Raw genomic sequence first — 144,179 nt, 5'->3', positions numbered from 1 at the left:
GTAATTGTTAAGCATCTCCACAAATACTCATGGAGTAGTGTGAAAGGAAAAAAAAAACACTTTGTTTCTTTCTCTTCTCTCAGAATACTTCTATATTCCAATGTGTGGATTTTCCACAGCAAGCAATTTTCCAGTTCTCAGTGGACATCAACTGGGTGCCCTACAAATTTAAATCAAAATTGACACTATCTAACTGGAGATAGGTTTAGACCCACAGGTTAAGGGCTCAGTCCAACAAGATTTCCCTCACCCAGTCATCAATTGTAGGGACAGGTTTTCACTTGAACCTCTGACCAACTGGCTATAAATTAAAGTTACCACCTCTCGCTGCTCAGATTCAATAATTTGCTAGAATGTCTCATGGAACTCAGGGTAATGTTTACTTACATTATCTATTTATTATAAAAGGATACAACTCTGGAACAGCCAGATGGAAGAAATGGATAGGGCAAGGTATGGGGGAAGGGGCACAAAACTTCCGTGTCCTCTCCAGGGATACCACTTTCCCAGTACCTCCACATGTTCACCAAAGTGGCAGCACATCAAGTCTCATTGTTCAAGAGTTTTTATAGAGTTTAATCTCCAGCCCCACCACTTTCTCCTTCCCAGAGGTCAGTGGGTAGGGCTGAAAGTTTCAACCCTGTAATCACACAGGCTTTCTGATGACCAGCCCCATCTTAATGTTATCCAGAGGTCCCCTCTAAGTCACTTCATTAGCATAAAATCAGACTACTATGTAAGTAATTACACTGTAATGAAATCTTTCTCTTTTTTTTTAGCACCTTTATTGGAGTATCATTGCTTTACAATGGTGTGTTAGTTTCTGCTGTATAACAAAGTGAATCAGCTATGCATATACATATGTCCCCATATCACCTCCCTCTTGCGTCTCCCTCCCACCCTCCCTATCCCACCTCTCTAGGTGGTCACAAAGCACTGAGCTGATCTCCTTGTGCTGTGCTATGTGGCTGCTTCCCACTAGCAATCTATTTTACATTGGATAGTGTATATATGTCCATGCCACTCGCTCACTTTGTCCCAGCTTACTCTTCCCCCTCCCTGTGTCCTCAAGTCCATTCTCCACCACTGCATACTTATTCCTGACCTGCCCCTATGTTCTTCAGAACAATTTTTTTTTTAGATTCCATATATATGCTAACACATATATATGGAATCTAAAAAAAAAAAAAACAAAAAACACTGTAATGAACTCTTACAAGACAATCTCTTCTACACTTACTTATCAATCTAAACCTGCTAAGATTTTTCAGAAACTTTTGTTCTATTTCTTGAAAAGACAAGAGAATCTTTTTCTTTTTTCTTTCTTTTTTTTGATAGAATATATATCTTTTCTTAGAACTGAATTAGGTACCTAACATTGCTTTATTTAAATACAAATGACAAAAAATCATATTTCATATAATTTCTTGTCTTTAGGATCCTGAAAGCCATGATTGTGGAAAAAAAAAAGTCAACACATCTTGACTTAATAATGATGGGTAAATCTCGATGGGAAGATAATTATAAAAAATAAATGTTAAAAATAGGAAATAAGCACTAAGATTTATAACTAGTAGTTTTGAAAATTTAAAGAATGGACATGGATTATTTTGAACTGGTTGTCTGTGTTTGTAGACAGATAACAACATGTTAGAGGATAAAGATGTAATCAATGAGGTAATGCTTATTTGGGGGAGAATCATATTTTATAATGAAGCATAAAATTGTGTTGATATATATGGCATGAAGGCAAAACTAGACTGTACTCTATAAATTCTTGAAAGAAATGTAATGCATAGGATAATAGATACTGCATCAAATTGCATTTAATCACTTTAGTACTATAAATGGAGGCAAATAAGCTCACAGGAAAATCTCCTGAAAGTGCATATATTCTCTAATCAACCTCTTGCTCCTAATTACAACCTAATGGCAGATGCTTGGAGTGCTAAGTAATTAAATTTCATAATTTCAAGTTCTGTTCAATAAGAAAATAATCATTAGGGGGTAAAATTGCAAGGTTCATAACCTTCCTGAGTCACTATTGTTGTTTAATATTCATAATTTACCTAAGTAATTTTGGACTATCTAAGGCTGACCTTCAGTTTTATTTCACAGGTGTGTCCTTCTGACCTACATTAAAGAAATAAGGATTTGGGATTAAAAAAAAATTCTCAAAGTAGATGAATTCAAACCTTTCAAAAAATTGTCCTGAAAGTTCACTTTTTAGTTTGTAAAGTCATTCTATCACTCATTCTATAAATATTTATCAATAATTCTATTAATATGTGGGTGTAATTCAGGCACTAACACAGGGTTGAGGAAGATGAGGTCCTGCTTTTAATTAGATTGTGTTTCAGTGATGGAGCAGACAATACCCTAGTAAAACATACATTAATTGTATAATTTCAGAGAGTTATTAAAAAAAATAAACTAAATAAACCTGGGTAGCTATTTCTTGGAGTCAGGAATTCAAGTCCGACCCAGCGGTTAGGGAAACTTTTGATGTGAAGGTGACGTTTGAGTTAAGATCTCAATGACAACAAGGACTCAGGCATGGGTTGAACTGAACACCTGGACACAGGACATTACTGACAGAGAACATCGAGGATAAGATTCTAAACCAGGAACAAATCTGGAGTAACACTTAGAATTCTAGCATGGCTTAAACATGTTGAAGGAAGGATGACTGTCAATCGACATAGACAGAGATATGAAATATAATCTGTCCTGAGAGTAGTGAACAAAAATATCTAAGGGCTAGAAGGACAAATATGGCTCCACTGGTTGTCATGAACCAGCACTACATCGTAAAGCATATTATCCCCTAGCTGTGGCAAATCCCAGCAATTTCTTCCAAGTGAGTGTTTATATTTTGTATTATGATGGGAAATTTTGATTTTATAATTTTAGTGTAAAAATAGAAACAGGTCACATGTTTTGCAATTCCCATAATTTATAATCTGCAATTTTGACACTGCTATATTTATTAGAGACACAAAACTCTTTACTCCTCTGGGAAGTTGTGTGGGTTGAGGAAGGCACACAGACTTTGACTGTCTGAGTTTGCACTCTTGATAATATGGATTGTTTCGGGGCCTTTATTGTGGCACACCAGCAGAAAGGAATTGAAGGAATAGCTAGAATGGTTTCCCCCAGAGTTCTTTTAAACAATCTGAAGTCACCGGTAATCTATGGTCCAAGGCAAGGCGATGGGTTGTATTTTAGCTGATTTTTTGTTGTATGAACTGAGGTGTCCCAGATGAGTTATTAAATAGTCTTTTAGATCTCTAATATTTCACAGTTATGAAAATTGGGTAACAACATCCTAAATACTAAGATCCTCAGCACCAAATGGATGTGAAATACAGTCATTCTCAGAGGGTAACATTGAGCTGATAAGGTAAGCTGGAGAGGTGATAATGGTCGAACTATGAGATGAATGATTCAAAATCTCACTTTCGGATTCAGGATACTTTCAGTTGCTAATTTTGCCAGTACTGCATATTGCTTGATTCAGAACCCATTCTAGTATTTTCTATAGTGCTTCATTGTGCCACAGAGGCCAGAAAGAAAGGAAAGGAAAACATTTCCAATATTTTCTCAAAGCTAAGAGACACACAAGATGTGTTCTTCCATGTAGACATTCCATGTAGATGTGAAGAAAAAATTGAGCAATGTGAGATAACATTTCTCTGGGAAGAGGCCATCTCTTTACAAGTAGGGTAGAAGAAGCATATGGTTCTTCTGCAGAGGCTGTAGTGGAGTTTCCAATGAACAGTCCCCACATTCACGGAGGTTACAGGATGGGCAGTGATATAGTAAAATCACTTTTCCTGCCTGGCAGGCTCAAAGATTTTTCCTTTTTCATTCTGTAAATTCTAAAACCCAATAACTTGTAATGAATTCCTGTGCGATTAAGTTAGCTAGAGTAGATTATATGTCAGCAATAGAATAAAACTGTGCCTGAGAAACTAGATTATATGGCTTAAGCAAAGAAAGGGAATTACTGACACATGAAAATATCAAGACAAGGTTAAGCTATCTTCAGAGATATCTGGAGCCAGAGGTTTAGTGTTTCAACGTCCTCCTCTACTTCTCTCTTAGGCCCCATCCATGTGGTGTTGCAAATCAAGCTTAAAATGTCTACATACCTTGTAATCACAATAGAAATAAAAAGATTACTTTCACTCTAATACTATCAAATATCATGGAAGTGAGTCACTGTATTAGCTACCATCCCGGACCTATCATCCCCAAACCAAGCACTATGGTTAGGTTATGAAATAAACTGATTGATCAGTACAGGGCCATGTACCCACTAATGCGGCAAGAGTGAACAGAGACTCAGTTCCACTTGGATCCACATATGAGAGTAGAGAGAGTAGAGATGGGTGATTTCCCAAAGAAAGTAGGTTTACCAAAAGAGGAGCATGGACGTTGGGCACAAGGAAACACAAACACACACAAACACATACACTCCCTGTCTTTGCTTCTGTCTGTCACACACACACTTACACATATTCTGTTAAGGATTGAGGAAATTCAAATATTGTTGATGAAAATTAACAAACTTAAATGTCAGAGTTGTTATAAAACTCAAAACACGAAGTTAAAGGTTGCAAACTTTCAGTTATAAGATAAGTAAGTTTGGGGGATCTAAGGTCCAGCATGGTGACTGTAATTAATGACACAGTATTGTATACTTGAAAGTTGCTATGAGAGTAGAGCTTTAATGTTTTTACCATAACAATAACAACAACAAAGTGGTTACTATGTGAGGCAAAGGACAGATTAATTAACCTTACTGGGGTAAACATTTCACTATATATATATGTGTATCAAGCCATTACACTGTACACTTTAAACTTACACAATGTTATATGTCAATTTTGTCTCAATAAGTCAGGAAGAAGAACACCAAGCATTTTTATTAAAATGAAATGATAGGTCTCAGTTCATGGTTTCACCCAGGATAATTTGAAAAGCTGCAATTCTAAGAAATATTAACACCTGGAAACGTCCGCTATGGTGTGCTGATTATAATTATGGTTTATGGAATTGAATATCTCTAGGTTTAAATCCTAAGTCAGCCCCTTATTAATAAATGTCCTTTAACAGTGTAATGTCAATAAGGTTTGGTTTCCTTAGTTTCAAAATATCAATAATAGCACTGCTAACTTTGAGCTATTGTGAGAGATATGTAAGGTAAAATGCTTAGGACAAATTAATTGCCTAATATATATTATATTTTGTCAATTTATTAATTACATATAATTTGAGTAGGAAAATAAATATGGTAATTGTGGAAACAAAAGGTAAAATCCCAGAAAATAAAAATTTAACAAGTTTGGTATCATGAAATGCTATTCTCTGAGGTTTCATATGATGTGCCTTATATATTGCTAAAATTTTAAATAATCACTAATTAATTGGAATTATATGACTCTGATTTATATATCAAAATTTGCAATATCATTTAGTTAATCTCAGCAAGTGTATATGATGGGTATAAAAAGTCTCCACATTTCTTCTTCAGCATTTTTGTGGCCACAAGAGCATTTGTATAAATCAAATAAAATGAATAAACACTATTTGTAAGTTAGTATAAGGAAGGAAATCCCTATGGCATGAGGATCTTAGAATATGTTCTACTGTGTCTCCCCTACCGATATTATTTTGCAGGGAAATTAAAGCTTAATTAACCATGTGTGACAAAATTTAATGGAGAAATGTGTAATACATCACATAACGTGGAAGTAGTGCCGGAAATAAGGTAAGAAAAGTTAATGCAATTGCTATTGGCTTGGTAAATTAATCAAAACATCTCTGTTCGGATTGTGTGGTAAACTATATGAATCTAAATTCTTCACAGTCATCCTTTGGGAAATTACTTCCTTTGGTAATAGATATGATAGTAGTAAGGGTGACATTAAACAAATAGAACAAAAACAAAAGCATTCATTAGGTACAGTATGATAAACTAATAGAAGAAAATACCAAGACACATATGCCTATAATAAAAGTTTAGTTTAAAAGCCTATAGTTAAATAAGATACCATTACAAAATTAAAAGAATTAACTCACAAGTAGACTACATTTGAATGTAGACCAGTAATCTAAAGAGGCCCACAAACTGTCTTTCCCTTTCACTGTCTTTACAGTTTGCCTGCTCTTGGTACTTTATATTATCATGACTCACTCTGAGCTCCCACACTAATTATTTAAAAATAGTAAACAAACAAAAAAATGGAGAGCAATAGGAATAAAGTATAGAAGGAAGTCAGAGATGCAGACACAAAGGAGAGGAGAAAATATTTGAAAGGGATGTGATTTTTAATAAAACATTTTGATGAAAAGAAAAATAGTGACAACAAAGAAGTAATCCTGGTTCAGAATGAGGGAGCCAGTAATGAAAGTGAGTGGAGCCTTAATCCAGATTCTTAAATTTTCTAGGAAGCAACTTGGTATAACCCTTGGTGCCAATTCCAAGTATTTAACGTTTTTCTGGAATATTCCTAACATGCCCAGCTTTATTTACAACTTGCATTTAATTATTATATTTGATCCTAGTTTATATAAGATACTGTATGCTAAGAATAAAGACTAAAAGATGAATAAGATTGTTTGATTCTTATTAAATTTGTTTACAGAGAGTGGGAGGGGAGTCTGATACCTGCGGTTTAAGCAGTGTCACGAGAATGCAGTCTCGTTAGCAGCTGCGCTAGGCAGAATAATGTCCCTCAAATATTTCCATGATATAATTCTTGGAACCTGTAAATATGTTACCATACATAGCAAGGAGGAAATGAGGTTGCATATGGAATTAATTTCGCTAATCAGCTGACCTATAAATAGGAATATTATCCTTAACTGTTCTTTGGGTCCAATGCAATCAAGCGGCTACCTATAAAAAAGAGAGAAGTATGAGTCAGTGTCAGAGTGACATAATCTGAGAAAAAACTCTACTGTGCATTGCTGGCTGTGACGCTGAAGCAGAGTCATGAGCCAAGGAGTGAGAGCAACCTCTTAAAGCTGAAAAAGTCAAAGAAATGAATTCTCCCTACAGCTTTGCCAGAAAGAACTCAGCTCTGTTGACACCTTAGTTTTTAGCCTAGTTAGATCTGAGTCAGACTTCTGACCTACAGAACTATAAGATAATACACTTCTGTTGTTTTAATGTTCTAAATTTGTGGTAATTTGTTGCAGTAGCAGTAGAAAACTAATGCACAGCCCACGGAGTACGCTGGAGAGTCACATAAGCTATCTGAGAAAAAAGTGCCACTTTAGCAGATAGCTGAAGACTGGGTAGATATAAGCAATTCTAAAGGATCAAAGGAAGTCCTGAGTAAGTATGTTACAGGGACAAGGTATGAATTATGTGGAAAGCTGAATGGGAGAGACGGAGCAGTACACATTTTGAAAAACTGAAAAGAAGTTTAGTGTAGATATATGCAATACACTCTGTGTGATGTGTTGGCCAGGAAAGGGGATTGGATTGGGGCAGGAAGCATTTGGTAATGGACAATCATGAGTCTGGGGGTTAATTTATTTAGACAATAATGGGGATTTAAAAGCTGTAAAGATTTGAAATTATTCCTAAAGGCAACAAGAAGTCAATAAAGATCTTTAAAGGTGTGTGTCAGGGGCAGGGGAGGAAGGTGGTGGAGGAGCAGGGGGGAGGAGGCAGTGATCCAATTTGCATTTTTTTTTTTTGCGGTATACGGGCCTCTCACTGTTGTGGCCTCTCCCGCTGCGGAGCACAGGCTCCGGACGCGCAGGCTCAGCGGCCATGGCTCACGGGCCCAGCCGCTCCTTGGCATGTGGGATCTTCCCGGACCAGGGCACGAACCCATGTCCCCTGCATCGGCAGGCGGACTCTCAACCACTGCACCACCAGGGAAGCCCCAATTTGCATTTTTGAAATTGCTGAGGCTGCCCATAGAGGAGAGAGTGGAGCAGGCCAGACTACAGTTAGGAGGCTGTGCACTAAACTCAGGAGAAAGATGTGATGGTGGCCTTGACTAGAACTAAGACAAGTGGGATCCAGAAAAGGGATGTGAAATCCTGGGAGGTTTTCTTTTCTTTAATTGTCTCCACTAGCAGAGGGTTGACGGCCCTACCTGAAATTTTATCCTTAGTCTCAAGAAAGATTAATTCTAGTATAGAAATAGAAGAGCTTTTTGGAAATTATCAGGATTTTTTTATATGCAAAATCATAGGTATTCACACCTGTATATGGTTTTATAAGCATGTTTTTACTTGATATTTTGTAGAATAAGCAAAAGAACACTGTAGTGAAAGTCAGAAAGGTTTTGCTTCTATTTCGATTACTGTCAATACCAGACAAATTAAAATCCTCTCTAGGCCCTATTATCCTTATGGACAAATTAGACAAATTTGATTTTATGGTATAGGTTAAATTAAATAAAATTGCCAATATTTGACCAATTTTAACTTACAGAAATAAATTTTTATGGCTCAATCTAATATTGTTTTTTCATTTATGAAATTGTATGCTATTTTTTAACATGTTAGAGAAACAAAAATCAGGAACCTACATATTTAATTTTGAGGACAGTGTAAAACAAAGCAAATACGTTTCGTATTTACTTAAAATGACTGATTTAGATACATATAAAACCTATAAACTAAAATTATGGTTTACAATTGCAAGGATATAATACCAACCCTGCTTCTGTTGCACTTTCTGATACCTTAGGCACATCTCTACATTTAGATTATTGTTTAATAAATATGTGTGATAGTCATAGGAACAAAAAAGTTAAAATTAATTTCCTGGCCAACTATTTTCCTTTGTAATCTTAACAATGTGGGGCCTCATGTTCATTATTTCTTACAATAAAACTACTTCAGAATGCCTTAGGTAATTGACTTATAATGACGATAATTTTCTCTTCACCTGAGAAAATTACTTTTAATTTTAAATTTCCTCTTAGTCTTAAGGGAATGATTCACCTTGTCAGTTCATTTGTTTTTGATTTCCCATTTTAATTAGTCTCAATTTAATTACAATTGATTGAGTTAAAATATCAACTAAGAAGCTACCTGCATGAAAAGGAAAATCTCATTTTCCCAATAGGATCAACTTACTCTTTAGAGAAAAATACCCAAACTCCTTTGTGTGTGTTGTGTACATGAGCTTCTAAGTTTACTTTGTATAGATTAAGAAAAAAATGACTATTTATAAAATTGATAAAATTATTCTTGGGCCCTAAATCATTTTACTCTTCTTTTTTAAAAAAAAAAAAACAGAGAGAGGAAACACACAGACACACATACATAGATGATTCTAACACATGAACAAGACTGAGAACTGCAAAATTCTGTACTGTTTGTCATTTAGCCTCCCTTCCCCTTGCTTTCTCTAATCAAAATACACCGATATAGTTAAACACCTTTTAAGGAAAATATAATTGCCATTGGAAATTGTTAGAAAATTAGGTTCAATCTGTGTTATTTTCCCAACTGATTATAAGAATAGCTGTCATTTCTTCTCATTCTATGTTCATCCATTTTTCTCTTTTTTACAAATGATATTTAAGAAATTAGTAACAAAAGAGTATTTCTAGGAGAAAATGTTATTACTTGCAACCATGTGGGACACATTGATCCAGGACAATTCTTCTAGGACAGCAACTTCTCTTTATTCTCATCTCTGTCTCAATGCCAATTTATCCATCTACTACTCATACCCAATTGTGAACAGAATATTTTCAATTCTATTTTACAGTTTTTACAAGATTCCCAAATGATGAGTATAAAAATTTCCAGCAAACTACAATATATGAGATTAGCATTTAATATGTGATTAAAATAAAACTATATGAAATTTTAATTACAACTAGAGTTGACTTTAATACTACTGGGCAATAAGCATTCTTAACGTCCTGTATTTTTTTTCTCACTTTTCATAAAACATCATTAGTTTCAAATGACAAAATTTCAAAATTCCCCCCAAATATTAAAAATGACTACTGAAATGAAAGAGGTCATTTGTAAATCAGACAATAAAATAAAATAAAATTTGGTTGAACATATATGTTCCTAGATATGATGTATTTTATGTTATATAAGTATAAAATACAGTAGCTCATTATTGAATAAGCTTTTACGTTTCTAAATGAATGTCACATATTTCATAATTTATTTTTGGAAGTATATGTACTTAATGGAACCATAGCCCAATAGCTTTTGAGAATTCTTCAGTTGAATAGTCTTCAAAGATTTTATTATTTTTCATCATCAAACATAAAAATTGGAAGGAGTTTCATTTTTGGAAGGAGCCATTCATTCCAAAATTACATATTGAGACATATGCTTCTAGCATGAGAGACACAGTAATGAAAACACCAGATAAAATCTTATCTTACTGTACTCCTTTTTCTTTTTTCTTTTTAGTGGGGAGTAAAATTAAACAGTGTCAAGTCTTCAAAATGTTCAGCAATAAGAGTTTAAAAATTAATTATAAGACAGATGGTAGAATGGTGGTTGCTAAGGCTGTGAGGAGAGGGAGAAGGGGGATTGTTGTTTAAAGGGTATAGATCTTCAGTTCTGATAGGTGAAAAAAGTTCTGGAAATTGGTTACCAACAATGTGAATGTACTTAACAGTACTGAACTGTACACTTAAAAAATGGTTAAGATACTAAAATTTATGAGATCAGGAAGGAGGTATTTGCTATGTTATGGTGGTGATCATTTTGCAATATGTAAATCAACATGCACAACTTAAACTTACATAATGTGATATGTCAATTATGTCTCAATAAAGCCAGATTTAAAAAATATATAGTATATTCATACATGAGCCAGTATATAGAGATGAAATGACAATATTATATATAAGACCTACATAATCAAGGTGGCATCACAAAATTAGGAAAATTAAAAAAAAAACAAGTATATAAAAAGTGAAATGAATTCAAATAATTAAATTAAAAAGTAAAATCCAGCCTAGACAAATGACTTTTTCATCATAGGGATCTGTTTGAGGTTGTTGGATAACACCTCAATATTAGAATATTATCTTTCATAAGGATAACACCTCAAAAAGGTGATTGGATAACAATAAGAACAATAAATAAAACAACAATAATGAAAGAAAAGAAAAAACCTTGCTGATATTCCCTTTAGGAGAATAGAAACAATTTAGTTTTACTGTATGATTAATAAATAGCTGTCCACCAGAAGCTGAAAAAAAGCACTAAAAAATTGCATTTTCTTTTTATCTCTGAGAAGAAATTAAGAGAATGTCAGGAGAATAATTTTCTACAATGTATTATCTTCATTAGCATTATTTTCCCAAAAGGAAAAGGATACACAAGAAAGATAACAGATGTAGATGCCTGTGACTCAGAAAGAAAATGCTCAAAAGGGTCTAAGAGAGAGGAGCTTCAAGACGGTGGAAGAGTAAGATGTGGAGATCACCTTCCTCCCCACAAATACATCAGAAATACATCTACATGTGGAACAACTCCTACAGAACACCTACTGAATGCTGGCAGAAGACCTCAGACCTCCCAAAAGGCAAGAAACTCCCCATGTACTTGGGTAGGGCAAAAAAAAAAACAGAGGCAAAAGAATAGGGACGGGACCTGCACCAGTGGGAGGGAGCTGTGAAGGAGGAAAGGTTTCCACACACTAGGAAGCCCCTTTGCGGGCAGAGACTGTGGGTGGTGGAGTGGGGGAGCTTCGGAGCCACGGAAGAGAGCACAGCAACAGGGGTGCGGAGGGCACAGCGGAGAGATTCCGGCACAGAGGAGCGGTGCGGACCAGCACTCACCAGCCCGAGAGGCTTGTCTGCTCACCCGCTGGGGCAGGCGGGGCTGGGAGCTGAGGCTCGGGCTTCGGTAGGAGCGCAGGGAGAGGACTGGCGGCGTGAACAGAGCCTAAAGGGGGATAGTGCACCACAGCTAGCCAGGAGGGAGTCCAGGAAAAAGTCTGCAGCTGCCGAAGAGACAAGAGGCTTTTTCTTGCCTCTTTGATTCCTGGTGCCCGAGGAGAGGGGATTAAGAGCGTCGCTTAAAGGAACTCCAGAGACAGGCGCAAGCCATGGCTGTCAGTGAGGACTCCAGAGACGAGCATGAGACGCTAAGGCCGCTGCTACAGCCACCAAGAAGGCTGTGTGCAAGCACAGGTCACTATCCACAGCTCCCCTCCGGGGAGCCTGTGCAGCCTGCCACTGCCAGGATCCCGTGATCCAGGGACAATTTCCCCGCGAGAACGCACGGCGTGCCTCAGACTGGTGCACTGTCATGCTGGCCTCTGCTGCCTTAGGCCCGCCCCGCATCCTTACCCCTCCGTCCCCCCGGCCTGAGTGAATCAGAGCCCCTGAATCAGCTGTTCCTTTAACCCCGTCCTGTCTGAGTGAAGAACAGGTGCCCTCAGGTGACCTACACGCAGAGGCAGGGCCAAATTCAAAGCTGAAACCCGGGAGCTGTGTAAACAAAGAAGAGAAAGGGAAATCTCTCCCAGCAGCCTCAGGAGCAGCGGATTAAATCTCCACAATCAACTTGATGTACCCTGCATCTGTGGAACACCTGACTAGACAACGAATTATCCCAAATTGAGGAGGTGGACTTTGGGAGCAATGATATATATATTTTTTCCCCGTTTCTCTTTTTCTGTGTGGAGGACAGGCTCTTGGTGCTCCAACCAGGCGTCAGGGCTGCACCACTGAGGTGGGAGAGCCAAGTTCAGGACACTGGTACACAAGAGACCTCCCAGCTCCATGTAATACCAAACAGCGAAAATGTCCCAGAGATCTCCATCTCAACGCCAAGACATAGCTCCAATCAATGACCAGCAAGCTACAGTGCCGGACACCCTATGCCAAACAACTAGCAAGACAGGAACACAACCCCGTCCATTAGCACAGAGGCTGCCTAAAATCATAATAAGGTCACAGACACCCCAAAACACACGACCAGACATGGACCTGCCCACTAGAGAGACAAGATCCAGCCTCATCTACCAGAACACAGGCACTAGGTCCCTCCACCAGGAAGCCTATACAACCCACTGAACCAACCTTAGCCATGGGGACAGACACCAAAAGCAACAGGAACTACGAACCTGCAGCCTGTAACAGAGAAAGCACCAGACCTAACAAATGAAGAGGAAATAGACAGTCTACCTGAAAAAGAATTCAGAATAATGATAGTAAAGATGATCCAAAATCTTGGAAATAGAATAGACAAAATGCAAGAAACACTGGAAAAGGACCTAGAAGAACTAAAGAGGAAACAAGCAATGATGAACAACACAATAAATGAAATTAAAAATACTCTAGAAGGAATCAATAGCAGAATAACTGAGGCAGAAGAACGGATAAGTGACAGAGAAGTTAAAATAGTGGAAATAACTACTGCAGAGCAGAATAAGGAAAAAAGAATGAAAAGAACGGAGGACAGTCTCAGAGATCTCTGGGACAACGTTAAATGTACCAACATTCGAATTACAGAGGTCCGAGAAGAAGAGAAAAAGCAAGGACTGGGAAAATATCTGAAGAGATTATAGTTGAAAATTTCCCTAATATGGGAAAGGAAATAGTTAATCAAGTCCAGGAAGCACAGAGAGTCCCATACAGGATAAATCCAAGGAGAAACACGTCAAGACACATATTAATCAAACTATCAAAAATTAAATACAAAGAAAATATATTAAAAGCAGCAAGGGAAAAACAACAAATAACACACAAGGGAATCCCCATAAGATTAAAAGCTGATCTTTCAGCAGAAACTCTGCAAGCCAGAAGGGAGTGGCAGGACATATTTAAAATGATGAAGGAGAAAAACCTACAACCAAGATTACTCTACCCAGCAAGGATCTCATTAAGATTTGATGGAGAAATTAAAATCTTTACAGACAAGCAAAAGCTGAGAGTTCAGCACCACCAAACCAGCTTTACAACAAATGTGAAAGGAACTACTCTAGGCAAGAAACACAAGAGAAGGAAAAGACCTACAATAATAAAGCTAAAACAATTAAGAAAATGGGAATAGGAACCTACATATTGATAATTACCTTAAATGTAAATGGATTAAATGCTCCCACCAAAAGACATAGACTGGCTGAATGGATACAAAAACAAGACCTGTATATATGCTGTCTACAGGAGACCCACTTCAGACCTAGGGACACATACAGATGGAAAGTGAGGGGATGGAAAAAGATATTCCATGCAAATGGAAATCAAAAGAAAGCTGGAGGGCTTCCCTGGTGGTGCAGTGGTTGAGAGTCTGCCTGCTGAACCAGGGGCCACAGGTTCGTGCCCCAGTCCGGAAAGATCCCACATGCTGCAGAGCGGCTTGGCCCATGAGCCATGGCCACTGAGCCTGTGCGTCTGGAGCCTGTGCTCTGCAATGGGAGAGGCCACAACAGTGAGAGGTCCGCGTACCGCAAAAAAAAAAAAAAAAAAAAAAAAAGAAAGCTGGAGTTGCAATTCTCATATTGGACAAAATAGACTTTAAAATAAAGACTATTAGAAGAGACAAAGAAGGACACTACATAATGATCAAGTGGTCAATCCAAGAAGGTATAACAATTGTAAATATTTATGCACCCAACATAGGAGCACCTCAATACATAGGGCAAATACTAACAGCCATAAAAGGGAAAATCGACAGTAACACATTCATAGTAGGGAACTTTAACACCCCACTTTCACCAATAGACAGATCATCCAAAATGAAAATAAATAAGGAAACACAAGCTTTAAATGATACATGAAACAAGATGGACTTAATTGATATTTATAGGACACTCCATCCAAAACCAAGACAATACACATTCTTCTCAAGTGCTCAAGGAACATTCTCCAGGATAGATCATATCTTGGGTCACAAAATAAGCCATGGTAAATTTAAGAAAATTGAAATCATATCAAGTATCTTTTCCAACCACAATTCTATGAGACTAGATATCAATTACAGAAAAGATCTGTAAAAAATACAAACACATGGAGGCTAAACAATGCACTACTTAATATCCAGGGGATCACTGAAGAAATCAAAGAGGAAATAAAAAAATACCTAGAAACAAATGACAATGAAAACACGACGACCCAAAACCTATGGGATGCAGCTAAAGCAGTTCTAAGAGGGAAGTTTATAGCAATACAATCCTACCTTAAGAAACAGGAAACATCTCAAATAAACAACTTAACCTTGTACTTAAAGCAATTAGAGAAAGAAGAACAAAAAAACCCCCATACTTAGCAGAAGGAAAGAAATCATAAAGATCAGATAAGAAATAAATGAAAAAGAAAGGAAGGAAATGATAGCCAAGATCAATAAAACTAAAAGCTGGTTCTTTGAGAAGATAAACAAAATAGATAAACCATTAGCCAGACTCATCAAGAAAAAAAGGGAGAAGACTCAAATCAATAGAATTAGAAATGAAAAACGAGAAGGAACAAATGACACTGCAGAAATACAAAGGATCATGAGATATTACTACCAGCAACTCTATGCCAATAAAAAGGACAACCTGGAAGAAATGGACAAATTCTTAGAAATGCACAACCTGCCAAGACTGAATCAGGAAGAAATAGAAAATATGAACAGACCAAACACAAGCACTGAAATTGAAACTGTGATTAAAAATCTTCCAACAAACAAAAGCCCAGGACCAGATGGCTTCACAAGAATTCTATCAAACATTTAGAGAAGAGCTAACACCTATCCTTCTCAAACTCTTCCAAAATATAGCAGAGGGAGGAACACTCCCAAACTCCTTCTACGAGGTCACCATCACCCTGATACCAAAACCAGACAAGGATGTCACAAAGAAAGAAAACTACAGGCCAATATCACTGATGAACATAGATGCAAAAATCCTCAACAAAATACTAGCAAACAGAATCCAACAGCACATTAAAAGGATCATACACCATGATCAAGTGGGGTTTATTCCAGGAGTGCAAGGATTCTTCAATATATGCAAATCAATCAACGTGATACACCATATTAACAAATAGAAGGAGAAAAACCATATGATCATCTCAATAGATGCAGAGAAAGCTTTCGACAAAATTCAACACCCATTTGTGATAAAAACCTTGCAGAATGTAGGCATAGAGGGAACTTTCCTCAACATAATAAAGGCCATTTAAGACAAACCCACAGCCAACATGGTCCTCAAAGGTGAAAAACTGAAATCATTTCCACTAAGATCAGGAAGAAGACAAGGTTGCCCACTCTCACCACTCTTATTTAACATAGTTTTGGAAGTTTTAGCCACAGCAGTCAGAGAAGAAAAAGAAATAAAAGGAATCCAAATCGTAAAAGAAGAAGTAAAGCTGTCACTGTTTGCAGATGACATGATACTATTAATAGTGAATCCTAAAGATGCTACCAGAAAACTACTAGAGCTAATCAATGAATTTGGTAATGTAGCAGTATACAAAATTAATACATAGAAATCTCTGACATTCCTATACACTAATGATGAAAAATCTGAAGTGAAATTAAGAAAACACTCCCATTTACCATTGCAAAAAAAAGAATAAAATATCTAGGAATAAAACTACCTAAGGAGACAAAAGATCTGTATGCAGAAAATTATAAGACAGTGATGAAAGAAATTAAAGATGATGTAAATATATGGAGGGATATACCATGTTCTTGGATTGGAAAATCAACATTGTGAAAATGACTCTACTACCCAAAGCAATCTACAGATTCAATGCAATCCCTATCAAACTACCACAGGCATTTTTCACAAAACTAGAAAAAATTTTTTCACAATTTGTATGGAAACACAAAAGACCCTGAATAGCCAAATCAATCTTGAGAATGAAAAGTGAAGCTGGAGGAATCAGGCTCCCTGACTTCAGACTATACTACAAAGCTACAGTAATCAAGACAGTATGGTACTGGCACAAAAACAGAAATATAGATCAATGGAACAGGATAGAAAGCCCAGAGATAAATCCACACACATATGGTCACCTTATCTTTGATAAAGGAGGCAAGAACATACAGTGGAGAAAAGACAGCCTTTTCAATAAGTGGTGCTGGGAAAACTGGACAGGTACATGTAAAAGTATGAAATTAGAACACTCCCTAACATCATACACAAAAATAAACTCAAAATGGATTGAAGACCTAAATGTACGGCCAGACACTATAAGACTCTTAAGAGGAAAACAGAGGCAGAACACTCTATGACATAAGTCACAGCAAGATCCTTTTTGACCCACCTCCTATAGAAATGGAAATAAAACCAAAAATAGACAAATGGGATGTAATGAAACTTCAAAGCTTTTGCACAGCAAAGGAAACCATAAACAAGACCAAAAGACAATGCTCAGAATAGGAAAAAGTATTTGCAAATGAAGCAACTGACAAAGGATTAATCTCCAAAATATACAAGTAGCTCCTGCAGCTCAATAACAAAGAAACAAACAACCTAATCCAAAAATGGGCAGAAGACCTAAATAGACATTTCTCTAAAGAAGATGTACAGATTGCAAACAAACACATGAAAGAATGCTCAACATCATTAATCATTAGAGAAATGCAAATCAAAACTACAATGAGATATCATCTCACACTTGTCAGAATAGCCGTCATCAAAAAATCTAGAAATAATAAATGCAGGAGAGGGTGTGGAGAAAAGGGAACACTCTTGCACTGTTGATGGGAATGTAAACTGATACACCCACTATGGAGAATAGTATGGAGGTTCCTCAAAAAACTAAAAATAGAATTACCATATGACCCAGCAATCTCACTACTGGTCATATACCCTGAGAAAATCATAATTCAAAAAGAGTCATGTACCAAAATGTTCATTGCAGCACTATTTACAATAGCCAGGACATGGAAGCAACCTAAGTGTCTACTGACAGATGAATGGATAAAGAAGATGTGGCACATATATACAATGGAATAGTACTCAGCCATAAAAAGAAACGAAATTGAGTTATTTGTAGTGAGGTGAATGGACCTAGAGTCTGTCATACAGAGTGAAGTAAGTCAGAAAGAGAAAAACAAATACCGTATGCTAACACATATATATGAAATCTAAAAAAAAAAAAAAAAGGTAATGAAGAACCTAGAGTTAAGACGGGAGCAAAGACACAGACCTACTAGAGAATGAACTTGAGATTACGGGGAGGGAGAATGGTAAGCTGTGACAAAGTGAGAGAGTGCCATGGACATATATACATTAACAAACATAAAATACATAGCTAGTGTGAAGCAGCTGCATAGCACAGGGAGATCAGCTAGGTGGTTTGTGACCACCTAGAGGAGTGGGATAGGGAGGGTGGGAGGGAGGGAGACGCAAGAGGGAAGAGATATGGGAACATATGTATATGTATAACTGATTCACTTTGTTATAAAGCAGAAACTAACACACCATTGTAAAGCAATTATACTCCAATAAAGATGTTAAAAAAATAAATAAATAAACATGGTGGGTAAAACACAACTCTTTAGAGTCATTTCTCTTGCAGTTGATGTTATAGATTTTAAAAGTTTATAAAGAATTATGTTTCTAAAATTTCTCAGAAATAGAAGACATCAGTGGAACAAAGATGTTTACAAATTTCTGAGAAAATTGAATCAAATTGATGAGTAAACCACTGCAGGATATCACATATAAGGGAAGTTCACAGAGTTTTTAGAGTTCTATTTCACAGCAAAATTCTCAAATTTCAACCACTATGGAGAATATGGAGAGAAGGAAGGCTGAAAATCAAGGTGGTTGATTTAAATAATAGCCAACATTAAACTTACACTTAGGATAAAACCAGAGAAACACCCACAAAAGAAATTTAGCAAACTTTTTGGAAGGAGCTAGTGCTTTAAGAGTGAAAGTTGTCATCCCAGAGAAACACTTTTTATATTACACCAAATCAACTCTTCCTTAAAATGTATGACCGTTGTTTGTTCAAAACAGAGTTCTAGAAAAGAACATATTACATTTGGTTAATATCTCTTTGATCTCATTAATTTACAACAGTTCCCTATTTCTCCTCCCATTTCCTTTTCTTCCCATTCCATTTATTTGTTAAAGAACTGAATATATTTGTAAATACAAGTGCTTTCCACAATCTGGAATTTTCTTTTTCTTTTTTTTTTTCCTGTACGCGGGCCTCTCACTGTTGTGGCCTCTTCCGTTGCAGAGCACAGGCTCCGGACGCGCAGGCTCAGGGGCCATGGCTCACAGGCCCAGCCGCTTCGCGACACGTGGGATCCTCCCGGACCGGGGCACGAACCCGTGTCCCCTGCATCGGCAGGCGGACTCTCAACCACTGCACCACCAGGGAAGCCCCTGGAATTTTCTTTTTATATCATGTAATTTAGCATGTTCTCGGTCAGCCATATTTCTGTTAACTGATAGTTTTGTGGAGACGATTAGATCCAAGTATTTGCTTTTGTTTTTATCATTTTAATAAGAGAACTTATAGTGATTTTGTGTTATATTGCAGCATGTCAAGAGGCACAAACTTTTTATTTATCCCTCCTCTAACGATACTAAGATTGATTAGTGGTTTCATGTAGTGTCACTGTGCCAACATTTCAATGAATGGTTAAGACAGCCATTAATGAATATTGCCTGGATTTATTAATTCATTAGTGTTAAAATATATTAACTTTCTAATCCTGGCATTCCTTTTGCATTTCTTATTCATGACTTCTCTGTAAAAATACTCCTCATCAACTATTTTGATACCCTGAAACAGAGCAAAGACAGGCAAATGCTTGATTCTTTCTCAATTTTCAAAATAATGAGTTGGCACTCTAACAAACTCCCAAAGGTAATATTTTTTTGAAGTGTTATTATGAACTCATGAATAATTATATATTTAAGTTTATTAAATTCACTATAGTTACTTTTCTTCCCTGTGGTCAAATTGTTCCATCTTTCTCAACTGAGACTTGCTTTATATAGGCTCACATGTCTTATGACAAAACCCTCATATTTGTTGATAATCCTTTGCTTCCAAGCATGAAAAGATATCACAAGGCATGAAGCTACAACAGCAATCCCTCCAAGGAACTCTGGATCACTTCAATAAGAAATGGTATTTATGGACAACTATCTGGAAAACAGCAGTGATTATTTTTACTGGGTTATTCCTTATTTCTAGGGCTTTTCAATGAACAAAGCTAGGAAATAATTTTTAACATTTCTTAAAATTAGAGGAAAAAAAGCATTCACTTAAATACACAATTCCAAAAGAAATTAACATTTGAAGACTATTATTTAACTTCTATATAATTTATGTGTATATTTTAACTAATGCAGATAATCTTGGTTCCTAATGATATTAACAAACACACACACATACATACATAGTATTTTAAGAGACTATTATTTATCTTTCCTTCCTACTATTTATTTGTTTTCTCCTTGCTCCTAGAAGTAATTGTTTTTATTGAGATTTCATATATCTTGCCACTGTTTACTTTTAAAATGTTAACACATATTCATATATTTCTGTATTTTAAAAATGTTAACACATATTCATATATTTCTGTATTTTTCCTCTCTGATACTCAAAAAGATAGCATACTATATATAGTTATATACACATTATATTTTTCATTTAACAACTTTCTTTGGAGATAACTGCTTAGCAAATTGTAGAGTTCTTCATTCTACTTTCCAGTGGCATAGCATTCTCTGGGTGATTTTTCACAGTTTATGTGGTCAGTTTCCTAAGCAATGTAATTTTTCCAACCAGTTAACCTAAACAGCATTTAAGTTATTTCTGGTCTTTTAACTATTTCAAATAATGCTAAAATGCATGACCTTGTCCATAAGCCATTTTACATCGCTTGCAACTTTTATCTTTGAATAGATTCCTAGAAATAGAATTTCTGGTTCAAAGGGTAAATGAAAGTGCAATTTTGGAAAATACTGCCAAATTCCCCCCAAACAGTGATACCGTTTTGAATTCTCACAAAGAATATATAAAGTCTCTGTGATTTACAACTTGCCAAGTGAACATATAATCCAACTTTTAGATTTTTATCAATATGAGAGATAATGAATAGTATTTCAATTATTCTTTTTTGGGTTTTTTTTCTTATTGTTAGTGAGGTAGAGATTCTTGTCACATATATAAGAGCAACTGCATTGGGTTTCTTTTTTTTTTTTTTTTGCATTTAATATTCATAGTATTTGCTTTTGTCCTCTGAACTTTTTATAAAATCAATTTTCAAAGTCCTTTAGAAATTTAGAAATCATTTTCTTTTAAATAAGTTGCAATTTCATTTTGCAGTTTTTCATTTGTCTTGTTTACTTATGGTGTTTTGTTATGCAATGTTTTATATAATCAAATTTATAAACCTTTTTCATTAGTGTTACTGAATTTTGAATATTTATTAAACTTTCCTACTCATGTGTTAAAAATTCACTCACAATTCACTATTTTTTTCTAGTAATTGTATGTATTTATTTTTTTACATTTATGTATCTGATATACTCATTATATATGCTGATATAGAGGTGAAAAATTGATTTAGCTTTCTTTTTTCCCCCTCAAACAATGTAGCTGTCCCAACATCAATGATTTTGTTATGTCCTCTTTTTTTCACTGTTTTGAGATGTCTCATTACTGTATAATGATTTACAAATATACTTTGTATAATCCTAGGTTTTCTATCATTTCATTGGTATATCTGTCAATTTCTTGTCGATACTAAACTGCTCTAAGTATATAGATTTTATGATAAGTTTAGAAGTTTGGTAGGAGTGGCTCACTCACATTCTATTCTGGGTATCTTGACTACTCTTCTGAAAATTTATTCTAAATTTTATAATAAACTTCTCTAGTTCGAAAAATTAAACTGATATTTACTGGAATTGAAGCACATAAATTAACTTAGAGAAAATTAATATATTTATGATGTTGAGACTTCCCATCTAGAAACATGTTATATCTTTCTATTTGTTCATTTATTTATAGTATTTTAAGTAGTACACACTAGGATAGTTAATAAAATATATTGTAAAATAAAAATTAGATGCTATTTAAACTTTTTTTAATTTTAATTTTTTAGTGGAGTATAGTTGATTTACAATGTGTTAATTTCAGGTGTAGAGCAAAGTGATTCAGTTATACATATACATATATCTATTCTTTTTCAGATTCTTTTCCCATATAGGTTATTATAGAGTATTGAGTAGAGTTCCCTGTGCTATACAGTAGGTCCTTCTTGATTATTTTATATATAGTAGTGTATATGTCAATCCTAACTTCCAATTTTTAAAAATTTAAAGACAAAGTACAGAAAGATTGAAAGGAAATTTGGAGGTAATACATAGACTAGAGAATATAAAGAGGCAGACATACCAAACATCTGATAAAATAAAATACAGAGACCAATACAAGATTATAAATATGCTAAGACCTAGAAAGCAAAAATATAGTGTAAGTCAATAATGCTTAGGAATAGGAATGAAACAAACCACCCAGATATATTGCTGTGGCATTTCAGATCATCAAAGATTTTTTTTAAAAAATCCTAAAAAGCATGGAGTGCCAGTTGGTGACATAAATATGATATCCACAATGAAAGTATATTAGACTTGAATAAAAATGAGCATCAATAATCACAGGGAACTATATTCAACATCTTGTAATAACCTATAATGGAAAAGAATCTGAAAAAGAATATATATGTGTATATGTATATATATGTGTATACAAAAATGAATCATTCTGCTGTACACCTGAAACATTGTAAATCAATTATGCTTCAATAAAAAAATTGAAAAGAAAAAAAGAAAAAAATTAGCATCAATAATACTGGATTTTGAGAGAAATTAACCAGTATCATCAAAAAATAGCAAGAATTGGGCTTCCCTGGTGGCGCAGTGGTTGAGAGTCCGCCTGCCGATGCAGGGGACACGGGTTCGTGCCCCGGTCTGGGAAGATCCCACATGCCGCAGAGCGGCTAGACCCGTGAGCCACGGCCACTGAGCCTGTGTGTCCGGAGCCTGTGCTCCACAACGGGAGAGGCCACAACACTGAGAGGCCCGCGTACCACAAAAAAAAAAAAAAAAAAAAAAAAGCAAGAATTATTTTGAACATGTAGCTCTATCCATAATCATTCACATATCAATTGTGTACCAAAACAAGATTAATATTGGTTCAGGAAAGAAAATAATCATATTTACCTTTTATTTCTAAGTAAGCAAATAAAAATATGTCCCAGGAACAAAGAGTGTCTAAGTTCATCACAAGAGTTCAATTAAAAGAAGTCATAAAATCACAGCTGCAGAGCAAGTATAGATAACAGATTGATATAGAAGAAATAGTGAGACTGTTAAAGTTGGATGGCCTTATGTATCTTAGTGATAACAACCAAAAGAAGGAGGAAAAGAGGGGAAAGATCCTGAGTAGGGAGGTTGGGAATAGCACTAAGCTTCTTTTTTTTTTTTTTTTTACATTTAATTTGTCTTTATTTTTGAATAGTGATTTAGCTGAGTATTGCACTGAAGATTAACAATTACTATTCTTTCAGCACATTGATGGACTTTTACCCTGTCTTCTGCTCTCTATTTTGTTAAGGAGAAATGTATTGCTAATTTCAGTATAATTTTTTAAATTTTTATTTATTTTTTAATTAGCTTTTTATTGAAATTGTTCTACAATGTTGTATTAGTTTCAAGTGTACAGCAAAGTGACTCATATATATATATATTTATATATATTCTTTTTCATATTCTTTTTCCATATAGGTCATTACAAAATATTGATTATAGTTCCCTGTGCTACACAGTAGGTCCTTGTTGTTTAGCTATTTTATATACAGTAGTGTGTATATGTTATTCCCAAATTTCTAATTTATCTCTCCTCCCCCACCTTTACCTTTCGGTAAACATAAGTTTATTTTTCTATGTCTGTGAGTTTGTTTATATTTTGTAAAAAGTTCATTTTATCATATTTTTTAGATTTCACATATAAGTGATACCATATAATATTTGTCTTTCTCTGTCTGACTTACGTCACTTAGTATGATAATCTCTAGGTCCATACATGTTTAAAGCAGTAATTCTTAACTGGGGGTGATGAATATGTTTATTGCCTTGACTGTGCTGATGGTATCATGGTGGGTATGCATATTTCCAAACTTATCAAATTGTATCATTAAATATATGCATTTTTAAATATTATGCAATAAACCTGTAATTTTTAAAAAATTGAAATTAAATTAAAATTGAAAAACTATCCTCCTCATATTTTTTAATCTGACTTTGTGGTTGTTTTCAGCACAACTGTTGCTTTAATCAGACCTAAACATGGACATCATTTTTATTTAATTTTATAGCTTTTATATGTCTATGAAAATATACAATATTGTCTCTTATTATTGAAAAAATTAATCTCTATACTTTTAAAATCATATCTTATAAAGTCTAATTATATAACTAACTGGGCCTACTGTGTGTCTATATCTATTTTGCCTGTTATCTATCTATCTATCTGTCTATCTACCTCTCAATCACCTATCACAATCATCTATATTCCAATCATATTTTGTAAATTAAATAAAATGAAGACATATTATGAGACTCTGAATGACAGTGACTTTCTCTAGATCATACAGTGTAAGTTGGGCAATACCACCTCTTGAGGTGTGAAAAATTTCCTTAGATGTTACAATGATTTGTGGCATTTGAAAGTTCAACCCTATCCAACAGAATCTTTTTCCTTAGTTAATAATTTCATGAAGGGAGTGTGACTAGCAAAAATATATCAAAAAATGTTCTTTAGCAGGATGATAATGAAGAAAAAAAAGTGAGAAACACTGCTCTTGAGAATAACTATGTTTCCTACCGTCAGGCAGTTAAGTTAGAGCAGGGTTCTTAAAACACGGTTTGGCAACCCATGGGGATCTGGATAACTGTCAGGAGGTTCACTGGGCCAAAATGATTTTTCACAATAATGCTAAGATGCTACTTAACTTTTTTACAGTTATTCTCTCATGAGTGCACGGTGACATTTTCCTGAAGTTACATGACATGTTATGCCACAACAGATCAAAAGCAGAAGCAAATATTATAGTCTAGTGGTCTTCTATTACACTAGACTAAAGGTATTTCCACAAATATTAAATAAAGCAATGCCTTGCATTTATGTTTTTTGAAAATACTTTTTTCATCAAGTATTTTATTTATGTCAACATGTTTTAGATTTTGTTATAAGCAACTAAATAACTATATTTTAAAATTATGTTGTAATTTCTAATATGATAAACATAAATCATGTAAACAAAATTCTTTGGAGCCTTCAATAATGGTTAAGAGTATAAAAGGCGTCCTTATTTCCAGAACTGTAACAGTCATTGACTTATCCCAGACCAAAGTCAGGAATTCTATTCTCTTGAAGGATAAGAATTTGGGGAGGGATGCTCTATTCCAAGTTTACAGTGTAGCCTGTAGTGTAGCATTTCAGAGTTAGAACTGAAAGTTGGGGAGTCAGCAGGACACTTCATCTTTGGTGGAACTTGATTTGTAATTTTGCCCTGATGATCTGTCAAAATATCGGTTTATTCCTCAGTGTCTTAGTCACTGCTTTTGAATTTGGAAAGAAATGCCCCTAATAGGTTGATCTTGCTTTCTGGGGTTCTCTCTGTCTGGATCTTTATCCCAGGATTCTTCACTTACGTTTAGTTCATATTACAAATAATATGGTTTCAAAACAGAAGTAATCTGTTTTTACATTTCAAAATAACACCTTTTACTTAAATGAAAAAATTCAATTATAGATATTAATTTGGAAGACATTTTATGATACTTCTTCACCTGAAGAAAAGTTATGTCATGGAAAATTTCTGTTTTCTGCTAGGAAGTTCTGTAATAGCAAAACAACAGCAAGAAAAATGTAAGCATTGTTATAAAACTTTTACATGTACTGTGTCACATAATTTTACCAATATTATTGTTAATGGCATTTTTTTACAGGTTAAAAACAAACAAAACTGAAATGTGAAAAATGTTTCCCCTCTTGTCCTCCCTCCTCTGTCCATGGAGATCCCCTTTCCTCTCAGGTTCTATCCTGAAGTTCTACTATTCTTAAATAATAAATACCTATCTCACAGGTCTAATTCCTTCCTTTAATAAAAACCTGTTCCTGAATAGCTGGCTCAGTGAAAAAGAGCTTACATATAAATGCAATCATTTTCTTAACACCAGCAAATTTCTGCTGAAAGATAAACATATGGATGAATGACGGCTGGATAACTTTGATGCACTGAATTTTAATCATCTGGTATTACTTTACCGATACTAGACCCAAGTCAATGAGATTGTGCCTCTATGAATATGTTAAGAAAAAGTTAATCAAAATGAAATGATATGTATGAGGGGGTCCTTCTCACACCATGTATGAATGCTGCTAAAGGAGCTTTATACACTGAAGTTCAACAATACATCCCCAATAACATACAGAGGCATATTAAGCATCACAAAGTGATCTCTTTCTCAGTAATGTAATATAGGCATTGCAGTTTAAATATTTTAAATGAAAATAAGGAAGGAATTATTCATAAATAGAGACAGATGGAATAAGAAAAGGATGCCTTGACATTTAAAACTGTTTTCTGGACCCTTAATGCTTCCACTCTCCACTTGTGAGAAGAACAGGGGATTTTTGTGAATGGGGGAAGATTACTAAAAAAGCAGCAGCAACTTTAGAGGTTCAATAAAAACAATGAATGTTTATATTTAATAGATGTTAAATAGATATAAGCTATATATTATTAAGAATCATTATAATCATGAAATATATCATGACTAAGACTATGCTTAAATATTTTTTGAAGATTGAATTAGTACATTTTCAAAGGGATAACATATTTCATGCTGAGGTATAATTATTTTTAGGTATTTTTCCTAAATTTGAAGTGCCAGAAATTTAAACTATTCTTATTTAACTTTTAATTAAAAGTAGCTTGTGGCAATCAAACTTTTAAGATGTTTTATTTTTCTATGTTAGCCATAATTTAAATATTGCATAACAACTTTTCATTTTAAATACAAATCTACTGAGCTGAGTTGAATTATTTTAAGGATATTTTCTTTGAAATTATTAATTCTGTTTTGTATTTAGTACACATTTCCATAAATTAGAGGGAAGGGAAACTAAAAGTGCTGTCTAGGGACTCAAATTTCTTAGCACATTTACTCTAAATAAATTTATAATTGATAATTAATTAATAGCAGTATAAATGTAAACAATATTAATATAAATAATGCAATTAACTTCCAATGAAAGTTTAATGTTTCTATTAGAATTTTTCCTTATGCAAAATTAGGTTAGGTTTTAATGTACCTAATATTATTTTTACTTCTATTGATAAATTCAAAGTATACTCTAAGAATTAGTGTTATATTTTACTTTTTTCACCTGCCCCTTTCAAATGATATTTTATTTACCTAATAAATAATCAAATAGTTTTACTATACCTTTTATTCTGAGTAATTCATAAAGCTAGCATCACTTATTTACTTTTACTGAAAAAATACCTTATATAATATATATCTATATTTGTTTATTTATTCTCTGTTTTCATCATCTTAATCAACCCTCCTTGACATTGACATCCAGAAGGCTGACGTCCGTGCTGCTGAGCTACCTTGACCTCTGGATTTAATTATGCTCAGCTAATGGGAGACAGGAGAAGAGAAATAAGAGAATGTGGTACCCTGATTCCTCTTCTACTGGGCCACCACTTGAGAGTGGCTACTCCCTGTATCAAATGCTACAGTGGCTGTTTTAGTCCTCTACTAACCATTAGCTCTAATAGGTTGTGGACAACTTCATTGTACTTCTGCATTTCAGGCCTAAGGGTGATAAGGACTTCCTTCACTACTTCCTTTGTTCTTATTAGTCCTAATCCTATGCTTTCTTCACCTTCCCATATCTTGTACAGAATGCTTTCACTAAACTGTCTTCAGTGACCCCCTCTTTTGAATATGCTATCTGTTTCCTGCTTAGATGCTGACATTTTCAACTTTTCTATTGTTGGAAACACTTAAAGTTTCAAGTTATATAGTAATATTGTAGCATCTAAAGTTCAGTCAGAAATTTGTAAGTAAATACCATTTTGAAAATAATGATTAATGTCTGAAATACATTAAATATCTTGAAAAAGTAAAAAAAAATTTTTTTGAACATATCAATAAAATCATATACAGGTAATTAAACATATTCATTTCAAAATTAAAGCAAAATAACCAAGAGCGAATTCAAGAAATGTATGAGTGTATGTCTTAGAACCACAGATGAATGAATAACAAATTTGTTAAAAAGAAAAAGAAATGACAACCCCTCAAGTATTTATTTCCTTATCTCTGTTTCCATTCTCAAGTCAATGTAACATGGTTCCATTGCACAAGTCAGCTACAAAGCTCCTCCTGACAGTAAACAGAGATTGCAAAATTGAGAACAAGCCTTTCTTCCATCTCTATCCTTTCTTTTTTGTTATTTCTTTATTTTAATGCAAAGTATTTTCTATTTTTAGGACCTTGAACCATGTACAGGTATTATAACCTCTCTAGAAATTCAAGAAATTGAATTTTTTAAACCTCCAAAGATTAAAATGCATTTTATTATTTTTATTTTACTATTTCTACCAACTGAATACATTTCAAGTTTGTTTTACCATGGAGATTTGCCTTCTCTAAAATGTCTACTCAAGAGTCTTTTGTGGTGATTTTGACTATTTTCCTTTACTTTGGTAGGATACAAAGAAAACCAGGGGAATCACCATTGTGTAGTTCCTCATTTTTTGTTATTTCTATAGCTTACTATTTGCATTTCCACTTCCCTCCTTTCTTTTAACACAGTACAATCTATCTCCCACATTTATGTACACTACTTTTTAGGCTATTTCATTGGATTACATTCCTTTTAATACTGAAGTTTGTGTTCTGCAGGTTTCCTTTGTGAAACCTTTTGCTGCTACAGTAACTGTTTCCTCTTTTTCTCCTCTTTCTTTCTGTTCACCATATCCTTCTTTTATATACTGTCCCTGGCTAATCCATTTTAGTGAATATTTTTCAGACTGAACTATGTTTATCCCAGTGATCTAGGGTGTGATCCCCTATAGCTGTCATAACAAAGCACCAAAAACTGTGTGGCTTAAACTAACAAATTTATTATCTCAGAGTTCTGGAAGCTAGAAGCCCACAATCAAGGTGTCAGTAGGGCCATGTTCTCTCTGATGTCTCTAGGGGAGAATCCGTCCTTTTTTCTCTTAGCTTCTGGTGTTTGCTGGCAATCCTTGGGTTCCCTGACTAGTGGACACATTGCTCTTGTAACAGGGCCATCTCCTTTCTGTGTGTCTTCATACTGCCTTCCCTCTTTGCATGCCTGTCTCTGTGTCCAAATTCTGCCTTTTTAAAATGCCAGTCTTATTGGTTAGGGCCCACCCTAATGACCTCATTTTAACTTGATTACCTCTGTGAAGACACTATTTTCAAAGATCATATTCTGAGTTAGGAATTCAATGTATCTTTTTGGGGAGACACAATTCAATTCATAACACAAAGCTAAAACACAAACATGATATATTTTCCTGAAGATGTGGGGAGCTGGAAGATTGGGGTGAGGGAAAGTTATGGTTTCAATTTTTTTTCAGCTTTGTCATATACATGTACACTCAAAATAAGCTGAAACCTACTTTTATATGTAGAACAGTTATGCCCTTCATCCCCCATAAGCATAGGAAATAACACATACGATGAAAGAGTATGACTTCATATGTTATATTTTGCTTTTTGAAATGAATTTTGTCTATAATGCTAATCATTTCATGACCCAACTGCATACTTTATATTATAGAAGCTAATTTAAAGTTTATCTGGGCTTTGGAGATTATTTTTTATTTCCAAATTACTAAGAACTAATAATAAAAATATAATTTAGAGTAAATAACTTTCAGGCTTTTACAGCATATCAAAAATCTATTCTTGACAAATTTTCTATTCTTTTTTACATCAACTATTTGAACAGAATCTTCAAAATGTGCTTTCACTCCTGCAGATTATATGCTTAGCTTTTACCACAGTGGGGATTCATCACAGGCATTCTAATTCTATCTCAGAATTTACTACTGGATGTTTTCTTTCATTTTACTGAGTTTTAAATTACTACTATGTAATTATAGAACAACTACTACTTTAAAATAATTAGAAAAGTGGAACGGTTTTACAGAAAAGTTCTTCACTGTAGGTTACCTACTTACTTAGGCAGGCAGACAAATATGCACAGCCTTGCTGGGAAATAAGTGATTTATTATCATACTCAGGGTCCACAGACTTTTAGAAGTGTGCCAAATGGTACTCTAGTGACTTAAGAGTTAATTTGGTTTCCCAAATTATCTTCTTAGCAAGAAGTTGGGAAGGCAGATACCAGAACTTCCATCTGTTACTTAGACACTTTTAGTCCAATATGGATATTTGGATGTTGAGAAACAAATATTAATACAGCTCCTGACAAATCTGTGTTTTAAAATATTTTAATTTTTATTTCTTAAAACTTTAAAGTAATTATATGAAGGACTGCAATGGTTAAAAAAGTTATAGATGGTATTTCATTTCCTGAAAGTTTTAAAATATGGATTTCTGAGATGATTTGAGTATTGTTAATGGGAAGAGAGGAGAAGTAGATGACTTCTCAAGTTAATTTCCAGAAAAATAATTTCCTGTTATATGAGTGCTACATTTTCATTATCTAACTAGTAAGCACATTTTCAACAATATATTTACTTGTGAAAATAAAAGTAAAATAAGCCTCTACTCAAGGTCTAATTTTAAATTAAAATTCAGTTAAAATACTTTTGATTTTATATTTTTTCTAAGTGTACTCAGTAATAGTATATGAGTATGGCACAAAGAAAAATAATTATGTAAGCATACTGAGCAATTTCAGACACACAGAAAGCAAGGAAACAAACCGTGCATTTAAAATATTCAGAATTTTCTGCAGTGTTCATTCATCTGAGCAGCCACAGCCCTTGAACTCTAATGATGAAGTAGGTGACCAACTCCCAGGAATACTAATCTTTAATCAACCCATATTTGAAGCATGAAATTCTCACCCCAGGAAGGTGATTGGTTAATTTAATGGGAATAGGATTGCCAAGTGTTAAATATGTATAGAAGAATAATTTAGAATATTGCTATCTATTGCTCTTGCAATTTGAAGAGTAAAATGTCTCTTTATCTGGAACTTACCTAATTATTTTTTCAACAAAATAATTCTAAACAGATAAAATAGGAAATGTCTCTTTTGGTAATCCTTATCGAGGCAAAATGATTGTGACTCAATTGTCTTCATATCTTCATATCTTCAATTGTCTTTTAAGCCTTGATTTAAGACGTTTGATAAATATTCCCTTACAATTAATGAAATGAAAAAAGCTGAGTAGACTCCCATTGATTACATGATCTAATAATGAATATATAATAACTGACAGAATAACCCAACCACTATAAGATTGTCCCTAGAAAAAGTGCTGTAACAGTACTTATTCAAAATTTGTTTTAATGTCAAACATAAATGAATAGTTAGATCTGTAAATTAACATCTTGAAAGTTAAATCACTTGCCTCCTGTCTTCACAGATTTTAGGGTCTGGGAAATCTTTGCTGTCTGATTTGATCCTATTTAACTATAAGATTTCTACACATTTTGTACCCTACTGTATTCCAGGAAAATTGTTTTAATTGTCTGAATGAAAGAAATTGTATTAACACTTCATATAAAAGTTTACAAAATATGCAAGCTGTAAACAACTACCCCTGAGACCAGGTCATTTTCTCTTCTGGAATGAGATGTGATATATAATGTTATAAATTTGGGGACTTAACATTTAAATCTGGAGAAATTTTTAAACTGTTATGAAATATATGCAATAAGTCTCATCCAGGTAAACTATAGAGCTGTTTAAACAAAGTACATTATTTATATTCTTACAATTACTTACTTTCTTGAAAGTGTTATTTTTCTTTGTTGTAGAAAATGGTGCACTTGTATAAGAGTTCATTACTCTTATTTTTGATTATTTTGCTTTTGCTAATTAATAAAAATTTAAGGTGTTATTTCCTTTAATTTCATTCCTATTTCTTAAAATAACTTATTAAGCTGTTTATATAGGTGTAAAAAATATGTGACAGAATTATATTTAGAAGAGAGACGTATTAAAATATTAAAGTGACTTTGTGTGTTTCTGTGAATCTTTCCAACCTATTGCCATTAATTATACTTCATGAACATCAAATACTGATTTTTTGATTCATATTTTAAAGCTGACTGATTGTTTATGGAAGTTTTCAGAGGCTTTTGATGTTGTAAGAAAAAAAATTAATAACTATGCCCCAATACCAATTTTTAAATTAAAGTTAACACCTTACACTGCTGAGAAACAAATAGGAATTCACTGGCAAGGGAAGAATAATAGCGAATTTGAAATTAGAAATGAGTCATGTTTTTGAGGTTTTCAGCAGTGACTTGTGTTTTTCTGTATTTAGTCAAGATTATGATGCAGTGTTGTTTTCCATCTCCCTTCATCATGATACCAGAGTGATCTTGTCTGATGTTGCTGGCCTGTGAGATTATTTTTGAGAATGCCACATGAGGCCATGAATGCCAGGCTGACTCCCTGCAATACTGAGTCCTAGATGTTAGAGTTCAGAAGAGCTCCTGTGTCAGGGGCTGCTATTCTCTTGCTCAAAATATATCTTCTTAACATCAGATATACCACAATATAGCAACAATGTCCTTTTTTTCCCAACCAAATTAGAAAATGTAATGACTTTTTTTTAAACAAACTGCAGAATTTACTATTGACTAGAAAAGCAGTCTATATACAAAAGTGATGCCAGAACATGTAATTTTATGTGTCTTAAAATTTGTATAATTGCTTTACTTAATAGTTTAAATTAAGTAGGGGAAAGATAATCTACTTTGAATTATGTTTGGTCAAATCTCCACACAATCTGCTTTTCCTAATGCTATTTCTTACAGTGATTTCCTCTTCCCTGCATTATTGTAATTTTCATTATGTGCTCCACCTCTGGGATCAGTCAGTTTGTGAATAGTGGTCATTATATTTTCAAAATGAGTATCTCTGATCATATTACATATTCATCTCTATAATTATACAAGATTTATTTTTCATGCCTTGCAAATGGATTAAAAGTTGACACTCCCTCCCACTATCTGAAATCAGAACTACCCTTCCTCCTAAATTCCTAAACCTTTCATGTATGTATGGACATGAAAACCATTCCTGAATATGCTTCTACTTTCTAATCTCTACATTTTGCTATTTTTATTCTCTCCTCATGAGAGAGTAAAAACATGAGGTGGCCCATGCCCATCTCATGTTTTTTCTTCCTATCAATATACTACATTCCATTTCAACTAAATCGCAAGTTTTACATTTCATAGCTTTGAAGTAGTCTCCCACCTTGCTTTTAAACTGATACAGCATTTAGTGCCGCTAATAGAATATCACGTTATGTGGTACAATGCAGATCATTTTTGTGCCTCTCTTATTTCTCAACTAGATTATATGTTTATTTTAGGTAGGAAAGGTTCATCATTCAAATATTCAATATCAAGTGTCTAGTAAAGTCTGGACACAAGTCTTCATTTTCATAAATTCTCAAAACAACCCTCTTGATTGGAAATTTAAACTGTATTGTTTTAATATGTAAAATGCTAAAGACTATATATTTCCATTTTGACACACAGTTATCTCTTTTTCAACTTAAGGTAGTTTTTAAAAATCATTTATTTTTATAAGTATATTACTACATATTAATGTGTCACAACTGAGGGAAAGAAGTTTGAAAGCTGCTGTCAGGAGAAGTTTGTCCAATTTTTAATTATTATCTACTAGTTACTGATAAAAATGCTGAATAGTTAACAATCTTGTGAAAAAGATTATATCAACAATGTTAGTTTCTCTTACTATGCTCTAAGAAAACTTTCAATTTCAGAAAACTGAAGAGTAAATTAATTTTACAAATAAACAAAATAAAAATACTGTCTAGAAACTAGCCAAGGTTAAATTAATTAACATTTGGGGTTAACATACTATTCACATTCATTTTATATAGTGTAAGGATATTATACCTATGTGTGTGTGTGTGTGTGTGTGTGTGTGTGTGTACAGGGAAATGTGATGATCATAGATATGTTCTGGGGGACATAAACATAACAAGTCTTAATAACACAGGCGGTATAGCACGTGAGATATAAGGGAGACTGGAGCAGTGTATATGGTCATAAATGGTCCAGAAGAAAGGTCTGCAACAAAGACTGATTGATAGGGAGTAGGAGCAATGCCCTGGAAAACAAGACCTGAGACTTGTCATGCTCCAGTTAAGGGGAATTTCAATATGATAGGAACACACAGAGAGTAAAAGCCCAAAAGAAGGCACCGAATATCCACACATTTAACTTGAATCATGTGAACTGTCAACAGTCAGTAAAAAACATAGCTATGTTCAAGAAAGAGGGAATTAACTTTAAAGTAACTATAGTGTTTGGGAAGAAATGTGGTTAGAGATAGGAAGTCTATCCATGCACCTAGCTATGTGTACAAAGAATCAATTTTTTTCTTAAATCATAACTCCATTGGGAAATGCCAATAATTCAATCATAGTTTTCCCCTCTGAGCATAATCCCACTATTGTTACAGGGAATCCAGTCTTCTTTCTGTTTCCATTCGTTTCCCCATGGGACCAAAGATCTTACACTCTTTCATATCTTCTGTTTTGTTTTCTTTTTAACCAGTTCTACTCTTACAACAGTTGATTTTCTCAACTGATATTGCATATTTCTTCTTCTCTAGAAAATACTGATGCAGGCATATATAGGTTGTGGTAGGGATTCACCATAAACAAAGTACAATGAAGTATCTTTTTTCGTTTATATAACACTCCCTCTATTTCAAGGGGTTCTGAAATATGTCTCACATACTAGGTAGGAAATAATTTGTGAAACATTATATTGTGCCTCCCTCAAAGTTCCCTGATCCAAGATGAAAAAACCAGTAATCCAGGAAGGGTTTCTGTTTCTAAACTAATTCCTACATTTGAGCTACCTGCATACACTTGGCCTATGACATCCTAAGATTGATTAGTACATACCAATCTATGTTGTAACTGTCAGTTTGCCTATCTCCCACATGCAAATATATGTAAGTTACTTGATGGCCAGTACTGCAAACTGTTCATCATTTGATATCTAGTTTTTGAATTTCTACTATGATTATTCTATTTTGGTATTTTTACTTGTTACAATATACAGTTTACATATTATTTTATTGTAGTTATTTACCAACTCTTTAGAAGATTTTTCTTATTACCTAAGAAGTTATATATCTGAGTGCATTATATAATAACAGAACACACAGAGAGATACCCCACAAAACAACATATATACTAATATATGCACAATTATCCTTCCATCTAGCAAAACTTTCATCACCTAGTCTATAGAGAAATTTAGGAACTATCCATGCAATTTAACACACATGAAAAGATATTATATATCTCAGGATCCCTTTCTGAGATCTACTCTTCCTCATGATTTTGCTGAAGAGCTCATTATCAAATTGCTAGCACATTTTAATCTCTTTAACTGCTAACTCATTTAGATCATTATAGGCCTGCAGGCTGCCTAGGTTTCCAACGTCAACCCAAGGATAGTTCTGTGTTGCTATTGTCAGCATTTCAGTCTCAACTGAGATTATTCAGTTCAATCTCATATTTAACCTTCAACTTTTGTCTAAAATGCTCAGCAGCACTTTGAAACAACACATCGTTTACATATGATCACCCCAGTACAATCCAAACTACAGTTAGCAGGATGCAGCAGCTTCAAGAACTTGGGGTGACGTTCCTTCTGAGCCAGTTAGAAGAGTTTTCTAATGGACCAAAAAGTTTTAAGACTCCAAAATATATATAGTAAAGTCTTGGATAAAAACTTGCTATTAAAATCAGAAGTGAAGGAGAAGCAGTAAGAAAACTGAATGTAGTTTCTTGATATTCATTGTCATGAAATTATATGAAACAGCACAGTGATTTTATTTTTATACAAATTAATAGTTATATTCTAATCTCTTTAAACATTAATATTCTATGCAAGGTTTAATGTTTTGGATGTCCACCACAAAAGACATTGTTATTTCATGATGGATAGTGAAGAAGCACTTTAGCACATTAAACAAGTTACTAATTGTTCCAAAGATAAAAATAATGACTTTATGAGCTGAAAATACCTTTATACTGTTACTAATGGGTTCATTTTTAAGATAGTGATACTTTTACTATAAACATTATAATCTGTATTAGAGATGGTTGATTAAAAGAATGATCTGAATTATCCTCATTCTGCTTATGTTTAATCACTGAGTTAAAAGTAATAAGCAATTCATGTTGGTTTCAATAGGCAAAAATAGGTCCCCAAACATTATATCTGTTCCCAAAGAGGAGACTACACAGATTCTAATAGTATTGTCTATGAAAATTAATCACACTGAATTTCATTTATTCATCTATTAAAATGCTAAAAGTGATACAAATCCATTTATTGTTCTACTGATCCATTTCAGCCAACACTTAAAGAACACAAACTTAGAACACTGAATGGAAATCTGTCAGAAGACAACTGGAGAGATAACTTTGTCCTTAGGGAATAATGTTAAATAAATGAATTTAATACAAGAATAGTAGCTACAATATGTGTCAAAGTTCATATATCTCTTCTTCCTACAATATGTAAATTATGTGTAATGTATTACCACTTATATGTATATATGTAGTGTTGTAGTGTTCAGGTACAAATTCCATAACACTATTTCATTAGAATCAGAGTGTTATGATTTAATTGTTCTTTTAAGCTATACACATACTTACAAAAGTGAGCAAGGCCGAACTATTTGTTAATTGCACAAATGCATTAGTTTCCTTAGAGATAATTTTTAAATTAATTTTAAACAAAAATTAAATGACAATCTTTGGTGTATTTTTTTCTAATAAAATTTATATATATTCAAATTTTAATCACTTCACTCATAGAGGCTAGTAACCAAATAGTTTTAAAATGATGTTCTGAGATAGTCCTTAATAATAATTTTTAAATAAACTTGATTTTTCAGAAATGTTTTAAATTTACAGAAAAATTGTAGAGTACACAGTGTTCCAATATACCCTACACATCATGTAATTCCCCTATTATTAACATCTTACACAGTAGAGTACATTTGTTGCAATTAAGAGAAATATGTTGATACATTATTATTATTGACTAACCACCACATTTTATTCAGGTTTCCTTACTTTTTAACCTAATGTCTTTTTCTGTTCCAGGATTCCATTCAAGATAATGATGCTACATTTAGCTGGCATGCCTCCTTAGATTCCTCTGCTCTGTGACAATTTCTCAGAATTTTCTTGTTTTTGTTGACTCACAGTTTTGAGACATACTGGTCAGGTATTTTGCAGAGTGTCCCTCAGTTGAGATTGGTCTGGTATTGTGATCACGATTATACTGGTGTTATTCATTTTGGGGAGGTTCACAGAGGTAAAGTGCCCTTGTCATTATATCACATCAAAGTTACATACTATCAACATGATTTTTCACTGTTGATGTTGACCTTATTCACCTGGCTGAGGTGGTATTTGTCAAGTTTCTCCGGTGTAAAGTTACTCTTTCAACACCGTATTCTTTGGAAGAAAGTCATTGTGTGCAGCCCACATCTAAGGAGTGAGGAGTTATGCTCCCCCTCCTTAAGGGCAGAGTATCCACATAAATTATTTGGAATTATTCCACATGGAAGATTTATCTATTCTCTCTCTTTAATAAATTAATTTATTCACTAATTTTTATGTGAGTGCAAATTCGTACATTTGAAAATATATACTTTGGGTTATTAACCAATGTTCCTGTATTCATTTCATTGCTTAAGTTGTTCTAGTTTTGGCCATTGGAAGCTCTTTCAGTTGACTCTCATTGTCCCTCCAACATATCTCCCTCCCAACATTGTGGGTGTGTTAATTGCTTGTTTGCTCTTGAGGACTTTCTTACTTTATGGTACTGCAGGATGCTTCAGGGTCATCTTGTATATTTCCTGTCCCAGCCCTAGAACCAGCTGTTTCTGCAAGGAGCACTTTTACTTTTGTTGGTGAATGATAAAGAAACAAAGATCTAGATGCTAAGTGTGTTGATTGCTATTAGAACATCATAGGAACTGGAGGCAACCTGGGGCTCACAGCCCAAGATAAGAACTAGGGGCCACAAAGCAGATGCATGTTTGAGAGAGATGAATTGACCTAAACAAGAGAATTCACATTATATAGAGCTAAAAGGGAGATAATGAGATAATACCGAATTAATACTCAAGTAGAATAGAAAACTTAAAAATTAAGGTTTGAAACAAATTATCTGTTAAATACTCACTTTGTCACTTGTAACTATTTCCTATTAAATTATTTTTTATAAATTCATTGGGATTATATATATAAAATACATATATTTTAATTCAAAACATATTATTAATATGCTATATAATAATATTTAGTATGTAAATAAATATATATAATTATACATATTCTTATAATTTCCAATTAAAATTAACTTCAAATTAATTAGTTAGATTTGTACAGAACATCCTCTAATTTTTTTCTTTCCTTTTTATATCTTCTTACTGTTGTACATCCTGAGTTTATTCTCATGCTTATATTTATTTTGTCAAAAGTAAACTTTCAATTATCACTATATTTACTATAAAAATAAAATATATATTTTATTTGTTTTACTATATTTGTTGTTTTCCTATATTTCTTAGTTTCTGTTGAGTGATTCATCTATAGTTATTAATTAATATCATTCATTTATTATTGTTTTAAATTATTTTATCCATTTATACAGAAATAGTTGGAGCATGAATTTAACTCTGAATGCAATTTTAATTACATCTCAAACAATGATACACATTATTGTCTTTTTATACATTAAGTTATAGCAGTGGATTTAACTTTCTTATGCCACCAATTCTAATGTTAACATGTTGCAGGAACACCCTCATAGACACACCCAGAAATAATCTTTAACATCTGGGCAACCCATGATCCAGTCAAGCTGACACATAAAATTAATCATTACATGTACTTATTTTCTGTCTTATATTTTTAATGTCTATGCTCTTCAATGATTCCTGTTTTATGTGGGAACTCAGCTCCATCTTAGGTAGTTTCAAGATCTTATCTCTTATTTCCCATAAGGTTATTTTATTCTACAGGTATTGGTAAAGTACAAGGTTTTCCGATTTGTTTAGCAACTTTCTTTCATATTTCTCTTGTTTCAGGATCTTTCTTTACAAAAACAGATATGCATTTAATGTGGATTATAATTTATTAACTATCATTGGGTTTTGAAGTGAGATTTTTCTTTTTCTTTCTCTGCTTACATATAACAATATCATGGATATGCTCAGAGATCATTAGCTATAGATCCAACTTATATTAAAATAAATAACTTTGTGCATATTTATATCACATATACATACAATGGGGTTATACATTTTATTATTTTATCGCCATCTTTATCCCCCTCCATCACATCTATTTGTATTTTCACCAAATATTTCTAGGCCAATTATTCTCAACCAGGAGCAACATTTTTTACCAGGGATTATTTGGAAAAGTCTGCAGACATTTTTGATTTTCACGATCGAGGGGTTGGTATGGGGATCTAGCATGTAGAGAACAGAGATGCTGCTAAATATTCTATAATGTGGAGAACATCCCTTGCAAAAGAATTATGTGGAGCAAATGTCAGTAGTGTGAGGTTGACAAGCCCATCTCTAGGCACATGGCAATAAGGGTCTTCTCTCTCCTCTTGCTTTGGTAAATGGAATATGAGAGCAAATAACATGTGTCACAATTTGGTAAAGTTTTAACAGACAGTTCAAAATATAACATGCTGCTATTTCCTTCCCATAAAGTACCTTGACCTAGATAAGGGATGCCCCTTTGGCTTGCATATTTGAGTGAGAAACATATGGAACAGAGGTTTACTTATCTAAGAAAGACAAGAACTTAAAATAGACAAGTACTATAAGTGAGAAAGACATGCTGTTATTTGAAACTATCGTGGTTTTATTTTTTTTCCTATAACGTAATCTAGGAATTACCACATGACCATTTAAAATTTAATTAAAATTACATTAAAAATTAGTGCTTCAGTTGCACTAGCCACATTTCAATTACCGTAAAAATTGCATGTACCTAGTAGCAACTATATTGGACTATGCAGATAGATAATTTCTATCATTAGGAAAAGGTATTTTTTTTGGGAGGGGAAATATTAATAGGCTATTCTCAGTGATATATCTCTCCTCATTTCCCCTCTTTGCAACTGCAGGAAACTCAAGTTCACATAAAATGTATGTTAGGGCAGTCTGTGTGTATGTGTTAATGTGTGATTGTTTTATAAATTCACCTACATTTTGTTTTTCTCAATCAAAAGTATCTCATGATTTTTTAAATTACTTCATTTTAATGCTGTATAATGTCCACGATAAGATGCTAGATTGATTTTCAGTTCCTTTACCCGTCTACTATCTTTGTTTTTTAGGTTTGGCACTGTGTGTTTCAGGGGTGAGTTTGGCCACTTCAGATATCAATGAAGCAAACAACCTTTTATATAAAGTTTTATATTTTGGTTCTTTCATTTCTATAGGAGAAAGTCCCTGGAGTACATTTTTGGCATGAGCTATGCTTTATTTATTTATTTTTGATAGGATCTCTAGACTATCTTTTTTCCCAAAATGGTTGCAGCAATACATATTTCTACCAGTAACACAAAAGACTGTTATTCACTGAATGCTATACTGTTCAAATCAGTCTGCACGGTGTTTGATATTTCATTTTTTCTTTGCTTCTCTCTCTGTGATTTCTAATGAATTTTGCCATTATGGTTTTTGGAATTTTGATATGCTTGAGAATTCAACAGTTTCTCTTTTTGTTCTTACTTGCATATTTTTAAGTTAAGTTTGTAGGAATCTTCCATATAGTACTCTTTATTTCTCTTTTATTTCCTCAACTGCACTTTATCTAATCACTGGTTATTGTACTTTTTTCCATATAAAAACTTAATTTTTATATTATAAAATGTATTTGTCTTTTATTTTATAACTTACAGAATTAATGTCTTCATTATTAGCATATTCCTCTACCCTGGGGTTTTATATGTGTTCTGTTTGATATTGCCCTGAGGGTTATATTTTTTTCAGTTTGCATACTGTAATATATTTAGAGTTTATGTCTTTTGTTGTCAAATTCGATTATTTTTATTTATACTTAACTTTAGATTTGAGTAAATTATTTTCAATATTTAATTAAATATTTTAATTTATTTAAGTTTAACATATGGTTTGTTTTTAAGACTTTTATATTTTAAGGTCTACTAAATTAAATTTAGGGTTATCTGCATAATAACTGTATAATATTACTTGAGTGATAAGAATTCTTAAAATGTAACTACTTTGACGACTATATAGACTACCTGTGTTTTGCTTGAGTGTTATGACTTTAGACGTCTACTGTAAAATTCTTATGTCTTCAGTGAAAATTATGCCTTGTCTTTCAAGTACACCTGAATAGACTTCTCCTGACTTCAGGACCAACAAGTTCATGACATGAGATGTTTCTAGTGAAGACGATAGTATTGATAAGACCCATTACCTAAGCTTTGCCATTCCTTTTGACTATTTCATCTTTGACAGATGGTAAAAATGTATTTAAAGCACAGTTAAGGTTTTACTTACATAAATATTTAAATAAACAAATGATCAAAAGAAAGGAGATAAAAATCACTACTCCTATGATCTCTCTTATGTGTGTGTGGATTTTTTTAATGTGATAGTATCATCTTTATTCTTTAATGGTATGTTTTTAATAATTTTAATATATAATCAAATATTCCCATATAAAATAAATTTTAATGTTTACCTAATATTCTATCTCATTTTGCCAAAAATTTATCCAGTAAATTTTATTAGATATTTATATTTCAAATTATTCTCTTTGAAAAAGATATAAATTATTTGTCCATATACTTATTACCTTGGGATTAATCCCTAGATTCTGATTCCACAATTACTTTTGTATTGTTAAATTCCTTCTAAAAATAATTGTGTTACAGTGGCAACCTATGGTGGAAATAATTAAATGCTGTTGCCTACTTTATTTGGAACACCAGATTGTATATGTTAATAATAGTTCTTAAAAAGCAAATGCTATTGAAAGACTGAAAAGTAAATTCACATAAACTAATAGTTACTTCTAATCTTTTTCATCTCTTTCTCCCTAAAAATAAGAAATTTCTTGATATTTCTGTATCTAATCTAATATCTATTGCAATGCCTGCCACAGACTATATGCTCAATATATTTGGAATAAATTAATGTTTATGATTTCGGTCTCACAAATTTGGACTAAAAAGTAATTCCACCTTTCTTTCTTTCTTTTTTTTTTTTAATACTGAGACTGTATTGCTTATTTGGAAATCCAGTCTTTTCCTAAAATTCTCTTAGTCACCTTTAAAAACTCTTACACAGGTTCACAGTTGTATGAGGGAAATAGAAAATGAGAAAGGTTCCTCATATCATACAGAAACAACTCTTTATAATTTTTCTGACCTGCCTGATGATTACTGCAGCCTTCAAGACTAGTTCACTGACTTTTTCAAAGCAGCAGCCTGGAGTCTGCCTCTGGTATGAGTTGAAGAAATGCCTCCATTAACCACTACTGCTGAAACTTGTTCTCATCAGCCTCTGGCTTGTGGGGCTTGAGACATAGTGCAATCATCTGCTCATTTATTCAAGCCATTGTGGCTCTCAAACATAAAGGAGGTCACTCTTTCCCAAGTCACACACGGTGAAGGCTGTCTCATATCAAAAAAGTGCTTTGTCCCCAATCTTATCAATACTTCCAATTCACAGAAGAGTGCACATACCACAGAGACTTGTTTTATTCTCCTAGCATGTGGTCAACAACTCTGTGAGTTATGCCAGGCCATTCTTTGACCAAATAATGACTCTTCAGTGTCCAGCTAACCATGGTGAGTTGCCCAGAGGACCCAATTCAGTCTCACTTCTATGGTGAATTATTTCTCAGGGACTGCAGTGCCCCTTTCCTTTAAATCATCTTGGTCAGGGTAACCTAATTCATCCAAAGGGTTTCTTTTTCAATAAAGTTTAATTACCAAGAGACAGAATTAAGAAACCCTTGACCTTGTAGGCAAATTTGCACTACTACAGTCCTAAAATAGCCAAGTTCTTTGGTGAGGAGCACCATGACAACATACACTTAAACAGAGTTTACACTGTGTCATCAGAATGGCCTGATATACAGTTCCTCGTGAAAATGGGAAAACATTCTTGCCTTGCAACAGGGGGTAGTCACATAGCTATTTCTAGGTCAAAGGGATACTTCTCCAAAATGAATTGATGTTTCCATTTATAGACAGAAAAAAATAATGACTTTTAAGTGATAAAATGTGGTGCCAAAAAAAAAAAAACAAATCTTCTCCACAGGTGCCTTTTTTTTTGTTTTAACCAATGAATAAATAAAAACAAATTTTTTAAAAACAAAACAAAAGCATATATATATATATATATATATACTTATACATATATAAAATCTTATTGTATTGATATATTTGACAAAGGAGTTTATTTGGTTGGTTGGAAGATAAAAGTATCACACTTAATGAGTATTTCAGAAAATTATAATGACTGGCTTTTAAGATCATTCCTAGCTGTAGGTGACTAACCTTACTTAATGAACATTTTGTGGGTCTGTGCCCACATTTCCTTTATGCCTGTTTTCTGTCCTTCACAGGACATGAAAATATTTCACAGTCACTCTATAAACAGGGAGCTAATCTGTTAATGTCAATGGAAAGTTTATTAATGTGTAAGTTATATAGCCTACATCCACACATATGTCATATCATGTGACAAGCCACCGTTTGTTATACAACCTTCCATGCTCAGACATATGTCGATTAATAGAGCAGAGGATGAACATACCAAAAATGAATTTTGTGAAAGGTTATTTTCTGAGACAAGTAAATTGTTAAATTACTTAAATAAATATGTAAAGTAAGCATGCTTACAGATCCGCTTGCCTCTCACAGTGAGCACTGGAATAATAGCTTACTTATCAAAAGTAATGATTTCACACTATGTTAAACTGGATATTTTCCATGATTACATTTCAGTTAAAAAAATAGATAAACTATTAGATTTATAACTTCTGGAGCTAAGTGACACAGTAAACAAGGTCAGAAAAATAATATATTTCTGTACATGTAAAAGTCATGTTAGGATGGTAAACTGAAACCAGTACCCTGCTTGCATAAACGTTTAAGGACACATTCTGACATACTGAATTTTACTCAGGTGGTTTTTTTACACAGTAAATTTTGTTAATGTGGAACCTGAGGAACATTAGTCTATTTTCCCCCCTTAGAAAATAACACCATTCTACTAGCACCTTTCAAAATAAATACCTGTTTTTAATGGAATAAATAAATAAAAGAAGTAAAATAAAATTACATGTTGAATTTGTTAAAACTGAGGAAATACTTAACATATTTAAGTCTTTCATGAAAAATGCTACTTAACAATTCTAAGTTAGTATAAGTATGTAACAAATGCTATTAGAGCTTTATTAATTGGTTTCCTTCTTTCCTTTGTTGTTGTTGTTCAAGTCTTTCAACTTCCATAAAAACTGTGAAGTACTTTAAAGTACGTTGAATAAATATAATTCAATAAATGTCATGAGTAAAATATGGAGAGTAAAATTAAGTAACTTAAGTAAGAAAACATAACAATAAGTCTTTTTTTAGGAAATGCCTACATTTCTTTATGATAAATTACAATGAATTAACTATTCATTTTGAATGATTGGCTACAATACCAGTCATAATAAGATTTACATTTAAAATTTTAGATTTAACATGTTTTCTACGTATATGTAAAATCTCTTTTTAAAACATTTTGAACGGGAAATATGATTGAATATACATATCTGCTTTCTATTTTCCTTTGGAAAATATTATCTTGATGATAAGTATTGCTTTCTTCTAGATAAACACATACACACACACACATACACACACAGAGTCAACTAAAATGAGTTAGTAAGTGTGGAACTTATGTAGATAAAAAAAGGAAAATTGAACACTAAGTGTACCCAAAATATTTGTGAAGCATACTACTATATTATCCAAATTTTTTGTCATAAATATTAAATATAAATCAGTTTATGTTATGTATCTCTTATACTCAAGATTTGGTTGACTTCTAGTTTACCAGTCCTTTGTTGTAAATTTTAAATGATAAAGGACAATATTTAAAAAGAAATAGTAATTATATTTGTAAATACTGTTTTGTATAAGATAATGTAAATGTGAAATGATAGAACATTCTTTTAAGGTGGTTTTGTAAAACTTTGTAAAAAAATATAATGTGCAAATGTTAATTTATAAATTAGTGTTTATCTTTTAATGACTTGGGCATCATGGATCTATATGCATATGTCTGTCTATAAAATATGGAGGTATATACCTCTCTATTCGGGTAAGAAGAAACAGATGTATACAGTAAATTGTATACAGTCCAGATAGTTCAAGAAACAGTAAGATTTGTACTAAAATAGGAAAAATTATAGCAGTAGTCACACACCAAATGAAGAAGTAAAGGAAGTTTGAAGCCTGTTGACCACCCTTAGAAGAGTTTTGTTTGGATTTCATCCCCATTTTCCAGGTGATAAATCCTTTGGATACCTATAATAATTATAATGTAGTCATGAATTTGTCTTCAAGTGAGATTTTGTGCCCTGGGACAAAGGTTTAATTGACATGGGGAAGAGGTTCATGTAGAAGACAGGCAGATGGAAAGTGTCAGAGAAGGGAAAAACGTGATCCTATACCTCTATGTCATATATAAAGGTGGATTTCCTTGATAATTTTGAATTTCGACAGACATGGGTTTTCAAATAATGGAGTGAATGTAGTTGCCTTTGGGTTTATTCAAATACCAGTTGAATACCTCTGTAATAACTGGAAACAATACAGCTGATAGAATTTGACTTTGTGCTAGATATTTGAGGCTTTCTACAGTCATAGGGTTAGGCTTCCAACTAACAACCAGGGGCAATTTGGAAGGAAGTTTTTTTTTGCTCCCGTTTGCTTCATAATATATTTTGGTCAGGATTTTATCTTCACAACTTCACTCACTGTGTCTTGGAAGAATTCCTCAATAAGTTCCTAATTATGGACACATTCGGCTCATTAGATTCTTCTGCTTTATTAATTTCTCACTAATATTTCTATTATGAACTTTCTTTTTCTTATTGTTGCCTCTACCTTGGTGTTTGAAAAGCTATTCTCACTGGGTCTTCACTGATGTTTTGGTCCTCTCATTCTATATGACAACTTAATCACAAACTCTGTGTCCTCATCCCGAAGTATTCTTTTCTGAAGTCTAATAAACTGGATCCAACATCAGTGGCTCAGAAATATCAAGAAGTTGTTATATCCCATATTGTATGCACTAGCAGTAGCAACAGAGCTCCTTTCCTTGCTCAGTAGTCTTCATCAGAAGGAGTGTCATCTTCATCATCATCTGTCAAAGAAGCCAAAAACTGGGACTCATCCTAGACATTTCTCATTCTTGTTTCTCCTACATCAACTTAGTCACTTGTTTCCACATATTTACTTTTATAACATTTTTCAAAACTCAGCTCTGACATCTATTTTCTTCCTCTCACATGGGTTATTGTAGTAGATTCTTAATTGTTCCTGTGCCTAAAAAAATCATTTCTTTACTATATTATACCCTAAACATACCTCTAATACATCATTAAACATCCTTAAACACAGTGAATACATAAATTTACTGATTTTCATAGGTAAACATTGTATTTATCTTTGTAAGCACTGTAGTGCATAATACACCAAAACTGCTCAATGTCTGATAACTAAATTTAAATATTCTGAATTCTTCAGAGTACAGTTGGTATCTAGACCCAGATATATTTATTTATACATGTGGCAGCCATGAAAAAATGCCTCTCAATCTCTGTCTGCAGAGAGTATGGTTGACTGATGGCTCCAGCTGCTACACTCTGTGATTCATCACTGTTCACACTGAGGCCACACTTCCCACAGATTTCAGCCCATGACTCATCGTGGCAGGAATATTAAGTTAGCCCTGTTCTTGCGAGACATAGGACTCAACTGAGGAGTGATGTTGGCTCAGGAATGGACTTGTTGAACACTCTTAGACCTGATTTGCCTTCTAAGAGACTTTCACTCAAACTTTCTTCCTTCCCTCTTGCCTTTATCTGGGGTCAGATCAGCATCAAAGACTAGTAGCTCTCCCAGCCTTTCCTTGTTCCTTTCCCTTTTCCTTGTTAGGCATTGCCCTTAATAAATCACATGCATGGCTTATTCAGTCTAGCTGTCTGCTTCAGAGAGCATCAAGACTAAAACAAGTGGTACCAGAAGTGTTCCAAGAATACAGGTCGTAAGATGGGGAATCTGGGACTGGTTCGAAACCATGCATCAGAGTTGAGGTACAATTGTTAGGTAAGGTGCTGAGTGCCCTAATACAAGATAGTGACTCAGCTGCTAAATATTTTGCTGGCTGTTACCTTGGAAAACTTCCAGCAGTGGGGAATGCTGCAGCAGATGTGATGATTCAGGCATTCAAAAATATGGGGGGCAGAGAGCAGATGGGAGGACAGTGCCTATAAAGTAAAGAGAACTAGTTGGTTACTGCTAAGGTAGTATTGGTGTCAACAGAGCAATATTAAGAGACTAAGGGCAAGAAGTTAATAGCTAAGAGGCCAGAAGGTCTATAAAAAGGAGCTTATCTCTAAAAAAGTGGGAAAACAGACTGAAGTTGAGCAGCACACTGTAGACCTATTTATTAAAGTTGGAGATCTCCTCAGACATTTAGATGCTCAGTGCTCGCAGATCTGTTATGGGAAAAATCCAGATCCTGAAATATGGGGCAGGGGCATGTGTATGGATATACCTGTATATGTTGATTTTTCTGGACTTCCAGAGGTTGCCTACCCTTCCTAGTAAGAGCTAGCACTGTGTTCTGCTGGAAGTTGCTGTAGAAGAAGAGAAGGTGCTGCCCCACAAGGCAAGAGGTTTTCTCCTCAGGAGCTACCCCTATATCCTTTTCTGATTGCCAGAATAATGATAGCAAAAAATCCCAGGAAATCCTGCCTTGGAATGCATTGAACCTAACATAGGAAAGAGACCATAAACCAAAAGAGTTGCAAGAAATAGTCATCATGTTTGGACTGGAGCCAGGGGTGTATTCCTAGGATCTACTCCTAGGGTTCTTGATCAAGGAGGCCAAAATGTAAGAGTAAGCAAGCAACTACTTATTGAACTGGGATCTCTATCCCAGGACATAGTTATTATCTTAGGAGAGACCTCAAAGTATTAGAAAAAAAATTGCTACTGAGGAGGCCCTTAGAAACCTGGGAAAGGTAAATAGTGAGCACTAAAGTGGTGGGGGTGGGGGAATGTTTGCATTGTCCTAGGAGAAGTTATAGAAGAAGGAGGTTAAGAGAAATGGGCATACTGGAATGGATATATTATATAAGGTCAGGATACCCATCAGAGATTTATATTCCATGAGAGAGTCCAGAAGAACCATTCACCAAGAATATGAGGTAAGAGGGGCATCAACAGTACTCTGCAGAACAGGGCTGACATAGAAGAGGCAGCTGCAGAGTTGGACGATAGGGCTCAAAAGTAACAGAGGTCAGAATTCAGCACTTAACTGCCAGGAGGCTGCAATTACTGTTATGACTGACAAGGTCAAAATGAAATATAAAGCACTTAACCGACAAAGATTTGTGAAGATGGTTAAAAGTGTGCAGCCTTCCTTAAGAGCAAAATAGAGTAGCAACCCCCAAGGATGAGGCTTAATTTGTCACCAAGTGGCCTGTTGTTCTCCTTGAGCAATAGTGCATGCAATATCCACAGATCAACACTGATCTCTGTTCTGACAGGTAGAACATTCATAGACAGAATAGTTAGACCTGCCTTGGTATATGGGAGCTCTTACTGTTGGGCCCATATTTAACTTAAGTCTTGGCCATCAGGGCTGTTTAGCTCATGGGTCAATAGTGTTGTTTTAGTGTACTGATATAGGACAGATGTATTTTTAAAAATTCATGGATTTATATTGATATTTCAAATTTATATTTAGTACTATAGGATGTTTACTTGATTTTTTTTTTTTTTTTTTTTTGTGGTACACGGGCCTCTCACTGTTGTGGCCTCTCCCATTGCAGAGCACAGGCTCCGGACGCGCAGGCTCAGCGGCCATGGCTCACGGGCCTAGACGCTCCGCGGCATGTGGGATCTTCCCGGACCAGGGCACGAACCCGTGTCCCCTGCATCGGCAGGTGGACTCTCAACCACTGCGCCACCAGGGAAGCCCTGTTTACTTGATTTGAAACTTTAATTTCTTTGTCCTCTTGTACTGAAAATCTAGTAAGCATAACTACTTATTTGTTTTATTTATCTATAAACAAATTTTCATATATACAATTTCAAAGTAATAATGACAGTATTGTTTTGAACAATAAAAAAGCATAATAAATTTTAAGATTTATTTGAAGTTTTATTTGATTATAAAATATATTCAGCTAAGAATAAAATGTAGGAATACAGTGTTCTGAAGACACTGGAAATAACTCCTTCTCCAGTGTGACTAAGCAAACAACTTGATGTATAGTTAGATTTATTTGTTTTGATTTCCTTTCAATTTTTAGAAATTTTCTTTTTTCTTATTGATTTGGTCCTGAATGAATTCATAAACTACAGTCACCATGGTTCTTTACCTAAAATTCTCACATCTGTTGACTTTGAATAAACTATTTGATTGAATTATAAACATACATTACAGGGAAATACATAGGTTATATGTATACCTCAAAATCATGGGAGTATATAACCATGCAAGCACCACCCAGGCTAAAAGCAGAAAAATGAAATATTAGAATATCCCCAGAAATAACCTTAGTGTGCCTCCCAAATACCCCTGCCTCTTTCCCAACATTTTTTATGATCATTTTTTGCCTATTTTTGATATTTATATAGTGAGATTTGAACACATAGTAAGACATCATGTTGTTGCAGCATATATTTATTTTTTAAAATTTACTTTGCTGATAGTATTGTATTTTTAAAGTATTTCATTATTCCTCTATCCATTCTATTGTTGATAGATTATATTCAGTTTTTGGATGTTTTTCATGTCTTTGAAATGTCTTTTGCTGCAATACGTATGCATATCTTTAAATTTTGAAGATAAATCTTAATGTATTACCAAATAATTTATACCAGTTTTACAACTTCCCCAGCAAGCTATGAGGATTCTTATTTCTTCACTTTCTTGCCAATGTTTCAGATTGGCAGTCTATTTTCAATTTTAGTATTTCTGCTTTATTTATGGTGTTATTATCTCATTGAGGTTTTAATTTATATTCCCCTGGTGACTAAAGTAATGGAGAAACTTTTCATATATTTACTAGCAAATTGTACATTCTTCTTTTAGAAGTGTCTGTCTAAACCTTTTCTCTATTAAGTTTTCTGCCTTTTCTAATTAATTTATAGGTATTCTTTATACCTCCTTGATGAGACACTTATGGCCTATATGTGCTATAAATACCTGCTCTACTCTATGATTTTGACAGCACACAATAGAAGTCCAGAAACAGACGTCCATATACATAGTCATTTGATTTATGACAAAGAACTGTGAAAAAGAGCTGAATTTTCAATAAGTAGTGCTGAATCTTTTGGATTCTGTAAGGAAAAAAAAAGTGAAATTTGATGCTTATATCACCCCAGAAACAAAAATTAAATCCAGGTATAAAAGGTAAAACAAAAACATTTCTAGAAGATAACACAGGAGAGTATCTGCATAACTTTGGAGTAAGAACTAGTTACTTAAATCAGATGAAGAAAACACTATCATAAAGGGAAAGATTGACACACGTGACTATATTAAAATCAAAAATGTTATTCACCATTTAAATGAGTAAGAAGCCAAAAATTGACAAGGTTCAAATTTCAATAAACATTTTATTCTACTGATATTATATGTCCTACTTTTTCCCCAAAATATGTATTTCTTGCTCAACATTTTTCTTTCATTGTTCATGATCTTCTTTCTTCTTTTATTATATAAAATATACTTTTTATCATCTCGTGATATTTCTCTATTTTTTACATTCTTGTGGGGGGCTATGATCCCTCCATATATTTGCTTTTGGAAAACCTTTCAAGAGTTCAGTAATCCTTGATCACTGTAATTTTTGTTCATAACTATATCTTAAGCAAGAAATTATTTTTGTTTCTATATTATAGAAAAATTTCTACAAGAAAAGTATTAATTCCCTGTGTGCTACCAAGATCCCCAGTTCCCTCCGGTTGTAAACTTTTAATCTGGATTCTTATCTTCTACTTAAGAAAACTGCCTTTGAACTTTATACTCTTGTGGCATATGGATTGGGGTTTTCTTTCCTGACAGGAGAATCCTCTCACCAAAGCAAAGTCTCACCACAGACAGTGTATCAGTTTGCTAGGGCTGCCATAACAAAGTACAACAGATTGGGTGTTTTAAACAACAGAAATTTATTTTCTCACAGTTCTGGAGGCTAGAGGTCAGATGTTAAGGTACTTGCAGGGGTGGTTTATTCTGAGGCCTGTCTCCTTGACTTATAGATGACCACTTCATGTTCACATGATATTCTCTCTTTATATATATTTGTGTCCAAATTTCCTCTTCTTAGAAGGACAACTATCATATTGGATTAGGGCCCACCCTACTGACCTCATTTTAACTCAGTTACTACTTTAAAGACTCTATCTCTAAATATGGTCACATTCTGAGGAACTAGGGGTTAGGCTTTTAACATATACATTTTGGGGGACAAAACTCATCCCAGGACAGATGGGATGCTTTATTAACTTGAACATTCCTTTTATTGAGACTGTCCTTCCAGGGTCTTATATATATAATATATATACAGGAATCAGATGCCTGTCACTGCCTCACACACCCAATACCTCATCACCATTTGTGACATAACATTGAAATAATATCCTTAATTTTAAAGGTATATATCTCTTCCTGAAATGCCTCACTTTGCTAGATAACTACTCTGGATTTAAGACATTCTTTCATTTATGTTGTGTGATTTTTCATTTTATTTCTCTTGAGAAGGTTTCAAACATGATGCAGCAATTTTGTATTTTCATTTGATAACATGCATATATCTGCTCAGCCTAACATGTTGGTTGGTAGAAACAAAAGAGAGTACATCACTGTTGGAAACCATTTGGAAATATATGTCAACATTGTTGTTAATGTATTAAATGACAAACACTAGTGCCAAAATAATATATTTAAGATCTATCTATCTATCATCTACCTACATATCTACTTAAGTAAAGAGGGAGAGAGTTTTTAAAAGGAATGTTAGAAAGACACTTTTATACTCTAAGGGTTAATTGTGGCTAAATCGGGGAGGCTAATGGTGATGTAAAATTAAGGGGATATAAAATTTCCCTTTGTCTGAATGACTCCTTTGAAACCGCTTTTTAACTCTTCACAGTGAACATCTGCAGTCTGAGTATACTTACACTGGACTTTTGTTTCTAAAATAAACTTGAATTATTTTGTCAGGATTTGCCACACTTTACAAAAATGTCCATGAACCCAGTAATTCTATGTCTAATAATATATCATGAGGTAGCAAAAGGAAAACTGTATAAACAAATTCATTCCAGCTACAAAATATTTGGAAAATCCAACTGTCTGACCAGTAGATTACATATGAATAGTTTATATATAGTTGTGTAAATGCTATGTAATTGCTAAAATATTGATTATTTGTAAATTGTAATAGTGTGGATATAAAATTATGTAAAAAAACGAGACCACTATAATGTGTATGTGTAAATGTTTGTGTACTTACACACATACATATATTTTTGCACACACACATGCTAAGTAAAATTGTCACTTGCCATCTACCTCTACAAGGGTTAGGTCACTAGCCATTGCAGTCATTGACCTTCAATGACCTTCAACACTCTGAAAAGAGTTCAGGGTGGAGATCAGGAAGGACGCACTCTGGGAAAAACTGACAGAACAGAACCTCAGATAATTAGATATTTTAAGGAGATTTATGAGCCCGATTTCTTGCATCTTCTTATATCTAGAAAAGTACTAAAATCAGTAACGGAGACATATGCTCATATGCCTCAATTTGATGTGACTGTTTATTCCTTTAAAATAAAATAGACTATACACATATGTTAAAAACTAAATGGAATAGTTTTTCCTATCTATTCAACAGATAAATTACAAATAGGTGCATAGTTTTGGCAGCATGTGATAAAAATCTATTGAATTTATGTTTTAAACAAAGTTAAGAACCATTTAACTTAAATAGGACTAACTATGCTATGGAAACAGAGCTAACCAGGCAAAGCAGAGGTATATGAAATATTTGACCTCTCTAACCAAACAGTTATGAATACTAGTGGAATTTGTCTCTATGGACAAAAATAATTTACCTTTGTTATTTAATATTACCTATAGAATGGTGAATAGGACATCAGAATTACCACTGATGGAACCAACGTTTTAGACATTCTATTTTAAAACCATTGGTCAAAGTAAATCTAAGCAGAATGTGCAGTGGGGGGAAAAAGTCATGGAGCAGAGAAAAATGTGATAACTTGCTGCTTGGGGCTTTGTGTTTTTGCCCTGAAGTTTGTAGCCTCTTTGCTCCTGCTGCATCATTCAGCAGAGAAGCCACTTCCTGAATATATTTAATGATATTCTAAAATAACACTTTTCTAGGAATCCAAAATGCCCCTGACAGCAAGAGGTAACCAAACATTCAGTCAGCTAAGATTCAATTTTAGATCTTCATGGAACACTATGACACATTATTTAAGAAAAAAAAAATCCTTTATGCATTGCTGATATTCAGCCAGCAAGCAAGACTACATCCATATTGGTTTTTAAAATACTGAAATACTTTCGCCCTTTTGATAAATAGGTAATGCCTCCCGTTCCCAAACCCACACATTCTGACTGTGCCATCATTACACTAAGGGTCTTGGGTTCTCCGCTAGTATCCCCTGTACCACCCCACAGTTCAGCAATCAAATTATTAATCCTGGGTACAGAAAGGTCTTCCTGGCCCATATTTCAGCACCATGCTGAATGTCTATCCTCATTTATTAGTGACCATGTTGTGCTGGAGGTTGAAAATTTTGAATTTCAGCCCTTCTTATATGTAGTTATGTAACAGTTTAAAATATGTTATGCATACTTCAAGGTTACTTAATATTTCTTCTTTTCATTCTTTAAAAAAGTTTTTCAGTGACTGTGTGTATCTCTAAGTTCTATCTGCTATAAGAGGTTTTCACATTTGACCTCTACTCCCCTGTGAGTTCCCCCTTTGTAATGAGCATATGTACCATAGTCCCATTTAACTGTCTATGATAAACATCTAGCAATTTCTAGGCTGCCATAACTTACTTGAAGGAAAAGGGTTCAGCCTGGAGGATGACAGTGGCCCGGATAGCTTTCAGGCTGGGTCCTTGTCAACCAGGAACGTGATTATTCCTGAGGAGTCTCCATCCTGATCTTTACTCACCAATACAAAGCCTACTTCTTATCTGATACTGCCAGGACTGCTTTCCATTTTCTTTGACAATAATTTGTGCTGAATGATGCCCTCTTCTTAAAAAAAAATTAAGATAGAAAAATATGATTTTGATAGTGAAAATTATTGATGATACTTATGAACTGTGATTCAGCAACCCAGTTATACAAGGCAGTTTAAATATTCAAATAAAGAAAAAAGAGCAAAAGTAATTTTTGATATTGTGAAGTTAGGTTTTCACAAATCTGGGAAATGCTAATCAGGGGAGAGATGAAAAGAACATAGGCTTACATGCTCAATATATATGTTCTGAATGGATGAATTAATTCAGGAAACCATGGATAACTGTACACATGTTGGAATGCTAAAATTGCTATAAATGCATAATATACCATTGAAAACTATATTTAATATACCCTCGTACATTTCAGGGTATTCCTTTTGTAAAAATCCATCTCTGACTTTTAGATGAATGCTGAAGGGAAGATTGATTTGCTTATATACACACATGTCATAACATGTCTTTTTCTAAAGCCATAACATAGACCAGAGGGAGAAAAGTGTCTCAGCTTAATGATTAATAAAGAAGACCCTGTTCTGTTTTTATTCAAACTATTAAAATAGAACCTAAACTGAAAATATATTATATAAATTATTTATTGATTTGATACACTTGTAACTTATGAAAGGAAACATCAAAAGTATAATTATCAATAAGCAAGACTATGTGGAGAATGTGGAGATCCAAGAAAATTATATGATGTCATAATTGGAGATATATCATTCAAATCAAATATGTTCCCATCATTGTAGTGTTTCGTTTTTAAGTTTCTCTTGATAACAGTGTGTTAATCTAGAGCTACAGATCAATATTTATATACTCTGGACATTGGAAAATAAATGGTTAGGTAAAGAAAAAACTAGATGCTTCCAGTAATGTGCCTTGGTGTGACGTGATTAAAGCCCAGTGTCCATAGTATTATATGAGGAGCCCTTCACCTACTTTTACTCTGTATAGAGTTTTTGAGGTATTATACACAGATGAAATGAAACAAGAAAGCCTTCACTCTCCCAGAATATTTATCACTAGCTAAGAATTAATTTAAAAATGCTGGTGTAGAAGTTTGATCCAATTTGGAGGAGACATTTTAGGTAAAGTAATGCTGAGTCACAGCCAAAAGACAAAGAAACCCACAGGAGTCACTTTCTCTCATTTCACCCACCTATGTCACCTCTGCAACCTGACCAGAAAGTGTATTTGAAATACAAAGGGTGCATAAATATTTATTTCCATGATTCAGGTACAACCAGTGTAGACACAAGGCCTGTCCTGAGTGTAGATATTTGGGCAAAGAAATCTGCTTGCCTTAAGGGAAGTCTTACATAGGGCCGTGGGAGGGAACAAAAAGGGAAATATACCACATATAAAAGCTTTAAAATATTTAATGGCTTTAAAAACTCTTTCCACCAAGACTATGGTCAAGTTCAAAGTTCTTGAATTTGGAAATCCAGATCAACCTTATTCTTAAAGTGTGAGGTTCAGAGAGATTTAGCAGTAGGAGTAGGGATGGTGGTTTAATGACACATGCTATAATAATTTCTGACTAGTTGATTGGTATTGATGATTAAAATTAGAAACATAGGTTGCAGTCAGATGATTAAGCATCATAAATTCTAGAATACGTAGTCGAATTTCAGCCTATTGGCAATAGAAAGTGACTGATGACTTTGAGCAGAGGAGTTAAGTGATAAAAAGGGTAATTTATAAAAATTAATCTAAAGGAAACTTGTTAGTTGAGTTGGAGTGGGGAAGACACTGAGAATGAGAAGGATGTTCATCTTGAACTCTTAGGATTTTTTAACTCTTTTCTTTTTGAGCTTATTGTACATATTTTTGTTTGTTTCTTTGCAAATTTATACAGAAATAAGTTTGTCTGGTTTGTCTCATTATGTTAGTTCAACTCTCTATACAACTAAATAACTAAGCCCAATTTAATGTTCATTTATCATCTTTGATTTTAATTACTGCCTGGCTTATTTAACAATGTCACAAATATTTGTCTAAACAGCATAGAAAATACCCCTTAATCTTTTGACTTACATTCTCATATCACAAACATGTTTCCCTATTTCTTTATCAAGAAAGCTATCTATTTACATAGTAGACAGTAACTAAAAAGCTAAATGAAACTGACAAAGTAGTGGAAAAGTAACCACTAATAAGTTACTATAAGAATAACCAGTCCAGATTAAACTCTTAACAGTTCTTCAAAGGGAAATATAAGAGAAAACATTGTACATATTTGAATTTGTCATTCAAAAATATTCCATAAATATGGTAACTTATTTAATATATGGCCTCAATTTATTTTATTGGTAACAATCGTCCAGATGATTACTATAAAATAAGTAGAAAATTCAACCAAGCCAAAATAGAAAGCTATAAATTATACAGGTCCACCAACCAGATGTGGCTTGGTATTTGTAGTATATCTTCATCTATGACTACATCTATGTCAAGACATGTTTATGTTGTCTAAAATGAGGAATATGAGTGTATATACAATCAAAAAGCCAAATTCTACATATTTTTAAAATCTTTGAAACATTAAATTACTATGTGAACATATATGTAATAGATATATGTCTGCAACATAAATTTTAGTTCCTGAAATTTTTATTCATATGAATCCCAGGCAACTTACTTGAGTTATCCTCTAATATTAGATGTTTACACTATATTCTTCTATTTATAAACCATAATAAATAGCATATTGTAGCCTTGTCTTATAGCAGAACCTTTACTCATATACTTAATTATTTGTTATTGCTAGATCCCTAGAACTAGATTTACAAGGTCAAAGGTAATGTGATATATAAAAATAGTTAAAAGCTCAAGTTAAAAGCTACTTTAACTGAAAGGCCTGCCCTGAACAACTTTTGAACGGTATATTGATTTTTTATATTTATTATAATAAACTTTAATGTTTTTTTCATAGCACTCCTCACAGTGTTTAACTATACAATTGTATGTGCTCTTAATTTGATTGATTCATTTTTCTTTCTCTAATTAGCATGCAACCCTTTAGAGAGTGGGAAATCGGTTATCTTTGATTTTGTTACTCAACAAATAATCAGCGTAGGAAATATTGTAGGTCTTCAACATATATCTATTGAATAACTTCATAGCTGAGTTTATGCAAAGGGGAAATCTGCTAAGAGATAACATTATTATAACCACTGTACTGGAGTTCAGGAATAGGACACCAGATCCTTGAAGAGCTATATCTTAAAAAGAGAAGAGGAGAACCTTGCCTTAGAGACTCTGGGGGGCTTTTAAATACAACAGACACTTATTAGTCTTCACCTTACATGACCTTTTTATGCCATTTGACAGTGCTGACTTTTCACTTCTTAAAAATCTTTTCTTCCTTGGCTTCCCTAATTCATTATTTTATAATTTTCCCCAAATTTTTCATCTTGGATGAGCTTCTTTTAATATGATTATAAATGATAGGTAGATAGAAGAGAGAGTCATTATTTAAGCTCAAAGATCACATATACTTCAAAGTAATCAAACACTGATGCAAAAGAAATAAAAAGGCACAAAATTCAGACAGAATACTTTGTGCTAAAATAGAATAAATATTTAAAACGCTTACATTTTAAAAAGGAGTTCCCAAGATTGAAAAAAAATTATTGTTGAAATGTATGGAGTTATCAGCAAGTATATGTAATATTAAAATAATGTATTTTATTTTAATATTATTACATTATTTTAATGTAATATTAAAATAATATTAAAATAGTGTGAGCAGTGCAAGAATTTTTTTTTTCAGATTACTAATTTAACTTTTTCTAGAATGCTCCAGTGAAAATTCTTTGAAATCTAAGAAGCTGAATCAATGTACCTATTTAAAGTTAAGAACTTAAAGTCCAATTTACTAATAGTAACTGTAGGAATGGTAGTGTTGTGAAGAGGTTTTTGGACATTTCTGGCTTGAGCAGGAAGCAATGTTGTGATGAACCCAGCTTCCATTCTTTGCCTGGGAGTTTCTCTTGCCAGTTGTTCACCAGGAAGGTAATTTTACAACACCCTTCACCCAGCAGTACCCAATCAATTATAGGTGGGAGTTGGCTTATAAATACCCCAGCTCCCTCACTCCTCAGGGAATCACTCACTGAGTAGTATATTGTACTGTGGCTCTCCGAGTTTCCCCAGCAGATTAAGATAAAGTCACACAGAATAAAGACGCAGACCTGCTAGATAATGGACTTGAGGACACGGGGAGGGGGAAGGGTAAACTGGGACAAAGTGAGAGAGTGGCATGGACATATATGCACTAGCAAACTTAAAATAGATAGCTAGTGGGAAGCAGCCGCATAGCACAGGGAGATCAGCTTGGTGCTTTGTGGCCACCTGGATGGGTGGGATAGGGAGGGTGGGAGGGAGGGAGATGCAAGAGGGAAGAGATATGGGCATATATGTATATGTATAGGTGATTCACTTTGTTATAAAGCAGAAACTAACACACCATTGTAAAGCAATTATACTCCAATAAAAACATTAAAAAAAAGATAAAGTCACACAATATTGTAGTTGTGACAACAGAACATAACCTTTATAAACTATATTCTCTTGATGTCTCTTTTCCCTACTCCTAGGGTCAGATTTCCTTCATCAGCAAAATAATTGAATTTCATGCAGATCCATACCTCAAGATCTGCTTCTGAACTAAACTATGAACAAAGATAAAATTTCCAGTGGAGGTCGGATGGGAGCATTCCAGCATGTGTTTATGACGTTTCTGCCATTCCTCTTTCCCTTTTAAGAAGAGACACCTGGGAATGAGTAACAATATTAATTATTTAATTCAAAATTTAGTAGTCCTAAGCCCTCTTTTCCAGTAGAACTATTTATTAGAATAAATTACACATATTTAAATATCGAGTAATTTATAATTGATTAAATTATTTAAAAAGGGATTTTTTTTAAACAAAGGATCCTAGATTCCTTCTGTGCATCTCCTTATCTTTTGTTATTAGTTTCAGAGCATAAAATGTGCCCTCTATGAAGTGTTATTCAGTGACTCTAATAAGACAAGATACTAGGTAGCCAGACTATGCAATGCTTATTGAAAGAAATCTTACTTATCGTATTATACACAGAATTATTTAATCATAATTGTTGTCACTAGACCTTATTGAATTTTAACCTCACACATTCATGTGGATGGAGCAATACTTAAATGTGTGTTTTAGAATTTTTTCAGAATCTTTGGAGTCATATTTGAGAGACATAAAAAAATACAGTATTTATTATTTCTGGTCACTTACACTATGAATAATATATAAAAATTTGAATATACTTATTTAAAATAAATTTGAATTTATTAATTAAAGATGAATTGATTGAATGTGTTAAATAATAATATCTATCTTCTAGAACTCTCATAAATATACTGTGTATATTTTCAACTGTATTGGGCTTATAGAAAAGTAACTAATAATGAAACTCTGAGATCAGATTCTCTACGTAGTCTATTTTATAATTTATATTTAAAATGTCTTAAAGTAAAAGGAAACTACAAAGACAATCTAATCTAGAATATGCTTATTCTAATTTCCAAAAGGGAATGAACTGATTAGAGTCACCTTTCTCAGGACTGAATGACACCTAACACAGCAGAAATATTCCTCCTGGTAAGCAGGACTATGGATTTCGATTTTTAGGTCCTGCCCAATAGAAGAACTTACGTGTTTTTAAATTAATCATCAAATATAAGAGGCACTCATTGTTAAAAACAGTAATTAAGGATTAGGTCTTTAATTATGATATGGGGATCCACAGACCCAGAGTCAGAACCTGGTACTTAATGTAAATAAACATTGCCCTAGCCGTTTGTTAAAAACAGCAAAGAAAATTTTATCGAGACTATTGCAATAGGGGTCAACATTAGTTTTAAACATTTGTGAGCTAATGGAAAAGTACTGGAGGACTCGGTTGGGGCATGGTGAGTGTGATTAGGTCATCCTGTTTGTAAATTGTAGCTTATCAAAGTTAGGATCCTACCCTCTCTAGGGACCGGAAGGAGGAGGCATTATCTTTCTTGTTGATTGCATTTCAGAGGGATGGCTCCCAGGCACAGTAGAAAGACGTTTCTGGGTTGCAGGAGATTTACATCTTAAAAGAACAAAGAAAGAATATACATAGACAAGTTTTCTAAAGTTAATGCTCTCAGGAAAGGGAGGGTAGGGACATAGAATAAGATGAAGCCTGTCCAAAGTTTAGTCAAGCTGAGGGAAACTGTAAGGCCATCTTGGTCATTATCCAAGAGAATTACACCTGCTAGCATTTTTCACTTTTGTAATTACACACACACACACACACACACACACACACATTCTGTTGTAATCATAGAGATGACAATGTTTGTTGAAATACTACTAAGAAATTATAATATCTATGTTTGTGTTTGGTGTACCAATTGTGAAATAAAATTCATATTTATGGCAAGACAAGAAAAATTTAAACATAAAAATTTTTCTCTGCCCTTTGGCCACCCCTCTCTTCCCACTATGCATTGCAAATCTGCATTATGCATCAACCAAACCTCCCCCATCAGCAGGAATACCTGTTCAATCATAAACAGCAACATTCTCCCAGCACTGACAAGACAACTCCTTAAAAGATAACATTCCTTCTTGATCTTATAAAGGGTCATGTGACCCACAACAATGGCACTTAAATCTGGATTATGTAAATTGTCAATAATACATTATTTAATGTACAGCCCTCTGTCTCAAAAAACTTATATAAACTGTGTATTGACTTCTAATGTGCAGAACAGTTCTCAGAGCTTTCTGAGATGCTCTTCCCGGGTTATAATCTTCAAATTTGGCTTGAATAAAATTTTCCAATCTTTCTTAAATCAACTGATTAATATTCTGTCGAGAAATTAATCACCAAAACTAACCACACTGGATGCTTGTTGAAATTTTTCACAAAGTTAGGTACACAGATGTGTTATCGGTAACAAGTGTTCTCAAATTTGCAAATTACTGGACTAGTTCATCAGTTTAAAAATATGAGGTTACTACCTCTAAATTTCTTTAGCGTTCTAGACCTTCCTCCCAACCCTTAACTTTTGACTCATTACTACTTGCTCTTTAGTAGCTACCCATGGCCAAGGAGTTCTCCACTGCTAAATTTTTATATTAAGTTGTTTGACTAATGAATCCAGTTACCAAAGCTGTGTCCTTTTCAGGGCCACCGTAAACAAAACTCCAACACAGGACACTTACACACTACAATATAGGTTGATGCGAGAACCAATTATAAACTCAGACAAAGGATGACAACATAATTAGCATGAAGAAAAAACACTGCATTACCGTATTCTTTCATTTTACTTAGTGTTATTATGGTTCTATTAAAAGAAAAGAAATGAAAGGTTATAATATTTGTTCTCATGGTAACTCTCTTTAAATATATAAAGAAAGGCAATGATTAGTCATTTTTATTCGTTTAATATCCAGTGTGTTCACTTGCCAAAGCACAAAGGCCAGAAAAGGAATTAACCTTTGCTCTTGGTTTGATAAGAATGAAACTAAAATAAGAACCACATAGCATTAATATGTTAAATTGAAGCTGCTGAGAAGACAGATGAAGGTTTTAAAATAACCCTAGATGGTTACTGGTATAACATGCTCAAAACAAAAATGCCAGCCTGCTTAGTTCAAAGATCATTAGTTCACTTATTTGACAATTAGGGATTTTACATCTCATAATGTGAGAAATGCACTGTGTTATCTAACAGCGTGTGTGACCCTCAGCTAATTAAAAGGCGCGCATGAGCAGGGCAGGGTGAAGCAAGTCTGCTTCATTACAAGTGGTGTTTGTTCCCTGAAGGCAGAAACATCAAAAGATTCCTGGAAGTGGTCCAAGGCATCAGTCAAAGGCAATGTGCTTCCCAGATAGTAAGGCCACTGAGTGGGATTGCAGCACTAGGAACTGTTTAATCTGAGTGTGGCTTTTAATTTGTTTGTCAGATTGGTGAAACACAAGACCTCAGAGGGAACTGAACATGCAGACAGGAACTGAATGTGACCTTTGCAGATGACAGACCAGACTTGCTTGGGGAGGAGGGCATGTTTTTAATATCTGTATGTTCTGTCACTTTTTAAAGTGGAGAGTGACAGATTGACAAAAAAAAGAGGAACAGGAGAGTATGGAGGCTCCTCTAATGCTGTTGCTCTATTTCATGGCTCCCTCACTTCCTGGGCAAGTACTGTATTTCTACCCCTATGTTATATTCTAGCTGGAAGCCAAGCATTCAAGGAGAAGCAAGATCATGGATTTGACGAGACTGGGGCTATAAAGAGTCAGACAGGCAGCCTAAAACTCTTGTGATAATTCCAGTTCTAGGAATCTCTCTGACAGAAGTAATCTACCTATGCACAAAGATAAACACTTCAGCATTATTTGAAAAGGTAAGCATTGTAATTTTAGAAATTTTTCAATAGGAGAAAGGAAGTTACATATATAACATCCACATAATATATAATATAATAATCATTAATTATTTATATATCATATATAATTTGTATACTGTATAGCATATATTTATAATGATGTATAAGTAATATATAATATTATAATTGTGAATATATACAGTAAGGAAATATATAAATTCTGTTCCTTTTTATAATATGTATAATACAACATAAACATATACAATGTATTTTATAATATAAATGACAAACAAATATGCATACACACAAAGAAATATACTACAACATACACTGATATATGAAAAAGGAAAAAAAAGTGATATTGAGAAAGCTTGTATACTTATGCATGTAGCTATATTATAATGTTCTGTAGGGATACATATGCATGGAATGGAGTGATGAAGGCAGAGAGGTAGATATTTTATATGCACTATAATTTAGATTTTCAAAGATAGATTAAATTTGTAAATTTGGAAGAAGGTACAAAATGAAAAAACAAAACTATGGCTTTGCCTCCTCTGGAGTAAATACTTAAAGGTTCTGATCATTTCTTAAATTTCCTAATAAAATGTAATTCTCCTCTCTCATTCACCCATTTCATTTTATTCTTTTTTCAGTTGAGTGATCTCCAGAATTTTCTTTGAATTATAGTTTTTATCAGAAGTATAGTTAGTCCCAGCTGACCTAAAGTCAATAAAACATTCTGTTTAAATGTTTTTTTTTAAAGAAGAATAGTTAGATGGTTAAAATTAAAAGTTGGTTTAAGTGTATAATTCCTAATAAAAAGATGCACATTTAATTTCTTTTATAAATGTACACAAATATTCCATTCTCTTAATGTTGGCCAGACTTTATTTTGAGCACTGGGGCCCATACTCAGTGGAGGTCTATTGTACAGTCAGATGACTTTTTAGCAACCAGTTTCATTTTTCAAAGTGGGGAGAAAATTTTAATACAATTAAAAAATAATTTGGTCTCCTAATCCTTCAAGAGTTTCATAACTCTTTCCCTCAATCACATCTTATATTTGCCTAATACTATTTTGACAGTAATTATGTTGACTTACTTTTATTAGTTCCAAAGAACTCAATTTTCTTCATAATTTTAGATGTTAACTTATTATTTAATTAAATCATACAATTGGAAACAGCACTGACTTGAACAGGTTTGGGAACAAAACTAGCTTACTCATGGTAAGCATACAACTTACCACGGGAAAAAGTGTGTGGCTCACTAGAAGTAGCTAAGAGCTTAGTGAATTAAGAGGATTTTGGACATTGGACAGGATATGTTACAGAAGAGTGGTTCTCAAATGGGGTTGATTTTTCTTCTCAAAGGACATTTGGCAAAGCTGGGAGACATTTTGTGTTGTCACAACTGTGCAGAAGAAAGTGTGCTCTTGGCATCTGTTGAACAGAGGCCAAGAATCCTGCTAAAGGTACTACAGTGCACAGGACAGCACCCACAGCAACAGTGCCACTGCTGAGATGGACTGTTACAGTGGGAATGGAAAGCTGCTAACTTTGTGGGTCACTTAAGAGAAAAAGATGTGGAAAGTGTTATCAATTAACATGCTAAGATTTGTTTGTTTGCTTCCAGAAAGAAGTGGAGAAGTCATATTCCCTTCGACATTCCATACTCCATAGAAAAGTAAGTATTAAGTTGTATATAAAAAAATGATCAATAAATTCTTGCTCGGTGATACAGATACAGATTGCAAAAAGAATCTGTGACAAGCCAAAGGGGAGGCACAGATAAATATCATCATGAGAGTAAAGATCAAACATATGAAATCTTTAAGAAGTTAGAAAAGTGGAATAAGTCCAGAATATGTTTCAAAAAATTATCTTGTAATCATTTGTGAACAAAAAGACTTTTCTATTACAAACTCTTTAAAACAATCTGAAAATACAATTTCAAATATATTTTCTTTCAATAACAAGAAAGAAGATTTTGAACATGTAATTTTAGAAGTTTACAAGTATGGAGCAGATGCACAATATAATTACTTGTGATTAACCAGAATTGCTGCTAAATTTAACCTTGCTTACACATGAATACAAGCTATGTAAGCAGGTTGAATTTTTTAAAATAGAGATTAATTATATTGAAAATAATTTTAGACTTATAGCAATGAATAAAAATATGACATTTCTTGAAAAATATTTTATATAATTTTACATTTCTCTATTTGGTAGACATTTTTTCTTTTACTGGGTTTAGAAATAATTTATTAAACTCATTTATGTTTTTAAAAGTCATTATGTTGAGTTATAATATTCATAAAGTGAATAAAATGTTATCCCCTCACTATTTGTACCCAATTTGTTAATATTTGTACCTAATTTGGAAAATTGACATATTAGGAAAATTTATACATTAAGTAATCCATTCATTGTTTGCAAAGCAATGGAAATAGCAACTAAGAGAATCACCATATTGGTAGAGGGATTACATAGTCATAGCAGAAGTGTAGTTCATTTGCTTTTGTAATACTGGTAGTGAAATAATGTCTATGTGATACTTAATGATGGATTTCATTTCCTTCAGTTAAATTATACTGTATTCTGAAGGAGAGTGATTTGGACAAGTTCTTATCTTATGCAAACATATAAGCTAAGCCAGCATGATGGGGAGTGCTAGATAGAGGTAAAAATTAATATTAGGAGAAATTTGAGTAATTAAATTTTGACACCTAATGTTGGCTTTGTGTCTGGCCTTCTACATGTAACACATGTATTATGCACTAGCAGAGGCTGGTATTCATGTTGGAAAGGTCAAAACTCAGTAAGACTCAGTAGCTTTCTGATCACCTCAATGTTTAATATCAACATGCTTTTATCTTTTTTTGACTATTATCTATAAATGACATTTAGGATGTTACTTAATCTTCAGTTTCCTAATAAATGATATTTTTAATTTCTCTGCTGGTTTTCACATTACCCATCTCTAGTCCTATCTTCATCTCGGCTTCCCACTCCTCCCCAAGAACCAAGTACTAAGACCTGGAGAGCTGCTCATTTGCATACTTTTTAGGATCTTTATAAGGAGGTCAACGGTCTAGTAAAACATCAAAGTATCACAGTCTGATGTCAGTGGGCTTGAAATGTAGACATAAGTTTCTCTGAGAAAATCACCAAGTTCTGAGAAGTATTCGTAATCTTAAATATCATTTTAGTTATAATATTTACATAGTTGCCAAAATCACATTTATTTTTAAATTTCCATTTTCTAGTATACCCCTTTATTTTTCCTTTCAAAGAATGGAACTGAGATTTTTAAGCTGAAGGAGGTAAGCCAAACACTGAACTTATAAATAAAAGTTTGAGAAGACAAGAAAAAATAAATCTCAGCATATGTAACAGAATGATTTGAAAAAGTGAAAAAAAAAAAACCATTGTACATAGGAAATTGAAGTGAGAGTAACCACTAGAGTCACACAAATCAAAAGGACTTTAAACCATAATTACCTAGCCTACTAAGAAGTAAGTCTTTTAAAAGTAATATTGCACAAAGGATGCTGTGAATGGGAATGTACGGAAAGATGGAAAGAGAAATGGCGAGAAGACAGTATTAGCTAACTTCAATATGCTACTACTTTTTCTGGAGGTTTCCAAGGAATGGATGCTAAAAGTATGCACCATATTAAAATTGCTCTGAATTATTTTGAATCACTGTACTAAAAATAATGAGTCCCCTGGCGAACCATGCTGGCTACACAACATTCTTACTCATTCTTGGGAAAGGCCTAAGGCAAACTCCAAAGCAGTCTGAAAGGCCTTTTTCTTTCCTTTCTTTCTAAGTTAAAACCAGGTTTTTACATCTTATCACTCTATATATGAAGAAGAACCTGACATGGTAAGAAGATTCACAAGTTGTAGAAAAGATCATTGAAAATAAAAGTCCAAGTAAAGTTTAAACTGAGCAAGAGAAAAGTCTAGTCCATGTAAGAAAGGGAAAATCTTCAGCATATATTATATTTTCTGGGGTGATGAAGAGAAGAAAAATGGTCCTGAGGTGGGATAGATCATAGCATCTCTGAGTAACTAAATGAAATATAACATAGCTAGAACATAGAGAATGAGGAAATGACACACAATATACAGATGAATACAAAGAAGAGGATATCTGACTCCATCAATTGGCATAATTTTTAATAAAACCATTTAAAAAAAAAGAAAATGGTATCTGAGAGGGTCTTTTATGCTGTATTGAAGATTATAGATGCAAAAATGCTAAGAAAAATGGGAAATAATTAAATGACTAAGTGGAATAGTGACATAACCATAAATAGGGGTTTAAAATATCTTGCCAGCCAAAAGTTCAAAATGGCTTAGAACAAAGTAATGGGGGTAAAAGTTGGGAAGAGTGAAAAAAAAATCAATAGATACTTAAGTCAGAGTGTAATGAGATACTGTGCTTGATTTGATGCTGAAAGAGAAGTAGGCTGGTTTTTTGATTTGGGCAACTTGATGAATAGTGCTGCCAACACTGAGATTGAGATGTACAAATTTTATACAAGGATTGGAGGTATAATGAATGAATTAAGTTTTAAGCATTTTGAAGTTCTGGGTGCCTCTGAAGAAGGAATGTGAAGAAATTACTTGGGTCGTGTACTCAAAAAAGGCATCTGGATTGAAATGCAAATTTGAGGGTTATCAGAAAATAGGTAATGATTATTTTACAGTGATAAGTCAACTTGTTTTGTAAATTATGCTGAAGAGCCAACTGAAAATAAAAACGTCTGAAAAGAGGGAAGAATTTGGAGCTAGAAATATAAATAGAGAAACTTAACTGTAATAGAAAACAAACACAGAAAAAGACTGCTTTTATGAATTCTCTAGACTTACTGTCTTATTTATTTACTTGTTTATTTTTGAGCTTATAGTTAGTCGTATGAAAACTACCAAATAAATTTGGTGTTTGAAGATTATTACCAAAAATAAGCATTCCCTTTATTACCACTGAGTCTTCCTTCATTGTTCATTTAAATATACCATCATTTATTTAATGTTATTCATATATGTTGTTTTATGTTATTCATATAAATAGGAGTAGACTCGAAATTGGTATATAAGTAGTCCTAGCTTTTCTTCCTCAAATTCTAATAAAGTTTCTTTGCTTTCTCACTTTTGCCTAGTTCTACAAAAGAGTAGCCATTAACAGAGCATCTACCAGACAATTGCATTATCACATCAGGGAATATAAAGAGCCCCCAAAGGGGAAATTGCTTAGGGAGAGAAACTGCATAGGTCTACTTCACAGGCAGGTTGGAAGGGAGAGAGTGGGCTAGGTAGGAGAGAAAGTCAGTTTTATGTGCTTTTGGTCAGTATAATTTTGTTATGTGGAAATGAGAGGATATAAAGAAAGAAAAAAAATATTATGCTAAGTTATAAACTAGATCACATATATTTTTCATTAATTCATTAATTCTATGAATTCCTTAATCTTTATGTTCACACTTCATTTAGATATAACTCAGTGAAGAGACTGATTATGCTAGCTGAAACTTCACAAGGAACACATTAAAAAAGCGGATCTCTAATCTTGGTGAAAGGAGACCCTATTCTCAGTCCACTGTCATCATGACTATTTAGGGGCCTAATCTACAGATGGTACACCAATTGTTGGATAACTTTATCTGGAAAAATGAATACATTTTACTTATCATTGTAGATTACACCATAAGTCAACTATGTTACTGCTGATGTAGGCCATTTTTTAAACTATTAAACTGTAACAGTGTAAACTGTTAAAAGATGTGTATATGATACCACAGTTATAATTACAAGCATGTTGAGGGTTTTTTTTTTGCTTCTTTCATTACGTTATGAGACAGACATCTGATACTTGTTTAATCTGAAAAGTTACAGGAGAGTAGTATTGATATCTGTCAGTTCTGGGAAATTATGTTAGTTCCAAGAAATGATACAATGAGTTACATCATCATAACATAAATAGTTCTGTGAGGTTCCATTAGGTGTGCATCAGGTTTGTGCATAGATTGATATTGGATTTACTCTTATTTATAAATATCTGACATACTATCATATAATGTAAGAAAATACTTCAAATAACAGCCTTCAAATATCAGCCTAATTGTATTCATGAATATCTCATACTACTTTAATAATGATTTTTAAAGAGATAAATCAAATATCAGTCACCTTCTGACTTAATAGGTTTGAATTTATCATTATAAAAATTAATACCTATGAACATAAACATATGAAAATATACATATCTTTGGATGCATGGATATAATGCTATAGGTATGTATATATACATATATGCATACGCATACATATATATAGAAAAAGGAGTGTTTGTTATTTAATCTATTGAATTATCTCAGTGTTTCCTAAGAGTCAAAATTTTGCATTAAAGAGTCTGCACCTTAAACCACTTAACTGTTATTATGGGTCAAAATATTGCTAAATGAAATATATTATTTCAATAAGAGCTATTAAATATGTTATTTATGGTTTGAAGCTATTAATCATCACTTTAACACTTATTTTTTCTTTGTTTTTCAAAAATAAGCCACATTTCTTTTTCATTTGTTTTTCTATGTGCTTTTCTAAGACATAATTGTAAAGAAATTGACATTTAAAAAGATGCATGTTCAAAATAGATATAAGGTTATATATAAGGATATAAGGTTATATATCGCAGTTTCCCAGACTGCATTTCTGTGACACAGTGTCATCCTCTGATTGATTGACTGGTAGATTGTTTAATACAGGGATAGCTGAAAATATTTTTATCAAGAGACATCCTTCACTTTACTGAAACTCAGAAATATGTATTTATATCAATGTCATTGGTGTCTTTTAGCTCTCACTTCCACTGGCAGATTTGCTACAAGTTTCTACGCAGAACATGGAGTATAATGTAGAAGAAATTTAAGATTTATCTAAAGCATGCTAAAAGGCTTGTAATGTGTAGTTGTTTGATTATTTATGTCACCAGAAAACCACTGAGAATAAAAATAATATAATAAAAATAGTAATAGTTGTAATAATTGAAGTACAGATGAGAGTTTAAAAATGTTAACTGAACTTGACAAGAGTTACATGAACCTTCTTATGCAAAATAATAAATAAATAAATAGGGAGCCTGGGAGAGTTTACAAGTAGCTCATAGCAGGCAATTAAAAAATTTTTGATGTATAGGCATCCAACACATTTTCATTTGTATACACACCTAAATCTCCCAATAAAGCAAGAAAGCAAAGGAAATGCAAGCAATCCAAGTTTGAATTCTCACATTACAGACAATTCATTCAGCATAATATTTTACATTATTGAGAAAAAGCAAAATATAATTATTTAGGATATTATCTCATTTAAGGGTAGTGAGAATAAAGTCAATGAGATTACCATCAAACTGTAACTATTCTCTTCCAGCCTCAAAAGGCTGAATTGAATTGGGATCCAATTTGAGTAAGATGAGAAGTGAGACAATGTTTTCAGGAGGAAATTTATTTGTTTTTAAGAAAAAAAAAAGTGTGAAAAAATTTGTGAGGCCATTCTACAGCTGAAGAGGAATATTTTTGACAGTGTTGAAATCACTAAAAGTCTAGTCCTTCTAAAAATTTTCAACTGTTTCCTGAAATCAAAAATGGCCTGGCCCTAACAAAATCTTAAAGTACGTTTCCTAACAATGATTTCAAATAATGTTGTTACTGACCTGTTAAAATTACTAAATAAGATTTATTTAGTAAACTGTAATTTTAACTGTTAAACTGTTAAAGTTACTAAATAAAATTTATTTCTCACATTGCTTTAGAAAATGGTAATGTACAATTACTTTGCACACATTAACTTTGAATGAGTGAATCAGTCGGTTTGTTGGATGGTGTTTATTATCTGTTGGGCATCATAAAGAGCATTTGGGGTTTAAATAGTGACAAACCATATCCATGGGCCTCCAGGAGCTAAGCATCCAATGAATAATTCATATGCTTTGGCATCATGCCACTGTGCAATAATTATATGTGACTTCTGACTCAGAAACTTCTTTACATTTTCCTTCTCTTCTTTGAAGTCTACGATGTCTTCATTTATAGATAATCTCATTGATGATAGAAAAATACTGTATATTCAACAGTTTCTTATTTGTTCAACGCTTTGCAATAAACACTTCATGTAATGTTTAATACAAAAAAGTCATTCTCATATTTCAATTAGGAGAATATTTATGTATTATCTGTGTCAACATTGTTTTCTTTCCTCTGTTTTGCACACTTTCTCATAGCTGGTTCCACAGACATGCACTACCTGCATAATGAGTTCTCAGCTTTAGAATAAAATCTGGTAAGATAGATATCTTAACATTAGTCTGACAAAGGAGTCTATGTACTTGAACTGATTTAAATGCTGTGCTGAAAGAATTCCTATACTGTTTTAAAGAAACATAAATTATATTGTATCCAACTCAGAAAATTAAAGTTTTTATAATGTTTTAAATGGAGATTCTCCTTTTTCATTTCTTATCCTCTACAAAGGATATTCAATAACTAGGTTTTTAGTTCAATTATGTATTAGAAATGCTATCTTACTACTTATATTATCTACTCTTAAAACACATTACATTCTATGTACCCCAGTTCAGGCAATTGTAAAATCCTGTCCAGTCCTTGATACATGGTCCTTTTATGGAAACATTTTAATCCAAGACTACCATTAGCACTGTTGTTCTATGTAACCGTTTCCAGTAGACTTTAAAGCAGCGGTCCCCAACATTTTGGCAGCAGGGACCGGTTTCGTGGAAGACGATTTTTCCACAGACTAGGGCAGGGTCAGGGAGTATGGTTCAGGTGGTAATGCGAGCGATGCAGAGCGATGGGGAGTGGCAGATGAAGCTTCGCTGGCTTGCCCGCCGCTCACCTCCTGCTGTGTGGCCCAGTTCCTAACAGGCTGTGGACCTGTACAAGTCCGTAGCCTGGGGGTTGGGGACCCCTGCTTTAAAGGATACTGAAGTGATATTCCAGATCACTGATGCTTATAACTTGTCCATCCCTGATAGATCCCTGACTGTTTCAATCCTATTATGGTGGCATTGAAATATCTTTAATCAATAATTGTACAAGATTTTATTTATTTTTATCATGTGGATCTGGAATAATTTCCACTTAATGGCACTATCCAGGTGGGCAGAATTACTTCAAGACTTTAATTCTTAACTTTTACATTTTGTTCTGTATAACCTACTGTGTTCACAGAATCCTAATATATATAAAAGACCTGATATAGTTTTCTCCATTACTTAACTATAAGAGGTCCTTCCAAGGTTCAAATTGAATATGGATTGCAGGGCTGGAAAAAGAAAGCTTTGGCTAGATTATAAACTCGGGATACACCTTTTAATGTCCTCATTTTTCTAATTGCTATGACATTCTAATGGCAAAATGTCATGTAAGAGATTCTGATAACTACACTGCATCCTATCCTTCCTATTTTCCTCTCACCATTGTGGAAACAACTATGTCTATCAGTTACAAATTGCTTCGATAATATGGATGTGGACATTCAGTAATGACTACTGAATCTGAAGGCTGCCAACTTCTTACTTCATTTCTATCTCCTACCTAGTATTTGCACTCTGTTTTCCTCATAGGACTTATAGATTATGAAAAAATAAAACTTGCTCAGATAATACTGAGATGGATTAGGAAATACCATGTATTTGGCATTCAAGTCTATAAAAAATAATCTAAGAAAAGTTTGGGTTTTTTTAGCTTTTAAATTACTTATTTATTTATTTATTTAATTTTTGGCTGTGTTGGGTCTTCGTTTCTGTGTGAGGGCTTTCTCTAGTTGTGGCGAGCGGGGGCCACACTTCATCGCGGTGCGCGGGCCTCTCACTGTCGCGGCCTCTCTTGTTGTGGAGCACAAGCTCCAGACGCACAGGCTCAGTAGTTGTGGCTCACGGGCTTAGTTGCTCCGTGGCATGTCGGACCTTCCCAGACCAGGACCCGAACCCATGTCTCTGCATTGGCAGGCAGATTCTCAACCACTGTGCCACCAGGGAAGCCCTAAGAAAAGTTTTAAAAAAATGTTTTCAGCATACATCTCTTTCTCTAATGATGGAGTTGTTTGTTGAGAAGTAACATATTCCTCTTTCATAATCTTCAGTGTAATGGTTACAGAAGTGTTTTGTTAAAAATGTGATTGAAAAAGGTTTTTTTTTTTCTTGCAAGAAATGAATAAAAATGAAAAACACTTCATGGAAAAAATGTTAACTATCTCAGCATAGCTTATGTATTATTAAATCAAATATATGATTTTGTTTTGGAGTTCAAAGATGTAGCAATTTTCTGAATAGATGTTCTCAAAATGAATTATTATTTGTTTCTCTGTGTGTTGTATTATTATCATGGATACAAAGCCATAAAAGAGTCAATACTGAAGCAAGGAGACAAGAAATAGACAGGTGTTAGATGAATTATGATGCTAGAATGCAATGCAAGGATAGATAATTTAAAAGAGTAGAATATTTTAATAACTACAGAAAATGCATTTAGATAAATTTTAATAGCAAAAGGTGTTATACAAATAATTGAATGCAGCACAAAGGGACTAAAAAATGGGTATATTTTAAGTTAATAAAAAAAGATTGTGTGTGTATGTGTGCATATACTTTTTGCATCATTATTAAAGATTAAGAGCTACTGAAAGTAACCAAAATAGAATCATAATCTTTACAATCATTTAAGATAAGTTGAGAACTATAGGAAGATTTAGTCTTTAAAAATATAGAATTTAAATAATTAAAATTATTCTACTTGGTATTTATCTAATTATTCAAATATCTTCAAAACGTTTTAAAGTGTCATGTTCATAGTTGAGATATATGAATAAAAGTAGACTATATGATCTATTCTTAAATTTGTTATTTGAAAGTAAAACAAAATATTCAAAATATTCAGCTTCTTTCTCTAAAATATGATAACGCTAACATGACACGAAGTTCAAGCACCCCTTCATAGATCACACAATTATTTTTTACTATACTTGAGCCAAAATTAAGCTAACAATTTGAAGCTAGTTAACTGTGTTTATGTGTGAGTGGGGCATTCCTGTAATTATCATACATTTCTTATGGAAATATAAAACAATTGGGTAAATGTTTCTGAAGTTCCTATCTAGTGTTAAGATTCTACTATATTCTTAGTTGCTAAATATTTGCATTACATAAATACTATGAATTTCATATTTCAATATTTTTTTAAAATTATTAAAAAATAATTAACCATGACTTTACAAATAATGGATTGATGTTTTCTCTGTTTTCCAATTTCTTATAATTGTAATTTGTCCTATTTTTATTAAGATAAATTGTATTTGCGATCCATCCACATTGATGCTTGAATCTCTACTCCTTTAATTTGTCTATTTTCCCAATTCCATAGTTTTTCATTGTATGAATAGACCACAATATATTTATCTATTAAGTTAGTATGTAATTGTTGAATATTTCCTTCCTACTCGCCCTTTTTTTTATTAACAATACTGCTGTTATTGACATACTAATATTGCATACATCCCCTGGTGTATGTGTGTGTGAATATGTATATATATATATTATATATTTTATTTAGTAAAATACAACTTAATAACTTATAATATCCAGTGGGGCATGTCCTTCAACACATCCTACTTCTTCATGAGTATCTTGGCTATAATATGATTCTTGTTCTTATAAAATTTAAATCCAGTCTTTCAAGCTTCATTAAAAGCCCTGCTGGAATTTTTATTTTAATGTATTTGAATGTGACTCTTGCATAGATTCTAGTATTCAAGCTGTGATAATTTGGGATAGATTTCTGGAAATCCTTGTTCCCTGCTATGTTGCTTAGGATAGGGTGGAATATGTTCACTCTATTTTTGAATGGCATCTTAAATTTATAAGTTTCACCACCATCAACAGTGCATGAAAGTTTCCATTGCTTCAATAATCACAATTTAAAATGACATCTCACATCGGTTTATTGAAATGTTCTTAAAAATTGTGCATCAGAGCATTGTCCAGGTGTGTCTCTTCCATGAAATATCTGATCACAGATTTTGCCCAAATTTGCTCATATTTCAGTAGGATCATTTGCTTTTATTTATTTATTTATTTATTGGTCTTGAATGACTGTATTTCTTTTTAATACATTCTGAATAATTTATTAGTTGTATCTCTCTGTCTATGACTTCTAATTTTACTCTGTTCATGGTGTACTTTACTATTCAAACATTTAATATTAATTTGTTCAAAAATTTGATTGTTCTCCTTGTGGTTTACACTTTTTGTGTTTTAAGAAACCTTTCCTAATTAAAGCTATTTTAAAATATTTTTTCAACATATTACAATGTTTTCTTATATTTTGTAAGAAAAAAACTGTAAGGTTTAATTGTGTATAATGTGAACTAGGAGCCTATATTTTTTCTAGCTGGATATTCAACTGTCACAGAATTACTGACTTTTTATTCAGTTGAAGTATTAATTGCATAATTTATATTTTCTTATACATGGGGGCAATTTCTAATTGCCTATTATTCCTCTTCCAATACTGTCTGCCTAATAATGGTAACTTATTAACAAGTCTTTATATATGTTTAGGCAAGTACCAGCTTACCCACCCATGCCTTAGTAGTACAAATTTGTTCAGTTATTTATATCATTTTACTACTGGAAATAAAACTCACTAATTCTTCTTACCTCTTTAGATAATATCTAGTTTATTCCTTCTTTGTCATTTAAGGAAGATTTAGTGGAAAGAAAATAAATACGAGCGGAGGTGGCAAATATAATCATACTCAAATAGAAGTATACAGGTTTTTTAATCTGTTTTTTAGTGATGTATCATAAACAACATATTATGTCATGATATATAATTTTAAAGCATAGTTTTAGTGAGGAAAAGTATTAGATCATATGGCAAGATACGTGAATGTCTATTTTGGATATTTAATTTTTTAAACAACTTATAATTTTAAAGTCACTCTAAGAATATTATCTAAAACTCCTCATAGTAGAACCATAATTATTTATTTAGCATATATTTATAAAAAGTAAAATTGATGTTGCAAAGAATTTGAATATTTTTCAATGTTTTTGCTATACTGTAAGTTGGTGTTTTAAATATACATCATCAGATGTTCAAATTACTGCAAGAATTTCCTAACTTATCCCTGTTCTAGACACTAGGCCACCATATGACTCATTCACCACATAATATCCATAAAAATTTAAAAATAATACATATTATATTATTTAAAATTTTTTAAATATAATATACATGAGTTCATGTCACAGTCCTTCCAAAAACTTACAATATCCCCATTTTACGTCTTGTGTAAAATCCAAACCTTTTTACATGACCTACAGTGACCTACCTGCCTTCATCTCTGACCATTTCTTGGGTTCTCTTCCCTTGCTAACTAGTCTCCTGTGTTAAAAAAATATATATATATATACCATGCATCATTACATGTCCTTTCCCCCCCACAGTGTATAGAATACGCATCCTCCAGAATGTCATGTGACTACTCTCTTATCATTGAAGTCTCATTTCAAATGAGATTACTTTGACCACTCTACTAAATTAGCCTCTTTCATAATTTTCTATGACAAGAGCCTCTTCCACATTTACTCATAGTGTTTGTGCACACTGAAATTGTTTTTTATATATGTGATTATTGTTTTCCTCCTCCAATAATAGAGTAAGCTCTTTCTCTATTTATTGATGCAGTCCAGTGTATAAAGTAGTGCCTAACATTCAAATCAATATACAAAAATATTTTAAGGAATCAAAATGCAAAACTACCCATCCAAAAAAAAGGTTTGAAGAGTATTGTTTTCTTCCACACACTGAATGCCACAAGGAATAAAAATAAACAATAATAAAACAAACAAACTATATAATAGCATACAAACTGGCATTGTCAACCAACTGTATACTTGGGTGAAGGTGATGCTGGCATTGCCTTGAGAACTAGACAGAATATTCTCTACCTTTATTTTGCCTATACCATTGTTTATCTTTGCATGCTGATGGAGGATGCAACATACGGAAAAGAAAAAGAAAGGAAGATGTTTATAGATTTTACACAGTACGTAACATATACTTCTGGGTCTAAAACAAGAACAGCATTTAGATTTAGGGAACTGGAAATAGACTTAAGAGCTGTTCGTACTGGAAATGATATAGAAATTTTCAAGAAAATTGTGGTAGAAATAACTCATTTCAGTTAATCATTGTTTCACTATCCCATTGAGAGAATACCCATTCATCATGGCAATTCCTCTTTATGAAAGAAGAATAGATGCTATACAAAGATTTTGTATGGATTGAGTTAGTCTGAATGAGTAAGAAGAAGAAGGTAATGTGTAACTATTAAAAATTATTTTAAAATTAATCATACGGGAAACTATTAGCAAAGTGATTTTAAAGAAAAAAGCTGTAATCATGATACAAAGTTATAATGCATATACCAACTTATAGCATATGTATTACGTACATTATACACACATGATTATGTGCAGGGAACTATATACATATGTACACATGTTATGTATGCAAATGTATACATATATCTCACCTATGGAAAAATCTCTAGTAACATAAACTGCGTCCACATCCACATCGATTACTACATAGTTTCACAAGAGAAAAAGTGTTCATGGAATAGAAAGCTAAAATATTAGCTTAAACACAAGTTTCTTCCTTGTGTTTTGAGATTATGAAGGATGATTTTAAAGAGTTTATATATTTTTACTTCACTTTCTATATTCTTTATAATTTTTATTTGTTTTATAATAATTTTATATAAAATTATAATTACCCATGATCTAGTATAACATGAAATACAATCCGTAAACTTTAATTATTTTTGTTTCAGCATATGTATTGCATTGACATATTTTGCTAAGGTAATAAAACATTTTGTATAGTAAGCTTCTTAAAGCAGAGGGGAATGTTTTAAAATTGTCATTTGATTTATGATTGAATGGGAATGAAAATCGAGTACAGTTAAACTAAATATCCACACTGACTCTGAATAAGATGGATTTGAATTTGAATAACACCATTTTACTCTGGGGATTGTCACAGATACTTGATAGGAAATTTATTGGCTCAGTATTCTTTTAATCAATTACTGACCCTATGATACCAACCAGATTGACAATGAACCAAAGAATATAAACATTTTCTGTCCTTAGATGGCTTATATTTGATTCAGTCTGAGAGATGTAGTGAAAATATAATCACACAAATCATTGCCATTATGATACATGAGATAAAAAGAGATCATGGTTGCTATTAGTGTGTTGGTGGGAGGAGAGTGGGGGCAAACCCAGTATTTGGAAGTGATATTTAATGTGGGGCTTGACAACTGTTAAGGAATTAGATATTAATATATGCTGGGAATAATTGCCACTTCAAAATTTGATAGATAAACAGATAGATAATTAGATAGAGATAGATAGAGATGGAGACAATTGTACATTCACAGTTATTTTTAAAAATTGCCAACACGTCTTCATTCTTAGTTAAAGTGTGACAGAAAAATTTGACTATTTCTCCACACTATTTGTGTCTTCATTGATATACAATGAATATAAATAGAAGAGTAGAATAACTTTTATGTTTTTGTTTGTGCTTCTGGCCTCATAATTAGCAAACATGTTTTAGCATGTCCGTTCATTATACTTTAAAAATAATTTAAAGAAATATGCTATCAAGTAAGATTTTGTGACAGAAAACATGGACTTACATATGACTTGAGGTTGAAAAGTCAAAGACAACATCATATTTACTGTATTTACTCACAATATATGTAGAATTGAGAAATGAGCGTAACTATGCAAAATATAGTCAACATAAAAAATTCTTAAGATAATTTAAGTGAAACCCTTCCTAGTGTTACTTTAAAAAGATATTAATAAGTTGAATAAATATCAAATGATGGATTAAAACATACTTGTTAGGCAATGTATCAAATCTACTCAGGAAAACATTGGAAATTCAATCATTTAGCCTTATCTTTGACTAGTTTAAGCAAATAAATATATGTATACCAACACTAATAAATAAAACGTTTTTTAAACATCAAAGCTTTTCTTGAATGGTGTTGGTCAAATTAATTATCCCAGAGTAAGGGACTTTCCTTTACTGCACAAGATACTTTGCCTTGCTTCCTTGAAAATACTCCACTGCACATTTTATAAGGGAAGAAACAAAGGCTACACTTCAGAGGTACATTCACAAAGACATATACAGGGCACCTCGATGGCTCAAACTTTCTCCAAGGCACCGGTGCCTTGGAAAAAATACCCAAATTAAAAGTTACTGTGCATTAATAAAGCATACACTTTTATTACTTTAAAGTCACAGTGTTCTCTAGATGATAGTAATTTTCAAGATATTTTGTGTTGCCTTTCCCAACTTGTTAAGAATAAATGTAATCATCTTAATGACCAACACTTCTCCTAATTTGCAATATGTAGTTCAAGACGTTTAAAAAACAAACAAATGACTTCCAGTTTCCATTTCTGCATGTAAGGAGTTTGAAAATTGACACGTCATCTGAACAACATAAAAAGCCAAAGAAACTGAAAAAATCAACAACACTTCTTGAAACTGTTGACTGAAAAAAAATGCACAATCTAAAAGTTGAGAGTCATGTTTTATTTGCGGAACTTACTGAGGGCTATTAGTCTGGGAAGCAGCCTCTCAGATAGCTCCAAGGAACAGCTCCAAAGTGGTAAGGGAAGAGTCAGGATATATAGGAGTTTTGTTTAAAAAGTATATATATATATATATATATATATATATATATATATATATATATATATAGTGAAACATCAAACATTACTGTAACCACAAAAACCAGACATCTCAAGTTAATGATTTTGGTGGTGTTTTATGTACAGAAGATGCAAGAGTCTGGGCTCATTGAAATTATTCCTTTGATATGCACCTTAACTATCTAGGGCCAGTATTCTATTTTTCTCAGTCCTGAATTCCCCTCAGGGCACTACTTTGGGGTAGCTGCAGTGGCTGATGGCTTGATGGAGTCAACATTTATCGTTTGCTGAAATGGCGGGCAACATTCTTTGTCCACAGATCCTTGAGAAAGAGAAGGACACAGGGCCAAAACTGCCCTAAGATTGGAGAGACAGACAGGATTAAATACAGGGAGTTAACAACTTACTAGAGCAGAGACTCACAAGCAGAAGCTGCCTCAGGAAGTAGTGCCTGGAGAGAAAAACCTCAAATGCAATTCATAAATTGCTGTAGGCTCAGTGTTGACAATTTGGAGTTTAACCAGATGAATCCAGTCATACAGGGGGCCATGATAATTATGTGAGATTTATTTCCAAAAGGCCAACCAAATTCCTAGAGTAAATACTTGAGAAAAATCACTTCATGCTCCCAGTAGGGGGAGGGGGAAAAATATCATTTTGAAATACTCAGATCACTTTGTTCATTTTAAAAAGGCCTGACCTCAGACTAAGGTATTTAACCGGAGCGTAACCTGCTGTAATATTATCAAAGCCTAACTGACCTGGGGGAAATGGGGAAGGGAAATACTCATACACTATAGCCATCCTGTCTCACCTAAAGGTGGGTTGCGGGGGGCAAAACTGAGGACCTCTTGTGAAGTTCAAAGGCATAGGCTCATTAGAAGACTGAGAAGTAACCACAGGACTATTTAATACCTTCTCTCCCCCAACAAGAAACCACCATATTAGTAAAGGCCTATTTATTGCAGTTCCTTACTCATGTCTCATTATCAAGAAACAATTTTATAAGGCAAACCAAAAGGCAAACCCCCACAATTTAAAGAGAGAGAGAACATATCAGAACCAGACATGGCAGGGATGATGGAATTATCAGGCTAGGAATTTAAAACAATTATGATTAATATGTTAACAGCTCTAATGGATAAAGTAAATAACATGTAAGACATGCGAAAAACAAAACACCATAACAGAAATGAAGAATGACTTGATGAGCTTATTAGTAGACTGGCCATTGCTGAGGAAAGAATCTCTGAGTGAGAGATGCTGACTGAGAAAAATGCACAACCTAAAATTCGAGAGTTATGTTTTATTTGGCAGACTTTCTGAGGACTTCAAGCTCAAGACACAGCATCTCAGAAAACACTGAGAAAACTGTTCCAAAGATGTAAGGGGGGGAGCCAGGATATATAGGAGTTTTTGCAACCAAAGACCAGGTAGTCAGAACATCAAAAGATTACTGTTAATAAGAGAAAACCAGATATCTCAAGTTAAGGAATTTAGCACTCTTCTGTGTATGGGAAGATACAAGAGTCTAGGATCACTGAAATTATTCCTTTGATATGCACCTCAGCTATCCAGGGCTGGTATCCTGTGTTTTGTCATCCTGAGTTTCCTCAGTGTGCACCATGGTGGGGGGCGGGAAGGCAGTGGCTGCAGAGGCTGACTGTTAGATGGGCCTGGCAGTGGGCAGCCCCGTTGTCTCCATCCTGAGTCCCCTCAGGGCTCACCATCCTGGTGACTGTTATGTAATGGCTTGATGGCTGCAACATCCTTTGCTTACTGATATGGCAGGCAATATTTTAGTTCTCAGAGAGCTTATCAAGAGAATCTTGTAAAACTGAAAATCAAAGAGAACAAAGACTACCCAAGTCTTTGAATACAGGGTATCCAAGGAGAGTGGGACAATTACAAAAGGTATAACATACATGTAATAGGAATAACAGAAAGAAAAAAGAGAAAGGAACTGAAGAAATATTTGAAACAATGATGACTGAGAAGTTCCCCAAATTAATATTAGACACCAAACAATGGATTCAGGAAGCTCAGAGAACACCAAGCAGTATAAATACCAAAATAAGTACACCATAGCATAAAATTCTGAAAAGAACCAGAGGAAAAAAAGAAAAACACCTTACCTATAGAGGAACAAAGATAAGAATTGCATCTAACTTCTACTCAGAAATCATGTGAGCAAAAAGAGAGTGGATGAAGTATTTAAGGTGTTGAGAGGAAAAATAAGCACCAACTTAGAATTCTGTATACTTGAAATTATCCTTCAAAAGTGTAAGAGAAATAAAGACTTTCTCAAACAAAAATTGAGGGATTTTGTTGGTAGTAGACCTACATAAAATGATGTATAAAGTGTTAAGTTATTTAGAGAGAACAAAAATAATATAGGTCAGAAACTCAAATCTGCATAAGGTAAAAAAGGGCATCAAAGGAAGGAATAAGTGAAGGTAAAATAAAAACCTTGATTGCTGTTAATCTTAATTGATCTAACAGATAACAATTTGTTAAAATTTATAATATACAATGTACTCATTTATGTATGCTCATGTGTATATATATTTATATTATGTATACATTATGTATATTTTATGTACATCTATCTGATAGAGGTGTGATTATATACAAATGAAACGAATGACAAAAGGATGGATGGAGTAATTAGTATTATTTTGCTATTCTAAGGTACTTTTCCCATGAAATGGAAACAGTATAGTGCTTTTTGAAAGTGGACTTGCTATACATGTATATATATATATATATATATATATGGCAATCATTAATAAAAGTAAAAAAGAGAAGTATAACCTATATGCTAAGGAAAGAAAATGGAGTCATATAAAATGCTAATTAAAACCACGAATTGCAGAAAAAAAGTGGAAGACAAAAACAGGGATAAGGGCACAAAAGAACAACAGTAATGGATATAATAGATATTAATTCAGCTGTATCAATAATCACTTTGAACGTCAATGGTCTAAATGTACCAATTAAAAATCAGAGATTTTCAGAGTGTATCAAAACACAAGCCCAACTCTACTTCATCTACTAGAAATTAACTTTAAATACAAATATACATAAAGATTAATAGTAAATGAATGGAGGGAAGTGTACCATGCTAACGCTAATCATAAGAAAGCACAACTATTTACATCAATTTCAGAGAGCAGATTTCAAACAAGGAAAGCTATCAGGGATATAGACTTCCCAGTTTTAGAAAATTAGTTTCCATTTTAAAAATATAGGTTTTAGGGCTTCCCTGGTGGTGCAGTGGTTGAGAGTCCGCCTGCCGATGCAGGGGACACGGGTTCGTGCCCTGGTCCGGGAAGATCCCACATGCCACGGAGCGGCTAGGCCCGTGAGCCATGGCCGCTGAGCCTGTGCGTCCGGAGCCAGGGCTCCGCAATGGGAGAGGCCACAACAGTGAGAGGCCCGTGTACCGCAAAAAAAAAAAAAAAATATATATATATATATATATATATATGTTTTATATCATAAAACTACAAAAAGATATTATTTTTTGAATATTTAAAAATTTAAGTTTTTCCTTTTTGCAGGGCAACGTACATGGTTTATATAAGTTTACCTTTAAATTTTAACATATATCAAGGATTATGCATTTTCTATGTCATTTTTTGGTGCGTGATTTCTTAGCTAAGAATTACTCTGGTTGACAAACTATAATTATAAATTACTAATCATTACATCTGGTCCTTAATATGTATACCAGGTATTTAAAATGTAGTGATGATATATTTTATAGTTTAATTGGATGTGCTTCTATGTATACTATAAGTATTTCATTAAAATATTGTTCAATGAGTGATTAATACAAAGACAAAATGTGTATGCACCCTACACAATTAAATGTGGAATAAAAATGATGTTCTATTTATGATATTCTTTGAAATAAATTTGTCCCTGAAGATAACATAGCAGCTGGACTTATGGAAAAAATGAGACCCCACATGAAGAGAAAAACTGAGGCTATTTTTGACATCCCTGTTTCAAGGACAGGTGATATTAAGGTAATTTTTAAACTAAATTTCCCTTTGCTTTGCATGATATATAGAAAAAGGAATCTGTCATTTTAAAAATTTTAACACATTGATGTCTATTTCAGTAAAGAATTAAAATTACTATTATGGCCTCAGTTCATTCTGAAAATATCTTAATGAGAAAAACTGCTGATTTACCCCAAATATTACGGTACACTATATTCGGTTCTCATAACAACTATGAAATAGAGGATGATGTTTCTGGTAAAAGATTATCTAATTTCAAAACAAAATATGTATGTTAATCAGTGAAGAATATTACATGTGTGAGGAAAGAGCCCAAGTTATGAATATAAAGACCTGTTTTTTTTAATATATGACTTAAGGTAGCATGACTTCAGATTTGGATATGACAATCATGTTGACATTAAATAAAAAATGAAAATCTAATTTTAGCATATCCATACATCTCAATATTCTTTAAATTGTTTACCACTATGAAGATATGTACTTTTCTGAACATATAAGAAAATATACATCAATAATGTATTTTAAAATATTAAATATGGAGAAGAAAGGAAAACAGAGGTATGCTGTTGCTTTGTCCTGCTGTAATTTTCTCATAATGCATGCACTGACTAAACAATTCTATAAGTCCATTTGACAAATGATTATTATTTGTAAACATACTAATATTGAGGGTCCTATTTTCCCTGTGAGGAAGGTATTAGTAGGAGGTAAGTATATATTTAAAAGATGACATGGATTCCATTTATATTTCTTGGACAAATAGAATAACAGGGGCAATTACTTTCAAATCAATTACAGATAGTTTTCAAATATGGATTGTGCTACCAACAAGTTATTTTAATTTTCCACCTAAGTTATGACCATATCTTTTGTATTTTCTTCCAAACTATGAATTAACTGCATCTATAATGGTTCTTATTAGCCACTTTTGTTCTGTGATCAATCTACCCTATAGATATTCTATAAACCTGCACCACAGAAAAAAGATATTAATATCTAATCTAGGAAGTAAAGGAAATAATTGCAAAAACATAGTTGAAAGCTGTGTGTTGATTAGATGCATAGCAAACTCTTCCAAAATTTAGTGACTTAATGAAATAATGATTTATTATTTCTTAAGAATTGTGATTGGTCAGGCAGTTCTGGTCTGGGCCAGCTTAATGAGAGCTGATTGTTTAAGACAGTGGCATTGCATGTCTTTGGCCTTAGCTGAGATGAGTGGAATGCCTGGGATGGTTATACCTCTCTTTCCATGTGGTCCTTCATGTTCTCTCTCCAAGTGGTCTCTTATTCTCATTTTTTGCTGTGTGCTAAGCATACTGTTGACCAACACAAGCAACGTGGTCAACTTCGGATTTAAGTCAGAGAGATAGACCTTTACTGTAGACAGGTGAATGATAAAAGCACATTTCAAGTGGATGTGCAAACAGACATAGGAAAACTTTGGGGTATTTTTTGCAATTTACTGACATGTACCTTCTGGTCACAAATTAGTCACATTCTTCACTCTAGAGGATGATGTCATCTGTCCCTTAAATCCTCCCTAATGACAAAAGGAATCTTTTCCCTAGCTATAAGGGAGTATTCTGCATAAAACTCAAAAGTTAACTCCTTCCCAGGAATTGTCATACTAAGGGAGTTGCCTCCTTAAATATATCTTCTCTCCTCTTGTGAAAGCTGCATTCAATTACCTATTGATGCTGTGTGTAAAGACTTGGCCCCCCTGCCTTCAACTTGAAGATTCATCTCTGTTCCAGTGTTCTTAATAATATTAGTTAAGGTTTTGTTGTGACTTCATTAGAGTTCAGATTTTTCCTCTGCCCAAACCTGCTTCCATCATTCACTCAAAGATTTGTCTCTGAGAACTTTTATGAATAAACTGCATTCAGGCAATTTTCTTCTCATAGCATGTTTCCCAGGAACCTAATCTGAGTCACTTTCCCATAGAAAACATGTTCAGTTGCATTCCAGGAACCCCTGAATTATCTTTCAATTGAGGTATCAGGTTCAAAGTTCATAATCTTGTGAACTGCATTAGGTCCAGGTACACATGAAGCCCAACTGAGTGCAAGTTCTTAAGTGCATTACCTCTTGATCTAACACAGTGAACTTAAAAAAAAAAAAATCATTCATTTCCCAAACACCCAGCATGCAAAATTGAGACAGGCAATAGATAATTGCAATAGATACTTTTGATCAGAATAAGGAAGTACAAAAAGCATTTATGAAATCCAGCTGAGCATGTGTTCTCTTTTCTGGGATTTGTTTCCTAGTTTCTTGTTCTCTTTGGTTTTTGGCTTTACTCTCAGATGAAATTTTGACTCTGTCCTCTCAAGATGACATTCCTTTTTTATAAGAACAGTCAATGACTAAAGTTGGATAACACTTAATCCAACTCCCTTTTCATAGAAATCTGTGGCCCAGATCCCATTTTGCAATTTAAATAATCTCAATACCATTTAATCCAAGTTATATGCATCAGTACAACTCTCCTAAAGAATTAGTGTTTTCTATGAATAGTATTTGGGTCCACTCCTGTTTCAAAAGACACATCCACACATTTTTATGAAATTGAGTTCTCTCTAACTTGAACCATATGGCTGATAACTACAGGCCAATCCCTTCAGGTTTCTTAAAAGCTTTTTGGTCTAGCTAAGCTTGCCTGCTCTGCACATCTTAAATCTTTCAGAGGTCTCAACAAAGTGTGTTACATTCATCATTAGTTGTTTAAAGAGCTACATTTTTTTCTTTGAAAACTTTGCTTACTCGAGAGTCTAAAGATAAAAACAAATATATAATTTCATTATTTTACATATAGCTGTCCAGTTTTCCAGCACCACTTATTGAAGATGCTTTTTTCCATTGTATGTTCTTGCCTCCTTTGTCGTAAATTAGGTGACCATATATGCATGGGTTTATCTCTGGGCTTTCTATCCTGTACCATTGATCTATATTTCTGTTTTTGTGTCAGTACCATACTGTCTTGATTACTGTAGCTTTGTAGTATAGTTTGAAGTCAGGGAGCCTGATTCCTCCAGCTCCATTTTCTTTCTCAAGATTGCTTTGGCTATTCGGGGTCTTCTGTGTTTCCATACAAACTGAAAACTTTTTTATTCTAATTCTGTGAAGAATGCCATTGGTAGTTTGATAGGGATTGTACTGAATCTGTAGATTGCTTTGGGTAGTATAGTCATTTTCACAATATTGATTCTTCCAATCCAACAACATGGTATATCTCTCCATCTGTTTATGTCATCTTTGATTTCTTTCATCAGTGCCGTATAGTTTTCTGCATGCAGGTCTTTTGTCTCCTTAGGTAGGTTTATTCCTAGGTATTTTATTTTTTTGTTGCAATGGTAAAAGGGATTGTTTCCTTAATTTCTCTTTCTGATTGTTCGTTGTTAGTGTATAGGAATGCCAGAGATTTCTGTACATTAATTTTGTATCCTGCAACTTTACCAAATTCATTGATTAGTTCTAGTAGATTTCTGGTGGCATCTTTAGGATTTTCTATGTATAGTATCATGTCATCTGCAAACAGTGACAGTTTTACTTCTTCTTTTCCAGCTTGTATTCCTTTTATTACACCATAAACAAAAATAAACTCCAAATGGATTAAAGACATAAATGTAAGACCAGACACTATAAAACTCTTAGAGGAAAACATAGGAAAAACACTATTTCACATACCACAGCAAGATCTTCTTTGACCCACCCCCTAGAGTAATGGAAATAAAAACAAAAATAAACAAATGGGACCTAATTAAACTTCAAAGTTTTTGCACAGCAAAGGAAACCATAAAGAAGACGAAAAGACAACCCTCAGAATGGGATAAAATATTTGGAAATGAAACAACGGACAAAGCATTAATCTCCAAAACATACAAACAGTTCATGGAGCTCAATATTAAAAAAAGAAACAATTCAATTAAAAAATAGGTAGAAGGGGCTTCCCTGGTGGCACAGTGTTTGAGAGTCCACCTGCCGATGCAGGGGACGCGGGTTCGTGCCCCGGTCTGGGAGGATCCCACATGCCGCAGAGCGGCTGGGCCCGTGAGCCATGGCTGCTGAGCCTGCGTGTCCGGAGCCTGTGCTCCACAACGGGAGAGGCCACAGCAGTGAGAGGCCCGTGAACTGCAAAAAAAAAAAAAAAAAAAATAGGCAGAAGACCTAAATAGACATTTCACCAAAGAAGACATAAAGATGGCCAAGAGGCACATGAAAAGATGCTCTACATCACTAATTATTAGAGAAACGCAAATCAAAACTACAATGAGGTATTTTTTTTCTAGATCAAAAAATCTAGAAACAATAAATGCTGGAGAGGGTGTGGAGAAAAGGGAATCCTCTTGCACTGTTGGTGGGAATGTAAATTGATACAGCCACTATGGGGAACAGTATGGAGATTCCTTAAAAAGCTAAAAATAAAACTACCATATGACCCAGCAATCCCACTACTGGGAATATACCCTGAGAAAACCATAATTCAAAAGAGGCATGTACCACAGTTTTCATTGCAACACTATTTACAATAGCCAGGACATGGAACCAACCTAAATGTTAACAGATGAATGGATAAAGAAGATGTGGCACCTATATACAATGGAATATTACTCAGCCATAGAAAGAAATGAAATTTAGTTATTTGTAGTGAGGTGGATGGACATAGAATCTGTCATACAGAGTGAAGAAAGTCAGAGAAAAAAAATTACTGTAGGCTAATGCCTATATATGGAATCTAAAAAAAAAAAAATTGGTACTGAGATGAACCTAGTGGCAGGGCAGGAATAAAGACGTAGACATAGAGAATGGACTTGAGGACACATGGTGGGAGAGGGAAGATGGAGTGAAGTGAGAGTAGCATCGACATATATACATTACTGGATGTAAAATAGCTAGTGTGAAGCAGCAGCATAGCACAGGGAGATCAGTTCGGTGCTTTGCAATGACCTAGAGACGTGGGATAGGGAGGGTGGGAGGGAAGCTCAAGAGGGAGGGGATTTGGGGATATATGCATGCATATGGCTGATTCACTTTGTTGTACAGCAGAAACTAACAGTATTGTGAAGCAATTATACTCCAATAAAGATCTATTAAAAATATATATATATATGGCAAATCCTGAGCCATATATAGTTCATATAAATTCTGCTTTCAAACTGAACAGTTCTTTCCTTAGCTCAATACTCTCATGCAGTAACTTATCATACCTATACTGGAAAAGTGAAGTAACACTTTTAACATGAAAGGTTTCTAGGTATATATTTCATCTTCTATGATATTGTAAGCAATATTTTTGCCATATATTTTACTATAACTTAAACGTGTCCTTTTTTTCAGCCTTTTTTATCTATTTCCTCACTACTTTTTTAGTTTTGGCTAACATTTTGCTTGCCATTTTTCTAGTCTTTTTTAATAGATTCCTTGCCTAATAGTTTCCACTTGATGCCTGGTATCAAAATCAGTGACACATATTTTAGGTTTTGTTGAGGGAGAAAAAAAAAAGTTACCTCAAAACATATTTGTTTAAAACAGCAATGTTTATTATTTCTCACAATGCTTATGGTTCTCTGAGCAGATCTCTGGGCCAGCTGCTTACAAGCTGACAACATAGCATGGCCTCACTGATGTGTATGGGGCCTCAGAGGGAACACCAGGGAATGACTGGGTCTAATTCTCCATGTGGTGCTTAGAAGGAAGTTCCTGGATTATTCATGTGGTGGCTCAGGAATTCCAGCAGAGAGAGATGGCAAGTCATACTTCAAAACCTTGTTTAGAGTCTCCAGTTTTATCATATCTGCTAATGGTCTATTGGCCTATGCAAATCACATGGCGAATTCTGAATCTGAGGGGTAGAGAGAAAGAGTCCATGTTCTGAAGAAAGTAGGAGCAAGCTCATATTGCAAAATATATGCATACAGGAGTGGATGGGACTTTTGGTCACTTTTTTTTTTATATCTACTGCAATATGGTATTGGGAACCCCCCCCAGCAATATTAAATTGTATATTCTCAGTAACACCACACTCAGTGCCTATCTTCTCTTTGTTCACAAGCAGCAAGTATAATGTGCTATTCATGTGTTTTACATTTTAGGAGCTATAGTCATATTCTGCATGAGCCAGATTGAATTTATTATTTAATTCCAAATCTTCCCTAATCTTGTATTCCTTATTGCCTTTAATGGTTTCATAATCCTTCAAGTCATCTAGGCTCTAAGTCCTCAAGTTATCATTGCATATCTCATTTTGATCCCATCAATCAGTTTCAAAACAATGCTGACTCTATAATATGCCTTTTATTATATTTTTCCTTTCTATCCCCAATGCAAATGCTTTAGGGGGGGATTTTCTTATCTCAGTACCAATACTAACAGAGCAGATTTTTCTTTCTTAAATCTTCTCTCAAGAAAGTGCTATCAAAATTTTCCTAAAAAAAAAAATATTCAAAGGCACAGTGAAGTTAAAGACACACGTTAGCAACTCACAACTCAGTAAATTTTCCACAACTTTAACCAGACTATCAAGGTCACCAAAGACCTGACACAACCTGTTTTTTATTTTTTTTTTGCCTTGATCCGTATACTAAGGCCAAATATATAAAGTGTTGATTTCCTGTACATTATGCTTCCACACTATTTGATCCATTCTCATTTCTTTCCTTGCAGCCTAAAATACTTGTTATTACCTTTTATTTCCAAATGGAAAAATTCATTTCAGTCCCCAGCAAATAAAACAAATGGAAAGCACTTCTTCCTCTGAACTCACAAAATTATTTAGGACCTTTCTTGCAGTATTTGAATTTTCAAGCTAGTAATAAAAATACCTGTTTACTTGTCTAGTTGTTCTATGATAGGAATAATGTCTAACATACTTTATATCCAGAAATATCTTGTACAAGGCCTTTAAAGATGAACTCAATAAATAATGGCAGAACAGAATCCTTTAGCTATGGAACAACAGATTTTGATATAAGTACAATAAACTTCATAAAATAATTTATATTTAATTTCTACTGCATTTTTCCAAGGTCAATCTCTTGCCCTTAAAACAATAATTTTGCAAATCCCTCAAGGGCAAGATGTTAAAAGTAGAGACAAAAGAATCTGAAAGGAAGACTGGGGTTTTTTGACATTTTCACAGTGCTAAGGGAATAAAAATTTGAGTTCATTAGTTGCCAAGGAGAAGAAACCAAATTATAAAAGCAATATTAATATCTGTTATTCTTATATAATTAGGATGGTACCAGAGAATCCAGACAATCATACAAAGATTATTACACTCCTGCCAGTCAGTATGATATAATCTTCTTTTAATCTTGTTGCCTATCAGATTATAGGGTTAACTTACTCTTGATGATAAAAGCATCATTGAAAGCATTTATTATTTTTCATACATAGGCCTATGCTGCTCATATCTCTGTACCTCTCTTTACTCTGGGATGTTGACCGCATCATATTCTGGTTACCTCAGTGGCCCCAAATACTAAAACTGTGTCTTCCCATCCCAGTGAAGATTGATGAAATCCCTTCCAACTTCTCTGCCTCTGGGCATTGCTGCCCAGATTTTCAAATTCTCCCTCCATGTAAAGAATAGTTAACTCCTAAGAAGAAAACTGGAGCAAGTGAATATTGGCTCATTCTTCTTTGGTTTCGTTCTATCTAGGATCTTGTTTCATCAAATCTTGATTGCCACGGCAGCTTTCCAATATACGTATTATTCGGTTAAATTCCCCTTCCTTTTCTTCTTCTCCTTCTCCTCCTTCTTATTATTTTATTTGGCTTTCCTATATGTTCTGGGTAGGACTTTTGGTCTAACAAAATTACTCCATCCTAGCTGGGATTAAAAATCTCTATTATTTGCCACACAAATTAAAATCAGAGACTATTTCGAGAAGAAGCAAACGGTCAGTAGTTCCAATGGAACATGAAATGTTAACAAGCTGACTAAAGAGCATCAATTAAATAATGTGTCACAGAAGTCACTGTCTTTAGCCAAAACTGATAATGTCAAGTGTGGAGTGTTTGGGAAAAAGCCAATGTCAGAGTGTGTTGTTGAATGATTGACAGTTGCTCTAATAATGTATGGAATGCATCATGCATTTTAGTTACTGAATGAAAGACAGCACATACAGAGAATGAAGGTGAGTATTGTGGGGATAAGTACATAAGTAGCTTCTTTTTCTGTTCTTCACTTATTTCCCCCTAGGTCTTCATGAATGACTAAGTCTAATAAATGAATTTGGAAGAAAAAAATAAGCATAAGCTAACAAATATACAGTAAATGTCAACTAGCTACAGTAATTGTAAAATAGCAATGTATATGCATGTACGTCAATTTTGGATAAGGTAAAATGTGAAATGATGTGGGTCTTAGAATCAATAAAAGTATGTATGCCACTTCCCTCAGTGTGAGCTTCATCAGGATTCAAGGCCTTATTTAATCTTCCATTCCACTTACTTTTTTGTCTTATTTCTCAATTGTTTCAGAACTTGAATAGAGAAGTGGTGTTACTTATTTTTTTTCTTTCAAATCCTAGTAGCTGTATTAAGGATTGTATCCTTTCAAGTAAACAGAGTTGTGAGTCAATAAGATCAGATTTGTAAGTTCCTTCTGTCCTAGAGCAAGAGAAGAAATGAAAAAAAAAGGGGTAATGGGATTCAGATCCCCTTTAGAGTAATTGTTGATCTAAAAGTGCTACATTCATTTTGAAGATAATAAATTGGGCTAATGAAATTAACTTTATTAGGAGTTACAGAAGGGAAGCAGTAAGCAGTATACTGTTTAAGATTTTGTAAAGCAGGAAGACTGTATGAAATTACAAAACATGACATTCTAAAATATTAACATATGTGGCATATAAATTAAATACCATTGCCCTTTTCTGACTCAGAGTTTTGAAATTTAGCAAAAGCAGTAGTTTGTAAATCATAGAATGAATTCAAGCAACCTAACTTGTTTTGGGCATATTTTACAGATCCTATTTTATCCTGTTACCCAAGAAATCACTTGCATCTATCATGTTACTCTGGACCATTTTCCTCTTTAAAGAATTCACATTTAGCCTTCTGTACCCCAAAACCACATATTGCTACCTCAGGGACATGTTGCCTAGATTCTATCAATGCTTCCTATAAATTTCCCCTATAATGAAAATATTGGCTAAATAATAACAAATGCCAAAAGCACTCTGTAGCTTATGTTCAGTGTTGTTTGGCCAGATTCCTCAGGCTGTTGATACCGCTCTACTGTAATCTATTCAGCCAGAATGATCTTTTTGAATTTACAAGCCATCAAGGGACAGGAATCATACTAAACTCTGGCTTATGCCACATTTCTAAATGTGCTAGTCCTTGACCTTTATATGACTCTGAACCAGTCAGCACTTACGATCAAGGCGTTTTTACCCATACCTTTCTCTCTGAAAATATTGACTTAGTTGAATATCTGCCAAGCCCTCTTCCCTGTCACATCCATCATCTTCCTGGAATCTCTATCCATATAGCATATAGAAAGATTTTTAGTTATAAAAATGACACAAAGTTCAAAGGAAATAATAATGCAAGTTTCTGCATTTGTGTCTGTTCTCTACATATTTAATAATTTTGATGCCTAACATAAAGACTTGCATACAGTAACTGTTTGCTAAACTTTTATAGAATGGATGATTAACAGTTTACCTCCAATAAAATATAGATGACCATAAAATGTTTTGCCTATTAATCATAATAAATGGGTGAAGATCAAGAAGTTGGTAGACGATGAACATAAGACATGAAAGCACATGATATAATGTGAACTACAATGAAATCTCCCTAAGATTTTTTTTCTTTAAAATGTACATGTTAAAACATATATGGTTGGGCTTCCCTGGTGGCGCAGTGGTTGAGAGTCCGCCTGCCGATGCAGGGGACGCGGGTTCGTGCCCCGGTCCAGGAAGATCCCACATGCAGCAGAGCGGCTAGGCCTGTGAGCCACGGCCGCTGAGCCTGCGCATCCGGAGCCTGTGCTCCACAATGGGAGAAGCCACAACAGTGAGAGGCCCTCGTACCGCAAAAAAAAAAAAACACACACACACACACAAAAAAGAAGAAAACATATATGGTTTAAACTCTGTGTTCCTATGTCTGAATATTTTTGTGAGTTTCTGTACATTTAAGCTCATGAGTTACTATTTGGGATGCAGAAGGGCTCTGATTTTGAGAAATTTATAAAATAAATTTGAAAACTTCTTTTCTGTCTCAATGATGGTTTTTATCATTGAGCTTTGTATATGATTTATTTTTGAGATACAATTCATGCTTATAAAGAGATATTCACGGTAGCAACAAGTTGTCTTTGTTTTAAGTAATTAAGTTGGAATGAGTTGCCTATACATTCATAGAAAAAAAAACCCTCTAAGTATGGCTTTTAAGAATACTGTTGCTTTCACTTCTCTGTGCTAAAATATAAGTCTCAAGTTTTTCATAGCCATTCTCACACAGAGAGTAGGAGTAGCAGGCCACCCATTTACTTTCAGCTTTTAATTAATGTGAAAGAATAGACTACCCTGAAACACATGCCCAATAAAAACATCTAAATAAATAATGAAAAAGGGATCAGACCATTTGCTATATATGATTCCGTAGAGGAAGCATTTGGTCAATCAGAATTTCAGCTAGAGTTGTCTTAGGACCTCTGATGAAATTAGAAAAATAGTAGAAATAAATTGTCAAGGGAACTGATATAAGTGTTATCTAATGATCCAGCACAAAAAATTAGCAATTCAGGAGACTCAAATGTGCATAGGTTGAAAGATCATTAACTCTGAAACAGGATTTTTCTTTTCATTTGGCATTGATATCATTTCCATCTCATACTCTGGGGTGAGCCTGTCCAGTGAAAAACACTGCCCCTGAGTGCTTCATGCTTGAGCACTGAGGGCTTTATTCCTCCATTAGAGGGCATGCTTTATTCTGCTATTTGAATTAATCAAGAAAATTTACTGCTAGTTTACAATTTGCATAGCACTACTGACACCAAGTAAGAGCCTTTCATTTCTCTAAAAGCAATATTTGTTGTTTGCTTTATGGTTTCTTTATTCATGGGATTTTACTTCCACTGCCTCCTTGAATGTTTGTTTCTAAATCTGTTGCCTAAGCACTTAGCTTGCTTCTAATCCTTTGCATCACTAATAACTCAGCCTTTCCAAGCCAGTGGGTCACTAAATTGCACTTATTTTTCTTTCTGAATAAAAAATATATAGTATTTTATACTTTTTCATCAGTTATTGCTTGTTCATCCTTGCTTCAAATGTATATTAGCATAATTATATTTTTCAAAATCTTAACTTTTTGTCTCAAAGATAAAGACATGAGTCTGTGAGACTACATAGTACTTGGTGAATTTTAAGTGTCGTAAAGATAATCATCAGATAGAGTATCAGGGAAAAAATTAACTTCTATTCCAAAATATCTTTGTTATTAAATTCACAACCTGGTTTAAATGTGGCCTATGGTATAAGTCACTCTGTTTAGTGGTACTCAGGAAGAACAGTGATGTATGTTTAATTTTTATAAATAGAGGTATATTTTCTAAAATGACCATGAATTTTTACATCTACTTGCAGTACATGAGAATAATGTTTTATTTACACTCTCATTTATTACTAAATGTTCTTAATAATTTACCTTTTGTAAACTGATACATAAAAAATATAACAATATATTAATTTTAATATGTTTGTTAGTGACATAAACAATATTTCTGGTCATTTGTCTTTATCTTCTGTCGTTATTTGTTTATACCCTATTCTCATACTTTTTTATTAGTTTGTAGAAACTCTAGGAACACAAATCTCTTATTATAAGGGATATTTTCTCTCAATCTTATATTTGTACATCCTCTATGGTGTCTTCAAATATAAACAGACATACACAAACAAATCCATATAGTAAAATCTGTCAGTTTTTGTCTTCACATCTGGATCTTTTCATTGATTAAAAATTATTTGTAAAAACAAGCCACTGTAAATATACTCTTCCATATGCTCAATTGTATTTTTGAAGGTTTTTTTTTCATTTTTCGATTACAGCTTTTTAATCCATTTGAAACACATTTATGGTGGTTTGAGGTCAGGACCAAGCTTCATCTTTCAATATGGATAAACAACTATTTCAAGGCTGTTTAATTACTTGAAATGGCAAGCTTTTCATGAATCATATGCCCATACATTCATATATCTATCCCTACATTTTAAATTCTGGCTCATCAATATCTTTGTTTATTTTTCAATTTGTTTTACTGAGATTTTTTTTTTAAATTTAAGTCTATAGACATTTTATCCAATGCTAAGAAAGTATGGAATAAAGTTCAATAATTTCTTGGTTTCTCTCCTATAATTCCTTTCTTTCTTTTACTTGAAAAATATTTATCGACGTGTCTACTGTAGGTCAGAAATACCCAATAGTAAACAGGAAAAAGGTAACACTAGGAAGAAAGAAAAAGCAGTAGTATAAACAGATAAATGCAACTGAAAACTGTGTAAGTACTGTTAAATGATTTTCCTATCCAAGAGGATTTTGTTGCAGAAAGATAGTTACTAATGTTTTTAGTTTGTTTAATGTTTAAATTATTAATTGTAATTACATTTATTCTAAAGATCTTTAAAAACACACATGATATATCTTTTTTTACTTTTATAATAATAGTTATCTTGAAAAGTAATTTCATATTTCCTTATACTAATTTTACTATTTAAACAAATCATTTTGTTGACTACTTCTAAGTGCTTCAAATACTATAACAATACAGAAATCATTAAATAACTATAAAAGTTTATTTCTTCTCCTATACTATTTAAAGGAATTGCATTATGTAATTTATTCATTTTCTCATTTTCTTCATACTTTTTCCCATACTTTTCAAGGATAGAATCATAATCTCAGAACTAGAAATAAAATAGCATACTATCTCTGCCTAGGTTATGGGTTGTGATTTGCCAACAATTGACTTCTAATTCAACTATGAGGCCTGATTGTACCTACTAAGGTGTCTCAATAATCTTTATTTAAACATTGTTCTAGGCCACTTTTAAACATCATATTAATTTTCTAAGTCACATAACCCTCTAAACTTGTGCATTTCCTTGTAATCTGAAGCTTTTTCGGTGTGTAATCATGTCTACCAAGTTTAATTTTCTTTATCTCCCATGTTCCTTAAATATTTAGAAACATCAAGTGGCATCACATACTATATTTTACAGGGTGATCCAGAGTTTATATATCCTAGGAATTCAGAGATTGGGTATGCAGTCTGGTTTTCTCTAAGCAGTAGATCAAGCTACTATCCTTCATCAGATTTGGGGAATGCTTTCTACCTGACCATTCCGTAAAAACTGGAACTGATAAGCATTTCTGTTTCTAGTGTATGTCCTACTTTTACCAGAATAGTTTGGCTTATTCACAGTTCCCTTTATTTATCCTTCTCTATTTTTGAGTGGGAAAAAATTAGTAAACCACAGTTTTTATACAGACAAATGCTTAATATTATGGAATAATCAGATATATATATATATATAAACCAATAATGGTTATTACTATATAATAATAATATATAAAACCAATAATTTGAATTTTTATTCTCTCTTGTTGTCCATTACCACTGCCTAGTCAATAGGCTTCCTATTAACATTAACTCCTTTAACATTTAGATACTTCTATTTTTGAAAGCCTTTTTGCTTTCTGGAACAAAGTGTTCTGGCACTATCTTCAGTGCAGGCATATCTGTTTGAATATAATGCACACGTTCCTGAAAGATCTTGCATTCTGTAAAATCACCACTAACAATCACAGGGCTTATGGAGAAAATGGCACTGGCTAAATCATATGAAGCTATGTAAACAGAGTACTAACAAAAACAGTAATTGGCATCTTGGGAAATAACTGGGGCAGATCAGGCAAACAGCACAGGTTTTCTGGAAGTTGCCTTGGGGGATATTAAAATTGCACAAAAAAATAGGGATGAAACTTTGGCTTGTGGGAGGTACAGAATCAATGCAGAGGGAAGTGACGCTCTAGGCATAGTAAAATAGGGATGAAACTTTGGCTTGTGGGAGGTACAGAATCAATGCAGAGGGAAGTGACGCTCTAGGCAAGTAAAACCTACCTTGAGCCTAGAACGCTTTAGTGGTGGGATTATAGCTCTCCGGAGTAAACTCAGGGCAGAGACCCATTTTCAATTTTCCAAAAACAGAGATGAAGGGACTCTTGCCTACGAAATAACCAAGCTTACTACCTTTTGTTGAGGGTTACAATTAGCCACTATTTTGGCTCTCTTCCTTCAGTAAATCAGACATGAATCCACATAGCCTTTTTTTTTTTTTTTTTTTGCGGTACGCGGGCCTCTCACTGTTGTGGCCTCTCTCATTGCGGAGCACAGGCTCCGCGCAGGCTCCGCGGCCATGGCTCACGGGCCCAGCCGCTCCGCGGCATGTGGGATCTTCCCAGACCGGGGCACGAACCCGTGTCGCCTGCATCGGCAGGCGGACTCTCAACCACTGCGCCACCAGGGAAGCCCCCACACACCGTTTTTTAACTTACACTCAACTCTCCCCTCATTATTAATGATGTAGGAATAAAAATGGTTAATGGAAGGATGTTATCGCAGAAGGAAATTTCTTGCAACAGCATGGAAGCAGCTTCTCTGAAACAGTTTGTAATTTTTTTTTAAATTTAGAAATAATGTTGGAGATAAAAATCTGTGAGCTCATATTTAAATTTTAAAAATCTCGGGACTCATAGAAAATAGTTTGAGAGGACAAATATAAAACATCCATCATTCACATTTTGACAACACATATAACATTTTCTTCTTTTTGGTCCTGAGTTTACATTGATACTTCTGATTTTCACTTACATTTCCAAATACTTTAATCTTTTATAAATAAAACCTAGTTAATTTTCTCTATATCAATGCATATTTATATCTTTCACTTTTAACCTAAACTGGGATTATATCTCATTTACTTTTATAACTCTCCAAGTGTTTATTGAACAAGTCAAAATTTTTCTAAGACACAGAAAAAATAATAAATAATGCTGATAGATTTTTCTAATGATAGATTACCCTACTTTCGTGCAATAAACCCTGTTTGTCCTGATTCATTTTGATTTAAGTACTACTGAATGGCTTGATTTTCTAAGATTTTATTTATATTTTGTCATTTCTTCAAGATAAAATTTATAATGTTTTTGTGCTGTTATGATAACCTGGTAAGATGATTGGATAAGATTTTTTATATTTTCTATGTTATGGAACATTTTAAATAAAATCAAAACTGTCTCTTGTCAATTTTGTTAATTTATGCTTCACTATAAAAACATCCATTTGCTTAATTTTTTTTTTAGATATTTGAAATACAACTTTATTCTGATTCTAAATGGAAAGAAATGGGAATGACAGTAACAAACAAGATTCCACCACTGAATATTGTGATGTGACTGTAGCAGTCTTATACTTGAAACTCAAGGAGGAAATAACTGTGTTCCAAAATACATAAATATGCAGGTACAAAAAAATGAAGGTTTTTTTTTTTTAACTGCCACATTCACTCCGAAGCCCATTCATCTCTTTCAGCATCCCAAAGATTAATCACATGCTCTGCTTAGCTATATAATAAAGAGGCAAACACGCTGTACCACTGACATCACAGGTCAGTTGCCTATAAAACTAGACTTCTGATGCTGGGCTCCAGCTTCACTTTCTCACAGGTCATCATCTTCATCCAGGAGGGCAGTTGTCTGAGCAACCTCTAGATCGTGCTTGTACTGCGCTGCCAACGCTGGGTCCATGACCACCTCTGGCGGGGCAAAAGCAGGCATGGCGACAAACTCTAAGTTAGGGTCTCCGATCAGTTTTCTAGCAAGCCAGAGGAAGCTTTTCAAAGTTGTAGTTACTTTTGGCAGAAATGTCATAGTACTGATGATTCTTCTTTCGGTGGAAGACAATTGACTTTGCCTTAATCTTTCTGTCCTTAATGTTCACTTTGTTGCCACACAACACGATGGGGATGTGATCTCTATGCCAGGTCTCTATGCCAGTTATGCACGTTCTTGTAAGTAACTCTCGATGTTACATCAAACATTATAATGGCACACTGAGCTTGGATATAATAGCCATCTCTCAATCCACCAAATTTCTCCTGACCAGCTGTATCCCATACATTGAACTTAACAGGTCATCTGTTGGTATGGAACATAAGGGGATGGACCTCAACACCCAAGGTAGCTACATACTTCTAAAATTCACCAGTCAGATGACATCTCACAAATGTAGTTTTACCAGTACCACCATCCCCAATCAATACCAGTTTGAACTGAACTTGGGGTTCTACTTGGGCAGCCATGGTGATGCTACTTCCAGAAGCGTCTCTGCGCTCGTCTGACTGAGGGCTCCATTTGCTTAGTTTTTAGAATTCATTTGTCCAAATTTGCACATCATATTATTTTACATGATTTTATTACCTTTCATATCTGTGGCTATATGTTACATTATTTCATCTTTTCAGTCATAGACAGGCACTGGTATCATACATTAAAAAGAGACAAATATTTATTTGTCAGGTTATATTTTCATTGTTATATTAATTTTATATATTTGAATGTAGTGGATATTTTAATATCCAAAAAGGAGAAAAATATCTAAATGAAAATGTGAACTCCAAGTAAACAGCATTTATCTAACACAAACAACAAATAGTATATAAACAAAGAAAAGAAACCTAGGTTCTAAACCTAGATATCTATGACCTTGAGTAATTTACTTAATTTTCTACATGACTTACATAATGCTTGTTATTACAAATTGAATCTCAGTAATATCACTCTAAATATGAAAGTGTTCCCTGGGTAGGTGTGTGTGTGTGTGTGTGTGTGTGTGTGTGTGTGTGTGTGTGTGGTGTGAGCACACGTGCATGCACATGTGCGTGTGCATGCACATATGCACATATTTTACAAACTACTCAGAACAAACAATAATGTAAAATGGAGAATTAGGCTTTTTATCTATTATAGCCACTGGTTTTGTCAAATGTATACCAAAATCTTTCAGAGATGTAACACATTTTTCCCCCTTAATAAGAGGTTTTTATACCCAAGTATCCAAATCTCATTAACTCTATCAATATGACCATGGGTACATCCTCACTGGGAAAACCTTCCTAGAATTTTCTCATTTGACTAACACTGTACATTGTCTTATTTGATTAAATAATTTAAATCGAATGAAGGATTCCAAGGAGCTCTTTTTTTGCAAAGAAAAAATATTTAACCCTGTAATGAGTGGCAGATACCAATCTTTGTTAAACTTTGAATTTAATTTCTCAATTATAATTCTCTTTGAATGGCACTGTACTTATGAAGTGTCCAAACCCTTCTTGCAAATTATAGATTAATCACAAGGATGCATTTTTATTGTTCAATTTCCTCTAATACAGAAAAAATCATTCAAATAAAAATGTAAAATAAATGGATACAATTAAGTAATCTTATCTTTCTGTAATACTCTAGGTATACTGTATTCTATAGGACCATTGATACAGAGATATTGATAATATCTCAAGCACTATTTATTGCTGTCTGAAACAATCACTATTTGTTACGGTCCAAATCAGTCCTGATCTAGTTTATAATAAATCGAAATAGGATCAAGGCATATAAGATATCGCCAAATGTTATTTTATCTACAAAATGAGGATAATTTTAACAAAATGAACATTCTTAAAGGCTTTTTGGAAATAGTTCATACACATTATAAGCATGTGATGCCTAATAGGTTTCTTTATGCTTTACACTATTCATTATTATTATATTAAAATGAATGGGCATAGCAAGAATGGTTATTGTTCAGTCTGAAATGATAGAACACATTTTTTAATCTTTTTCTTTAACTCATATTATTTATTTATTTATTATTATTTTTTAACATCTTTATTGGAGTATAATTGCTTTACAATGGCGTGTTAGTTTCTGCTATATAACAAAGTGAATCAGCTATAGGTATACATATATCCCCATATGCCCTCTCTCTTGCATCTCCCTCCCACCCTCCCTATCCCACCCCTCAAGGTGGTCACAAAGCACCGAGCTGATCTCCCTGTGCTATGTGGATGCTTCCCACTAGCTATCTATTTTACATTTGGTAGTGTATATATGTCCATGCCACTCTCTCACTTCGTCCCAGCTTACCCTTCCAACTCCCCGTGTCCGCTACATATGTGTTTTTATTCCTGTCCTGCCTGTAGGTTCTTCAGAACCTTTTTTTTTTTAAGATTTCATATATATGTGTTAGCAGATGCTATTTGTCTTTCTCTTTCTGATTTACTTCACTCTGTACAACAGACTCTAGGTCCATCCACCTCACTGCAAATAATTCAATTTCGTTTCTTTTTATGGCTGAGGAATATTCCATTGTATATATGTGCCACATCTTCTTTATCCATTCATTTGTCGATGGACACTTAGGTTGCTTCCATGTCCTGGCTATTGTAAATAGAGCTGCAATGAACATTGTGGTACATGACTCTTTTTGAATTATGGTTTTCTCAGGGTGTATGCCTAGTAGTGGGATTGCTGGGTCATATGGTAGGTCTATTTTTAGTTTTTTAAGGAAAAAACACATTCACATTAGAAAATTGCTTTTATTTGAATATTGATATTTAATAATTGTATCACTTCAAAATGTCTAAATCATACAGATATATAGATATAAGGATAGATACACAAGGATAGATACATAGGTAGATTCCTTATGGTGGTATACTTAACTGAATTTGGGATTAGGAACTATACTGATAGATATACTAAGAGCAGATATTATTTCTATGAATATTTTAAAAGAAAAAATTATTTAAGTTTTATGTTTAACATTTGATATATGAAATATTCACAATTTAAAAAGTAATGAAATATTTTACAATAAAATTTTCAGTTATCCTTTATAAATTGTTGGCTTTTTTAAAGAGAATAATCAAATAAATTTTATTTGTTGAAATGTCTATAATATTTAATGCCATCTCCTCTTCAAAATTCCTGATATTTGTCATACAAAGTGTATTTAGTGTTTTTCCATCCTGAAATAAATTTGTGCAGCTTTAAAGCGTGACAGTTACAATTATAGAAGATTTCTGCTGATTTCTTGGATGGATGTTTTTTACTCTCTGATTCCCATGTAAAATAGCATAGAATATGTTCATACTATGAATTCCAGCATGTTTGAGATGGAAAGAAGTGAAAGTGATCAGAATGTTATTAATGGTATTACACTGTGAACATGTACACAGAGGCAATACAACTGGTTCAGGAAGTACTGATCCAGGGATTGCAAATAGTGTTAGCAAGTGATTGAGATTCAGGACAGGAAGTGTTAATTGCACCATGTTAGAGTGAGCCTAGATGATTTTTTTTTTTAAAGAGCAATTTACTTAAAAGGGGTATGCATTCTTTTTAATTTGAATATCTTATTTGCAAATTGAAGATTAAACAGCTTTTGCTCTATAAATAATTGTGGGGGGTGGTAGATGAATGCTTTATTTAAATATTAATTCTTAGCTGTGTATATTTTTTTCAGACATTCACTGAGAAAATTGATTTTGTTATTTAGTACATTCACCAAGCAAAATATCTGTTTAGTCTTAAAGACATCAATCAGGAAACGATATGCATTTTAATCCAACAAATGTATTAGTTTAGATAGTAAATTTTATATTTGAACCTAAGAAATGTTTTAACATAGCCTAGTAAATCTGCATTTTTATTTAAAGCTTAATTAACTTTACTATAACATAACAAACAATTGAGCAAAGGACTTTGGAAGAGACATATCTCCAAAGACATGCAAATGGCCAACAGGTATATGAAAATATAAAAAGATGTTCAACATCACTAATCATTAAGGATATTCAAATCAAAACCACAATGAGATATTATCATGGACAAGTACTGCATGATTCCACTTGCTAATCAAACTCATAAAAGGATAAAATATAGTAGTGGTAACCAGGGCTTGGGTGGTAAGGGAAGTGAGTTGTTATTCAATGGATATATAGTTTCAGTTATGGTAGATGAATAAATTCTATGTGTTTGCTGTATAACATAATGTCTATAGTTAACAATATAGCATTGTGTACTTCAGTAGTTGTTAAGAGGGCAGGTCTCATGTTAAGTATTCCTACTAAACAGAAAAAGAAAAAAGAAGGACACAGAAAACTTTTGGAGGTGATGAATATGTTTATTAACTTGATTGTGCTGTGGCATCATGGGTGTTTGCAAATGCCCAACTCATTAAATTGTACACATTAAATATGTGCATATCTTTAGATATCAATTAAATCTTGATAAAAGTTAAAAAAAACATTAGTATTCAGATAATATAGAAAAACTGAGCAGATAAAAAATACAAATATACCAAGTTCTAAAAAGTAAAACTGACAAGCCACAGAAAAAGGGATTGAAAAAGGTGAATAAATACATAAAATAATAAATTACACTGATAATCAATGTAAAATAAACATTTATATTCTTAATAATTCATTAAAAATTACAAATCTATCTATGCTGAGTTGACAAGAAATGGAAGAAATGTGATTTTTTTATATGGTATTAATGAGGTTAAAATATGGAGCAATCACATATATTGGTCTACAGTTTTCTTTTCCAGTAGTGTCCTTATCTGGCTTTGATGTTGAGATAATGCTGGCCTCATAAAATGAGTCTGGATGTGTTTCCTCCTTGTTAATTTTTTGGAACAGCTTGAGATGGACTGGCATTAATTCTTCTTTAAATGTTTGGTAGAATTCACCAGTGAAGCCATCTGATCCTGGGCTTTTCTGTGTTGGGAAGTTTTTGATTAGTGATTCAATCTCCTTATTTGTTACTGGTCTGTTCAGATTTTCTGTCTCTTCCTGATTCAGTCTTGGGTGATTGTATATTTCTAAAAATTCATCTATTCCTTCTAACTTTTCCAAATTTTTTTGGTGTAGAATTTTTCATAGTAGTCTCTTATGATCCTGTGCATTTCTGTCCTATCAGTTGTAATGTTTTCTCTTTCATTTCTCATTTTATTTATTACAGTTTTCTCTTTTTTTCCTTAGTTATTCTACTTAAAGTTTTGTCAGTTTTATCTTTACAAGAAACAAGCTCTTAGTTTCAGTGATTTTTTTTGGTCCAAATTTCACTTATTTCTGCTCTGATCTTTGTTATTTCCTTCTTTTACCACCATTGGGCTTAGTTTGTTCTTTTTCTAGTTCCTTGAGGAGGTATAAAGTTATGTTGTTTATTTGACACTTTTCTAATTTCTTAATAAATGTATTTATCACTACAAACTTCCCTCTCAGAACTGCTTTGGCAGCATCCCATAGGTTTGGGTATGCTGTATTTCCATTTTCATTTGTTTTGAGGTATTTTTTATTTCTTTTAAGGTTTCTTCTTCTTAAGGAGTATGTTGTTTAATTTAAACATGATTTAAAATTTTCCAGGTTTCCTCTTGTTGATTTTTAGTTTCTTACTATTGTGGCTGGAAATGATACTTGGTATTATTTCACTTTTCCTGCATTTGATAAGATTTGCTTCATAGCCTATCATATCCCTGATGAATATAGATGCAAAAATTCTCAACAAAATATTAGCAAACCTAATTCATCAGTACATTAAAAGGATCATATACCATGACCAAGTGAGGTTTATTCCTGGGATGAAAAGTTGGTTCAATATACACAAAGCAATAAATGTGACATACCATATTAATAGAATGAAAGAAAATGTGACATACAGTATTAATAGAATGAAAGAAAATCATATGATCTTCTCAATAGATACAGAAGAGGCATTTGACACAATAGAACATTTTCTCATAATAAAAATCCCCAACAAATTTGGTATATAAGGAACAAACTTCAACATAATAAAGGCCATATGCAACAAACCCACAACTGTCATCATATCCTACAATGAAAGACTGAAAGCTTTTCCTCTAAGATCAGGAAGAAGACAAGGGTGACTAGTGTCACCATTCATTCATAGTAATGGAAGTCCTAACTAGAGCAATTAGGCAAGGAAAAGAAATAAAAGGTATCCAAACTGAAAAAAGAAGAAGCAAAATTGTTGTTATTCACTGATGATCTTATATATAGGAAGTTCTAAAGACTGAACCAAAAAATGTTGAAACTAATCAATGAATTCAGTAAAGATGCAGGGAAAAAAGTCAATATACAGTTGCATTTCTACACAATAACAACAAAACATCTGAAAAAGAGATGAAGAAAACTATCCATTCATGATAGCATCAAAAACAATAAAATACTTAGAGATAAATTTATCCAAGGATGTGAAAGATCTGTACAATGAAAACTACAAGATTTTGATGAAAGAAATTGAAGTAGATTCAAACAAATGGAAAGATATCTCTGTGGACCAGAACTAATATTGTTAAAATATCCATGCTAATAAAGGTCACCTATAGATTCAATGCAATCCCTTTCAAAATTCCAAAGGAATTCTTCATGGAAATATAAATAAATTCTAAAATATGTATAGAACTACAAAATACTCTGAATAGACAAAGCAATCATTAGAAAAAAGAACAAAACAGGAGACATCACACATCCTGGTTTCAAACCATATTGTAAAACTATAGTAATCAAAATAGTATGGTACTGACATAATAGCAATAATATAGATCAGTGGAAAAAAATTTAGAGTCCAGAAATAAACTGCTGCATATATAATCAACCAATGTTTGATGAGAGCCAAGAACACTCAATGGGTAAAAGATAGATTCTTTAGCAAAGGGTGCGATGAAGCCTGGATAATCAGATGGAAATAATAATAATAATATTTGACCCCTATCTTACACCACTCACAAAAATTAACTCAACATGGATGAGAGAGTTAAACATAAGACAGACCTGGTACTATACTCCTAAAAAACATAGAGAAGAAGCTCCTTGACTTTGATCTGGGCAATAATTTTTTGAATATAACACCAAAAGCACAAACAACAGAAGCAAAAGTAAATAAGAGGGACTACATCAAACTTAAAAGCCTCTGCACAGCAAAAGACAATCATCAAAATGAAAAGGCCACCAATAGAATGGGAGAAAATATTTGCAAACTATTTATTGGATAAGGGATTGATATAAAAAATAGAACTCATACAACTAAATAGCAAAAAAAAAAAAAGAAAAAATCTAATTAAAAATGGACAGAGGAATTGAATAGAAATTTTTCCAAGAAAACATCCAAATAATCACCAGGTACAGGAAAAGATGCTTAATATTAATAATTATCAGGGAAATTCAAATTAAAACTACAATGAGATATTATTCACACCTGTTAGAATGGTTATCATCAAAGATAGAAGAAATAAGAAGTGTTGGCAAGGATGTGGAGAAAATGGAATGCTTGTGCACCACTGGTGGGAATATAAATTGGTTCCACCACTATAAAAAACAGTGTGAAAAGTTACTCAAAAAAATGAAAAATAGAACTACTATAGGATCCAGCAATTCCACTTCTGGTTCTATATCCGATGGAATGAAATCAGGATCTATAAGAGATATCTACACTCCCATGTTCACTGTAATATTTTTCACAATAGTCGAGATATGGACGCATCCTAAGTGTCTGTCAATGGATGAATGGATAATGAAGATATGATCTATCTATCTATCTATCTATCTATAGAGAGAAAGAGAGGGAGGGAGGGTGGGAGGGGAGAGAGAGATAGAGACATGAGAAAGAGGGAAATAGTGCCATTTGCTATAGCACGGATAGACATTGAGAGCATTAAATAAGATAAATAAGGTCGACAGGGGAAGACAAATACTGTATGATATTTATAAGTGGAATCTAAAAAAGCTGAACCTATAAAAACAGAGAATAGAATGGTGGTTACCAGGAGCTGGGAGCTGGAAAAATGTCTAAGGGTACAAACTTGTAATTAATATATAAATAAGTTCCAGATATCTCATGCAGAGCAGTGATTATAGTTGAGAATACTGTATTATAATCTTCAAATTTGAGAGACTAGACCTTAATCATTCCCACTGCAAAAAATAAATGATAATTATGTGTTATGAAAGAAGTGTTAGCTTATGTTGTGTTGGTAATTGAAATATATAAATGTATCAAATCAACATGTTGCACACCTAAACTTACAGAATGTTATATGCTGATTATATCTCAATAATTTAAAAATTTGGATCAATCACTTTGAAAGTACTTTGCTAATAGCCCAAGCAGTAATTAGCTTCTGAAATAGTTACCAATGAGCTCATCCCTTGGTATTCATTCCGTTGTGTAATCTCTTTTACCTGAGTATGTGCTGACTTAGTCGCTTGCTTCTAACATGTGGACTGTGGCAAAAGTTGATAGGCTGTCACTTCTGAGATTAGATTACAGAGGTTAGGATCTCTTTCTTCCTCTGTTTGATGAAGTCAGCTGCTTTATTGTGAAATGATCTGTGGAGAGGATTGAGGCTGGATTTCCATCAATAGCCAGTGAGGAATCTGGGCTCTTAGTTTAACATGTGATGTATTGGATCCTGCCAACAACTACATGGGCGAGTGTGAAAGCAAATCCACCCTCAGTTGTACTTTGAGAGGACTATGGCTTTGTGAGATATCTAAGGCAGCTCAGGCATGCCTGGATTCCTCACCCACAGAAACTGTGAAAAAAAATAAATATTTATTCCTTTAAGTAGGTATGTTTTGGAGAAATGTTTAACACAGTGATTGGTAACTAGTACAGCTGTTAAATATGAATAATCTCAAGTCATAAGACTCAATAAATTCATTCTATATATGTGCTGTGTAAAAAATATTATGGCTCATGTGAACCGGGAAATGAAATAAATAAATGGGTTATTCATAAAATGAACTTTTAAAAAATTTATAAACATAGGTTAACCTGGAACACAAAATTATGAGTAAAACCAATAAGTTACAAAAATAACATGTATAGATGATTTTATACTTGTATATTAAAGCAGAAAATATTATATATTGTATATAATTATATTAATATGTAGTAAAGATATAATATTAATCCATGGTCCAGGCATTGAGATCAGGATATTGCCTCAGTGAAGGATGATTGAGAGGTCAAAGAAAGCATCACATCATTTATAATGCTTTATATTTTTCAAATAATATGTCAGATGCAAATGTGGCAAAATGCTATAACTTATACTACGTTTTGGTAGAGTATGCACAGATATATTTTATATTATGCTCCACTTTTTCTTGTTTGAAATATTTCATAATTTTTGAAATAATATTTAATAAGGGGAAATGGAAACATAAATGTGATACATTAATATGAAATTGATAAAAGTATCATTAATATAAAATATAATGGAGATAAAAGCACCTTTATTTGGTTCAGATAAGCTAAAAGAAAACCAAATTAGACACAGATCTTGTTTATTGTAGTACTCCAATGACAACAGGATCAGCAACCATAATATATCAAATCATTTCCAAGACATTAAGCAAACAAATAATTTATATAGAGTAATGTAAACAAATCATTTATACATCTATTGCACACAGTGCATCTCTAATCTATGCCTCAGAGACATCTAGTAAATAGTATGAAGTAGCATAAATCTATCGTATTTTGTTTTTGTTGGGAAAAAAACTTTATAAAAATGACATATAATCTACTAAAAATGGAAAAATACATTATTCAACCACGTAAATCTGACATCTAGAAATATTAATAATATGCTAATTAGAGAGCAATAATTATTCAAAGTTTTAGTCACTTGATATGCAATATATTATATCAAAGATGGGCAGTCTTAGAGATTTGTTTATGATTCAATTTGTTGTGCCATATAGATAAATTTCCAGATTAACTTTTTTAAACTAATATATTTCCTTTGACTTACAAATTATTAAAAGGTATATAGTACCAAAATATTTATTTGTTTTGTATACATTTTGTCACTGTTACAAAAACAGTTATAATAATTAATGTCTATTGTTTTCATCATTATTTGCTTAATAAATAGGACCAAAAAAACTTGACTTCAAGATATTATTCACGGCTGTTTACAAATAATAATTTGTTTACAACAAAAGGGAATGAAGAATGGCTAATAAGACTACAGTAATTCCCAAACCCTTCATAACTCATTAGCTGATTTCTGAACATTCACTTTCATACATTTATAAACACTTTTAACTATTAAAATGGAATTCATTCTGTGGGAAATATAATGTGAATTTTTGTGAATTATTTATACTTGAATACTTAAATATATTTTTGGTAATATGTATAGAAAGAAAAACTATACATATGATATTGAAATAAAAAGCAGATGGAGATGAGAAAGGACAAAAAGAACTTGTAAGACTAATTTGACAGTGTTTACAGACTTTGCTTAGATTTCATTAATGGCCCAATTTCCTCACCACTTCTACCTGTGCATTTTTCTGTGTAAGTTCTTAATGCTTTCCCACTGTGGGTAAGTTTAATTCTCTGTGCCTGGGCTTAGTTTGTGACTTGCTTATGTCAATATGACCTGACATCAGCAGTGTCTTGAAAAGCATTTGCAAGATGAGACTCACTAGCTCTTGAGCTTCTGATGTCAACATGATAAGAACGTGGTAAGTCTGATGGTCCTTAAAAAGGGATGAATGACAACTAAAGCAGAGAAGTATCAGCTGAGATGTCCCAGGAAAGCCCAGTTGAGAATAGAGCCCTGACCAAATTTCAGATCCAGTCAACCACTGATACCTGAGCAAACTCAACATAAACTGGGCCCAAACTAGATTAGCCAAGCCATGGCAAGCCATGGGAAATTCAACTTATAATAAACAGTAGTTGATTTTAAGCTACAGGACGTTGGATTTCTTTTTACACAATGATAATTAAATGATGTAGGCCAATTATTTTACAGAGCATTTTATGAAATGGAATGCATATAATGTATAAGTTTTCCATATTGTGGAAAAGAAATTTGTAATAAATATTATTAAAAATTCAGCTTAAATTTTTCTTCCTTTAGATGACAATGTTTTGTCCAAAGTAGAAAATTCTAATATATACAACTATGCTAATGCATGGAAGAGGTCTTTCCAAGTTATACTATGACAGACATCAAAAATATTTCATGAAATTGAATCATTACGTTGTATACCTGAAACTAACATGTTATATAATATAATGTTGCATGTCCATTATACCTCAATAAAAAATAAAAATAAAGAAAATATTTAAAAACTCAAGATAAATATTAAGCATGGATTACTATAAGCCAGAGAACATGGAATGTGCAGACACGGATTTAAAAAAAAATAATTTCACTCTTTTTCTCTATTCATTAACACTAATACTCATTTTATTTAAAGATGTAGATTACTATATTGATATAGATTAGAATAATATAAATCATAAAGTCTCACAAGGTAAATGACCATTTCCTAATTATCTCTTTGTTGTTGTTCATATGGAAAAATTGCTTTTACTTGAATGGTTTTAAGGTACATATTTTAAAAGAACACTTCTAAAATTTACATATAAAAAGACAAACCAAACATTGTACTATTATATATTATTGGTGTCCTTGAGCATTTTCCAATATTTTATCTTTTATGAATTCAGGGTTATTCCTGGAATATGTAAATATAATTTTAAAACATGTGTTTTTTGTTTTTTGGGGGTTTTTTTGCAGTACGCAGGCCACTCACTGTTGTGGTCTCTCCCGTTGCGGAGCACAGGCTCCGGAGGAGCAGGCTTAGCAGCCATGGCTCACAGGCCCAGCCACTCTGCAGCATGTGGGATCCTCCCGGACTGGGGCACGAACCTGTGTCCCCTGCATCGGCAGGCGAACTCTCAACCACTGCGCCACCAGGGAAGCCCTAAAGCATGTGAATTAATTATGCATTTATATCATACATCTTAGAATCAAGCAAATTCAGGAAATCAAACCTGATAGTTTAGGTAAATATATCTGCTTATTTATTTGCTAACAAATAGAAGAGACAGGCAAAGAGTTTTAATTAAATGAGGAGAACCTGAAGTAGTCAGCTCTAATAATTTAGATTTGCATTTATCTAATGATTAGTGATGTTGAGCATCCTTTCATGTGTTTGTTGCCAATTTGTATATCTTCTTTGTAGAAATGTCTATTTATATCTTCTGCCCATTTTTGGGTTGGGTTGGTTTTTTTTGGATACTGAGCTGCATGAGCAGCTTGTATATTTTGGAGATTGATCTTTTGTCGGTTGCTTCATTTGCAAGTATTTTCTCCCATTCTGAGGGTTGTCTTTTCATCTTGTATATGGTTTCCTTTGCTGTGCAAAAGCTTTTAAGTTTCATTAGGTCCCATTTGTTTATTTTTGTTTTTATTTCCATTTCTCTAGGAGGTGGGTCAAAAAGGATCTTGCTGTGATTTATGTCATAGAGTGTTCTGCCTGTTTTCCTCTAAGAGTTTTACATGGTCTGGCCTTACATTTAGGTCTTTAATCCAGTTTGAGTTTATTTTTGTGTATGGTGTTAGGGACTGTTCTAATTTCATTCTTTTACATGTAGCTGTCCAGTTCTCCCAGCACCACTTATTGAAGAGACTGTCTTTTCTCCATTGTATATTCTTGCCTTCTTTATCAAAAATAAGGTGACCATATGTGTGTGGGTTTATCTCTGGGCTTTCTATCCTGTTCCATTGATCTATATTTCTGTTTTTGTGCCAGTACCATGCTGTCTTGATTACTATAGCTTTGTAGAATAGTCTGAAGTCCGGGAGCTTGATTCCTCCGGCTCCGTTTTTCTTTCTCAGGATTGCTTTGGCTATTCAGGGTCTTTGTGTTTCCATACAAATTGTGAAATTTTTCGTTTTAGTTCTGTGGAAAACGCCGTTGGTAGTTTGATAGGGATTTCACTGAATCTGTGGATTGCTTTGGGTACTATAGTCATTTTCACAATGTTGATTCTTCCAATTCAAGAATATGGTATATCTCTCCATCTGTTTGTATCATCTTTAATTTCTTTCATCAGTGTCTTATAGCTTTCTGCATACAGGTCTTTTGTCTCCTTAGGTAGGTCTATTCCTGGGTATTTTATTCTTTTTGTTGTAATGATAAATGGGAGTGTTTCCTTAATTTCTCTTTCAGATTTTTCTTCATTAGTGTATAGAAATGCAAGAGATTTCTGTGCATTAATTTTGTATCCTGCTACTTTACCAAATTCATTGACTAGCTCTAGTAGTTTTCTGGTAGAGTCTTTAGGATTCTCTATGTATAGTATCATGTTATCTGCAAACAGTGACAGCTTTACGTCTTCTTTTCCGATTTGGATTCCTTTTATTTCTTTTTCGTCTCTAACTGCTGTGGATAAAACTTCCAAACCTATGTTGAATAACAGTGGTGAGAGTGGACAACTTTGTCTTGCTCCTGATCTTAGAGGAAATGGTTTCAGTTTTTTACCATTGAGAACGATGTTAGCTGTGGGTTTGTCATATATGGCCTTTATTATGTTGAGGTAAGTTCCCTCTGTGCCTACTTTCTGGAGGGTTTTTATCATAAATGGGTGTTGAATATTATCAAAAGCTTTTTCTGCATCTATTGAGGTGACCATATGGTTTTTCTCCTTCAATTTGTTAATATGGTTTATCACATTGATTGATTTACATATATTGAAGGACCCTTGCATCCCTTGGATAAACCCCACTTGATCATGGTGTATGATCCTTTTAATGTGCTGTTGGATTCTATTTGATAGTATTTTGTTCAGGATTTTTGCATCTATGCTCATCAGTGATATTGGTCGATGGTTTTCTTTCTTTGTGACATCTTTGTCTGAAAACCACCACTTGTTAAGCTCACAGATTCTGTGGGTTGGGAATCTAGACAGGGCAAGACTAGATTGGTTTATCCACAGCTTAAAGTTTGTGGAACGAAATCATCTGCAAGTGTCTTTAAATACATACTTTCCTTTCAGTTGGGACCTCAGATGGGATTTTCAAGAGGACCTGCAGGTCATTTCCCCACATGCTCTGGACTTGCTCTGAGAATAGGGATAGCAGGATAATCAGACTTCTTATAAGGAGGCACAGAACTCAAAAAGCTAGTGTCCTGATGGACAAAGTGAAATCCTTATTGTGGCTCTGACTGCAAAACCACATAATCTCATTTCTAATGTATTATTTTGTTTAAAGTAGTCTCAGATTCACCAAGATTCATGAGGATGTGGCCTAGACACCATCTTTTGAAGGCAAGGTGGTATAACATCACACTGTAAAACAGCATGTAAGATGAGTGATATAGTTGTAGCTATAATTGAAAAATACCACCTGCCACAACCATATACTCTTCTGGCTTAATTTTCTCAGCATCTCTTGTCACTAACATTCAATATATCTTACCTTTTATTTATATATATCTTTCTATTAGAATGTAAGTGTTTGTCTGTTTTGTTTCATTGTTTTCTATAACACATCGAAGAGCACTTGAAACAAGTAATTGTTTAATAAATATTTTTTGGATGAATGAATAACTGAGTGGTTTTAAATTATTTTTAAAAGAGGAGAGAAAATGCAAAATAAGCTTAATATGAATAAAATATGTAAATAGAACATAGAATAAGTTAAAACAGTATGTTTTTAAGGCTACACATATTACTATATGCTCAAATTTACTTGTACATGTTAAAGTCTGATGATCACAAAATTTCTTGGTCTCTTTTATATCTAACATTTTTATATCATGTCTTTCTAAGCCAGATTAGCATATATTGTGTGATTTATATTTACTTCTTCTATAAATCAATGAAATTATGAGTTTAAACTGAGAAAAATTCATCTATTCACTTGTCATGAGAAGCTACATTGCTCCAAGAAAATTTTTAGGCTGTGGATATACATGTTCTATAGCCATATTAGATGCATAAATGAGCATAATGAGCATGCAAATTTCATGTAAGTTTGAGGGAAAGAATTAGTGTTTTGTTAAGTATATGTGATGAGGTTAATAACACTGATAATCATGCCCCTAAATATGTATGCTGGAGTTAATGATAGTGACAAGAATATATCAAATTTATGAGTGAAAAACTAGAGAAAGAGGAAAGGTGATGGGTATAAGAAATTAAAATGGTCATTGTTTTCCAGCCAGGGGTGAACATTCAGATAAGGGAAGGGAAAGTACCTGCTTTTTGAATAGTGTAAGGAAAAGAGGAGTCGCTAGAATAGAGATTTTAGTTTGGGATGATTATAAAGTAGATACAGTAGATACAGTGAATGTGGATGGTTGAAGTAGAATGAAGTAGAGTAGGTACAAAATGAAGAATATTTATGATTATGTTAGTATTTAGGATCCCTTTTCATACATTCCAGAAGTAAAATATAGTTTATAGATGAATTCACTCATCATATGCATGAATGTTGATATGGTGCTTTCACTAATATATGGTGAAATTTTTCCCTATCAATCATTTTCCTCAACTACTACTAGGTACTTAAATCAAGTTAATTCTAGGAAGAAGAGACAATGGGTGTATTTTCCTGGTCCAAGCCATTTTCTCCATTCTGCCTTCAACAGCAGTAAAATATGAATTGTGCTCTTATTCTCAATAGGCCATGCTGCCCAATTTTCACTGGATTAGAAACAGATGGAGAAGCAGTATCATCATAAACTCTCTCTTTCTCTGTCTCCTTCTTTCTCTGCCTTTCTCTTTCTCTCTTCCCTTCTCTTTCTCTTTTCTCTTTCTTTCTCATATTTACATGTATATATGTAATTGAATAAATATACACATTTTAAGTGACCTCTTAAGTTGCAATTCTTCATAGATGTTTTCCTTGGCACCTACACAAATTCAAACTCTTAGTTTATATTTCTCATAGCATCTTCTACTTCTATTTCTTGAACTTAATACAATTTAAAGTAAGGAAACGTTTGGGGGATTGTTTATTTTATCTTGCTTCATGAGGTTAGAATGGGTCAACTTTATTACTGCTATGATTATCACTTCATCGCATTCTCTAGCACAGACTAGAACTCAATAAATACATTTTGAAAGAGTAGTTACTTACACTCATTGAGTTCCATACTCCTCAGTTTTAAACTGGAATTATAACACCTACACAATATACAAAACATGTAATGTCTCAAATCTTTTTTAGCCTATTCACTTTTATAGGTAATGTTAATTTTTATTTTCTCAGAACTGATTTCTCTTTCTCAGTGCTAACTACAAAAATCCCATTGCTTTACTTAGATATGAAGCTGCAAGACCCCTTGACAGTTTTCAAATAAGTTTCAGGAAGATAAAAAATGTTCTCTTTTCCTTGCAGTTGAAAAAAGCAAATAATCATCCGTATTATACAACTGTTGGCATAGCTTTGGCATATAAGTTTTACCTTCTAATAGAAATAAAATTTTGATTAGCTGTTTAATATTTGTGGGCCTTTAAATAATATCTACTTTTCCATATTATGATGGCTATAAATTTCATTTGGTTAGCCATAAGTTTATTGCATTTGTCATTTCCCTCTTCTCCCACATGCAGTACACTTGGAACATAAGCAACAACAATAACAATTACACTAAATTATCTACTAGACATATTTGATTTCTTATTTTAAAAGGTTTGAGTTTTGATCACTCATTTAAACTGACACTACCCTCTAGCTTTGGTTTGAGGATTGCATATAAATCACCAGGCAACCAGCAGAGTGACAAACTTTGAATTAAATGCTCAATTAAATTTGGTGATGCTGCATAATGAAAAGTACTTCATAAGATGGATGGGTCATTAGCATTTGGGGGCAATTGTTAAGTCTGATTTTGTTTGTTCATATATGGATAACAAAACACACAGTGTCACAGTGAAATGAGAAACCTAATATGAGATTTTTCCATGAATAATCTTCCTCCAGATTAGAGAGAATTTTTAAATAATTACTTTAAACTGATTAAAAATATAAAGGAAAAACAATAAAAGGAAGTCTTCAGATAAAAAAGAAAAAAATAACTAATCATTGGATAAATTTTCAGAGTAAACAATCTCCACGAATACAAATTGGACCTCATATTCCCAGTTTGTTTCCAGAACAAAGTCAAAGTGTCATATTATATTAGGTGAATAATAAGACTGCACAGCTCATTAAAGCATAAATTCATTTCTTTGCTTCTCTTGTGGTGTAATGTGTTTGGATTTTGCCCTGAGGACAGATACTAACATTTATCTGTGATTAAAGATTCACAGACCATTAACAGTATAGCAATTTCCATGCAGTTAAAGCAGGGAAATAAGATGTTTTAAAAATTATTTCCCATCCCATGTGCAAGTTAGTCTCCCTTTCTTCAGTTTAGATTTTTTCCACTGGACGAACCCATTCCTAGATTGGCTTTCTCTACAGTTAATGTAGAAGTGTTCAATAATCCACCACCTTCTTTTTTTCTCAGTAATCATTTAAGCATTTTCTGTGATTCTGTCCTCTGTGAGGACTGCCTCAATTGATTAGGGAAGTGAGTGTTAACTCTAAAATTGTCTGTCTGTATTCTGAAGGTTATCTGCTGGAATAAAAGAAGGTGAAGATAAGGAAACTTAATCGACAGATACAAGGCTGAACAGCTAATTATCAGAAGGGGGGATGGGGGAACCCTATTGATATAAAATTGAATATCTACAAAATGTTTTCCAAGTAATAAAGTATTGCAGTGTGCCTGGGCCATGCCTTACTAGTGATATTAAAATTCCAGCAACTGGCAACAAGGAACAAAGGGTTTTATGTCAAATATCTGGGTAAAACTATCTGTTCCACATTTAATCATTTATTAAAAGTATAGAACAGATGATTTTGGATGAATTTTATCTATTCTGCAGTCATTTGTTTAAGAAATATGCACCAAACACCTGCATTAAATTGCACGGTTGAAAAATAGTATAGTGGGTAGGAGCACAGATGATGAGGATAAATTTCATGGATTAAACTTCTCTTTCATTTTCTAGCTGTGTGATCTTGAATAAGTTGTTAGTTAAGCTCTCTCTTCCTTTATTTCGTTCCTAAAAAAGGGTGTGACAACAACTGCCAGTACTCATCACTATCCAGGTTTTCTGTTTGTTCATAGATACAGAGTCCAAATATATTCCCCATCTTACGTACATTTACATCAGTTCAAGTGAACCTCTTCCAGCCAGTGAATTGAGAGCAGAAGTGACTGCAACTAGTCCAGCCTGGCCCATAAAACGTATTTGTGCATAATTTTGTTCTTCTTCCCCAACAATATGTAAAAAATAAAGAACTCTGATGATGTTCATGACCTAAGCCACAGAATGGAAGATGGCAATGTCCCTGAATCACTGCTTGGAGAAGAAGCTTTCCTGCTCCACATGCAATCTACTGTGATATGAGAGAGAAATATATTTTTGTCACGTAAATCTATGAATATTTGATACTTTGGGTTTTTTTTTGTCCCTTGCTCTTTAGGTTGGTGCTCTATGATTGGACTTGGGCCAATGGAATGTGGGCAGAACTGATGTAAGACACTGCCATGCCTGACTTTTAATGTATTCTGTGCACACACCTCTATATGACTCTCTCCTTGTCAAGGAATTGTAAAGGCACATGATGAAGATGATGTTATAAAAAAATATAAGAAGTTTAGAGCCCTGAGTTACCATAGGACTCTGATAAATCAACCTTTATACTGGTTAGCACTGAGATTTTGGCATCCATTTCTACCCAGTAAAACCTGTCCATCCCTAACAATGAAGTTGATAAGGAAGTCTGTCATGGATTAGAACATATGAAGTAGTTTTTGTGTTCTTGGAAATTTCACAAGGTACTTAGGGAAATTATATTTATATATATATATATATATATATATGTTAACTATATGAAAGGTGTAAGAAATACATGATAGCTACATTACTACTTTTAGGAGTAATGGAATTTTGCAATTTTTCATATCAGTTAGGAGAGTGACATGAAAAAACACAAGGATTTATATTTGATGATTCTTAAGGCAACTATTTAGTTTAAGTATATAAGTACTAAACAGATACTTTATTTTAGTTATTTTAAAATGAATTTTCTCCCATCAAAAAAGTAGTTACGGTCTATCAAAGTATACAGTTCACATAAAAATGTTTTAATAGAAAATTACATTTTTGAAAAAGGTAAACTCTTTGAATTTCCTTCTGTCAGCTTTTAATCAAGTGGCCTTTGAAGATCTAAATCTGTTGAGCTCCTGTTAACTCCATTAAGATTCTGTACCATGCTGGATTTGAGTCTGCAAATTCCTACTGGCCTTTTCATAATTTACAATAGATGATTAGGCTTTTATTTACTTTTGTTTTTTGTTAGGTGTGCTCTATAAATTTGTTCTTCAGATAGACAACCTAGAGATGAATTTATAGAACTTATAAAGTAATTAAAATTATATCAATAAATAATATTTTCACACAAAAAATACATTTCTTCCATCATATCACATCCTTCACAGTCATTTAAAAGATATAATTTCAGGTTTCCTTCTCCTCTAGAATATTATAGTTATGAATTACAGATTTCTCTTGCCCTGGTTGGAAATGTTATTCTTCCAATTGATTTTTAACAGTGAAAAATAGCTTTAGAAATGTAAATGATTCCTATTTTCAAGCCAGTACTTAGGAATGCATGACCATCCAAAGAAAAAAATAGATGTGTTTGTAGTTCTATCATTCTCCCAAGTCATATGTCAATCTTTGGACATTTCTGTTATTACACTTTATATAACATTTAACAGGTAATCAGCAATATGAGATTTTCTCTGAAAAAGTAATTTTCTAATAAGGAATCTGAGACTCTAAGATACAAATATCTAATTTAACATTTCTCATAAGAGGTAAAGTCAAAATTAAAAGAACCTATCCTGAGTCTTTGTTTTTAACCACTAGGGTATGCTATTTTCATTGCTTCTTAATTAAAATAATTTAACAAAATTTCATTATAAGTAGATAATATATAAGAACATGTTTTTTCCCCTCATGATACCATCATCTATCTAACAATGTGGAGTTACTAATGAAATCAGAAACAACATCAGAGGACATTTATATTTTGTTTTCTTTCTGAATTGTTTCACATGATTAAATCATCAATTATTAAAATTCTTGCAAAACCAAACAAATGGGACCTAATTAAACTTAAAAGCTTTTGCACAGCAAAAGAAACCATAAACAAAATGAAAAGACAACCTACTGAATGGGAGAAAATATTTGCAAATAATATGACCCATTTGAACTGTAAAGGGTTAATATACAAAATATATAAACAGCTCATACAACTCAACAACAGAAAACAAACAATACGATTAAAGAATGGGCAGAAGACCTGAATAGACATTTTTCCAAAGAAGATATAGAGATGGCTAAAAGGTACATGAAAATATGCTCAACATTTTTAATCATCAGAAAAATGCAAATTAAAACCACAATGAGATATCACCACACACTTGGCAGAATAGCTATCATTAAAATGTCTACAAATAACAAATACTGGTGAATTTGTAGAGAAAAGGGAACCCTTGTACACTGTTGATGGGAATGTAAATTGGTGCAGCCACTATGGAAAACAGTATGGAGTTTCCTCAAAATACTAAACATAAAACTACCATATGATCCAGCAAATCCACTCATAGTTATATATCTGAAGAAAACAAAAACACTAATTTGAAAAGATTGCTCCCCATTGTTCATAGCAGCATTATTTACTGTAGCCAAGATATGGAAGCAACCTAAGTGTCCCTCAACAGATGAATGGATAAAGAATATGTGATATTTATATATACAATGTAATATTACTGAGCCATAAAAAAGAATGAAATCTTACCATTTGCAACAGCATGGATGGACCTGGAGGGTATTATGGTTAGTGAAATAAGTCAGACAAAGAAAGACAAGTTGTGTATGTTATCACTTATATATGTATAAATGTATATAACCAAACAGGAACAGACTCACAGATATAGGGAAAAAACTACTGGTTACCAGTGGGGAGAGGGAAGAGGGAGAGGAAGATATGGGTGGGGGATGAAGAGGTACAAATTATTATGTATAAAAGACATAAGCTACAAGGATGTGTTGTACAATACAGGGAATATAGTCAACATTTTATAATAACTATCAAATGCGTATAACCTTTAAAAATTGTGAATAACTATGTTGTACACCTGCAACGTATATAATATTGTACATTAACTATACTTCAACTAAAAAAAGGCAAAAAATTGATTTCAAGATATACCTTATCCAATAAAGAAAAACAATGGCCATATAAACAGAAAGATGGGTTCAACACAACCAAAGAGGAGTATTACTATAGATCTGATTTAAAGATACGGACCCAGGTTGCACGAGTAATATAATAAAATATAAACATATTTTTAAATTGCTAGGAAACATACAGTGTACATAAACAAAATCCTCACTTAGCAAAATCAGTGAATTAAAACAAAATAGAAACATAGGATTTTTGATAAGTAGAACTGTCTCCAAATCAGTTTTGTCACTTTCCAATTATGTTAAATTGTACAAATCACTGAACCTCACTGAGACAAAGAGATGGTTATAAGAGCCCCAAGTACCTGATAAGAGGATTGAATATATTAAAAAAAAATTCTTAGTAGAATGCTTTGTTGGTATAAATGGTATAATGGTATAAATAGATAACTCCTATTAAATAATACATTAAATTGTATTAAAACACACATTTTTGTATTAAAACACATTTTGTATTAAAACACACATTTTATTGATGTCATATTAAAATACAAAACTTTAATTTTACTTTTTTATTCACTAGGTGAATTAAGGTATTCAGGTTAACTAAAAGTTAAATAATTGATTCTCTGAATTCTCATATATCCCCAAATGTCAAAATGTGTCTCACTAGTTATGGTGATAAAATTCAATTTGTTAGTAAAGGTGTACGTTTGGAAGGTTTCAAAAGAAAGATTTTACTTTTTCCTTTTCTCAAAGTATAAGGAATGGCTAGCTTTCAAATTTGTTTTATTAAAATTCTGTTTATTGCACCTCTTTTATTCCAATAATTTCATAATCTATTTTTATTTTTTACTACAATCATTCCCTCCATCCTATTTTTTCTGCTTTCTTTTTTTAGCGTACTCTCTTTTTATCTGCCTCCTTTTATTGTCAGAGGTCTGTACTGTTTGAAGTAGCAAAACAATCAAGTATTTACTGCCTACAAGGTAACAAGGCTTAAAATACCTGCCAAATGATTTAATATTTTCTCTGAAACAGTAGGGAATACTAAAGGCTTTTTTGGAAGCTCCACCAGAAGAGGTAGTCACTAGAATCTTTTGGAATGAAAGCTATTTCCTACCATAAAGGAAAATACACAAAATTGGGAGGAACACAAATGAAGTAATAAAGCAAGAGGGAACACAGAAAACAATCAAATTGAGGCATTCAAACTTAGCTAGCCATGCCATGAGAGACCTCAGGGTTGTCATGCTCTCATGTTTGTTTGTTTTTTTAATTTAAAAAACTTTTTAAAAATTTTATATTAGAGCATACTTGACTTACAATGTTGTGTTAGTTTCAGGTGTATGACAAAGTGATTTAGTTATACATATACATATGTCTCTTCTATTTCAGATTCTTTTCCTATATAGGTTATTACAGAGTATTGATTAGAGGTCCCTGTGCTATACAGTAGGTCATTGTCAGTTATCTATTTTCTATATAGTCAGGTGTATATGTTAATCTAAACCTCCTAATTTATCTCTCCCCCCCCAACCTTTCCCCTTTGGTAATCATAAGTTTGTTTTTGAAGTCTGTGAGTCTGTTTCTGTTTTGTAAATAAGTTCACTTGTATCATTGTTTTGATTCCACATATGTGATAACATAGAATATTCATCTTTTCCTGTCTTACTTCACTTAGTATGATAATCTCTAGGTCCATAATGATGCGAATGGCATTACTTCATTCTTTTTTAATGGCTGAGTAATATTTCTTTGTATATATGCACCACATCTTCTTATCCATTCATCTATTGATGGACATTTAGGTTGCTTCCATGACTGGCTATTGTAAATAGTGCTGCGGTGAACATTGGGGTGCATGTATCTTTTCAAAGTATGGTTTTCTTCAGATATATACCCAGGAGTGGGACTGCAGGATCATATGGTAACTCAATTTTTAGTTCTGTAAGGAACCTCCATACTGCTCTCAGTAATGGCTGTACCAATTTACATGCCCACTAGCAGAATAGGAGGATTCCCTTTGCTCCACACCTCTCCAGCATTTATTGTTTGTAGACTTTTTGATGTTGGCCATTCTGACTGGTGAGAGGTGATACTTCATTGTAGTTTTGATTTGCATTTCTCTAATAATTAGCAAGGTTGAGCATCTTTTCATGTGCTTTTTGGCCATCTGTACGTCTTCTCTGGAGAAATGTCTATTTAGATCTGCTCATTTTTTATTGTTTTTTTTTCTTGTTTTTCATTTTTTATATTGAGCTGCATGATCTGTTTTTATATTTTGGAGATTAATCCCTTGTCAGTTGCATGGTTTGCAAATATTTTCTCCCATTCTGTGGGTTGTCTTTTTGTTTTTTTTTTTATGGTTTCCTTTGATGTGTAAAAGTTTAATTAGGTCCTCTTTGTTTATTTTTGTTTTTATTTCCATTACTCTAGGAGGTAGATCTAAAAAGATATAGATCTAAAAAGATATGTCAGAGTGTTCTGCCCATGTTTTCCTCTAAGAGTTTTATAGTATCTAGTCTTCCATTTAGCTCTTTAATCCATTTTGAGCTTATTTTTGTGTGTGGTGTTAAAGAATGTTCTAATTCATTTTTTTACATGTGGCTGTCCAATTTTCCCAGCACCACTTATTGAAGAGACTGTTTTTCCTCCATTGTACATTCTTGCCTCCTTTGTTGTAGATTAATTGACCATAGGTACCTAGGTTTATTTCTGGGATTTCTATCCTGTTCCATTGATCTATAAGTCAGTCTTTATGCCAGTACCATACTGTTTTGATGACTGTAGCTTTATAGTATACTCTGAAGTCACAAAGCCTGATTCCTCCAGCTCCATTTTTCTTTCTCAAGATTGCTTTGGCTATTCAGGGTCTTTTGTGTTTCCATACAAATTTTAAGATTCTCTGTTCTAGATCTGAAAAAAATGCCATTGGTAATTTGATAGGGATTGCATTGAATCTATAGATTGCCTTGGGTAGTATAGTCATTTTGACAATATTGATTCTTATGATCCAAGAACATGATATATCTTTCCATCTGCTTGTGTCATCTTCAATTTCTTTCATCAGCATCTTATAGTTTTTGGAGTATAGGTCTTCTGCCTACTTAGGTAAGTTTATTCCTAGGTATTTTATTCTTTTTGATGCAATGGTAAATGGGATTGTTCCTTAATTTCTCTTTCAGATTTTTTGTTGTTAGTGTATAGGAATGCAGGAGATTTCTGTGTATTAATTTTGTATCCTGCAACTTAACCAAATTCATTAATGAGCTCTGGTAGTTTTCTGGTAGCATCTTTAGGATTTTCTATGTATAGTACCATGTCATTTGCAAACAGTGTCAGTTTCACTTCTTTTCCAATTTGGATTTCTTTTATTTCTTTTTCTTCTCTGATTCCTGTAGCTAGGACTTACAAAACTATGTTGAATAAAAGTGGCAAGAGGGAATATCCTTGTCTCTTTCCTGATCTTAGAGGAAATGCTTTCAACTTTTCCCCATTGAGTATGATGTTAGCTGTGGGTTTTTCATAAATGGCCTTTATTATATTGAGGTAGGTTCCCTCTATGCCCACTTTCTGGAGAGATTTTATCCTAAATGGGTGTTGAATTTTGTCAAAAGCTTTTTCTGCATCTATTGAGATGATCATATGGTTTTTATTCTTCAGTTTGTTAATGTGGTGTATCACTTTGATTGATTTGAGTATATTGAAGAAACTGTGTATCCCTGGGATAGATCCCACCTGATCATGGTGTATGATGCTTTTAATGTGTTGTAAGATTCTATTTGCCAGTATTTTGTTGAGGATTTTTGCATCTATGCTCATGAGTGATATTGGCCTTTAATTTTCTTTTTTTTGTTGTTGTTATATCTTTGTCTAGTTTTGGTATCAGGGTGATGGTGGCCTCGTAGAATGAGTTGGGGAGTGTTCCTTCCTATGCAATTTTTTTGAAGAGTTTCAGCAGGATAGGTGTTAACTCTTCTCTAAATGTTTGATAGAATTCACCTGTGAAGCCATTTGGTCCTGGTCTTTTGTTTGATGGGAGTTTTTAAATCACAGTTTCAATTTCAGTGCTTGTGATTGGTCTGTTCATATCTTCTATTTTTTCCTGGTTCAATTTTGGGAGATTGTACCTTTCTAAGAATTTGTCCATTCCTTCTAGGTTGTCCATTTTATTGGCATATAGTTGCTTGTATTAGTCCCTTATGATCCTTTGTATTCCTGTGGTGTCCATTGTAACTTCTCCTTTTTCATTTCTAATTTTATTGATTTGAGCCCTCTCCCCATTTTTTTTTTTTGAGTCTGGTTTTGTTTATCTTTTTGAATAACCAGCTTTTAGTTTCATTGATCTTTTCTATTGTTTTCTTTGTCTCTGTTTCATTTATTTCTTTCTGTTCTGATCTTTTATGATTTCTTTCCTTCTGCTAACTTTCAGTATTGTTTGTTCTTCTGTCTTTAGTTGCTTTAGGTATTAGGGGTTTTTCTTGTTTCCTGAGGTAAGATTATATTGCTACAAACTTCCCTCTTAGAACTGCTACTGCTGCATAACATAGGTTTTGGGACATATTTTTGTTTTCATTTATCTCTAGGTATTTTTTATTTCCTCTCTGATTTCTTCAGTGATGCATTGGGTGTTTAGTATTATTTAGCCTCCAGGTGCTTCTGTTTTTCACAGTTTTTTTTTCTTGTAGCTTATTTCTAATCTCATAGGTTTGTGGTCAGAAAAGATGCTTTATGATTTCAACTTTCTAAATTTATTGAGGCTTGCTTTATGGCCCAGCATGTATTCTATCCTGGAGAATGTTCCATGTGCACTTGAAAAGAATGTGTATTCTCCTGATTTCAGATGGAATGCTCTATAAATATCAATTAAGTCCATCTGGTATAATGTGTCATTTAAGAGCTGTGTTTATTGATTTTCTGCCTGGATGATCTGTCCATTGATGTAAGTAGGGTGTTAAAGTCCCCCAATAATATGTTATTGTTGATGTGATACTGTTGATTTCTACTTTTATGGCTGTTAGCATTTGTCTTACATACTGAAGTGCTCCTATGTTGGGTGCATATATATTTGCAATTGTTATATCTTCTTCTTGGATTGATCCCTTGATCATTATGAAGTGTCCTCCTTTGTCTCTTATAAGAGTCTTTATTTTAAAGTCTATTTTGAGTACTGCTACTTCAGCTTTATTTTGATTTCCATTTGCATGGAATATCTTTTTCCATCCCTTCACTTTCAGTCTGCATGTGTTCCTAGATCTGAAGTCAGTCTGTTGTTGACAACATATATATGGGTCTTGTTTTTGTATCCATTCAGTCAGTCTATGTTTTTTGGTTGGAGCAGTTAACCCATTTACATTTAAGGTAATTACTGATATGTATATTCTTTTTTCTTTTTTCTTTTTTTTTGGCGGTATGCGGCCTTCTCACTGCCACAGCCTCTCCCACTGCGGAGCACAGGCTCCAGACGCACAGGCTCAACGGCCATGGCTCACGGGCCCAGACACTCTGCGGCACATAGGATGCTCCCAGACTGGGGCATGAACCCGTATCCCCTGCATCGGCAGGCGGACTCTCAACCACTGTGCCACCAGGGAAGCCCCAGATATGTATATTCTTATTGCCATTTTGTTAATTGTTTTGGATTTGTATGTCTTTTTCCTTCCCTTTTTTGTTCTCTTATCTTGTGATTTGATGACTATCATTGACGTTGTGTTTGGATTGCTTTTTCTTTTTTATGTATGTATTTATTGTAGATTTTTGGTAACCTCACAGTTACTGTGAGGTTTGCTATAGCAGTCTATATGTATACAAGATTGTTTTAAGTTGTTGCAATATCCTGCATTTGTACTCTCCTCTTCTCATGATTGCTGGTTTTGATATCACATTTGTGTGTGGATGATTTCCTACCTTTACTGTATTTTTGCCTTTACCAGTGAGCTTTCCCATTCATAACTTTCTCATTTCTAGTTGTGGGTTTTTCTTTTCCACCTAGAGAAGTTCCTTTAGCATTAGTTGTAAAGTTGTTTTGGTGGTGCTGAATTATTTTTGCTTCTGCTTGTCTGTAAAGCTTTTGATTTTTCCTTTGAATCTGATGAGAGTCTTACTGGGTAGAGTATTCTTGGTTGTAGGTTTTTCCCTTTCATCACTTTAAATATGTCATGTCAATCCTTTCTGGACTGCAGAGTTTCTGCTGAAAAATCAGCTGATCACCTTATGAGGATTTCCTTGTATGTTATTTGTTGCTTTTCCCTTGTTGATCTTAATATTTTCTCTTTGTTTTTAATTTTTGTCAATTTGATTAATAGTGTCTCAGTGTGTTCCTCCTTGGATTTATCCTGTCTGGTACTCTCTGAGCTTCCTGGACTTGGGTGGCTCTTTCATTTTCCATGTTAGGGAAGTTTTCCACTATTATCTCCTCAAATGTCTCAGGCCCTTCCTCTCTCTCTTTTTCCTTCTGGGGCCCCTATAGTGCAAATGTTGGTGCATTTAGTGTTGTCCCCCAGTTCTCCTAAATTATCCTCATTTCTTTTCATTCTTTTTTCTTTATTCTGTTCCATGGCAGTGATTTCCACCACTCTGTCCAGCTCACTTATCCATTCTTCTGCCTTATTTACTCTTCTATTGATTCCTTCTAGTGTATTTTTCATTTCAGTTATTGTATTGTTCAACTCTGTTTGTTCTTTATATCTTCTAGTTCTTTGTTAAATATTTCTTGTACCTTCTTGGTCTGTGCCTCCATTATTTTTCTGAGATCTTGGATATATTTACTATCATTACTTTGAATTCTTTTTCAGATCGATTGCCTATCTCCACTTCACTTAGCTGTTCTTCTGGGTTTTTTTCATGTTCTTTCATCTGGAACATAGTCCTCTGCTGTATAACTTTGTCTATCTTTCTGTGTTTGCAGTCCTGTAGGCTGCAGAACTGTAGTACCTCTCACTTCTGTTTTCTGACCCCTGGTGGATGAGACTTGTCTAAGAGGCTCATCCAGGCTTCTTGGTGTCAGGGACTGGTGCCTGCCCACTGGTGGGTGGAACTGGGTCTTGTCCCTCTGATGGGCAGTGCTGTGTCAAGGCATGTGTTTACAGGCAGCAGTGGGCTCAGGAAGACTTTAAGCAGCCTGTCTGCTGTTGGGTTGGGCTGTGTTCCTGCCCTGCTGGTTTGACCTCAGGCATTCCAGCACTGGAGCCTACAGGTTGTTGGATGGGGCAGGTCTTAGTGTCAAAATGGCAGCCTCTAGGACAGCTCACTCCACTAAGTACTCCCCAGTACCTCCACCACCAGTGTCCTTGTCTCTTCAGTGACCAACAGCCACCCCCTGCCTCCACAGGAGACCATTCAAGACCAGAAAGTAGGTCTGGCCCAGGTTCCTATGAAGTCACTGCTTTTCCCCTGCATTGCAGTGCACACAGGACATTGTGTGCACCCTCCAAGAGTGGAGTTTCTGTTTCCCCCAGTCCTGTGGAGTTCCTATGATCAAGCCCACTGGCTTTCAAAGCCAAATGCTCTGGGGGCTCCTCCTCCTGATACAAGACCTGCAGACTGGGGGCCTGATGTGGGGCTCAGAACTTTCACTCCTGTGGGAGAACTTCTGCAATATAATTATCTGCCAGTTTGTGGGTCACACACCCAGTAGGTATGGGATTTGACTGTATTGCAAATGAGCCCCTCCTACTGTCTTGTTGTGGCTTCTTTGTCTTTGGAAGTAGCATATCTTTTTGCTAGATTCCAGTCTTCTTGTTGATGGTTGTTCAGCAGTACCTGTGATTTTGTTGTTTTCATGAGAGGAGGTGAAGGGAGGTCCTTCCACTCTGCCCTCTTGTTCTCACACTTGCTCTCGTGTTCAAGAAGGAAGTTGATCTTGAATCAGGAACTTACAACGAAATTTGGCATTTTCTTAGTGGACAGAAATAATCTTAAAAATTAAACAATGAAAAATTTAGAAACCTGAAATATAGGTACTAAAAAAGTATTCTTCAAGTTGTATCGTATAAGTGTAAAAAATATCAAATATATTATTTCGGTTAGCTTCAGAAAATAAAATGGTAATGACAAGCATTTGGAGATAAAACGTAATCAGGAAGACAGCAGTTTTCTGCACATGGTTACGTATCAACTTTCTGTAATTCTTGCTTAATACACCAAGTGTGAAAGTAATAATAAAGCACTTCTTTGATTACTGAATTTTTAGAACTGCATGGTGGACATGTCCTTTACTTTCATCTTAATATGTTAATTTCCACTCATCTATACTTTAAAATTTTGTCTTAATTAACATGCACATTTTTTAATGTTAGTGCTAGAGTTATTTAATTTAGATTGTAATGCTTATTTTGAACTTTCTAATGATTTTCTTTTTATTTATATATCCATTCATTCATTTTTTTTTTTTACATATTCAGTACTTATAAATCACTCTTCTGTTTGTTTAGGAACGGAGTGAAGAAAAATGATAGCATTGAATGGTGAGCCCTATTTAGTGTTAGAAACTAATACAGAAAATTGTGCTTTAATAAGTTTCTAGAAGATAAATCAAAACAACCAGAAAGCAGAGTAAAGTTGAAGTAATGCAACTGTGGAGACTTAAAGTCAGAATGAGAAACATCAGAGAAAGTCATTTCTAGTTGTTTCTTTTTCTTTTTTTTTTTTTTTTCTTTTAATTCAACTGAGACAGAAGACTGTAAGTTCAGGCACATATATATGGAATGTTTATATCTCCAAAAGGCAGAGCTAGTACTTTTTGAGGTTTAATAGAACGTATTTTCTTTCAGGTACTTGATCAAATGTTAATGTCCAATCACATGCATTTACTCATTACTGCAGAGTAGCTTTCAGTTTCTTTAGATTATTCCATTTGTAAGTAATTCACAAAGTTTAACTGTTTTTGAAAATAATTTTTAGAACTTGTTCATTTTATATTTCAAGTCATATCAGTTCTTGTAGATTTCATGGAATCAAATTCAGACTCATATGATGCCCTGAGACATCTGTCACACACATTAAGTCCCTTAACAACTGTCACTCCTCTCAACTCACATGTCACTCAATTTATATTTAATTTTCTGAAATATATGACTGGCTTTCCAAAAATCCCCAAATCTCACAAACGTAGATAAAGTGAGCATGAAAGACAGACAAAAAAATCACCTACAATATATTTCATGTTTTCCTGTTGTGTGATTGACTAAAAGAATTTCCCTATGAGAGAATACAATGAAGAACTTGCAGTTTTCTGTTTTCTTCTCTGCCATCTGCCTGTTTATTTCTTTTAGGTGATAATGAGTGTGAAGAACAAGGAGATCGGCAGCAATGAATTTAAAATATTCCAATCTGTGGATCATTTCACTAGAGACTCCTGGGGATGCCTCAATCTCTTTCTACAGTAAATGTCTTTTAAATAATGATTTATATAATTTTTTTCTCCTAAAAATATACTCATTAATTTAAATTCCTTGAAAGTAAGTAGTATTACCTCAGTTTTTTTTTTTTTTTTTTTTTTTTTTTTTTGCTGTATGCGGGCCTCTCACTGTTGTGGCCTCTCCCATTGTGGAGCACAGCCTCCGGACGCACAGGCTCAGCGGCCATGGCTCACGGGCCCAGCTGCTCCGCAGCATGTGGGATCTTCCCGAACCGGGGCACGAACCCATGTCCCCTGCATCGGCAGGCGGACCCTCAACCACTGCGCCACCAGGGAAGCCCTACCTCAGTTTATCTAATATATTACATAAGCCAGATTCACAGTAGACATTTGATAAATACTGTGTTTTTACTCCAGGTGTAAGAATTTGGAATTACTGAATCATGTGCAGAATGCAATGCTAATTTTTGAATGACTTCCAGAAGTGTGTCATCTACATATCACATAAACAAAAGACAAGTTGTGTACATCTTCTTTGTTTATTAATCTGTTAATTAGGGAAATAATGGTACTAATGGTATAGTGATGTTGAAAGAACAGTATATATAAACCATGCATGAGACATTATAAGTGCTGTATAAGTTACTACATCAATTGTTTTGTATTAGGGCACCTGTCCAGACACAGATAATAGAAGTTACTGACTTTAAATGAATACTTATTTTCATACTTCTTGGTGATATACAATTTCCTTTAGTAGCGAGCTGAACGGGATAATGCAGAAACTAAAAATCCTTTTTTTTCTCTTCTTTCTTCTCTAGAATAGGCTATTCTTAGACAACAAATGGAATATTTAATGTACCACTGCAAGAGACATGAGTCCCTTGACTGCCCCCCACTGAAATCCACCCCCAGATCAGACTTTTGAAAGAGAATTGAAGGAATATATTTTATAGTAAGTTCATAAATAAATTTGTAATTGTTCACATCAAAGATCTCCCTCCTTGAATTTGGCATGTTATGAGGCAGAACTTTTGTATCATAAAGGGTTTTTGTCTTGTTAACACACTCACACCTATTCTTTTTCATATAAACTAAAATGAATTTCATAGTAAAATCTACACTTTTACTGTAATCAGTACTGTCAGGAAGATCAGTAAAGAAAGAAATATCCAACACAAACTTTCACAAGGCTGGTTTTTCAACTCTATTTCAAACTTATATATTTTCATTTAGGATCAATCAGATAAGTCATACTCTAAGACTTTCAAAAATTTGTTGAATATATATTCCAGAAGCCACAAAAATAGTCTGAGCAATGCAAGAATAAGCATCTTGAACAAAATCACTTCTTACATGATTTCCTATTAATATTATATTTTTCAATCAAATTTACAGGGTTATTCAAAGTAATGAAGTTACAGAAATATTGTACATTAATGAAAATATTGTTTCACATGTTCCTCTTCTGTATAATATTGAACACTTTAATATCTAACTTTTATAACAAAATAATACAACTATAGGGTTCCTAGATATGATTCAGAAACCTTAATATTTATGTACAAAAATCATTTATTGTCCACTTTCTTACTATCCACTCTAATCAAAGTGTTCACACAATGTATGCCTAGATGTCCAAGTAATCAGTTACACTTTGAATATTAATTGAAGAATATCCATTAATAAAATAAAAATGGTAATCAACACTTCCCACTTATGCATATCATAAAAACAAATATATCACAAATGTTTTCTATAAGTGAGTTTAACCAAAATTTAAAAACAGACAATCCTCTCCTCCTAGAAATTTTCCCCATGAATATAAGCACTTTTGCTCAATTTAATACTGCATATTGCCAAAGAAAATCTACCTTGAGCAGAGTTAAACAGGCAAGGAAAATCTCACTCAAGACCATGATAAAAAATTATTGAATGCTGGGGTAAGCTAATAAAAAAGTACTAGAGGACACATTGGGTTGGAAGGGTGGGGGCTGCTCAAGGTGATTAAGCCATCTGTATTTGCTGACCTTAGGCTCATAGAGATTGGGAGATAGAAATTCTATCTTTCTTGATTGCACTGCAAAAGAATAGTTCTCAGATCCTTGAGAAAGACCTTCCTGAGTTATAAAATTGTCAAGAGGATTTTAAAAATATTTACTTCTCTAAGAGACAGAGAAAAAGTTTGCAAATTTTCTAAGCCTCTAAGAAAAGTGAGGTCAGGACAGTATAGTCAGGAAGAAACTTATCTAAAGTTTAGTCAACCTGAGGGGAACTGTAGTCACTTTAGCCATTATCTTAACTACTGTAAAAAAACAAAACAAAACAAAGGCAATGAGTAAAAGATTGGGAAAAAATGTAGAGTATTATAATAAGTCATAGGTAGATAGATATAGTTATATACAATCTAACAAATAAATTCAGTATTTTCTCCCAATAACAGCAAAAGCCAACTAAAAATACAATAGAAAATGAGATAGTATTCAAATGACAGATAAAGATATATTGGGAAGTAAATCTAATAGAAAGCATAAATCCTTTACAGAAAAAATATAACATTCTATTTAAAGCACATGCAAATATATTTCATAAATGGCATACGTATTTGAATAACTGTAGACATGCATAATAAAAGTCAATTTTCTCCAAGTTAATGAAAGTCCACCAGTAATTAAATCAATTTAGAAAACCTTATTGTTTTTAACAACTCATCATGATCCAAAAATAAAACAGGAAATTTGAATATATTATATATATTTATATAATATATATATTATATAATTTTTTTCTAAATTAAAAAAATGTTGACAAATGTTAACTAAATTTAATGTGGTGATCATTTTGCAATATACACAAATATTGAATCATTATGTCATACATCTGAAAATAATATAATGTTGCATGTCAATTATACCTCAATTAAAAAGTAAAATAAAATTAAATTAAATTTTAAAAGAAATAAAATAAAAATAACAGTTTTTGCATTTAAATATTTAATCAAAAGAAAATTTGTTTATTTATAACATAAAATATAAAATTGAAATATATATAAAATTAATTGAATATTATAGGAATGTGAAATTTCTCTATTTTTTAATAGAAAATAATTACCCAAGCACTATTCACTGAACCATCTCTCTTCTTACTCATCTATACTACCAAAATGGAATTTTTTATTATATGAATGAATTTCTGTATTATCTCTCACTGCTCTTATTTATTTAATGCTGAGCCAAGGTTGCAGTTACTTATGTTTCATAACTGTAAAATAGGCACTAATATCTAGGAAGACACTCTTTTCCACAGTTTGCATTTCTCCTGTTACAAGTTTTTAAAAATTTTTTGATGCAATATTTCTATATGAATTAAGATGCATTGTCATTAATGTAAAAAAATAATTAATTCAGATCTATGCTCAAAAGTCACCTCCTGCACACCTTACCCTGTTTTACTCTTCTACATGGGCTTGAAACACATTGCATGGTGTATTGTACATACCACATAAAAATAAATTTCACAGTCCCTATCATATATTAAACATGCATTTTATATTTGTCTGCCTCCTTTATTAAAATATAAGCTCTTTGAAGGCATTGATTTTGTTAATTTGGATCATTGTTGTATATGTAGCATGTACAACGTTCCTTACCTTGCAGTAAGCTCTAAATAAATTCATTTTACATAGATGAAAGAATGAATGACATCTACCTCCACCCACTCACCCCCTCCAAATACTTGTTTCGGGAATGCACACTTCAAGTCTCATGCAGCATTCTCCTTAGGACTATTATTGATCCAGGTACTACTGGTCTGTTCAAACTGAAAGAAAATACTTCATTCCCTTAATAGGGAAGTGATTTCCCCAATCTCTCACTGATGGAAAGGATAAAGTGTGTGACTTCAGATTGCTGACACACTGCTAATATATTTTTTGTGAATATGAGGGATGTTACTATGAAGACAAAATGAGAATTCAAAGGAAGGCTGGGCAGAGTTACTAGCAGGGATAATAAAAAAGAAATTGCCTCTGACCTCAGGATGCATAATGCTTGGCTACTGCCTTACCTTTGAGCATGTTGCTATTTTTTAGATTGCATATTTTAATTAAACATTTTAATTCAATCTATATATTTAAATAAAAATTGAACTTGAGTTTAATATTACTTGCAGTTGGAAATACTTACTAGAGTGGGATCCAGAAGTTCCCTTCAGAAGAATTTGTCACCTCCATCAGGAATTGCTAGTTTTCTCTAAGCATGCCAATTTAGTAAATAACCAGTGAAAGACGGGAAAAATTCTGTCAAATGCTGGTGATCTTCCTGCATGAAATAAAAGAAATAGCAACAAGTTAATCATCATCAACACAATGTCAATTCCCGAAATGCAGCATAGCATTGTAATTAAGGTTGAATGCTCCAGATTCAGACAAAACTTCTAAATTAACATTTCAACTTATATTAATTATGAACACTGTGCTTTTGAGCAAGTTTCTAAGATTCAGTTTCTTTGGAAACATTTTGAAACTGCAAAACTAGTTAATTATTAATGATAAATAATAAATTCTGGGAGAGAAGGGTTACAGGCTATTAATTATATGGTATTTGTGTGGGAAGGTATTTATGTGGTGTAAACTTGAAAATCCATAGCAGTGGTCAAATAGTGACTTCAGTTTGATAAAGGGAATAAAGCTAATCGGCAAAATATATGATGAGAAAAAACAAAATATTTTGTTGTTTTTATTGTTACCTTTTCTATAAAAATTGTTTTGAAGATCTCAATGTAACTTTTAAATTACTGGTAGTATTTTTAAAAAGGTGATTTAGGGCTTCCCTGGTGGCGCAGTGGTTGAGAGTCCGCCTGCTGATGCAGGGGACACGGGTTCGAGCCCGGTTCCGCGAAGATCCCACATGCTGCGGAGCGGCTGGGCCCGTGAGCCATGGCCGCTGAGTCTGCGTGTCCGGAGCTTGTGCTCCGCAACGGGAGAGGCCACAATAGTGAGAGGCCCATGTACCGCAAAAAAAAAAAAAAAAAAAAGGTGATTTAAATGTTGAACTTGGGTCATATGTTTTTTAAATACCATCTGGTTGCTTTATAAGACTATTTCGTGTTCCACATTTTGAGATGAGAAAACTTAGGCCCTGCAGAAATGGATTGTAAGTGGCAGAGAAATCATGAAGCTAGTTTTCTTTTCTGTTAATCACATTGAATTTCTACCACAGAAACCTGTCAATTAAAATGGGCTTTTGTTACATTCTTAAGGAGAAACGAAGTCATTATGGACTAGTGAGAAGGAATGACACAATATAACTCACAATAGTGATAGTATTAAAAAAATCACTCTGTCTGCTGTGCCCAGAATAGAAAAGGGGGAGGGAGATGTGTATGGAAGCAGGAGGATAGGTTAAGAGATTATGAAGATGGATGATCATGAAGTGAATGTCTGTGGAAGTAAGGAGAAATATTCTGATTCTGGATATTGTTTGAAAGTAGAACCAACAATATTTGTTAATTGATTGGCTATTGGGATATGGCAGAAAAAGATCAAGATGACGTCAAGGTTCTGGACCTGAGAACACAGAGAGAGGGTATTGAAGTTTACTGACATAGGAAATAGAATATGAGTACTAAGCGTGTGGGAAAGAGAGGTGAAAAGTAAGTTTTGAAATTTCTTTTCATGTCCAAGTATAGGTTTTCATCCAGGAAGGAGTTAAATACAAGAACCTGGAATTACAGAATGTGATGTGAAGTAGGATCATAAAGTGGGGAATTTTTAGGATATATATGATATTTAATGCTATAGAACCACAGAAAAGGGCAAAGAAACTGGCTGGAAAGCTAGAGGATGTCACAAGTACTAGTTGTAATGCAATTACTTTTGTCTGAGTCCAAAGACAGCTATTGTTTCATGCCTAAAGTACAAGAAATGTATAAATCTTGCTTGTAGGCTTCCCCAGGGCTCTGACTCTGTCATTTTATATTATTGAGAGGAAAGCAGGGGAGAGGAAAAAAAAAAATAGAAAAGGCAAGGAAAGGGAGGGAGATGTGGTAAAAAAAGTTGCATCTTTAAGAAAAGTGTAAAATAGTTAAGAGCTGTATTAAGGTCCCATAAAAGAACTAAAAACGGAAATTTTTAGACAATTCAGACAATTTTTAGACAAATTCAGACAATTTAGTGAAATATTGTATAGGCTATATACCTATCAGCTTGCTTCATTCTGATGACTGTAGTAGACATTCATATTGTACTGTTCACATTCCCTTTGCATACAAGTGTAACTATTTGCAGGCTGAAGATACTAGCTTAAATTTATAAGCTTATACAGAGAATTGTACTTGGCTGACAAAAGCCATCTAATAAGATACCTGGCACAACTTTTAGAGTCAGTCATAGGCCAACAGATACATGGGTACAAAAGCCTGGATTTTTTGTCTCAAGACACCAGAATTCTGTAGCACAATTTTCAATTCAGGTTCCCTGATGGATCAAGCCAAGTCTAGATTTACCTGGCATCCAATCATAGCTTGGCTCTTTCTGCTTTCTTATTCTGCTTACCTTAGCTTCTTATAGGTTTCTACAGAAGAGCACTCCCTCAAAAAATCATGTACACCAGATTTTTTAATCTCAGGTTCTGTTTCCAGGAAAGATTACCTAAGGCAGATTTTGGATATATTTTGAAGATAAAGTTGTCAGGATTAGCTGATCATTTAGTTCTCAGAAATGAGTATAAAATATAAGTCAAATTTGACATTAGGAAGGAAATTCTGAAGATAGGTTAATGTATTTAGCTCATTCATCAGCTAAAGAACGAAATGAAACTGAAGACACCTTCACTAAGGTAAGTTAACTATTGATATTCCATGGCATGCTGTAGCTGTACAAAAGTTAGGATTTGCACCAATATCGAGTTAAGATAAGATAGACATAGAAAGGAATGCACTGACTCATACAATATTTCTGGAGTTGAGATAGATGGGGAATAGTTGCTATTAGAACTCTAGAATCAAGTGACTGTTGCTGAGGACCAATAATATTTTGGAAGGAAAAACTGTTAGGCTCAACGGAATCCATCATGTATGCAAAGAAAAATATAGCATCTAGAACTTTTCCTATTCAACAAAAATCTTCATCTACTGTGTCAGATGCTGTGTCAGATACAATGCTGAGCACTAGACTTAGGACCTAATTTTGAGTAGGAGATCATCAGTAAAGGTTAAATTTTCAGGTTTGCAATTCTACTGTGCCAAAGTCTGGGCCCTGTCAGAGAAGGAGCAGACTTTGGGGCATGTCAAGGCAGATGATTGAGAAGAATGAAGACCCAGCATCCCCTGAAACCTGTGGATCTGCAGGAGTAGCCCATTCTTTCTTGTTAAGTGAGAATGCCCCTTCTTCCCTTGCTTGAAGACTCAGAAGTCTTCCCTTGCAGAAGTCTCAAATAATGCAGCAGGGAAACTAATAACATTGAGAAGATTAGTAATGGCTGATCTCTATAGACAAGGGCGTACAGAAAATAAAGATGTTATCAAACTGGAATCCTCAATAGCAAAAGGGATGATAGGAAGCTGAAATATCAGTGGCCAATGGCAACACTTAACCATCAGTTATAAGGTTGGTGTAATAACCATAATCAACAGTGTGTTAAAAAGGTTGTCAAAGAGTGACCTTCTCCTCAGGTACTTATGGAAGTGGCTAATAGAAAATACACTTTCAAGAGACAAAATAGATGGACAGCCAACAAAGGAATTGCTTAACATATATAAATAAAAGATACCTACAATGTATGAGCAGAAGGCTAAAGGCAATCAATCCAATGGAAAGCTATGATTCGCCCACTGGTTTCAAGAACTGAACTAGTACTCAGACTCAGCACCCTTTGACTGAAGCAAGGGATGGTCCTCATGAAGAAGGACTATGCAACCATGTAGTATGTGGACTCAGTGGTAGTTATTATGCTCCCCCCCAAAGGGATCTATAGTCATTTACATAAGTAACCATGCCACAGTGAAAGGGAAATAGCCCATATTTCCAAAAGTATTAGATTCAGGGTCCATGTTAACATTGATACTCAAGGGCCAAAATTGTTGGTTAAAGTAGAATAGTATATAGTGATTAGATATAAAAATTGAGCACTAACCGGTTCGATTTCATAGTAAATTCATTGATTTTATTTCCCAAACTGGTGATCACTTCCCCATTCCCAAATATACAATTCAATTTAACATATTTAGAAGTGAGATCTTTGACCTAGAGAATAAGAATTATTATAGTAAAAAACAAGCAAAAAATGGAAATCTTGAAAACTTCCTATCATGCCCAGTCAAGATAGTCAATCAAAAACAGTAGGCCAGGGGGGCTTCCCTGGTGGCGCAGTGGTTTGGAGTCCGCCTGCCGATGCAGGTGACGCGGGTTCGTGCCCGGGTCCGGGAGGATCCCGCGTGCCGCGGAGCGGCTGGGCCCGTGGGTCGTGGCCGCTGGGCCTGCGCGTCTGGAGCCTGTGCTCCGCGGCGGGAGGGGGCACGTACCGCAAAAACAAAACAAACAAACAAACAAACAAAAAAACCCAGTAGGCCAGATTACTGCCTCTCTCAAAAACTTAACTAATATAGAGATGATATTCCCCATTATTCCCATGCTTTATTCCAACATAAAACCTTTGGAAAAACTAGGAAAATCATGACAGATGATAATAGACTAGCAAAAATGTAACTAAGTTTGAGTCACAATTTTAACACTTTTACTAATTGTGGTACTTTTAGTATAGAGTAGTACAGCCTTGGTAAGGGTTATATAGATATTGGTCTGGCAAATGTGTTTTATTTCTCTCAATGCCCACCACTAAAGAAGATAAGCAGTTTTAATTCACATGATATGACTATCAGTATACATTCATAGTCCTGTCAAAGATATCTTTAATTCTACACTCTGATGCTATATAGTCTAACAAAACATTTGGGGCTTCCCTGGTGGTGCAGTGGTTGAGAGTCCGCCTGCCGATGCAGGGGACACGGGTTCGTGTCCCGGTCCGGGAAGATCCCACATGCCGCAGAGTGGCTGGGCCAGTGAGCCATGGCCGCTGAGCCTGCGCATCCGGAGCCTGTGCTCCACAACGGGAGAGGCCACAAGAGTGAGAGGCCCACGTACCGCAAAAAAACCCCACAAAAAAACAAAAAAAACATTTGGAGGTGTCATACTGATTCATTATATTTGTGATATTGATTAAATTGTATCCAGCTAGCAATAAGTAGCAAGCACTCTGGATTCCTTACTGAGACATAAACATAAAATTGTAAAGAAATTGTTACTTTGGTGAAGATTTTAGGTATGCAGGGGTTTGGGACAGGCCAGGACATCTTCTCCAAAGAAAAGGACAAGTATTTGTAACTCTCCTACTCTACCACTAAGAAAAAACAACCCTTGGTAGACCTCTTCACATTTTAGAAGTAGCATTTTCTCCAAGGGGTGGTGGGGATATAGCTGTAACCCATTTACTGAGTAAGGAGGGAGGCTCTGGGTTCTTAATTGGTCCCAGAACAATAATGAATCCTGAAATGAGTACAATGTGTGAAACAAGCAGTCTTGCTGGATTGGGTCATATGATTCAGTAGACCATCCAGATATTAGAGGTATCCAGGGGTAGAAGATAATATAATTTATTGTCATAGGGATGGATACTTACCATGCCATATGTAGTTGAAAGTTATAGTCCATTTGAAAATATACTTCCTGGCATAATACTAGTTCTTGGTAGAACTAGAGTAAATGATCATGAGATCATTCACATGAGATAATGTGAATCCTGAACTTCCCCTCATAAGTTAGATAGTTTTGACCAATGATCATAAAGTTAGTTGAGACCAGCAGCCATCCAACCTAAGTTAAAAGTGATATATCTATGACTGGGTCTGAGAAATATTAGCGGCCACAAGCTGGGCACATGAACTCATAATCCAGAACTCCATTTTACCCACCTCTTCTACACTTCTGCTATTCCCTCAACTCACACAAATTGCAGTATTGAGGTATTCTATATGAAAGCTGGTGAAAGAGGGGAAAAATGGAGCTTGGGTTACAGATGTGTCACCATGCATGTTGGTTTGAGTTGAAATGACTGTCGGGTGCACTATGCCTTCATTCGGAGTGATAATGCTAAAAGACACGGATGAAGGTAACTCCTCCCAAGAGACAGACTTTTAAGCAATGTACTAGTTATTTAATTTGTGTGGAGAAAGAAGTGTTCTTGGGTTAAAGAAATACCTGGACTCATCAACAGTAATGAATGGCTTAGCTTATTTTTTAAGGGACCTGAGGAATAAGAAGATCTAGCACAAGGAGTTATCTGGTAGAGAAATGTGGATGGACTTATGGCAACAGGCACAAATGGTGAGGATATTACACGTTAATTCCCACAGTGGACTTCTACTGCAGAAAAAACACTAATGAACAAATGGAGAGTACAGTTTAGCCAGTGGCTGTCAGTCAGCCCCTGTCCTTAAAGACTCAAGTACTTTTGTTATTGTGGCAGAAATGAGAGTAAGGCAAGAGCCCAAGAGCATGAGTTTTCACTCAGCACAGCTGATCTAACATGTACTGCTACAAAATCTTAGACCTGCCTGCAGCAGAGACAGTAAGCTCCCACTGTAGTACCAAGGAAGAAGCCAACTATGCACTTAGTGGCAAGTTGTTTATACTGCAACCATTCTATTTTCATAAAAGGCAATATTTTATCCTGATATGGAGTGATACATTTTCTGGATATGGATTTGCCTTTCATGCAACCCTTTCAGCCTATCTCTGAGGGCTCAGATAATATTGATCCACGAACACTGAATCCCTAATGTTATTTTCTCAGGACAAGGAATCTTCTTTAAAGCAAACTATATGCAGAAGTGGGAGAATGACTATAGGATCTCTTACATAGTTCACCATCCAGAAGCTGCAGCCTGATTGAGCAGTAGAAGGTCCATATCCTGAAAAGGTAAACTACCAAGGTACAGAAAACAAGGAGTGGAAACAGGAGTGACTCTATTCACAATTACTCTCAGCTGTCCACTTGGTGAATATGTGCTTCCTCTTTCTGCAAATTTAGGCTTTGCAGGACTGGGGATCTTGGTTCCTAGATTGGACACACAGGAGGAACCTCACTACTCTTAAAACTATGGCCACTTCTTGGCCACTTTGAGTAACTTGTGTAGGCAAAATAGTACCATATTGTTGGTAGAACTGCTGCTACATATGGGGTAGGAAAAAATATGTTTCAGGTTTAGTTGACTCTGTGGGCATTTTTGGATACTCATATGCCTGGTTCAACTGTAAATATTCAAGTACAACAATCACTCTTATAAAGGCATGGTAAATAGGAAGATCATCACCTTCAAGGACCAAGTGATATATTACTCCAGACAAATGAACACACACACACACACACACACACACACACACACACACACACATATACAAAAAAAATTCAATTTAATAACTCCTTTTAACTATATATTTTGCTAGTCAAGTTAAATATTTTCATTCTATTTCTCTACTTCTGGTGTAAATTTTCTCAATTGTTATAGTTTATTTGATACATTATCTTTTTGGTAGGACTTTTTTCTTCCAGCTTTCCCTATATTTAGATAGAGAACAAATCTGTATATCATAGGTATTATATCTATATTTCAAATGTAAGTGAATTTTTCAAGCCAAAATGAGTTTTTGAACACAACTCATCATTGAAAATCTGAACATAATGAAATCTCAATACACTGAAATATCTATTATTGCTTGCATGAAAAGTTTAAATTGGATTATGTATATATGAGTGCAGTCATTGATACTGACACAATTATGTAAAGGGACAATTTCATTAATATGTGTCTCTGCCTTTCTCCCTCAAATCTATAATTTCAAAAATAGAAAAACAAATACCATGTCTACTAATTTTCTTCCTCAGTACAGTTTCCAAAGAATTGTGCCCTTGTCATTAAGTGTCAGAAGCAGCAGAAGAGCTGGAAGAAAGGAGAAGAGACAAAGAAAGTGAAACACAGTAATAAGCAACATGGCCTCTATTTGTGTTCCTTACCTCCCCTACCCAAGCTCTTCTTCATTGAAATATCTAATTCTAAACTACAAATTACTTTCTACAGGTAAAAACTCATTAGTCTCTTTCCTATTAGTCATTTAAAAGATCATTCAAATTCAAACGAGTGAATATTAGCTCTAGACATGCTTTTGTCCATGAATATCTATAGTCACTGGAAGGTGTGGTTTTATTGTGTGTGATTTTGTAAGCTAATAAATTACATTTATACTAAGTTTTGAAGAAAAACTCTAAAGGGAGGTACTTAACTTCCTTCATGGAGAGTAGGAAAGTCAGAAAAATAATTGGACTGTTTATAAATTTCTGTCCCTGAAAGAAAGGATATGCATATGTTTTAATAGAGAAGGAGACTTTATTAGGTTGAAGGGATTTTCATAATTTGTGTTTCTAGTATATGCTGATATCAGTTAAGGCAGTCCTGGATTGAAAACACAGATACTAATATCAAAAAGTGAGATATTAATTTCACCTTTGGTAGACCTATATACTATCAGTTTGGTTTGTGTGTCAGTCTTTTAGTGAACATGCATCTTATCATGAAAGTCATATCAACAGAGATGGTTCTGACAGTAGTATCTAATTGAAACCACCAAATGTGAGAAGCACACTCATTAGTAACCATACTTATGGAGGCATCAAGCTATTTCCACTATAACACCTCTATATAGGTTTCCTATAAACATGTTCAGGCAGGACTTTGGAATAAAAAGTATTTTAAGAATAGTACACTTATAAATCCTATATTCAGATATATATTCCACTGTGCCACCCTATTACATATAACCCACAATCTGCCCTCCCTGATTATCACTTCAGTTAAAATTAATTAAAATACCATACAAATTTCAGTTTTGAGGTAAAGTTTATATAGCCTAATCTCTGAAGTTCATGTTGGTAGCTTTCGATAATTGTTTCTCTTTCATTTTTTTTTAACATCTTTGTTGGAGTATAATTGCTTTACAATGGCGTGTTAGTTTCTGCTGTAAAACAAGGTGAATCAGCTATACATATACATACATCCCCACATCTCCCCTCTCCTGCATCTCCCTCCCACCCTCCCTATCCCACCCCTGTAAGTGGACACAAAGCACCGAGCTGATCTCCCTGTGCTATGCGGCTGTTTCTCACTAGCTATCTGTTTTACATTTGGTAGTGTATATATGTCCATGCCACTCTCTCACTTTGCCTCAGCTTACCCTTCTCCCTCCCCATGTCCTAAAGTCCATTCTCTATGTCTGAGTCTTTATTCTTGTCCTGCCCCTAGGTTCTTCAGAACCTTTTTTTTTAGATTCCATATATATGTGTTAGCATACGGTGTTTGTTTTTCTCTTT

The 144,179-nt window shown here is 33.6% G+C and overlaps 1 pseudogene across 1 annotated transcript; it reads right to left on the bottom strand.

Annotated features, from left to right (window-relative positions):
• Positions 1-99,902: 99,902 nt before the first annotated feature.
• Positions 99,903-100,595, bottom strand: LOC309960329 (GTP-binding nuclear protein Ran-like; annotated as a pseudogene). Its single transcript has one exon. The product of its transcript is annotated as a GTP-binding nuclear protein Ran-like (transcript).
• Between the last annotated feature and the right edge of the window lie 43,584 nt (positions 100,596-144,179).

Source organism: Leucopleurus acutus (genome assembly GCF_964270905.1).
Source record: "Leucopleurus acutus genome assembly, chromosome: 3".
NCBI classification, from domain to species: domain Eukaryota; kingdom Metazoa; phylum Chordata; class Mammalia; order Artiodactyla; family Delphinidae; genus Leucopleurus; species Leucopleurus acutus.
This window is presented reverse-complemented; position numbering and strand designations above follow the sequence as displayed.